Consider the following 144,179-nt stretch of genomic DNA (forward strand, 5'->3'; position numbering starts at 1 on the left):
TAAGGTATCGGTTTTGTGAATGTTTGTTCTGGTAATAAAAAAAACACAACAGTTTTAAAATAGAACCAGGGGATAAGATTAATAAAGTTCTAGGACAGTGAAAAATGATGGCTGGCTCTTACCAGCCCTATTTTTTAAGCTAAAAATGACTCACTTAATACTCTCTTTTTTTGTATAGCTTTTTCCAGATTGCTGTCTGAACCAAATCTGCATGATATATCAAGGGGGAAATGTTTTATTTTTAAAGCTGGAGAATAGTAGAAACTGATTTCTTCACTATATACAGACGAATTTGAAACCAGAGGCATAGGGAGGAGGGGAAGAGGGTTTTACTTAATGTGGCCAGAAGGCAAAGGTTTTCTCCCTCCGCATGGTGTCTGTCCTCAAAGATTGGGATGGTCACGGCTACTCTTCAAAACCCTTTACTTAAACGTCAGTAAAATAGCACCTGTGTTGGTATTTTGAGATCTCTTATGGGGCAGGAAAAGGTTGAGAGTTTTGTTTGTAAGCCAGACTCTTCTCTTAGTTGCTTCAACTGCAAATCACTGAAGGAGTGATTTTAGCTGGGGTCACTGTGTGGTTTATTTTTTTCCTTGGCGATGTTTCTCTTTTCCGACTTGGTGTATGGGTGGGGGCCGTGGGTTTTATGTCATCAGCCTATGTTAGGTCCACATCACCAGCACTTAGTGCCCCCACCCTCTTCTCCAGAACCCGCCTGTCAGAGGTTGAGCAGAGCCCAACTTGAAGTGAATAAATCCCCCTCTCCTCTCCAGGAAGGGCTTCTATAGAACTCAGATCCCAAGTCAGCGACCTTAAAAATCCCATTCTGTGCCCTTTTTTCTGAGTGCTCTTCTGAGAGTTAGAGAATCCCGTTTCATTGGCAGAGGCTTTAAAGAGCTGCATTCATACCTCCTTCCGTTCCTTCTCGCTGGCAGACTAGCCTTTTTCCGGCCAGGAGGCTAAGGCCTTCTGTAGAACTCTTTCAAAGGCATTCCCACGCAGGCCACTCACTGCGGTTCCAAAACACCAGCGCAGACATCTGGGAGTCTGCCACCCATCGTTGCCACCCGTCACTTCTCGGGCGTAGCTACCGCCTCATCTCCAGGGACTGGGTGCCAATCCTGGGGCAATGTCATACAAATACATGCTACCTTTGATGCTCAGACACCCAGAATGCACCAAATATCCCTTTATTTTCTGCCTGCAAACCTCATCCCCACCTCCGAGCGGCCCTCTGGATTGGCTGAAGGAGCCTCTGTGCACAGACAGCGCCTCAGTGTGGGGGCCCTCTGCTCGTTGGTCGAGGGTCTGCCCAGGGAGGTGTCCGTACCCCTGTCCGCCTGCCCTCTGGAGCCCACACCCCAACACACGGTTCCCCCCGGAGGGCTTCTGCCTTCCTGGTCGCTGTCCACAGGGGTGCCCACCCGGAAGCTCCAGGGCCACAGACCTTCATCGATGTTGCCGGGAGATCGGGAAGCACGCCCGAGTGTACTGTACTGGAGGCAGGGATTTCTTTTTTCTGTTTTGCTCACTGTCACAGTCCCACTTCCTAGAATAGAAGCTGACATGCAGGAGGCTCTCAGTGAATGTTGGCTGAGTGAATGGAGAGGTGAATGGTGATGGGGTCATCGAGAAAGGTGAGGGTCTGTGAGAGATGTGGGAAAATAGTAATAGATTTAGGAATATATATGCATTTTGGGAAAGATTAATATATTTTTCTGGAATATGTGGTGTTGTCATACTGGGCAATGGGAGGGATGTTTAAGGGTGGTTATTTACAAAGGCTAGTAGTGATGCTAAGTGTGACTACCCCCCAGCCAAAAAGGCAAGGGAGAGAACAGGTCTGGGACATAGGAAGGAGGGTGATTATCTGGAAAGGGCCACTTTAAAAGGAGCTGTGACCTTCAGCGACGCCCAAGGTGACGGAAGGGAGGGGGCCAAGACACTAGACAATCCAACCTCACCCTCTTGCCTTCCTTCAGGCTCCCATGGGGGCTCCTGGCTGGCGAACCCCACTGGGAGCTGGAGAGCAAGAGACTGCAGATCTCTATGGGTCATGGAAGTCAATGAAACACAGTTCCTTGAAGGGCTGAACATTCTTGTTTTGCCAAATTCTTGTTTTGCTCATCTTCCACTGAGGAGAGCTCATCTTTCTTCATTGCACTTAGGCAAATAATCTTCCAAAAGCCATTGCCGCCGCTCACACCTTTCTACTGAAGCATCCAGATGACGAAATGATGAAGAGAAACATGGCATACTACAAGAGCCTGCCTGACGCCGAGGACTACATTAAGGACTTGGAAACCAAGTCCTATGAGGTAGTTTTGGGTTCTTAACACAGCCTATAGGACAGTGTGAGTGGCTGAAGAGGCCGGTCTTCATGAACAGCTATCGACGTCTAAGGGCCTCTAATAATTTTTGATGACACTGATGAATATTATGGCAACAAAAATGATGGGCATTTGAGCACAAAGGTGACCCATTTAAGAATGAGATTTTACATTCTATGATGTACCTAAAGCCACCTTTCCTTGAAATGCTGTATTTTAGAAATAAGGTCATTTGATCATTTGGGTTTTTTTTTTTAATGTTTTATTTATTTCTGAGAGAGAGAGACAGTGTGAGCAGGGGAGGGTCAGAGAGAGAGGGAGACACAGAATACGAAGCAGGCTCTAGGGTTTGAGCTGGCAGTCAGCACAGAGCTCAACGCGGGGCTCAAACCCATGAACCGTGAGATCATGACCTGAGCCGAAGTCGGCCACTTAACCGACTGAGCCACCCAGGCGCCCCTGATCATTTGGTTTTTAAGATAGAGGAATAAACACACAGTTTCTGATGAAACTAGAAGACATAACTTTTCTCACAGACACACACACACTGTATGTATTGAGGTGGAGAAGGAATCGAGGAGCTTGGAGGACTGACTTCATAGGTTAGAGACCACTGATCATCTGCAAAGGGGAGTCTCATGAGAGGGAATGCAGAAGAACCTAACCCCTTTGAGCACTTAATGTTGCGTGCAACTGTCAAGCATGGGTGCTGAGGGCATGGGTAACAAACAAGGGTAGGGAAGGGTTGAAAACAGAGGAGTGTGGGAGAGCCTTGGGTGGCTGAGTCAATTAAGCGTCCGACTTCGGCCCAGGTCACGATCTCGCAGTTCGAGACTTCGAGCCCCGCGTCAGGCTCTCTGCTGACAGCGCGGAGCCTGGAGTCTGTTTCACATTCTGTGTCTCTCCCTCTCTCCGCCCTACTTGCCCCCACCTCTCAGGCTCCGTCTCTCTCTGTCTCTGAAAAAAATGAATAAATCTTCAAAGAAACAAACGAACGAACAAAAAACCCAGAGGGATGTGTTCAAAGTATCCACAGGGAGCTGGTAGACCCCAACCACGGTCCAGGGTTTCCTGTGGTGTGACCAGACTGCAGGCTCACTTTTCGACTGGTGGGGACCCTCAGAATCTCTGTTCTGGGGGCCCTTCAGTTTTCCAGGGAAGAATTCTCCAGCCTTTTGCAGGACTGGTGGAGGGCCAGGCTTGTCTGCTGGTATCTGAGAGCCAGTCTGGGGAGAGGGATGGGGGCGCCACAGCCGAGCCAGAGACCTTACCTGCTTCCTGCCTCTCAGCCCCACGCCTCAACCCCCGCCCTCCCATGCCTGGTCCCCGACCCTCCAGCCCTCACGGATCACTGGTCTCCCGTGAGGAGCAGCTTTGGGAGGTGGGATCCCTTGGGTGGGTAGGTGGGTGCGAGAGGAAACCTAGGGCTCCCCGAGCCCCGTTCAGACTTTCAGCGCTGCCTTCCGCTGTGTGCCAGGCACCAGTCTCTGCTCGCCAGTGCCTGCACATGCCAACAGGCGTGCAGTGTAGTACGGTGTGTGGTGTGGGGGGGTCACTCCCCCCAGACCCTCCTCTGTGATCGTTTGACTTTCTGTCCTTCCAAGTGGTGGGTGACTGTGCTTAACTGCGGGTCGGCTGGACCCTTCCTTCCCTCTTCGGAGCCCTGGTGGCCGCGGTGGGGCGGCCCTCGTGTGCGGGCCGGGCCCCTGTCCACGGGCGGCTTTCCTCCTGCTGCCCTGCCCTGCTGCTCCTGCGGGCCCGCCGCCTGGGGTTGCTGCTCGGTGCCCGGTCAGCGCCCTGCCTGCCTCATCTCCAGGGGATGCCGCCTGCTCGGGAGGTTTGGGGAGGTCACCCTCGCAAGCTGACACCTTAAGCTTGGTGAAAAGTCCAGGTCGGAGGGGTGGCCCCTACATAACGCCGTTCTGGAGCAGCTGGAAAAGGACTCTGGGGGGCGGGAGGGCAGACCCTGCTCATCTCCAGGCTCACCTGACCCCCCACACTAGCAGGGTGGTGTATGTACCCAAGGTCTCTGCTTTTATCTTCGGAGACCAAGCGGCTTCCTCAGCCCCAGTTAGTCCTGTCTGTCTGGTCCAGTCAACAATTGGCAGGAAGTCCTTGCCGTCTCCACTGCCCGGCACAGTGCGTGGCTTTCCTCTTTTACACATAGCTGTTGGGGGAAGGGTCCCTGCTGTCACATTTCTATCTTTTCTTTGATTCCATTTTAAAAATCGGCTTTATTGAGATGTAACTTACTTAAAACGTATTCACCAATTTTAAAAGTGTTTAATTCGACGAGTTTTGGTGAAACTGTGCAATTGTGTCACTACCACCATAGTCACAGTATAGAATAGTTTCATGTCCCAGGGGGCGCCTGGGGGGCTCAGTCGGTTCAGCATCCGACTCGGGCTCAGGTCATGATCTTGCAGTTCCTGGGTTGGAGCCCTGCGTCAGGCTCTGTGCTGACAGCTCAGAGCCCGCTTCAGAGTCTATGTGTGTGTCTCCCTCTGCCCCTCCCGTCTCTCTCCCTCTCAGAAGTAAAAAAAAAAAAAAAAAAAAAAAAAAAAAAAAGGAATAGTTTCATCTCCTCTAAAATGTTCCCTCAATGGGGCGCCTGGGTGGCTCAGTCGGTTAAGCGTCCGACTTCCGCTCAGGTCAGATCTCACAGATCGTGGGTTCGAGCCCCGCATCAGGCTCTGTGCTGCCAGCTCAGAGCCTGGAGCTGCTTCAGATTCTGTGTCTCCCTCCCTCTGCCCCTCCCCCACTCACGCTCTGTCTCTCTCTGTCTCAAAATAAATAAACTATAAAAAATTAAAAAATAAAATAAAATAAAATGTTCCCTCAAGCCCCTTTCCAGTCAAGCCTTTTTCCCAACCCCCGGCCGTGGGAGGCCACTGTTCTGATCTTACCGTCGAGCCCCTCCTGCTTTTTGAATTAAATGAGGAGGTACCGTTCGTTGTACACAGGACAGAAACAGCTAGAAAGAAGTCAGTTCCGGGTCGGCTCCTAGTTCGGTCAGGTGGGCGGGGCTTGCTGGGCACTGAGGGGGCGGGGCTCCACGCTGCCCCGCCTCCTTCGCGGCTGCAGCGCCCCCCCCCCCCCCGCCCCCCCTGCCTTCCAGAGCCTGTTCATCCGAGCCGTGCGAGCCTACAACGGCGAGAACTGGAGGACCTCGGTCACGGACATGGAGCTGGCGCTTCCCGACTTCTTCAAGGCGTTTTACGAGTGTCTGGCGGCCTGCGAGGGCTCCAGGGAGATCACGGACTTCAAGGACTTCTACCTTTCCGTTGCAGGTCGGTGGGCGCCCGGTGGCGTCTGCGCGCCTCCCTGGGGGCTTGGCTGACCTCGGCGGAGCCTTGGCGCTTCCCTCTGGCGGGTGGGTAGCTGGGCAGGCACTGTGTAATTGACCTAGCAGGGGCTTCTGGGGAGATAAGTGAGTCCAGTGTCCGGGCCCGGGCCTGGAAAGCGGGCCCGCCGGATCAGCCCTGCAGGCCCACGGATGCCGCACGGGCGTTTGGAAGAAAGAAGAAGGGGCCCAAGAGCGACTCATGACCCTCGTTATACAAAGCGTTACCACGTTAGGCATCTGCGAGCGTGTGGTCCATTGTCGTACCGCCACCGCCACCATCCACCTCCCCAAGGGGAAAGTCTGCGCCCAGTGACCACCAGCTCCCACCCTCCTTCCCCCAGCCCCTGACCGCCACCGTTCTACTTCCCGTCTCTAGGAATTTGGCTGCTCTAGGTACCTCGGATAAGCGGAATTATATAGTGTTTGTCCTTTTGTGACTGGCTTATTTTACTTAGCGTAACATCCTCAAGTTTCAAAAATATTGTCACAAATTGGTCGCCTTTTATGTTTATTTATTTAACGTTTATTTATTTTTTAAAATTATTATTTTTTTAAAAATGTCTTGTTGATTATTTTTGAGAGACAGAGAGACACAATGCGAATGGGAGAGGAGTAGAGAGAGAGGGAGACACGGAATCCGAAGCAGGCTCCAGGCTCTGAGCTGTCAGCACAGAGCCCCGTGCACGGCTGGAACCCACCCATCACCCACCCACCGTGGGATCATGACCTGAGTCAAAGTCAGATGCTTAACCGACTGAGCCCCCCAGGCACCCCTATGCTATTGATTTTCTTTATGCCATTGATATTTTTTAAGAATATAAGCCACTCACTTTATAGACTGTCCCTTGGTATGACTTTCTACTCTGTGTCCTCACAATTATATTCAGGTTGTGCACTTTGGGCTGGAACATTACGGAAGTATGCTTCTCAGGGTATCGCATCCAGATGTACATGGTGTCTGTTTGCTCCGTACTGTGATGTTCGTTTTTGAGCACTGGTTAAGATACTTCCAGTTCCCAGTTTCTCTACAGTACTGTTTTTCCTTTTGATATTCATACATAATTTGTGAAGAGATACTTCAAGACTCGGACAATTTGTTGTCCGAACTAAATCTACACCCCCTCCCCCACTACCACACACATACCGATTTAGCATGTTCGGAAGGTTCTTGCCTGATTCTTTTTTCTCTATAAAGTTTGTGTATATACATATATGTTTTTCTGTATTTTTATGTTTGCTTCTTTCATACCAAATAGGTACCATACTTTATACGCTGTTCTGTTCTTTGTTTTTTTCCACTTAGCAGTATATCTACGTAGCACCTAGAGATAGTCTTTCTTTTTTATTGTTGCTGAGTACTCCATTGAGGGGTGGGGGAAATAATACTCCACAGTTTATTGGGGCGCCCGGGTGGCTCAGTGGGTTAAGTGTCCGACTTCAGCTCAGGTCATGATCTTATAGTCAGTGAGTTCGAGCCCCACATCAGGCTCTGTGCTGACAGCTCAGAGCCTGGAGCCTGCTTCGGATTCTGTGTCTCCCTCTTTCTCAGTTCCTTCGCCACTCAGGCTCTGTCTCTCGCTGTCTCTCAAAAAGGAATACATGTTAAAAAAATTTTTTAAAAATACTCCACAGTTATTCAGTTATCTGATGGACGTTTGGTTTGTGCCAATCTTTTGCTATTACATGTAATATTGCAAAGGGGAATTTAAAGTTTTTTTTGTTTTTGCAAAATGTGGAGGTATGTTTTCAAAGTCAACATAAGTGGGATTGATAGTTCAAAGAGTAGATGCCTCTGTAAATTATTTAGTATTTTATGGTACCATTTTGTATTCCTACCAAAAGTGTAGGAGAGTCCCTGTCCTCCACAGTCTTGTCAACAAAATATGCACCATCATCCTGGCCTCTTCTGCTTCTGACTGCGTCGGGGGAGAAAAGGAAAAGGGCCAAGGATCATGTGGGGGACTTTGGAGACCAGTCCCAGAAGTGGTGGAAGTAGCATTCATTAGTTGTTGCTGTCCACATTTCAGTGGCACAATTACTCATATGGCCCCAACCAAACTGCAAAGGAGGCTGGGAAATGTAGTCTTTGACATCTTTCTGTTATATGTAGGTCTATCTATTCTCTTTGAAAGGGTGTATAGATTCTGTGGTTTGTCTGCACCATAGCTGAGTAATACTAGCCTGTTGATTGGCATTTAGGTTACTTCCAAGTCTGTTTGCTGTTACAAACGTTGCCTGTGTGTGCCTATGTCTGAAGAAAGTTTCCTAGACGGAGACTGCTGGGTCTGAGAACTTGTGTATTTTAACTTTGATACATTTTGCCAAGTTCGTCTCTAAAACCTGTGTTCCTGTTTTGCTTCTATCAGCAGAATATGAGACTGTGAGTTTCACCATTTTCTTTCTAAGCCTGAGTGTTACCAAATTTTAAAAATTTTGCCTATTTATTTATTTGTTTGTTTTTAATGTTTTATTTATTTCTGAGAGAGAGAGACAGCGTGAACAGGGGAGGCTCAGAGAGAGAGAGGGAGACACAGAATCTGAAACAGGCTCCAGGCTCTGAGCTGTCAGCACAGAGCCTGATGTGGGGCTTGAACTCACAAACCATGAGATCATGACCTGAGCCGAAGTTGGATGCTTAACCGACTGAGCCACCCAGGGACCCTGGACTGTGTTTCTTCATTACAAATGAAGTGTAACATCTTTTCCCAATGTTTATCAATCATGTTTTCCATGTCTTTTCTGTGAACATCCTGTGGTCATTTTTAAATTGGGTGTTTGTCTTCTTCTCACTGATTTTAAGGAACTTTGTATATTAAGGATTTTAGCCCATTTATCCTAAGTGTTGCAACTATTTTACCTTTATTATCTTTACCTTTTGCCGGGATCATGAGGGAGAGGGGGCAGAAGTAGTTTCAAGGAACTAATGAACGCAGGGCTGCCTGGTTGGCTCAGTTGGTGGAGCCTGTGACTCTTGATCTCGGGGTGGTGAGTTCAGGTTCCACGTTGGGTACAGAAGTGACTTAAAAACTAGAAAACAAAAACAAAACAACAAAAAAGAAACCAATGAATGTACTGCTCTGAAAACCCGTGTGTATTCTTTCAGATCATTATGTAGAAGTCCTGGAATGCAAAATACAGTGCGAAAAGAACCTGACCCCCGTTGTAGGAGGCTACCCAGTGGAGAAGTTTGTGGCCACCATGTATCATTATTTGCAGTTTGCTTATTATAAATGTGAGTAATGCTCTTCCACAGGATGTTGGGCAAAGTTCTCAATCCTCCTGTGACTCGACCTCCCCGTCTGTACAAATAGGGCTGAGAACGCTTAACCTCTGGTCAAGGTCACGTTCACAGCCCCATTGCCGGGCCTCGCACAGAAAGGTAGCAAGGCCTGGTGATTCAGGGCTCAGACCCTCGGTTTAAATCTCGGCTTCATCACTTACTAACTTCTCTGTGTCTCGGGTCCTCATGTGTAAATTAGAGGTCACTGTACAACCTCCTGAGGCTGTCACGAGGGCTACATGAGTTGACAGGTGTGGAATGCTTAGGGTATTCGTACACTGGTCCATGGCAAACCTCTATAAAGTATTTGTCCTTTTTATTATTATTTCCTCCCTCTCATCAGCCTTACTTTGCAGACTGACCGTTACTCCATTTGGTCCTCCGCTGGCCTGAAATTGGAGTTAATCGATCAGAGCATTCCAAGGAGTTACAGGGAAACAAATGTGAGAGAAGGGGGTTCAGAGTTGAGACTTGAGTGTCTTTTCACCCTCCCCTTCTCTCCCTGTAACTGACGTTGTCGAGCGCCCCTTGTTTGAGCCTTGTGTACCTTCCGGTGCCGTGACGAGCGCTGGAAGGTCCTTCCGTCCAGGGAGGGGCTGGTCGCGGGGACTCAGAGTGCCAGGTGGCCTGGGCTCCCGCAGCCCTGTCTCCCTACTGTGGCTGTTGTGTTCTTCGTCCAGATCCCTCTTCCCGCCAAGGCCACCTGCCTTTTTGTCCCACCTCCTGTCACTCTTCAGCGTGCTCTGGAAGATTTGCCTGCTGAAGGTTAAAAAAGGGCCCCCCCAAAAAGATTTCTACTGTATGTATATATGTATATGTACATGTATATGTGATATAATATATTGATACATATATACATATGAATGCTTTACATTTTTAATTTCCATCATCAGAATTGTTCCTGAGAAGGCTGGGTAGGCCGTCCTTTATACCAGAGCTTTGGGAGTAAGGGAAATGGGCTCTTCGAGCCGTGAACCTGCTATTACGACAGCCTGGCCCTCCCCTAAGGATGCAACGAAATGTCCTTGCTTGGGACATCTCAGGTCAACAGGAGGGGAGGTGTGTCTTCCGCAGGTGTCCTTCGCCTTGCGCAGAGGGTAGGGATGAAGTTTTATTCACCCCCGTAATCCTAGCACCAGCTGTTTGGTGAAAGACAATTTACACGGAGGACAACAGTCTTATTCTGTATAATCTCTGGACGTGCTTTCACGTGAGACGGTGTGAAGCTCACAGCAGGTCCCCAGCAAAAATATATTTGGGTGCATTTCAGTGTTGAGGGGACGATTTTTTCCTATGCAGTATTTTTGCTTATGAAGAGGCCTCTTTTTTAGTGTAAGTGATTGATTAGTGCTTTCTTTCAAAAAGGCTTATAGTTACAGGCAACGAAACATCTCGGAGATGCACAGAGAACCATCCAAAGCAAGCCACGTGTTCCTCTCTCCCTATACTCCTCTCCCCAGTCCCAGTGTTAGCTTGTATTTCTCCATACTTGAAAGAGCCCTGTTTTGTTCTGTTTTAAGATTTTATTTTTAAGTACTCTCTACCCGCAGCATGCAGCTCACGAGTCCAATAGTCACATACTGCACTGACTGAGCCAGCCAGGTGCCCCGGGAAGAGCCTTGTTTTAATGAGTATCATGGACAGTCATGTACATTTTTTAAACTTATTCTGGAAACTTAAAATCATACGTTAGAGAGAGTGGTAGTATGCCCTTCACCCAGCTTCAACTTTTGCCAACACTTTGCCAATCTTGGATTTGCAGTTTGAAAGTTTTCTGTTGGATGAAAACACAAGCTTGTGTTTTAGTTGTTGTTGTTAATAAGCTAGTGGTTTTATTTCATTTTCACAAAAAATCTGTGTTGGCACCACCCCGAGCTAGGCCCCGGGTTGGACTTTGAAACCCAGGGAAGAATCCATCAGGTGTTCTAGCCCTCTGAGCCCGGCTGGGTGCCGTGTGCACAAAGCCAGAACAGGAACAGTTTAAGAATGTTCCAGATAATCCAGGCTCTGGCAGCAACCGGGTCCTCGAAATTCTCACAGGCTCAGAAAATCGCCCTGCGTCTAGGAAACTGTGGCAATAACTTATAAACACTGGTAGAGCAAAACCTCTAGATCTGTTTGCTGCTTCAAAAGAAAATCTTTGCTTTCTGGGTTTATAGGTAAACAGTATGAGTTAACATTTACTTCCTGAAGTTGGCTTCTTGGAAGTCGGTCCTGTTGTGAACTATTATCTACATGATCTGCCACTCTAAATTTTTTGAGGGCAGGTGTTGTTAATTTACACTTGAACCCCGGCCCTGCAATGCCTTGACATAGTGCCTGTCTCAGCCTTGTAGACCTTGTGAATAGCACGAGCCCTTACGTGCTGCTTTAAGGTTGTTGTTACAGAAAACAGCCACTAGGCGGCACAATTTATTCATACCCAAGTTTTGGTTACTCCTGGCCAAGCTGAGCTTTAGCAAAGGCGGTGTTCTGGGTTGTAAATTGGAGTGTAATGTGTCAGGATAAATGACCAGGGGCTTATGGCTTATCACCCCTTTCTCCTCAGCCACGCAAAACAAATCCCAGCCCCTGCAGATCCCCTGTGCTGAAGGTGCTATTGTAGGTGCGGCAACTCTAAGGCGGGGCGCTAGAGGTGGGAACCCCAGGACATGTCAGTACCAGGTGGCTTCAGATCTCTTCCAGCCCAGAGGGCCCACCACCCTTTGGGTTTCCCAGCTTTGGGAGCTATGGGAGGGCCGCCTGGAGCTGGGGTGGGGGGGGTGCTATTCACATGGGACCCAGGCACATCCTCCCTTCCTCCCTCAGCCCGGGAGGACAGTCCAGGCCTTGCGACCCAGCCTTCCCGGCCCAGGCCAGTGGATCCTCAAGTGCAGTATAATAGACATTTCTGCAAAGGCGTCTGCCTAACGAGGAACTTCCATGTTTGAAACCACTCGCCAGGCTGCTTTGGGGACCCGGTCTGTGGCCTGCGCAGCCAGGGATGGTCCCTCACAGGTTTCCCGAGGAGGGGAGGTGCCGAAGGGGCTGGAGCAGGGGCGTTGTCTTCAGGCAGCTGTGCTGATGGGGGGGATTTCAGGGCAGGGGGTGCTGATTTCCTGTTCCTCTTCTCTCCCCGGCCTCAGTGAACGACCTGAAGAACGCGGCCCCCTGTGCGGTCAGCTACCTGCTCTTTGACCACAGCGACAAGGTCATGCAGCAGAACCTGGTGTATTACCAGTACCACAGGGACAAGTGGGGCCTCTCAGACGAGCACTTCCAGCCCAGACCTGTAGGTGGCGTTTCTTCTCACGTTCAGGATGCTGACGCAGCCTTAGTGCCGCAACGGAGGGGGACTCCTCTCCTTCTGTCGTTTTGTTTTGTTTTGTTTTGTTTTGTTTTTGTCCTTTAACATTTTACTGCTCTATTCTGATTCCTAAAGCAGTAGAAATTACCCATGTCCAACATGACAAAAATGTTTTACTTAGAAAGTGAAATTCTTTCCAAGTCCCGTACCTTTTCTCTACCCCCTGCTTTACAGCTTATATATATAGCACATCAGTTTTTTGTTTTTACGGAAACAGGGTCTTGTGCACGTTGCTTTGTCTTTCTGACGATTCCTTGTGCATGTTTTCCGCATTACCTTCATACCCTGACTTGTGTTTTCGCACGTCCAAGGCAGGTTTGTTTATGGCTGGACCATCATCTAATTCACTTGATGGTCAGGCCCAGCTTGGCGTGTGTTGCCAGGGAGCTCCAGGGATTATATATTGCTTTTTAAAAAATTTTTAAAATTTTTGAGAGCAAGGCAGAGAGAGTGCGCGAGTGGGGGAGGGGCAGAGAGAGGACAGAGGATCCAAGGTGGGCTCTGCCCTGACTGTGGGGGTCGAACTAAAGAACCGTGAGATCATGACCTGAACTGAAGTCGGATACCTAACCGACTGAGCCACCCAGACACCCCCTATATTACTTTTATTTTTATTTATTTATTTATTGATTTATTTATTTTAAATATTTTTATTTATTTCTAGGAGAGAGAGAGAGACAGCGTGAGCAGGGGAGGGTCAGAGAGAGAGGGAGTCACAGACTGAAACAGGCTCCAGGCTCTGAGCTGGCAGTCAGCACAGAGCCCGACGCGGGGCTCGAACCCACAAACTGCGAGATCATGACCTAAGCGAAAGTCGGACGCTTAACCGACTAAGCCACCCAGGTGCCCCTATTTATTTATTTTTAAAATTTTTTAAAATTTATTTCTAGGAGAGAGAGAGAGAGAGACAGCGTGAGCAGGGGAGGGTCAGAGAGAGAGGGAGACACAGACTCTGAAATAGGCTCCAGGCTCTGAGCTGGCAGTCAGCACAGAACCGCGAGATCATGACCTAAGCGAAAGTCGGACGCTCAACCGACTAAGCCACTCACGCGCCCCATCCCCCTATATTACTTTTAAAAGAGCCTTTGAAATTGGCCTTTGCTCCTAACTTGTTTTTCCATTGGGATTTTTATGTGCTCTCCTGGTTTGTTGTCCATACTTTTCCTTCATACCTCACTCCCGTGCTAACACGCATACACACTTGCTCTCTCGCTCTCCCCCACTCTCTTACTCAGGGCTGGCTGCTCTTTTTAAATTGAGATATAATTCATATATAGTAAAACTCATGCTTTTAACATGTACAGTTGAGTGGCTTCTAGCATGTTCACGGAGCTGTACAGCCATGACTCCACTCTCCAGTCGGAAACACTTGCATCACCCCCAAAGGAAATCCACACCCTTTCCCCCTCCTCCCCGTTCTGACACTGGAAGGCCGGCCATGGAAACTGTTCTCTGTCTGTGTCTCAACAGGAAGCAGTTCAGTTCTTTAACGTGACTACGCTCCAGAAAGAGCTGTATGACTTCGCTAAGGAGAACATAATGGATGATGATGAAGTAAGTTTGCGCGGGTAGCACACGTCTGGCTCAGAGAAAATATTACTCACATCTTTGCTCAAGTCACTGGAAGCACCACAGCCCTGCAGCAGAAGGGGACCTGGAGAAATTCGGTCTCTGTGGGCGTTGTAAAGGAAGTTAGGGCACCGGGGAGCGGAAAGCCGGCTTTCTAGGAGACACAGGCCGCAGCCCCGCTTTCCCCACAGTGAGTGTGGAGGAGCCTGTCAGGGAGGTCACCAACATATCCGTTTCTAACTTTATAAAAACACAGTGGATTTTCAATTGCTCAGTGCCCTGAACACCTTGGAAACCCTCACCCCAATTCTTCTGCGCTATGATTACCTCTTTTTGTGGATTAGGTCCTTGCTGTGCGGTATTTTATCGTTCTCTGAGATTGCTTGACCTTCCCGATTTCAGCTGACTCCTTTTTTGAGGAAGACTCTGCCGCTGGGAGCATTTGGAACGGGGCAGCCTCGTCACAGAAGAGTCCTCGTTGGGGGCAGTATTCAGGGAGATGTATTTGAAACAACCTAGGTCCCTAGCACCCTCTAGGTGTGCTAGACTCTCCGGCTGTTGGTGTGTGTTCTGACCTGACCCCTCACCTCTGAGCAGCTAGGCGAGACCCACAGGCTCAGGGCCTTGGGTCTTCTCTTTCCACTGCCTTGGGTTGCGGTGGAGCGCTTCTAACTAAGATATTGTGGGATTTGTTTTGGGTGCACAAATTTGCAGGGGGTGCAATGTCACTGGTATTCATTGGATTTCCCAGAGCTTCTTTTCTTCATTTATAAAACGAGATTAATAACGCTGACTGCATGGGGTTGGGAAAATGCAATTCTGTGCTGCATGTGGAAGAGATTTATAGGCTGGGAGATGACCGTTGTGGCATGTGTCTGAGAAGCAGAGCGGGAGATAAGGTCACAAGGATGCTGTAAAGGAAGGAGAGCCGGCGTGATACAAACAGAGTTGACCATTGTTGTTTGGAATGTGGAGAAAACTCTATTTAGAAACAGGGAGAGCTGAGTTCCTAATTATCTAGAGGAAGCCCCTACTGACATTTTGATATGTATACCTCCATTTTTTCTATACATTTTCCAATATATATTCATTACAAACCCAACTGTAATATATATCATGGCATTTCCATTTAATACTGTAATATGAGGCGCTTCCTTGTTATGTTTTTCTAGAACTTTATTGAAATATTATTCACACATCATAAATTCTCCTTTTTAAAGTACAAATATAGTGGTGTTTAGTGTACTCCCAAAGTCGGGCATCCACCATGACAATCTAACTTTAGAGCATTTCCAACCCCCCCAAAAGAAATCCCAAACCTGTTAGTAGTCTTGTTCCCCATTCCTTCTCCTCTGCCCACCACTCCCCTACCACTGCCCCCAACCCTTGGCAACACAAATCTACTCTCTGTGACTCTGGATTTGCCAGATCTGGACGTGTGTATAAATGGAATCATGTGGCATGTGGTCTTTTGTGACCAGCTTCTCTCACTGAGCCTAATGTTTTTAAGGTTCAACCATGTTGTAATATGTATTCTGTTACATGTAAATTTCCATTTTATTGCTGAATAGTATTCCACTGGATGGACATACCACCTTTTTGTTTACCTGTTCCTCTGTTGATGGACATTTGTACTGGGTTCTTTCCACTTCTGAGCCATTTTGAATAAGGACACTATGAACATTTGTGTCCATATTTTTGTTTGGACAAAAGTTTTTAATTCTCTTACAGACCAAGGAGTATATACGTGGAAGGGGAATTGCTGGGTAATACGGTAACTATACGGTTACCTTGTGGAGAAACTCCCAGACTGTTTTCCAAAGTGGCTGCACCATATTACATTCCCATAAAATTTCTTAAAAAAATTTTTTTAATGTTTTATTTATTTCTGAGAGAGAGAGAAATAGCGTGATCTGGGGAGGGTCAGAGAGAGAGGGAGGCACAGAATCTGAAACAGGCTCCAGGCTCTCAGCTAGCTGTCAGCACAGAGCCCGACATGGGGCTCAAACCCACGAACCGCGAGATCATGACCTGAGCCGAAGTCAGATGCTTAACTGACTGAGCCACCCAGGCGCCCCTCCATAAAATTTCTAACTTGCTACATCTTTGTCAGCATTTCTTGGTGTTTGTCTTTTCTCTTACAGCCTAGCAGGTAAGAAATAGTATCTCATTGAGGTTTGAGGTTTGAATGTTCATTTCCCTAATGACTAATCACATTGAGCATTCTTTCATATGCTTACTAGCCATTTGTGTATCTTCTTTGGAGAGATGTGTAGCCTGTTCAGACTCTGCCCATTTTTTATTTGGATTCCTTTTCTTTTTACTGTTGCATTATAAGAGTTCTTTATATATTCTGGTTATAAGTCCACTTGTCAGATAAATGAATTGCAAATATTATCCTGCAATTCGTGGGTTTCCTTTTCGTTTTCCTAGTAGTATCCGAAGGCATAAAAGTTTTAAATTCTGATGAGATTCCATGTATCTGTTTCTTCCTTTTTGCTTGTGTTTTGGTGTTAATCTCTAAGAAACTATCACTTAATTCAAGATCATGAAATTTTACTCCTTTTTTTTAAGATTTCTATAATTTTAAGACTTTAGATCTACAGTCTACTTTGAGTTGATTTTGCATATGATGTGAGGTAAGGGTCCAGTTTCATTCTTTTACATACGGGTAACCAGTTGCCCCAGGAGCATTTGTTGAAAAGACTTTCTTTCCCATTAATTTGTCTTGGTGCCCTTGTTGCAACTGACCATAAATGTGAGGGTTTATATCTGGGCTCTCAGTTCGAATCCATTGATCCGGATTTACCGCGCTGTCTTGAATACTGTAGCTTTGTACTACATCTTGAAACTGAAAATGTGAGTCTTCCGATTTCATTCTTCTTCTAGATGGCTTTGACTCTTCTTGGGTCCCTTGCATTTCCATATGATTTATAGGATCAGCTTGCCAATTTCTGTAAAAGTCAGCTGGGATTTTTGATAGGAATTGGGCTAAATCTGAAGATCCTTTGGATAGCATTGACATCTTTTTAAAAAAATTATTATTATTTTTTTAAAATTTACGTCCAAGTTAGTTAACAGATTGTGTAATAATAACTTCAGGACTAGAATTTAGTAATTCATCCTCTACATATAACACCCGGTACTCATCCCAATAAGTGTCCTCCATAATGCCCCTTGCCCATTTAGCCCATCCCCTACCCACAACCTCTCCAGCAACCCTCAGTTTGTTCTCTGTATTTAAGAATCTTTTACGGTTTGTCTCTCTCCCTGTTTTTATATTGTTTTTGCTTCCCTTATGTTCATCTGTTTTGTATCTTACTTTCCACATATGAGTGAAGTCATATATTTGTCTTTCTCTGACTTCTTTCACTTAGCCTAATACACTCTAGTTCCATCCATGTTGTTGCAAATGGCAAGATTTCATTCTTTTTGATCGCTGCGTAATATTCCGTTGTATATATATACCACATATTCTTTATCCATTTGTCAATCAATAACATTTGGGCTTTTTCCATACTTTGACTATTGTCAGTAGCGTTGCTGTAAACATTGGGGTGCATGTGTCCCTTTGAAACAGCACACCTGTATCCCTTGGATAAATACCTATTACTGCAATTGCTGGCTTGCAGGGTAGTTCTATTTTTAATTTTTTTGAAGAACTTCCATACTGTTTTCCAGAGTGGCTGCACCAATTTGCATTCCCACCAGCAGTGCCAAAGGGTTCCTCTTTCTCTGCATCCTTGTCAACATCTGTTGTTGCCTGCGTTGTTAATGTTAGTCATTCTGACAGGTGTGAGGTGGTATGATTGTGGTTTTGATTTGTATTTCCCTGATGATGAGTGATGTTGAGCATGTTTTAATGTGTCTGTTAAACATCTGGATGTCTTCTTTGGAGAAGTGTCTATTCATGTCTTTTGCCCATTTCTTTTTTTAAACTTTTTAAAAAATGTTTTACTTATTTCTAAGAGAGAGAAACAGTGTGAACAGGGGAGAGTCAGAGAGAGAGGGAGACACTGAGCCAGCCGTCAGCACAGAGCCCGATGCGGGGCTTGATCCCACAAACCATGAGATCATGACTTGAGCCAAAGTCAGACGCTTAACTGACTGAGCCACCCAGGCGCCCCCTTTTGCCCATTTCTTCACTGGATTATCTGTTTTTGGGGTGTCGAGTTTGAAACGTTTTTTATAGATTTTGGATACTAGCCCTTTATTTGATACATTATTTGGAAATATTTTCTCCCATTCCATTGGTTGCCTTTTAGTTTTGCTAACTGTTTCCTTTGCTGTGCAAAAGCTTTTTATCTTGATGAGGTCCCAGTTCATTTTTGCTTCTGTTTCCTTTGCCTCCAGAGATATGTCAAGTAAGAAGTTGCTGCAGCTGAGGTCAAAGAGTTTGTTGCCTGTTTTCTCCTCTAGGATTTTGATGACTTTCTGTCTTACATTTAGGTCTTTCAACCATTTTGAGTTTATTTTTGTGTATGGTATAAGAAAGTGGTCTGGGTCCATTCTTCTGCATGTCGCTGTCCGGTTTTCCTAACACCATTTGCTAAAGAGACTGTCTTTTTTTCCATTGGATATTCTTTCCTGCTTTGTCAAAGATGAGTTGGCCATACATTTGTGGGTTCAATTCTGGGTTCTCTATTCTGTTTCATTGATCTGTGTGTCTGTTTTTGTGCCAATACCATACTGTCTTGATGGTTACAGCCTGAAGTCCAGAATTGTGATGCCTCCAATTTAGTTTTCTTTTTAAGGTTTGCGTTGGCTATTCATGGTCTTTTCTAGTGCCATACAAATTTTAGGTTTGTTTGTTAGCTCCATGAAGAATGCTAGTGTTGTTTTGATAGGGATTGCAGATAGGATTGACATCTTAACAGTATTAAGTCTTCTGATCCATTAACATGGGATGTCTTTCCACTTCTGTAGGTCTCCTTTAATTTCCTTCAATAATGCTTTGTTACATTTCATTAAGAAATGAAATTTTGCAAATGGAATGTTTTCTTATTTTTATTTTCAATTGTTCACTGCTAGTAGATAGAAATACAGTTGATTTTCGTATATTGATATTATAATTCTGCAAGTTTGTGGAACTTGTTTATTCTAATTTTTCGTATATTGATATTATAATTCTGCAAGTTTGTGGAACTTGTTTATTCTAATAGTTGTGTGTATGTGTGGAGTTGCCTAGGAATTTCTATATACAAGATGATGTTATCTATGAATAGAGGTGGTTTTACTTCTTCTCTTTCAGTCTGGATGACTTTTATTTATTTCTCTTTGCTAATGGCCCTGACTAAAACCTCCAGTAAAATGTCGAATAGAAGTAGAGAGATTGGAAATCCCTGTTTTGTTCCCAATTTTAGAAGTAAAACATTTGCTGTTAGCATTAAGAATCTGTTAACTCCAGGTTTTTTGGTAGGTGCCCTCTGTCAGGTTGAGAAAGTTCCCCTTCTACTCCTAGTTTGTCAAATGTTTTTATCATGAAATGGTGTTGAATTTTGTCAGTTGCTTTCTTCTACATCTATTGAGACAATCGTGTGGCTTTTGTTAACCTTGTTAGTTAATGTTTATTATAAACATGACTTTTCAGTGACTAATAGTCCGTGGTATGGATTTTTAAGCTTTTTGTTTTTATAAGCATTTTAGGTTGCTTCCGTCTTTTTGCTTTCACAAATAACACAGCTGTGACTAAATTGGTTACATTTTTTCTGGTCATTTCCTTAGGATAAATTCCTATGGGTAGAATTCCTGGGTCTAAGGCTATGAACATTTTGAAGGTTTTTGATGTACACAAACAATATATTCAGAAAAATCATAGGTGTTAGAACAACAGGAAAACTTTATGATATTCAGCAAAGCTCTCTCTCACATCACAGATGAGGAAATAAATTCAGAAAGGTAAATGACTTACTCAAAGTAACACAGTTAGTTAGTAACCATCCATTGAACACCAGGATTATTCTAGGCTTTAAAATTCCTAGGATTTTTGCACTTGACACTGTCAAGATAAAGGAGTCTGTTGAAGGGCCTTAAAGTATTTAGCTTATTAATCAAAGCTTTAGAATTGTGTACAGCTACTTTCTTTTCCATGTATCAAATTATGGCAAGTAATTATTTGAAATAAATATAATCAATACAATAAAATTCTTAGCTTAATCTTTAAAATTCCAAAGGCAAAACACTACACTGAAACAAAACATCACTATGATTCAGCTACTGATGTTAGTGGCTTTTCCCTTTATTATCTTTGTGGGGTTGAAATGTGTTGTAAAAGCTCCTAAAAGTTTGCACACTAGCTAAAAAATTTGCAGATGCTTATTAGAGTCTCAGAAACTTTATAAAGCAGGTTGAAATAGATGCTTCAAGTTTCAGGTTCTGATGCTTGTTTGTTTCGGGGGATCTAAAATAGATGATCATTTGCAGGCCTGATTGACTGGGGGTGTACTCTCAGGGAGGAAAGGAGTGAGGGGCAGGGGAAAGAGCCATGAAAATACAAGACCTTGGCTGGAGTCGGGCTCAGTCTGATTCCATGGGCGCCCTGGGGCATGAACTGTACCATAGAGCTCATCTTGCATTCTGTAGGCACCGTATCATTCTCTCCGTGGTTGTTGGCAGCCTGGAGGGGTTGCGGTGTAAACTCCCTGGTAGGGCTGCTCCTTCTGGCCAAGATCAGTTGTCCAGAGAAGGGGCAGCTATAAGCCATCAGCAGCCATCCATCACCCCCAGCAGCGGGGAGGGGGGGGGCGGCGGGTGCACCCGAAAGTAGATCTGAGCTGGGCACGGACAGTCTCCACTCTAACGGGCCGCAGAGGGGGCTGTTTCTTTCATCTGTGTCACCTCGGGTACTTATTAGTGAGCTAAGAGCAAATGAAACCGTCACCCCAATGTCACAGCAGCCACATGGCAGGGAACAGTAACTCTGGGAGCAGCTGTCATGGCCATACATAAAATCCCTCTACTGTGTTTCCCTTTTGGGACCCAGAAAGCAACGGAAGCAGACATCGTTTTTGCAGTCAGTCGTCTTCCACTTCTGTAGCTTTAGCTTCTAATCTCAGGCATCGTATGGTGGAAATATTTGGTGAAAATAATAAGACCCCCTTTTGTGTCTCATGTACTTGGTAGATTTCCCATCTATTCTCTGATGCTGAGAGGTCATCCCAGGAAGTGTGTTAAAATATCAAAAGGAGCAGAGAGGATCTGGGCCTGTGATGGTGACTGGTGACCTCTTTGAGGGAGGCCAAGCATTAGCAGGGGTGCTTGGCACTGGGGGCGGGGGGGGGGGCGGCCCTCGTGGGAGTCAGACTCGGCCTCCTTGGCAGTAAAGAAAATGAGTGTCATCAGCTGCTGGCCCAGGTGTGTCCATGCAGAGCAGGAAACTGGAAAGTGTGCTGGGCTATGAGGTTGAGGATTAAGGCTGATTGCTGGGGGTGGTGGTGGGGGTGGTGGTGGGGGTGGTTCTGGAACTGACTGTGGGCAGGTGAGTCCTGCTGCACCCAAGAGACTGTCTTGGGAACGGGGTGGCTGCTTCAGCCACACACACACCCCCTTCCTTTAGCAGGTTTCCAACCGTCTCCATTCCGGGCTCGAGGAAGAAAAGTAACCCAGGTCCCGGTCCTCGAAAAGCTCATGACCTGCTGGCCAGCATAGAAAGGGGACAGATAGAGAGTGCTCCTGTGGAGTGACTACTAAGAAGGGGGGTGTCCAGGAAAGGGGGCTCTAAACAGGTCTCTCAGGGTGTGGCTGGGCTGCCCCTGCCCTCCTCTCCAGGGCATCTGGGGGGCTTGCTGAGCGCTTGATTCCAAGTTCACGTGGAGTGGAAGCCAGGTCCCCTCCCAGGCAGAGGCACCGTTAAGGGCAGGCAGCCCACTTGACGGAAGTGTCCTGTTGTCTCTCAGGGCGAGGTTCTGGAGTACGTCGATGACCTCCTGGGGCTGGAGGAGACCGGCTAGTCTGCAGCGAAGAGGTGGCCCAGATGTCCCGGAGACGGACTCTTCCCGCTTGCCCCGGGGGCCCGCGTTGTTGATACCTCAACGCCTTCTCTTGACTCTGGGAAGTGAAAGGGGAGCCCCAGCTCTCACCACATAAATACGGGGTGAGCCCGCCTTCCCCGGGACCACACCTGCCTCCTCACCTTCTTCCCATGTTCACGCCCGTGCCCCTCCCCGTCTTCACACCTGTCTTCTCCGTGCTCACACCTGCCTCTCTCACTGTTTTGGTTGAAAGCGCAGTCTTCCATTCCCTGCCCCATCCAGAAAAATCACCATTATTTTTTTTTTAATAAGAAAAATACTCCTAAAATTAGATTATGGTGAAAACCTATTTTGGGCCTTGTGCCCTTCCGGGTTTTAGGCTCCATTATCCCCGTGCCCTGACCCAGGAGAGGCAGTGGAAGCACAGGCCAGGCTTCCCCGCCCCCCGTGACAGCGCTCAAGTGGTCTGACCCGCCTCATTCTGGCGCCCACCGAGAGAGGCCGGGCAGATAGTACAGACGCCAGAAACATGGCTTTGGCCCAACGCGTCTGCGTGTCCAAAGTCTTACAATGGTTGGCCAGTCCCTCTCGGGGACCATAGTCGGTTACAAGTCTCAGAGTTGGAACTGGAAGGAAGCAGAGGGAGTCTGGCTTCATTCCTTTTTCTCAATAAATACTTATTGAGCACCTACTACATGCTAGACGTTGACCTGGGCACTGGAAACACTGTGCAGAGTGACAGGAAAAAACTCCCTGCCCTCTGGAGCCTATGTCTTCTAAGGGAGACAGGCAAATAAATAAAAACAAATGTATATAAATTATCAAGCGTGGTCATTGCTGTGGGAGAAAAAATGAAGCAGGGAAGTGGGTAAGGAGGCCCGGACATGAGGCTACAGTTTTAAATAGGATGGGCAGGGAAGACGTCACTGAGAAGGTGGCATCACGGCAGGGACTTCAGGGAAAAGTGTTCCAGGCAGAGGGAACAGCATGTACAAAGCTTTCCATTGAGAACGTGTTTGCTGTGGTCAAGGAGGCCACGGAGAGGAGGGGGGCCGGAGAGAGAACGGAAGGCGATAAGGCTGAGAGGCATAAGTGACGAGGCAGGACAGAGCCCCGATGGCTTAGGCCAGTGTAAGGCTTCTACCCTGGGGGAGATGGGAGCCACTGGGAGAGTGCCCCGACCGCCTGGGTCCCTCCAGCTGCCCTGAGAGTGAGCCAGGGCGGACGCAGGATTACCTGGGCGGTTGTGATGGAGACGTGAGAAGTGGTCGGATGCCGGCTTATTCTGAAAGCAGGGCTCTTTTGCTGACACATTGGATGTGGAGCATAAGAGAACGGGGCTAACGGTGGCCTCCAGGGTTTTGGCCAGAGCAACGGGAAGGATGGAGTTGCCACCCACTGAACATTGGGCTGAGTAAGGAGCGTGGTGCAGAGCAGCTGTCTGAGGCTGGGCTGCACGGCTCAGGCTGCAAATAAAATTCGAGCAGCTTCTTAGATCAGGTCTTCAACAGAGCCTGAACCAGGATCCAAACGCCTGTGGTTTATCATGGGGGCACATTCGGCAGACACATATAAGGTCTCCATCACTGAGTCATTGGCTGTCCCTGAGTGGGTCGGGGTGGACCTTTGCCAGCAAGAAGCTTGGTCAGCCGATGGCAGTTCTCTGGAAAGGGGACTGTGGAGCACTGGCAGTGGAGAGGCCCAGCAAGGGGCTGGGCGCAGGGGTGTGGCCCTGGGAGGGGGTCTGGGAGGAGCCCCAAGCCCCCCGCTGAATCCTAAGCCAGTACGTGGTGTGTAAAGCCACCAGGCTGGATGGGGTCACCTAAGTCGTACGTACGTATTGAGGAGCGAGAGGAAAGGGCGAAAGGAGGAGCCCTGGGCTCTCTGGGAAATGAGAAAGCCGCCAAAGGGACAGAGAAGCCAACCTTTGAGGTTGGGAGAAAACCAGATTCTAGAATCTGAGCTTTCTTTATTCAACCTCATTCCCTCTTTTAATAAGCCGCTGAGTCTAGCTGGGACCCTCTGGGGACGGAGGCTGGGGGAGACTGGGAGGCTGGGGGAGACTGGTCACAGTGGTCTGGGAAGGAAAGAAGGGGGTCTTTAGCGTAATGGTGAATAACTGGAAAAATAATATCTTTTTGGTTTTCCAGTCTTACCCCTCCACCCCCCCCACCCCCCCTTCTCACTATTCCAAGCTCCGGAACGCACATGAGCCCTTCTGTTCCTCCCCCTGAGCTCTCCTGCTTCCTTCCCGGGGAGCACGACATTGACGGAAGTAATGTTTTCAGTGTGAGCTGTAAACCTAAGCTACTTCAGTTGTTTTTGTTCTTTTTTAAATTCAATACTGAAACTTGGGGGGAAGGAGGAAGGTGGGTTGGTGCCCTTTGGAGCACTTCCGGCGCCCGTTGGAGCACTTCCTGCGTCAGGTTCCCCTTCCGGGGCAACTCAACTCAAGCGGGTAAGCGGCTGCTCTCCTTGGCTGGACCTGCCCCGCCGACAGAGCCCACACTCCCGGGGACCGCGTGGCCAAGGAGTCGGTGTGACCGGCCACGCTCACGTCCCCGCAGCCCCCGGCCGGGGCACCCAGCAAAGGGTCCCATCCTACGTGGGCCCTCCTCCTCCCCGCGCCCTGCCCTCCACCCACGGGAGAGACTTCCTTATGAAGGCGGTGGAGACGAGGGTCCTAGAGCCGGACTCTAAGGTAGAGAGGGACCCAGCGAGGGGACGCCCTGCCCCGGGACGCCTGAGTCGCCGAGGGGGCGCACCTGGCGGCCGGTGAGCTCCCCGGCGAGCCCCTGGCTGCAGCTGCCCTTGCCAAGAACAGCCAAGGACGCGGGCGCAGGCCGGGCCGGGCCGGGTGGTCTGGCCGCCCCACCTCTGTGTGCCCTGCGCCCCTCACACTTGGTGCTCTTCCTCGGAGCCCGGGCTGAGCTCTTGGAGGAGGACAGCTTTGCTGGTGGCGGTGGCGGTGGGAGGGGTCTGCACTCTCTGAACTTGGCCCCTCTTTCCGGGAGATTGAAAAGCACTCCCGCTCTCCCCCCATCCTCACACCGCCCCTGAGGAAGAAGCCCTGGGAGCCGTTCGGTCAACACCTGTCAGCACTTTCCTTTCATCGAAGTCTGTGGAACTGAATTAACTCATCTTTTCATTTCAAAGGAAACCAAGCCAATCTTAAAAAAAAAAAAAAAAAAAGAAAAGAAAAAAGAGGAGGTGGGCCGATTCCTCCACATGTACCATGAAACCCAGGACGCAGGCTGTGCTCGGCGACCTCAACCCGGCTCCTCCCTGAGAGTGTTTCTTGGAAGAGCCCGGAAGGTTCCTGGACTCAGACTCGATGGGTTCAGCATGAGCTGGGCCTGTCTTCTGAAAAAACAAACACACTTGTAAGCTTTGTGGGAGTTTCCAGGCCCAGCCTCTGACCCTGCCTGGAGCCCAGCCGTTGCTCCCTGGCGTCTCTGGCCCCCCCAGGGAGGCCGCCCACTACAGGGACGGGGCCATCTGTCCAGCCACGTTGCCACTCGGGCAGCCCAGGGAGAGGCCCCCACTGAGGCCCCCACTAACGTTCAGACTCTACACCCGCAATGGAGGGCTGTGGCATCGCTTGTGTAGACCCAGGTTTCAAAGTGACTAATTGATCCGCTTCACATACCAGTGTGCCCACATGCTGGTGCCTCCGAGTTTGGGCCTTGCTAACGGCTGCCGCTGCTCTCGGTGCTCACCTCTGGGACCCACAAAGGCCCCCTTAGGAAACGTTGCTTGGGGGGCGGGCTCTTACCAAGGGAATGTTAAGAGCACAAACATTTTATTGAACCCAGCTCGGCGGCAAACAGAAAATGATCTGTTAGGTTGTCAGTGGGAAAGGGTTTATTATGACTGGTGGAATCCACGGTGGCCGGCCTCCGCCAACATTTATGGAAATAACTGTTTTTAAGTTTTAAATGTGAGCTGTAAGCCTCAGCTACTTCAATGTTGTTTTCTTTCTTTTTTTTTTTTTTAATTCAATACTGAAACTGTGGGGGAAGGTGGGCTGGTGCCAGAGAAAACATTCTCATTTAATAGTGTTTGCACATGGAGCTGCGACCCATTTAGTGGCGAGGCCCCGAGAAAAACCCACAACTAACCCTTCATCACAGCTGTCTGCAGCCTTGATCATCTGCCATCCCCCCGAACAGCGACTTCTTTTTTCTGGGGACTCCAGGCTTGAATGACCTAGTGTGGAGAGTTTAAACTATATACAAGGGCGGGGGGAGAATGGGAAAGGAGCCTCCAATAAGCCTCAGCCAAAGGTTTTGTGCCCACGACTTCCTGTGCCCCCAGCCAGGGGCAAGGCTGTTCCCCGCACACTGTCCCTGTCCCCCTGTCCCCGGAGTGGCTCCCCGAGAGGGAAGACTGACATCGTGACAGTCCAGCTTCGCCTCGACTGACCTGCTCCTGTCCCCGAAAGGAGCCAGGAGTGGCTGCGGTTTGTGCCACAGTGGGGCCCCCTCCCCCCCTCCGGGGAGCAGCCAGACCCCAAGCACTTCCTCCTGCCCCCAGGTGTGCCCCCCGCCCCAAATCTGGCTTTTGTGGTTTGTGGAATGGGTGAGTTGGCTCACGATTCTCTTTGGAGCCGACAGGGTTAAGATACTGGCGCCCCGATTGATAAGAAAAGGATAAGAAGGAAGTAAGCAATTTGGGCAACACACATAAATCCGATCCCTCAATTTTAACCTTTCTTTAAGGTGGCATCAGTAGGCCAAACTAGAAATACTGTTGCCAGTGTCTTTCTTCCTCCCCTCTCTCGGCCAGAGGAGTACGGACAATGTCACTCGCAATTACAGGACATTAGCACTTGGAAAGTCATTGACACAGAGATTTTTTTCTTTTTAATTTTTTTTTTTTTGAGAGTGAGAGAGAGACCGAGTGCAGGGGAGGGGTGGAGAGAAAGAGACAGTGGATTAATCGGAAGTAATGCGCTATTAGATTGATGCGGGGCTCGAACTTACCGCGAGAGCACCGCCTGAGCAGAAATCAGGAGCCAGACTCTTTTTTTTTTTTAATTTTTTTAAGTTTTTTTTTAATTTATTTCTAGAGAGAGAGAGAGCATGAGCAGGGGAGGGTCAGAGAGAGAGGGAGACACAGACTCTGAAACAGGCTCCAGGCTCTGAGCTGGCAGTCAGCACAGAGCCCGACGTGGGGCTCGAACCCACGAACCGCGAGATCATGACCTAAGCGAAAGTCGGACGCTCAACCGACTAAGCCACCCAGGAGCCCCAGGAGCCAGACTCTTAACAGACTGAGCCATCCAGGCGCTGCCCCCCGCCAATTTTTTTTTAATGAAAATCACATTAAATGGGTTTTTGTTGTTGTTGTTGTTTTGCTTCTTCTGTACTGTTTTCTTTGTCTATGTACTGGGGGGGATGGTTTGAACCACACCCATTCATTCTGGGATGCACGTTGTGATGAGCTGTTTTCTCGGGTCCCTGAGATTTCTGACAGTTGTCTAGCAAAGCAGAACCCATACCCTGAGGACTCTCAGATCGTCTGCAGCAGAGGGGGGAGGGGTCCCTGCTAGCCTTGCAGGCTGAGGGTCTTTTCAGGAGACAGGGGCCCATTCCTCTTCCCAGGGAGATTCTCTTGTAGAGGAGAGCTGGGACCTTGTTTGGAAAACCACTCGGGATCCAGGGCCTGTTTCTGATCTAAAGAGCTGGTTCCTTGGTGCCAATGTCTGAGGACGTGATAAAATATTGACCAAAAACACCTTCGGGTAGATTGTTAACAGCCGCCATGCCCCGTGCATGTCACCAAAGGGCAAGGAAGGAGACAAAGAGCAGAGGAAGCAGGTGCAGAGAGCGAGGGCCCGGCAGCGGCGTGAAGAGACGTGGAAGTCACAGGCATTTTGTGCTGTCCGCCCAAGAGCCCACAGAATATGGTGGAGAAGTTTGGACTGAGGAGCAGTGGGGATGCAGGGATCAGAGCTTGTGAAGCCTGGTAAGGGGGTGGGAGGCTCTGAAGTGCGGTGTGAGGGATGCTAGCGGGGCGGCTTCCTCGGAGAGCGGCTCTAGCCTGGTCCCACAGGAGCGCAGGGGCACCGCGAGGTGTCCCGCGTGGAGGCAGGTCTCCTGCGTGCCCGTGACCGTCGCGGCTGCAGGCTGCCCTGGGGGGCACAGGATGGGTCCGATTCCTGGGGGAGGAGCTCCCATCAGGCCAAAGGCAATCCTCTGGATGAGAAGGCGTTTTTGAGCATTGTAGCAGCCGACATTCAGGGCAGCTGGAGGAGGGGTTCGCCCGCAGAGGGAAGGGGATCTGGGTGGAGGACAATAGTGTCCTTGACATTGGGTAATATGGGAGGCGGGGATGGCCTCCTGGTGGTCACTGAAGGATAAGGAGACATAGGCAGATGGGGTTATATTGACCCAAGACTGGATCTCTCCATTTGTCTCTTCAGATCTCTTGTTCAGCCTCCCATGTGCCCCAGGGACCTGACCCTGATGGTCAACATTACCTGGGCTCCCTCACCCTCTCACTTCCGGTTGCCACTGGGATGTGCTGGCATGAGATTGCGGGGTGAAAGAAGAGGTCAAGGTCTGTAAAATCCCTGCTTCCCTCAGGCCATAGTTGGATGGTGGCTGCGTTCTCCCCGAGGCCTGAGGTTTTGTCTCAAAGGGCCGTTCCTGTCACTGAGCTTTCCTCTGGTCCCCTAATAACCCTCCCCAACCCCTTGGTGTTTCTGTTAACCCTGCCCTCACTTTCACCACTGGCCTCTACGTCTCTGAGAATCATCCCCGAGTGTCCAGTCAGGAGCACGAGGGTCATCAGCCTTGGTCTCTGAGGCCAGTGCTTCTGCACTGCACCTGTGCACTCGTCACCTGCGCACCCGTCACCTGCGCACTTGTCACCTGTGCACCCTGTTAAATGCAGAGTCCGAGTCAGCAGGTCTGGGGTGGGGCCTGGGATTCTGCATTTCTAGCAAGCTACAAGTGGTGCCTGTGCTGCTGGCCTGGGAACCACACTGAGTATTGATCCTGGGCCTTTTGTCATAGTGAAGGGCATGGTGCCTCGCTGAGGTGAGCAAGGGACACAGGAGGCCATCACTGAAATCCTGCTGAGAGAGTTAACATGGCCAAGATCCTCAGGGCGGTCTTAGAGCAAATACAATGACATGCTTTTGAGTTTCCTAGAGAATCTTCTTTAAAAAAATTTTTTAAATGCCTATTTATTTTGAGAGAGAGATAGAGAGGAGTGGGGAAGGGGCAGAGAGAGAGGGAGACAGAGTCCCAAGTAGGGAATTGATAGTGCAGAGCCCGATGTGGGATCATGACTTGAGCCAAAATCGAGAGTCAGATGTTTAACTGACTGAGCCACCAAGCGCTCGCAATTTTTAGCACTGCTAGGAATTTACCCAAGGGATACAGAAATGCTGAGGCATAGGAGCACATGTACCCCAATGTTCATAGCAGCACTCTCCACAGTAGCTAAAACATGGAAAGAGCCTAAGTGTCCATCAACAGATGAATGGATCAAGAAGATGTGGTTTATCTATACCATGGAATACTACAAGGCAATGAGAAACAATGAAATCTGGCCATGTGTAGCAACATGGATGGACCTTGAGGGTGTTATGCTGAGCGAAATAAGTCAGGCAGAGAAGGACAAATATCATATGTTTGCACGTATAGGAGGATTAGGAGGAACTTGACGGAGGAACAAGGGGGAGAAGAAGGGGGGAAATGGTGGGGGAAAGGGAGAGAGGCAAACCATGAGAGACTCTTGAATGCTGACAAAAACTGAGGACTGATGGATGTGGGGGGGAGGGGGGATGGGCATGGGGGAGGACACTTGTGGGGATGAGCACTGGGTGTTATGTGGAAACTAATTTGACAATAAACTATTTGTAAAAAAAAAAATTAAAAAAAATTTTTTTTCTTTAAAAAAGTTTATTTATTTTGAGAGAGAGAGAGAGAATTCTAGGATTCCTCTAGAATCCCAAGCAGGTTCCACACTGTCTGCACAGAGCCTGACATGGGGCTCAATCTCACCAACCGTGAGATCATTTCCTGAGCTGAAATCAAGATCCTTATCCCAGGATCCACTAGAGGATCTTTTTTTTTTAAACCATCATGATGCAACCCAGACATAAAATACATTTAGCAACTGTTTGGGGGAAATAATTATTTATTTTAGAGGTCTCAGAAGCTTTTGTGTTAATAAACCACCCAAACCTCAGTTTTCGTGAACATTAAATGTTTACCAGTTTCAAAACATGAATCATGACATAAAATTTAGGTGTAGAATGTTTTAATCATTCCCTTCCTATATGCATTTTTAGACCTATAACAATTTAGATGCCAGCAAGTCACTAAAAACTTAAAAACTCATGTGTTGGCTTTGTTTCCATGTAGTTCTTGTCTACAGAATAATAGATTTACACGTATTAATGTATCTGTAATAAATTTATGAATACACTTGTATTAACATTCCCTATTTCTGGACTGGTATTAAGTCAGTGTTCTCGGGTTATTACATAATAAGGGTTGAATAACATGATCCCAATGTTGACATGGAGGTTATTTTATATAGTTAAAAAGAGAAAAGTGATCTTATAATAGATTAGAAAAGAATCTAATTTATAAATACACACAGTCTCTGGCTTGTGTGCTGTGGTGTTTTGCTTTGGCTATATGCAGAAGGTATTTCAGTCCTGTTCTAGATTTCATTTGACGCATAGGTATTCCACTTGGTGCCTTCAGGCCTTCATCTTACCCAGTAACGGTGACCAAGTTCTTCGATTTTGCCGCACTGCCTCTAGAGCGACTTACTTTTCCAAAGCATGCACCGGAAACAGGGCGCAGGGTGGAAAACGTGTTGTACGAATTTTATACACGTGAATGTGTGTAAACCACCACCACCCATTTTCCAATGGTAAAGGAGATCAGGATTTCATTGCACAAAACACCACTCAATTAGTGTCTCAAAATCTCAAAATCAATCTAAGGCCATCGTCACTTTTTTACCACTGAAAACTCTTCCGAAAAAGGGGACTCATATTATAAAAACGTAGTGTGTTTCATTTCTGTGCCAACACGTAGGAGACTGTCGGAGGGAGCACAGCAGATTCAAATGCTGCCCGGGGGGTGCATGGCGATGCCGGACTTCAGCACAAGGCCAGCCACGGGTGTCACCCGTCCTCTGTGTCTCCAGAGCTTCAGCTGGCTCGCAGCTCATGGTTTAGAGTCTAAATCAATGGTTCTCAAACTTGAGTGGGCTTTAGAGCCACCTGGACGGCTCCCTAACCCGCAGCTAGCTGAGCCCGCCCCCAGGGTTCCCAAGGGCCACACTCTGAGAGGCTCTGTTGGAAACGGTCCATGCTGAGCCATCAGAAGACGATCTAGAGACCCCGAGATGGTTTGCTCCATTCCAGGAGGAGTCCATCCTGGGCTCATGCTGCGTCCCTGGAGCTCCCGATGGCGACAACACAGGACAGAAGAGGTCCTCACAGAGAATTTCATATTCCTTTTGAATTCCTCTGCATTCCTCGACTTTGATGGCCTCGTCCTCGGGCCTCTGGAAAGATTACTTTCCTCCCATGTCATTCCCTCCTGCAGGAGTTCAGAAAAATGGCTAATCCTAAGAGAGGAAACCACGAACTGAGTTTCGTTCGTTCAACAAAAAACTCGATGGTACTCTCAGACACAGATGGTCAAGGACAACGAGGCCACTGCTTCGGAGAGGAAATCGTGCTTACGGGTACAAAGATCGCCTTGTTGTTGTTTTTTTTCTTAAAGAAAAAAACAACGGTCTGTTCTACAGAGTGAAGGGGACTGAGGTGGATGTGTGTCTTCTACTCTTCAACTCTCCCCTACCCCCGGCAAAGCATCAGTCCTAAATTCTCTCCAAATTCAACAAACAGTTAAAAAGAAACCTCAAAGCTTCTAGACTACGGGCTGGTTCCTGGCTCATTTGCCCTCATGATGTCACAACATTATAAGGAAGTAAACTATTGTTTTTCTATATCCCACCCCCAGCAATTAAATATCTAGATCCTAAATAACGCTGTTCTCAAACGCCTAGGTATTCACACTTTCTCTAAAAATTTCAAGGCATGGAGTCATTTTTTTTTTCTCTTAAAGAAGGGAAAGAAGACAATAGCATGAAGTGGGAAGTGAGTCTTGACCTCACACGGGAATCAGGGCCTGAGCACGGGTCTGGGATTAGTGCAATACGTCCCAGTGGGGTTGGCTGGGGAGGCGTTGACACGTGTGATGATGCCACCAAGGCCTTCCTGTCCCACCAGGTGCCTCCAGAGACACCTCTTGGCCTGTAGAACGAAGACCTGAGGAAAAGAAGGATGAGACTGATCTACCTGTTTCATGGTCTAGTGAATTATCAGCATGTAGCAGCGAGACGTGGCACAGTGTAACTTCCTCCCAAGTGGCTTCGGGAGGGCCTGCCCTGAAGGTGGCTAGACCTTCTCCATCTCAATCTGCTGGTGGTAGTGCCGAGCCTGCCGCTGGCCCACGTTCAGCTTGTACACGGAGCTCTTGTGCTGGCATTTGCGATGGCCCCACACTGCCCCTACGCCTGCCAGGAGCAGCAGCAGACACAGGACGGTGACGATGGTGGCAATGACAGGGCCTCTGCTGAGGCTGGGACACCCGTCCCCTACACACGGTTCCAAAGTGGGCAGGAGCTCCTCACTTGCATGTGGGCCAGGGCTTTCCTGTCCCAAGAAGTCCTCAGACAGCAGGTAGGGGAAACTATCCTGGACCTCAGGAGCAAGGGTTTCCACTGGAGTCTGGGTAGCCACCATGACAGTTGAGGGGCTGTGATTCGGGATTTGCTGGATGGAAGTTGTTACTGGCTCCAGTGTGGGGCTGGTGAGTTCATAGGATAAGGTGGCCATGGGAGGCTTCTCGGTGGCCAGCTTCCAAGGAACCGTTGACTGGTACCTGGTCAAATCACCATCTCCCTTGCTGGGACTCTCCGTTTCCGACACATTTATTGGTCTGAGAGCCAAAGCTTCCACATCTAGTGTTTGAGATAGAAGCACTGAACTACGGGTCATGTTCTCACTTGGTGTGAGCGTGGTATTCCCGGGCTTCTTAACTTCTCTAGGAGTGGGCTGATTAGGAGTAACTGGAACCCTTTCTTCCAGCCCTACTGACCCATCTTCCTTGTCCCCATCTTCCTCTTCTTCTGACTCTTCTGCCTCAATCTTCTTCCAAGCCCCGTCTGTCACGGGGTAGCCATCTAACCAGGACTCATCGCTGCTGCTCACCACAGGGTCCCCTGTCTTGCTGTTAGTTTTGTCCACAAATGTCCCTGAGTGCCCATCCGTGCTGCTATAGGTCACCTTGGTGTCAGGGTCACCTGGAGCCCGTGTTATGCTCCTCTGGTTGTCTCTAGTCAGGAACTGCTTTTTGGTCTCATCCTCCATCTCCTTTCCCAGCTCAAGCTTGTGGAAGGTCCCTACAGGAAACCAGATCGAGGACTTCCGGTTTGGTTGGGATCCTGGCAGGTCAGTGGGGACACTGCTCCCAGCGACGGATAAGCCCGCAGTTGGCACAAAGGCCGTACCTCGGGCTATGTTGCCTTTCCCCAAAGAAATGGAGACCAGACGGTCCTGCCGTGGAGCCTCCTCAGAGGACTTTCTTGGACCTCTGTCCTCCTCTGCCTCCATCCGGGAGTCTTCCATGAGCTCTCTGAATGACACAGATCTGTCATCAGGGAAATTGTCTTCATAGTCAATGTGTGCCTCAGCATCATCTGGAAGGGGAGAAGGAGAAACTCCATCAGGGCCTGGAGTCAGTCGTGGAGAACACAAGAAATAGAGAGCATAAGGACTGGGACAGATCAACTAAGACTGTCCTTCACAGGTCCTATGACTGTGTATCCAGGCAACCCTGAAGAATCTGCACGTAAACTGTTCCGATTAATATACGGGTTATCAAGGACACTGGGTCTAGAGTCAATATAAAATATCAACTGTATTTCTATATACCTGCAATGTATAGAAACAAGACACCATTTGTCAGAGCAATAAAAAAATCCAACACCTAGGAATAAAGCTAACAGAAGATGTGCAAGGTCTGTATAGGAATGGTACAAAATACGGTTAAGCAACATTAAAGAAGGACTGAATAAATGAGGGGCTATGCCATGATCATGTAATGGAAGGTTCAAAATTGATAAGCCATCAACTCTGACCCAGGTGAGCTACATAGATTTGACACTACCCTAATAAAAATCGCAGACTTTGACAAGCTGATGCTAAAATTTATGGAAATGCAGAGAACCACAATTTCGTGAAATCTGCAAATTTACTATTAAACTGGAGTCCTTTTTAAGACTATGGTACTGGCATAAGAATAGATAACTGGATCATATTAACTTTAGGAACTTCTGTTCATCAAAAGCCACCATGAAGAGAGTTAGAATGCAAGCCACAGACTTGAAGATATTTGCAACACATATCATCTCCAAAGGATTCACATCCAGAATTGATAAAGAACGCCTATAAATCAGTACTAAATACTAAATCAACACTTCTCTGTCTTGCTATAGATAAGTTGGCAAGAGGGGCACCTGGGTGGCTCAGTCGGTTAAGCATCCGACTTCGGCTCAGGTCATGATCTCACGGTTCGTGGGTTTGAGCCTTGCATCGGGCTCTATGCTGAATGCTTGCTCAGAGCCTGGAGCCTGCTTCAGATTCTGTGTCTCCCCCTCTCTCTGACTCTCCCCTGCTCGTGCTGTCTCTCTCTCTCTCTCTCTCAGAAATAAACAAAACATTAAAAAAAAAAGAGAGAAGTTAGCAAGATACTTGAATTGGCACATCACAGAAAAGACATCTAAGTAGTCGTTAAACATGTGTAAAGACGGTCAACCTCATGAGTAACAGAGAAATGCTAATTTCAGCCATAAAAAAGTACCATCACATCGCACCAGAATGGCTAATACTAAGCAGACTGACAGTATTACTGACATCATCAACTGTTAGCTGATGATACCTAGTGTTTGGGCACCAACAGATATGCACATGAATGCACATAATAACCCAAACCTGGAAATAATCCAAATGGCCATTCACTGCAGAACTGATACAAATGACTTCATATTTGTATGAGGAAAACCTGTACCTCAAGGAAATGAGGTACATTAGGTACAGAAGGTACCATTACTTCTGACAAGGACATAGATGGATCCCAGAGCCGTCATGGTGAGCAAAAGAAGCCAGACACAAAAGAATACACTTTGTCTGATTCTGTTTACATAAAGTTCAAAAATAAGCACAGCTAACCTATGGTGTTAAAAGGCTGGTGGCCAGGAGAGAAGCAGTAATTACTGGATCTGGGGACAAGCAGGGCTTTGAGGATACGGGCAACATTCTACTTCCTGACCTGTGTGGTGGCTCATTTCGTTATTTTCTCATCATTAATTGATCTGTTCCCTTGGGATTTGTATGTATGTTATGTTTACATAAAAATGGATCTTTTAAAATGCTGATTTACTCTTTGTAAGACTTCTTGAGATTATGCTGTGAAATATTCTAAATTGAATACATTGAGCTGAGTAAGAATGAACAAAAGGCCCCACAGTTAGGAGACCAGAACCTAAGGACAGCAGGTCAAGAAGGCTCAAGCAGCTCTGTCCTCGGAAGAGAGCAGCCCACAGGGCTTTCCCCCTGTACAATGGGCTTTGAAAGTCAAGTCCTACTAGAAGTCATACTTAATTATTAAAACAGAAAGGCTCCCCATGATGTTGCGATCTAATATGAAATATATGTTCAGTCTTTGCACCTGGTTCCTAGCAGGAGCTCCTAAAAGCCTTGGAATTTCCAAGCAATAGGAATGATAAGAATATTTTTTGTTATTCGTAACAAACTCCTTTGGGTCAGACCTGAATTTATGCTAATGAGGTGACCCCTAGATGGCTTCCAGATAGGGCTGGTTGCCTGAGGAACCAACCAAGTGGTTACAGGGTTGAAACTTTCAGCCCCAACTACTGACTTTTGAGGAGGGGGAAGGGGACTAAGGTGGAGTGAATCACCCATGGCCACGATTGAATCAATCGTGCCTAAGTAATGAAACCTCCATAAAACCCCTAAACTACAGGGTTCAAAGAGCTTCTAGATTGGTGAACGCATCCATGGGCTGGAGGTAGCTCAGGCACCCAACTTCACAGGGACTTCCTGAGTGCTTTCCTGAGTTCTGTGAGCCTTTCTAGCAAATTACTGAGCCTGAGGAGATCGTCATGAGAATCCCCAATTTATAGCCAGTTGGCCGGAAGTATAAGAGGCCCAGGACTTAGGACTGGCGTCTAAAGTGAGGGCAGTCTTGTGGGACTCAGCCCTTAACTACTCCAAGGAGCTAATGTTAGCACTGAATTAGATTGTAGGACATCCGGCTGTTGTTCAGAGACTCAGAGAGTCGGTTGTTGGTGCGAAGAGTGTTCTGTGGGAAGAAATAGATCTTAGTCTTTCCCTCTTCACTTGGCCACTTGGAAAGCACAGATGGAAAATGCTCTAGAACGAAGGTCTCGATGGGACACTGAGGTGTCATGTGGTGCATCCCTGGGCTCTGAAGCTGGTGGGCATTTGGCTTATTTCTAACAAGACTCCATATTTTGCTTCCTTAATGACTTGAGACTTAAAAATAAATGTACAAGTCCTTTCTGATTTGCTCTTAAACTTTAAGCCCATTCACTTTACTTGTGTCTTCAGTCAAAAATGGAAAGCAGTGGCACCTGGGTGGCTCAGTCGGTTAAGTGTCCAACTTTGACTCAGGCCATGATCCCACAGCTCATGGGTTCGAGCCCTGCTTTGGGCTCTGTGCTGACAACTCAGAGCCTGGAGCCTGTTTCAGATTCTGTAACTCCCTCTCTCTCTGACCCTCCCCTGCTTGCACTGTCTCTCTCTCTCTCTCTCAGAAACAAATAAAAACATTAAAAAGAATGGAAAACAGTGGATAAAGAACAAATATCTATGATAAATGTAAAATGCACCTTATATTTTACGCTTAGAAAAAGATCGCCGAGGGGCACCTGGCTGGCTCAGTCGGTAGAGCATGTGACTCTTGATCTCAGGGTTGTGAGTTTGAGCCCCCCCGTTGGGTGTAGGGATTACTTAAAAATAAAGTCTTTAAAAGAAAAAAGAAAAGAAAAAATTATTTCAGGAGACCCTTTCACCCAATGACGTGCTGTTCACAATGCCCAGACGAAACCAAAATAATGGCTGAACCATTCTTAAAAGCATCACAGAATTCCAATAAAGGCTCTCAGGGTTTGGCCAGGCTGCCACCTGGCACGCTTACTGTGGAAGAGAAAGAATGCCAAGTAGGATCTGCACTGTCAGGGCAGAGTCCAACGCGGGGCTCAATCACATGAACAGTGAGGTCATGACTTGAGCCGAAATCAAAAGTTGGACTCTTAACCAACTGAGCCCCGCAGGCGTCGCACCCCCCCACAACTGTTATGTCATAATGCCTCATTCTCTGTTCCACCACCATTTTTTTAATATTTATTCATTTTTGAGAGAGACAGAGTGTGAGTCGGGGAGGGGGAGAGAGACACACACAGAATCCAAAGCAGGCTCCAGTCTCTGAGCTGTCAGCAGAGAGCCCAACACGGGGCTTAAACCCACAGACCATCAGATCATTCATTACCTGAGCGGAAGTTGGACAGGAGCCACCCAGGCGCCCCTCTTCCACCCCCATTCTAAGCGTGGTCACCTATGCCTTGATTGAACAAACTTCACTGAGTGCTAGCTACTTGTCTGACATTGCTAGGGCTCTGGGTCACTGGTGACCAGGACACAGTCTCTGCCCTCCCGGAGCACAGGGGACAGAATTCCATGGTGTCGCGACCTGCCAGGTGGAGCTGCAAAACTTCTGCATGCACGAATTCCCATCCATCCTGCCAGATAAACATGAGGCTTCATATTTAAGTGCCATTGTTTCTTTAAAAAAACAGAACAAAACAAAAGCTACTATGACAAAACCACTTTCTAAAATTTACCTGAACCAGCTGGACATTTAAGAAGCCCATGACTTAAATCTTTGACCTTAAGATAATGCGGTTGCATCGTTTGAACACGTGCATACTGACTGGACGAGGTAGGGTGATCCCCAACATGGCCACACCACTCTTTCCTGCACTGAGTACTTTTGCAATGTGGGTGTGGAGCTCCTCCTTCAGGAAGTGGTGACTCTTTCCAGCTCTCGAATTGGGGCTGACCTGTCACTTGCTTTGACCCACAGAATACAGTGAAAGCCTTGCATGCTTGCTCTCTGTCTCTGTCTCTCTCTCTTTCTCCGAAGCCTGCCAGCCGCCATGTGAACAAGCCCAGGGAGCCTACGGAGGGATGAGAGGCATGTGGAGGAGAGGCAAGCGGCACCAGCTGAGGCCATCCTAAACCAGCCAGCTCTGTCAGCCCAGGAGCTGGCCCCATTCACCCGAGGGAGCCCGGCCAAGACCAGAAGAATGAGCCAGCTGAGCCCAGCCCAAACGGTTCACACAGGAAATCGCCACCAAGTAAATGAGTGTTGACTAAGCCATTACGTTTTTTTTTTGGGGGGGCGGCGGCGGTTATTATGCAGAAAAAACTGATACATTGGCCATGAGCTGCTGGAGGGCAGGATCCCAGTCACTGTACCCGCAGAACAGAACAGCACCCCACCTTTCTAGGTATTCCTGAATGAGTGGACGATCACATGGCACTGGGAGAAACAGGAAGGAAAATCTAATCAGATCCCAAGATTCTCCTGATCTTTGCCTCATAATGGCTCGGAAGAGCGGAGATCACGTTCCAAGAACACAGTGGCCGAAACACGAGAAGGACTGTAGGCTCATTTCCAACTTATGAGGAATGAATTACATATGACCGTGGTTTCTTCTTACACCTCTGAAGGGGGCCATCGCTGGAGCACTACTTGAATATACTGACACACACACAGGAGTGCAACACCCACACCCACATACACACACACCTTTCACATGCAGGTGAGCAAATCAGTCCACGGCCAGGCCCATGAGAACATCTCTTCCCTTCCCAGCCTTTCCTTGGTGCTCCCGCCCCGTCGATGTGAAAGGGGAGAACTCCCTCCCCACTGCTAGGAGGCTCGTGTTAATGAAGCAGGGAAGTTATCCCTCTCCACCAAAGTTTAGTCCTCACACAAAGAAAGTTGGCATTTCACACATCTGAAGGGTTATTTATGCCTCAAATCTGCTGCATCCAACTTGTTTTCTATGAAAAAAAAAAAGTATAACGTATTTTATGGCATTGCTGGAAAAGTTAGTATGTTGGCAAAACAATACGCATGTGCGGGTTGTCTCCCAGAGGTCCTGCTGTTGAGGATAAACACTCCCGTGTTCTCAGTGAGAATACAGCCCCTTTCACGATGGGGAAAGGCAGGAAGCAGGCCTCTCCAAGACCATTTTTCCTCAAGAAACTTTGCCCCACTTGAAATTGCGGGCCATTAGCTGATGCACGATCTGCAATGGAATGGAAGGCCTCTTACCCCACGTTACTTTACCAATGAATATTTCTTCGCTGCCTCATTGCAGCCCCGGATGCCAAGCCGTCAAGTGCCCACATGTGGCCCTGTTTCATTCCAAGCAACTCCTGTCATTTCTGGTGAAATTTGGACACTATTCATTTTCTTTCAGGCTGTCGACTGGAGCTCACTAACCGTTGGGTGCAAGTCAGTGAACGGAACCAACGTACGCAGAGTGTCACCACAGTGGCCATGGCATGGGCCCGGCGTGGGGGCGGGCAGAGGCCTGGGAGTGCTCCCTCGTGAGTCTCATGGCCACCTCCCTACCACCTAGCGGATGCCAAGACTTACGTTGCCATGGGCAAACCGAACTTGGCCCAAATAGGCAACAGCTAAAAAGAAATGTGAGTGAGAGACACTCAGAACCTTCCAGTGCTTCAGAGTGTTTGTGGCCTTCACAAGTCCCTGTAACCTCTGCTCCGGCTTCTCCCCTTCTCTCCCCCGCAAACCCCGATTCCGTGTCCCTCAACTGCAGTTTGAGTGCTTCTTTGTGCTCACTCCTTCTGACAGCTCTCCCTCCATTCAGTTTTCTTTCTCTTCTACCTCTTCCCTCACACTCCAGGCAGCAAGGTATATCATCGGGGCATAAGCAAACATTACCTTATCGTTAGGGTGGATTATATACCACGCTTGACAACATCCAAGTGGTCGAGCTGAACCCATATCACATACTTTCTCTACCCTATACCTTCAAAATGAGGACACCCCACAGTACACTTTTTTAATGCACGCGTGCATGCGCACACACACACACACACACACACACACACAAATGAATTTTTTTAAATGAGGAAACTACACTAAACATCAGGGAAAAGTTTTTATAACAACCACCATGCACAGAAAGGGGCATAATATTTTGCAGCAAACTTCAAACACTAGTTATCCAAGGAGAAACAGAAGATTCTGGAGAGGAGTCAAGGAGGGCAGCATGGTTCCACTTCTAACCCACCCGCACCCTGTAAAACTGTACCGAGGAGTCAACAAATCCCAGACAGAAGCAAAGTGGGTGGCAACAGCCCCGTGCCCAGCAGGGTGAGTTGTTCTTGGTGGGGCCCAAAATGCCAGTGCCCACCTTTGGCACGTGAAGTACAGCTTCACACACACTCGTAGCCTTTCTGAAGAGAAAGCAGAGCCTAGGTACCTTAAAGCCAAAAGCTGAACAAAGTAAAATTGCATCCCCTTCTAGCTACCGTTCCCTCTTCAGGATAAGATGAAGACGCATGTGTAAGAAAAATAACCTAACTTAGAATAAGAAAGAACTTACAGAACACAATGAATTCCTCACAACGGCCTCACAACTACAGAACTTAAGAAGAGAGTGGGTGTGAGGGTGCCTGGGTGGCTCTGACGGTTAAGCGTCTGACTCTTGGTTTTGGCTCAGGTCATGATCTCATGGTTTTGTGAGTTTGAGTCCCGCATGGGGCTCTGGGCTGACAGTGCGGAGCCTGCTTGGGATTCTTTCTCTCTCCCTGTCTCTCTGCCCTTCCCCTGCTCACGCTGTCTCTATCTCTCTCAAAAATAAATAAACTTAAAAAAAATAAGAAGAAAGTGGGTGCAATAAAACAAAAGCTCCAAGGGAAGGTGATAACAAGATGCTATGTGAAAGAGTGATTTTAAACTTCAGGAATCAAATTGAGGACCAATATAATACTATGACAGAAGGAAAAAACAGAAACTTCAAGGAACAGAATATACTGAGAATTTTACGAACCTGAGAAAAATACAGGAAGACACATTCAGGGGTCGATGCAAACCACAGAGGCAGAATAAATGCACAGACAATTACGTGCAAGCACACCAAATTAAAACTGCCAAAAACCAAAGAGAAAATAATTTAAAAGCAACAAGTTAAAGGAGACACATAACCTTCAAAAAATCAACAATATGACTGGGAGCGACTTTTCAAAAAAGAAAAGAAAGCAAGCCAGAAGACATTTTGATACCTTAAAAAATTTTTTTTCAAGTTTATTTATTTTGAGAGAAATAATGTGCAGGGAAGGAGCAAAGAGAGAGGGGGAGGGAGGGAGGGAGGGAGAGAGAGAGAGAGAGAGAGAGGAGAGAGAATCCCAAACAGGCTTCTTGGTGCCAGTGCAGAGTCCAACGTGGGGCTCGAACTCACAAACCATGAGATCATGACCTGAGCCGAAACCAAGAGTCGGACGCTCAAACGACTGAGCCACCCAGGCCCCCCGACACCGTGATTCCTTTAAAGTGTTGGAAACAAGTTAGACCTGCCAACCTGGAAGTCTTACTTTGTGAAAAGACCCTCGCTGAGAGCCTCTGTGCCCAATGCCTGGGATGTAGGAAGGAAGGAACAATGAAGCATGTGAGTATGAGGTGGGGGACAGATCTAAGTGAATACTGACTGCACACACACACACACACACACACACACAGTTGTTATTTGAAACACGCGACAGCAGCATAGGAATTGGGAGGAGGTAATTGGAGTCAAAATATTTGCAGGCATTTAAATTGTCCAGGACATGGTATCATCATTTGGTAAGTCACGGATGGCTGAGTAGCCAGCCCAGAGTACCCATGAAAGGAAGAGTGAATGTGTTAGACGGGCGCCTGGCTGGCTCACTCTATACAGCACGGGACTCTGATCTCAGGGTTGTTAGTTCAAGCCCCACGCTGGGAATAGAGATTACTTAAAAAAATAAAATTAAAAAAAAAAAAGAGAATGTGTTAGAATGTAATAGATGGAGTAAATATAATAATTTTTAAAATGCTTAAACACTCCAAAAGAACACAGGAAAGCAGAGAATAAAGAACAAAAAAACACAGTTAGGACACAGAGAAAATAAATAAAAAGACAGTGATTTTAAAACCAAGTCTATTGGTGATTAAATGTAAAACAGATTAATGCTCCAATTGGTTGTTTGATGCTTATTACTGATATACTTTAAATGTAACAGTATAGGCAAAAAATTAAAAAATAGAAATAACTGTACAGGAAAGTTGAAGGTAAAAGAATGAAAAAAAAAAAACACTTGGAAAGACTAACCAGCAAAGAAGACCTTAAGCCAAAAAACAACACTAGGGATAAGAAGGGTCATTTCATAAAGATAAATGTTTCGATTTTTCAGGACGATATTAACTTTTAAATCTGTGTGTACCTAATAGAAGCTCAAACTATCTGAATCTAAAATAAGTGAACCAGGGATACCTGGGTGGCACAGTCGGTTAAGCATTCAACTCTTGATTTTGGCTCCGGGCATGATCTCACGTTCTTGAGTTCAAGCCCTGTGTCAGGCTCCATACTGACAGTGCAGAGCCCACTTGGGATATTCTCTCTCTCTCTCTCTGCTCCTCCCCTGCTTGAGTACCCTCCCTCCCTCCCTCTCTCTCTCTCAAAATAAATAAATAAGCTTACAAATATATGAACTAAAAAGAGAAATACATAGTCCATGATCACAGAGGAGGTTTTAAATATCTCTATCAGTAACAATTGGAGCAAGCAGACAAAAAGCTAAGAATATATAGCTGAAAAACTTGCTTATGTAATAAATTTGGCCTATTTGACATATACAGATCATATCTAAAAACTGTAGAATAAGCGTTCTTTTCAAATACACATAGAACACTTTTACAAAATTGACCATAAATGAAATGCCAACGAACTTTAAAGGATTAAGTCATATCTATGTTCTCTAGCCAGAGTGTAACTAGACAAAGGATTCCCAGGAAATTCCCATAGGTATGGAAACTAAGCAAAATCTTTCCAAATAAATCGTGGGTCAAAGGAGAAATTGCAGTAGGTATTGGAAAATATTCTAACTGAATGATAATGCAAAATGACAGGTCAAACCTTGCTGGAAGCAGCAAACACTGTGCTGATTGGGGAAGTGAGAGCTTTAAATACCTCGTTTAGAAAAGAAGAAAGGCTGTGTACCCCAATGTTCATAGCAGCACTCTCAACAATAGCCAAACCATGGAAAGAGCCTAAGTGTCCATCAACGGATGAATGGATCAAGAAGATGTGGTTTATCTATACCATGGAATACTACATGGCAATGGAAAGAATGAAATCTGGCCATGTGTAGCAACGTGGATGGCACTTGAGGGTGTTATGCTGAGTGAAATAAGTCAGGCAGAGAAGGACAGATACCATATGCTTGCACGTATAGGTGGATTAGGAGGAACTTAACAGAGGACCATGGGGGAGAAGAAGGGGAAAAATAGTTGGGGAGAGGGAGGGAGGCAAACCATGAGAGACTCTTGGATGCTGAGAACAAACTGAGGGCTGATGGGGGTTGGGGAGAGGGGAAGGGGGGTGATGGGTATGGAGGAGGGCACTTGTGGGGATGAGCACTGGGTGTTACATGGAAACCAACTTGACAATAAACTTTTAAAAATTAAATTTATATCATAATAAAAAAAGAAAAGAAGAAAGGCTAAAAATCACATGGATCTCAGGAGCTAGGAAAGGAAGAATAAGTTTAACACAAAGAAAATAAAGGAAGGAGATTTTAAAAAAAGAGCAGAAATTAATAAAATAAAACACAAACATACAGTAAGGGATCACTGTAGCCAAAAGTTAGTTCTTTGAAGAAAACTACTGATTGATAGCTCAAAACATTGAAGTCCTTAGCACGAGTACTTAAGAAACACTTAGACAGAACCCAAATTAAAACATCAGGAATAGGGCCCAGGGCCCTGAGTGGCTCAGTTGGTTGAGCGTCTGATTCTGGCTCAGATCATGATCTCATGGTTCATGGGTTCGAGCCCCGTGTCGGGCTCATGGCTGTGAGCTTTGTACTGACAGCTCAGAGCCTGGAGCCTGCTTTGGATTCTGTGTCTCCCTCTCCCACTCCCAATCTATCTCTTTCTCTCTCAAAAATAAACAGACAATAGGGGTGCCTGGGTGGCTCAGTCAGTTAAGCATCTGACTTCGGCTCAGATCATGATCTCATGGTTCGTGGGTTCAAGCCCCGCGTTGGGCTCTGTGTTGACAGCTAGCTCAGTGCCTGGAGACTGTTTCAGATTCTGTATCTCCCTCTCTCTCTGACCCTCCCCTGCTCACTCTGTCTCTCTCTCTCTGTCTCTCAGCAATTAAAAAAAAAAACAGACAATAAAAACATTTTTAAAATATCAAGAATAAAAAAAAGGCATCACCATAGCTCTTTCAGATATTAAAAAAGACAATAATAACAAGATTATGATAAGTTTATGCCCCCCAAAATAAAAAAATTTAACTTTCTTAAAAGCTTTTCTTTTCTTTGCTTTTTTAAAGTAATCTCTACACCCAACATGGGGCTTGAACTCACGACCCCAAGATCAAGAGTTGCATGTTCCTCCACTGAGCCAGCCAGGCGATCCCAAAATAAAAAATTCAGATGAAATAGACAAAATCCTAGAAGAAGCTCACCAAAAGTGACACAAGAGAGAGAAACATTTTATATGCCATTAACTATTAATGAAATTAAATCTCACCACACACAGAAAATGTGGCACAGCTGGCTTTATCAATGAATTCTATCAAATATTTATAAAGGAGGATAATTCCAATCTTATACAAACTCTTCCAGGGAACAGAAAAAAGAGGAAATACTCCCCAACTTATTTTATACATCTGCTGTAACCCTGGAGCCAAACCCTGGCAAGGACATGACGAGAAAGTAGTATTGCAGACCATCCTCACTAAACATAGGTGCAAAAATCATAAATAAAATGTTGACAAACAGCAACCTCTAATATATTAGTATTGACAGGCTGAATAATTAAGCATTATATTAGAAGGAGAGTACATCACCCCAGGTTAGGTTTATCCCAGAAAGTCATTGGTTTATTTGGAAAAAGGAGTTTCAGAAAAGCATCTGGCAGAAGTCAACAGGATAAAAACCCCTAGGAATTAGGAATGTAAGGAAACTTCCTTAACTTGATTTTAAAAATACATAAAAACTGAGGATAAAAGGAAAAGATTACCGTCACACGCTAAAACGGAGATGAACTTTGAGGACATTGTGCTAAGGGAAATAAGCCTGTCACAGAAAGACAAATACTATCTGATTCCATTTATATGAGGTACCTAGTGTAGTCAAGTTCACAGAAACAGAAAGTAGAATGGTGACTGCCAGGGGCTGGGGGGAGGTGGGAAAAGATAGTTGTTATTTAATGGGTACAGGATTTCAGTTTTGCAAGAGGAAAATATTCTGGAGATCTGTTTTACAATAATGTGAATATATTTAACACTGTTGAACTGTACACTTAAAAATGGTGAAGACAGTGTTTTGTGTTATGTGTTTCTCACCATAATTTTTCTATTTTTTATTATGTTAAAAATGTTCATTTGTTTATTTTTGAGAGAGAGAAAGAGAGAGAGAGAGAGAGGGAACAAGTGGGGGAGGGGCAGAGAGAGAGAGGGAGACACAAAATCCAAAGCAGGCTCCAGGCTCTGAGCTGTCAGCACAGAGCCTAACACGGGGCTTTAATTCATGAACTGTGAGATCATGACCTGAGCCAAAGTCAGACACTTAACCGGCTGAGCCACCCAGGTGCCCCTCCACCACAGCTTTTTTTTAAAGGGAAGGATTAATAATATACCCTACATTAAAATTCTATTCATCAAAGATACTATGAAAAAAGTGAAAAGGCAACTTACCTAGCAGGAGATATTTGCAACATATATAATATACCTCAAAAGTTCGGGTATCCAGAATCCTATAGAGAACTCCTACACATCAATATGAAATAAATGGACAACCCAGTAGAAAAATAAGTGAGACAAATGAATACACACTTCAGAAATGAGATGTTCAAATAGTAGTAAATATATGATAAGGCTCTCAACATCATTAATCACAGGGGGAATTAAAATTAAGTGACATTACGACCTATTCATTGGAATGCTAAAAACGAAGAAGACTGACAATACCAACTATTGGTGAAGATGTGGGGCTCCCGGAGCTCCCTCACACTGCTGGTGGGAGTGTTGCTCGGTGCACCCAGTATGAGAACCGGTTAGCCATTATCTACTACAGCTGAAAATATACATACCCTAAGACCCAGCAATTTAGCTCCTGTATGCTCGAGGGGAGCATATGCAACATGGACACTGCACAAGAATGTCCTTATAATAGCCCCAAACCTGAAACAACAAAAACGTTTGTCAATAGTAGACTGGAATATTCCATGGGAAAGAAAAAGAATGAACTACGGCATTGTCGAACAACATAGATGTTTCTCCCAGACATAATGTCAGACAAAGGAAGCCATACACAAGACGACATCCTTTATGCTTCCACAGAAATAAAGTTTCAACAGGGAAAATGTAGTTCATGGTCATGGACGTCTGGGTGTTCTTAGGAAGGCAATGACTGGAAGGAGACACTAGGATTAACTCAACAGTGTTATACGTCGTTCATGTATACAGTAGGCCTTCGTTCTTCTTAGGATGCTTGTGCTTTGAAATATTTCAAGAAACTGTTGCTTGATCTTATGCATGTGTCACTCACATTAAGCTGTAAACCAGCTGCTGCTGACATTCCAGTGAAGAATTCACAGTCCAAGGGCAGACAGCCAGCATTCTCATTGGGACACTCACCTTCTAGGTGTGCCCACTGCAAGTACTTCTATCATTTGTACCTTGCCCAAAGCTGTTGCTACGCTAATTAGTGTCCTGAACATCTGAAATGGCTATTGGTAAAATTAGTGCCCTAATAATGACCATGATACGTATTAGAAATGGGCTCTTGTTGGCCAAAGGAAAGGTATTTATGAATGGGGGTTGGCTAAGGGTATTTTGGAGATACTTCTTGCCCTTATATGGACTGGGTAGCTACAATGTAGACCTTGATGGTGCATGGGACTTGAACCCTAAATGGTCTCATCTGGGAACCCCGTGTTGTGCACAGAAACCATGGGAGCAGGACACATCCGTGCCCTGGGCACGCCACCCTGACCTCACTGCACAGCGTGGCCAGCCCCTCCCAGCCTGGGACCTCTGAGAACAAGGCGCTTTGCCTCTGCATACCCTGCACACAGCATGGTGCTCAAGAGGTGAAATAGTGAGTGGAAGAAGCCCTTTTGATCAAGCTTGATTCAGCCTGGAAGTCCATCGAGCAGCATTATTTGATTTGTGATGGTAGCAAAGAATAGTCCCAGTACTGGGCATAACCACCGTCTGCTGAATCCCCTCTTCCATATAACCCACTCCATGAGCGTAAATATGTCACGAAGTCAAAAGGCACCCGGAATGTGGTGAGTCATGTTTTCTTGACTTGAGTCATGTTTTCTTCCCTCACCGCTTGTCTTGCCGGAAACACTGGCCTCACATGTAATGTTAGAGCCGAGGGTTTGGGAAAGGCCAGTCCACTGTGGCTGTGAGCGGGTCTCCCTTGACCTGGACCCTATGGTCAGTGTGAGCCGTGTGTGTGTGGAAATCGTCCACTTCCAGAGCCCCCTGAGCCGAGCGCATCCCTGGACAGCAGCCTGGGGCCTTGAACCAAGCACTTCCTGTCTCCCCGGGTTCTCAGGTCAAGGTCCTGGCTCAGAAACACGTTTTCACCACGACACAGTTTTTCCAAACCTCAAGTGAAGACAGGGACACCGACTGTTGACCAACAGCCTCCCCCTGGGAAAGTGTCCCAAACCTGCTCTTCTCCTCCTAAGAGTGAAGTTTGTTAGTCGTTGAATTTCAACCCAAAATTAAATCCCGCCTTGAAGCTGGGAAAGTCCAGCGCCATGCCTGTTGAGTGGCTAGCTCACTCCTGTCCCCTCTGCTTTCCCGTGTCTACACACTCAATCATCCAGCCACACTCTTGCCTTCCCCGTTCTCCCACGCTCTCCCTGAAACCTGTGCGAACACAACCTGGCGCCTCCTGATGGGACCAATGAGTCCAGAAAATGTAAACTTCATGGGGAAAAATCAGATCATTCCCTGGCTGCTTATATTTCACTGCTGCTCTAGAAAAACAGGAGATGCAGAGGACCCAGGAGGAGAAGGCGAAAGCTTGCTTGGGTGCTGCCTGCGTCTACCCTGAAGTCACAAGGTCACAGCCCGGAAGCCGGAGGCTCCCCCCCCCCCCACCTGCTGCTTTCCATCTCTTTTCGGGTGGTTGTATTTCCAGGAGCCCACACATTTCTCGTCTTGGCCACACGGTCGTTAAAAATAGCAATTCCGAAAAAGACAACCAGACAAGCCAGAAATAACCACCGGTTCAATGAACCTCTGAACAAATATGGCAATATTGACAAGGAGATTCTAAATTCAGTCGCAGGCTGACGCTTCATTCTATGAAGGAAGTGAAATCCCAAACATGGAGACAAGCCAAAATTGGAGTCCATTTAAGAAAACAAAAGGAAGGCTTTAGAAATGCGATAAGAGAGCCAACGAACATAGTGGGGGACGAGCTGGGGTGCGGGGCCAGCACCGCCCTGGGCTCTCTCTCCCTGAGATTCAGAGCCCCATGGAGGAAACGCAAGACCAGACAGATGATGGAAGGAGACCTGCCTGCTCTGCACACCCTGGCTCTGCTGTTTTCAGGCCGTGTGACACAGCTAGGGCACTGACCTTCTGCATACCTCAGTTTTCCCATCTGTAAATTGGAGCTAACCACATCTACCCTCGGATTTATGCAGGTCAAATGAGATAACACGTGTATAACTCCTCTCCCAGAAACGTTTTGTATTGTGGGTGGTGGTGGTGGTGTCACGGGTGCGAAAACGTGTGACACGTCAGAGGCTCTTGTAGCTGCGATGGGCACAGTTTATTGGATGCAAGTTACTCCTCAATCGAGTTGCTGGGAAAAAGGGAACAAAAGCAAAAACGACAGAAATGACAGAGATGGCACAGAGCAAGTGTTGGGTTTTATGACGGCCCTCTCTCGGTGCCTCCGTGGGGGGGGGCGTGTCTTGTTACCACAGCTGTGGCAGGCCAGCGCAGGGAAGGTCGGAGGCTGTCTGTTTGTTGTCATTCTCAGAGGAGGTGGGGCGGGCAGGGTGAGGTCAAACTGGGTGTCACCCACTGTCCTGATATTCCGGACCAGAAAATATAAACACACCCCTTGGAGCTTGGGGTGGAAAGTCTTAAAGGCTTTTTGAGCCTGTCTTGACACTTGGCGACGCCTTTAGTCAGGGCAAGTTTGAAAGAACAAACAAGGGGCAGCTCGCAGACGGAGGGTCTCAGAGTCTTTCCCTTCCTGGGTCGTCTGCCCTTCGCTACTTTGAAGCAGCTGTCCTTTCCAGCCCCGCCCCTGACCGCAAAGGCGGGATAAACGGTCTGGCCTGCAACCCGGGGGCGGAGGCCACAGGACCCCTGAGTGCTAAAGTCAGGAGAGAACAGAGGTGTTGCAGGCAACGTGGGGCCAGCACAGTGAGCAGCGGGAGAGGCAGCATGCCAAGGGAAAGATACAAGTGAGACTGTGTGGGTACCATCACTGGGGTCATGTCGCCAGAGGTGGCCTCTTGGGGGGCTGGGAGGTCCAGACGGTCTTCGGGGTACAAATGACCAGAGACAGAACACAGTCTTGAAGGTGGACACGGACTTGGCATCAGAAGATGCCCAAAGAGAGGCAACCCTAGCGTGGAAGCCTGCTGCATACACAGGGAGTGCAGCCTCAGGATTTTTCTGTGATTAGGGCAACGACCAGTTATAGTTAGATACTGAGGACACTGGAGAGGTATGACAGATATTTCCTGCTGCCCAGCTGGGAACAGAAACCAAGAAGACGTGTGGGTTTGGACAGGAGAATGGGAAGCTCAACGGTCAGACCAGACCTGGTTTCTTGGAACCGAAGCTCGAGAGGTACCAACTCACCGAGGGGAAAATAGCAGGTAAGGAAGTCCTCATCCGTTTAAGTTAATGATCAAGGACAAAGTCACGGTGCTTAAGCGAGAGACCTCGCTACCACCACTTGAGGCTCGACCTTTAACTGCAGTGAACGCACCGCACCACCCACCCGCCCAGCCCCGCCGGCCCAGGTATGCACACCCCTGCAGCTTCATCCTTGCTCACCACCACAAATGTTACGTTTCAGCGAGCTCATTCAGCCAGTCCCCACCTTATTGATGAATTTACATTGCTGCTCTCCCAAACTGACGGTTTAATCCACAATTACGTTCTCGGCCATAGTCGTAGGTGCTGTAGATGTGCCCTTCCTGGTCCCCTTTCTCAGGCTGCGGCACTCATCCCCCAGCCACTGTGAGTGCTGGCAGCTGATGGTTCACAAAGAACAGAGAGGCCCTTCTCTGGAGAACTGCCTTTGGCGGAACGAGAGCCCTGCCTGGGTGCTCACACGCGCACCACGCCACCCAGCCCAGCAGCCAATGACAGATGGACATGGAGGAACTCAGAGCTGGTCTCCTTGTTCCCGGGGGAGTGACCCTGTGGCACAGCTCGTGAGAGCAGGCAACGGGAGAGGGCTGCTGGGGTCACATCCTATCTTCCCCTCCCTCTCCTACTTCCCTGCCCCTCGATCCTTCCTACTTTCCTCCCTTGATCAATCCCACGCATCTCATCAGGCTCTACTTGTAGAGAATCTGGCCCAAGGCGTCCAGCCAACCTTCAACTGTCTATACGATGCCAACTTTGAACGGAATAGTCTTCCTCATAGCCTTGACCTCCTAGGCCTCCAGAATCTGAGATCCCAAACTCATCAGAGCCCCAGGTTGTTCTAAATCCGACCTCTCCTCTCCAGAACCCAAGACACTTGCTGGCGAAGACTAACATCTCACTCAAGGACAGACAGTCTAAGTCCGAGAATGCCCTTGGTTACTTGTTGTAACAGGGGCTAAGGTCAATAATGCAAGGAAGCGAGCAGGGAGCCAGAGTCATGCACAAAGCCCCTCCGGTCCTATGAGTGAGGCGGCCTAAGTGCTCTCTGGGATCAGCATGAAGTTGAAAGGGAAAGAACATTCTGTGAGTCCATTCATGTCGCGGGTCCTGTTCTAAGTGATGCAGCCGCAAGGGGGTGTCCATGTTTCTACATTAGCAAATGCAGGCTCAGGGAAGTCAAGTTCAGTGTCCTCTTCTCGTCCTAGCTTCTCTGGCATCATTTACATAAACTGAAGCTTCTCCCACCTTAAAATGATAAGGCGAGCACGTGAACTAAATAGACCCTCACCGTCTCTCTGGCCCCGACCGTCTTCCACCTCTGCCCTGAGCCTCTGCCCAGTCCTCCTCTGGGGCAGCAGAGATCGGAGACTGAATTGTCTGCACCCCCCACCATCTTCCTTAGCCCGCCTCACCCCTGTACTTGCTGTGGCATGGCCCAGGGGCTTCCCGCTCCCTACATTCACACTGAGAATGCAAGGGCACCAGAACCTTCTTGTGCTGGGAAGCCGAGGCACACATCGTAGCTTTCATCTGCTTCTCTTTGCAGCCTTTCACATCACTGCAAACATACACGTCCCTTAAAATTTCACCTGGTTTCTCCGTTTCCCCTTCTACTGCTTCGCACTCCCTTGAGGCACCTGCTTTGTAGTTCCCTTTAGTGCTGGGACAGTTTTGCCCGAGTCTGCACACACAGCACCTGGGCCCTGCCAAACAAAGGGGTGTGGAGTGGCCAATGGGCCCACACCAGGCAGAGCTGCGATCCAGACCCGCCAGGGGCCAACCCCAAACCCCTGTGCGGCCCCCTGTCCCAGGATGATGTTTCTCTGATTTGAAGCACTTCTCTCGCCAAAAAATGGATGTTCACTATAAAAATAAATGTGCAAAAGGGAGGGAGATCTCGGGTGAGGATATTCTCGTAATACCCATGCTCTTGCGCGCGCGCGTGCACACACACACACACACACACACCCCTTATAAACGACACGGCTAGTTTAAATGTCTACAGGCCAGTGAAAACTGTAAGAGTCTGTACACTCAGCCAAGTACAAAAACCAGAATTCCTGGCCCCCAGCTGAAGCTCTAACAAGTCGGCCTTGCTGTGAGAACATAAACACCACTGCAGACGCACAAAACCTGCATTTAGTTCTTGTGTCCCGGGAGCCCCGGGACACAGCCCGGCCCCGGGGGGAGGGGGGGTGCTGGTGGGCGCGGCCCCTGAGCCGGTCGGGCTCGAGTGCCTCACCAGAAATGAGGCGGGCTCTGCTCTCAGGAACAGTCTCGGGTGGGGGTGGGTCTGCTTTGAGGTTGCCACACGCACACACCAGAAGTGAGGGCCTTATGCCTCATTTTGTCCAGCAGGTGAATGATCCGAATTGGCCAGGGGCTCCTGCCTGCCAGGAAACAACGGCGAAGTTACGACGGTGAGGAAAGTGCTAGAACATGGCTCAAACTGTGCTTCTAGTGCTCGTCCAGGTCTGTACCTTTTTGTTACTAGTCTGCAACGAGGCATGTAGATAGATCAAGAATACGTTTTTCAAAGCTTTCATAACAACAGAGGAATTTTATGTCTGTTTATCAAAAAAAAAAAAAACCCCAGCGTATTTGGAATACCTTTAGTTTAGCCTTATATTAATTGGCTTTCACTATACTTTGTGCTAAAGCATCAGTCTGCCAGCCCTAGAGCACAATTTTTAATGGTCCACAGAGAGTCTGAGAAGTAGTGAAATAAGTAATTTTAAACAACCTCATTCATTAAAAGATACTCCAAGAGAAAAAAGATAAGCCACAGAATGAGAGAAAATGTTTGCGACACACTTTAAGTTTCATGTGGGGCGCCTGGGTGGCTCCCTCAGTTGAGCTTCTGACTTCAGCTCAGGTCATGATCTCGCGGTTTGTGGGTTCGAGCCCCGCGACTGGCTCTGTGCTGACAGCTGAGCCTGGAGCCTGATTCGGATTCTGTGTCTCCCTCTCTCTCTGACCCTCCCACACTCACACACTCTCTAAGAATAAATAAACATAAAAAAAAAAAACTTACAAGAAAGTTTTATGTAAGAAAGACATCCTACGTTATGTAAATAATTTGAATCAATTAGAAAAACGGACAAGAAGACTTGGACAGGCATTTTACAGAGGAAATGCTAATGCCTGTTTAACACATGGTAATTCTCAACCAGAGGCATGAACGTTACAAGTATGTCACCAACAAAGCTGGCGCTAGATGGCAAACGTTAAAATGTCACAGTCCTGAAGGTCGGTGAGGCTGCTGGACAATGGGGACCCTTAGACAAGGCTAGGCCAGAGAGTAAGCTGGTCAGAACGTTCTAGAATGGGGCGCCTGGGTGGCTCAGTCGGTTGAGCATCCGACTTCGGCTCAGGTCATGATCTCACGGTTCGTGGGTTCGAGCCCCGCGTCGGGCTCTGTGCTGCCAGCTCAGAGCCTGGAGCCTGTTTCGGATTCTGTGTTTTCCTCTCTCTCTGACCCTCCCCTGCTCACGCTGTCTCTCTCTCTCTCAGAAATACATAAAAAACATTTTTAAATAAAGAATGTTCTAGAAAACTCTGTGGCAGCATCCACTGACACCGAGCGCACACCGACCCCCACGGACAGCAACTCCACGCTGTGGGGCAGCCTGCAAACAGCCAGCAAAGGGAAACGAGCCCAAAGCCCCCAGCACACCGGACCGACGGCGCGGCGGCGTCCACCCGTCGCTAATGGCGGCGGAGGCGACAAACCACAGCTCAGGCCACGACGCGGATGGCTCCCGCGGACGACACAGCACCCTAGTCTCCTCGAGGTGCCCCCGTGGGATCTGCAGGACGTTCTGGGGACACGCTGTCCCCTAAGCTCATTAACACTGTGGTTCTGGAGTCCTTCCCCTCCGTGGAGCCAGCCTCCGCTTGGCACCCATCCGGGTACCCATCACGGGTTGGGGGAGGGGCTGGTGGTCAGGAAGCGGCCCCTGGAGGAGCCTTGGGGTGAGAGGAGCCTTGTGAGGTCAGGGAACAACTCGGAGTCTGGCAAGAAGCCGGAAGCCCAGGTCAGGCGGAGGCAGGCCAGGCCAGCCTGTGGGTGGGGACAGCGATTTCTGCCGCAGGGAGAACCCCCAGGGGCTGGGCAGGCGGTGGGGGCAGATGCAGAAGTGTGCGACCCCCCCCCCCCAGGACGGGGATGATGGAGTGGGGACCCCTGGGGAGTCAGATCAGGCTTCTGGTGTTTGACGCCCCCCAGGAGTCTTTAGTCTCCACGAAATACGCAGGCTCCGGGCCGGCCGTGGGCGGGGCCAGGCCACAGGCCGTCTGGGGATATTCTCCCTGCGTCACCCCCACCACCCCGACGGCCCGGGACGGCTCCGCGCCGAAGGAGGAGGCCTTGCCTGCGACGCTGTGGGCCCACCCCGCTTATAAGCCCCGTGCCCCCCAAAGTCAAAAGCTCCTGTCACAACCCTTAGCAAAGCCCTCAAGGTCCCCTCAAGGGTTAGGCCCAGTCCCGCGGTCCCTCACACGTCCCACCTTCCCGACAGCCCTTCCGGCCGCGGTTACCCATCAGGCGGCGCTTTTACCACAAGCCGCGCGTCTCGGTCCGATCTCCAGGGGGGTAAGTCAGAGTTGCCCAAGGTCAGGGGAGGTGCTGGCTGGTCCAGAAGTCGGACGCCTCTTTCAAAGGAACCGTGTGGGGAAGAGCAGAGACGGGGGGCCCGGAGGCTTACCTCTCCCGCACGCCTGCACCAGGCCGTACCACTCCCCGCAGCTGTTGCACAGCAGGGTGAAGGCCGTCTCGCGGTGGCCCGTGACGTGGCCCGGGGCGCACACGTACAGCAGCTCGTCCCCCATCTCCAGGCCCGTGCGGCCCTGCAGGACGGTGTGTGGGAACGAAGGCGGGTCTCCGCACGGCTTCTCTGAGGAAAAGGAGTCAACAGTGAGCCTTCCCAAGCCCTGCGGGACTTCCGCAGCGGGGCGGGGGGGGGGGGGGGGGGGGGGAGCGCAGTGAAAACCCCCAGCCCCCCAGCAACGCTCCCCTCCCCGGGGGCTGCCTACACCCTCAACTGGGATCATGGGGCTATTCTCCCCTTCACCCCGGCACCCCCTAGGGCCTGGCCAAAATGAGGCACTGAAAACAAAACACTTGTTGGAGGCGCCTGAGTGGCTCCGTGGGTTAAGCGTCTGACTCTTGGCTTCAGCTCAGGTCATGATCTCACAGTTCACCGGGTCGAGCCCCACGGTGGGGTCTGTGTCTACAGTGTGGAGACTGCTTGGGATCCTGTCTCCCTCCCCAGTGCCCCCACTCACGTGTTCACACGTGCATTCACTCTCTCTCTCACATGCGCGTGAGACACAGAATCCGGAGCAGGCTCCAGGCTCCGAGCTGTCAGCACAGAGCCCGATGTGGGGCTCGAACTCACAGACTGCGAGACAATGACCTGAGCGGAAGTCTGACGTTTAACCGACCGAGCCACCCAGGCGCCCCAGACACCTGCTTTTAGGCTTTTAGAGAAGTTTTGGGTTTACAGCAAAATGGCGTGGAAAGTACAGAGGGTTCCTGTGTGTCCCCCGGGCCCGTACAGGCAGTCTCCCCTTTTATCCACATCCCACACCACAGGGGCACATTTGTTACCAACCCTGAACCTACCCTGACTCCTCATCTTCACCAGAAGTCCATGGTTTGCATTTGGGTTCCCTCTGTGGGGGTCCAAGCGTGGCCCTCAGGCTGGGCCCCAGAGTCACTTTTGGGGAGGGAGCACCCGGGTGTCCTTTTAAACCCCTGTTGTGAGTGTCCTGTGAGAATGTTTTTACTGGTACATACTTTTTACTGGAAATGAGCCTTTTAGCAACAAGTGTAGACTGGTTTGTATTAAAACCTGCAAATTGCCTGTGAAAAACCCGACTTCGACCACCGAGGGAGCCCTGAAGGTGAGTGGAGGAGGATCCACGCTTTCCTGCTTCTACATCAGTGGGAGCCCTGGGGTCCAGCTCACGTGAGACCCTGGGATTCAGAGGTCTGTGGGGCCAGTCCCAACACGGAGTCCGGTAGTGAGGAGCGACACTGTTAGCCGAGGGAAGAGGTTAATGGTTACAGAGCTGGGGCCTGGGCCACGGGTCAGACCCCACCCTCGAGGCGGCCTGGGCCACACCTGCTGTGGTCTGAAGCCCCTCCCTACCGGGTCCTCTCACGTAGTGACTGACACAATAAATTCCCTGCGAAGTGTAAAAAATATCTTAGTCTTCTCACTAAGCTTTCCAGCTTCAAATTTCCCACCATTAAGTGTGGTGTTATCTGTAGGTTTTTCGTAGATGCTCTTTATACAGTTGAAGTTCTCCTCTGTTCCCAGCTTACTAAATTTTATCTCGAATGGGTGTTGGTTTTGTCCCATGTTTTTCAGTATCTGTCAATATGATCATGTGCATTTTCCATTGTAGGCCGTCGATGTCGCAGGTTATAGTCATTGAGTTGCATGTTGTACCAGCCTTGCACACCTGAGATAAATCTTGCTTGGTTCTGGCATATGATTCTTTTTTATGTATTGTTAGATTCATATTGCCTATGTTTTGCTGAGGAGTTCTGCACTATGTTCATTAGCTGTTGGTCTGTGGTTTTACCTTTCTGTAATGACCTTGTCTCATGTTGGTATTAGGGTAATGCTGGTCTCATAGAATGTGTTAGGAAGCATTCGCTCTGCTCCTAACTTCTGGAAGAGGTTGTCTTAGTGATTGGTATAGTTTCTTCCTTAAATGTTTGGTAGAATCTTTGGTGAACTCGTCTGGGTCTGGTGCTCTCTGTTTGGCGAGGTTATTAATTATTGGTTCAATTTTTTAAAAATTTTATTTCTGAGAGAGAGAGACACACACAGAATGAGCAGGGGAGGGTCAGACAACAAGGGAGACACAGAATCCAAAGCAGGCTCCAGGCTCTGAGCTGTCAGCACAGAGCCCGATGCGGGGCTTGAACCCACAAACCGTGAGATCATGACCTGGGCCGAAGTCAGACGCTCAACCGACTGAGCCACCCAGGTACCCCTAATTGTCAGTTCATTTCTTTCCTTACATGCAGAGCTGGAAACTAGAAGCCTATTTTTATCCCTAATGTTTTAGAGCTACTGCCACATTAGCACTATACATTACCTCAATCTTTTGAAAAGCCACCACCATAGCACATTCTTTAATCATTATAGACATTTGATTGATTCCAACTTTCCATTGTTTTTAATTTTTTTTTCAAGTTTATTTATTTATTTTGAGAGAGAGCACAAGCAGGTGAGGGGCAGAGAGAGAGAATCCCAAGCAGGCTCCACACTGTCAGCACAGAGCCCAACATGGGACTCAAACCCATGAACCCTGAGATCATGATCTGTGCGGAAACCAAGAGTTGGGCGCTTAACCTACTGAGCCACCCAGGCGTCCCTCAGGTGTTCACTGTTAAAACAATGCTACAAAATGAACAGCTCATCTGTACATTTCGGCACATATTTTATGAGGAAAAACTTCTAGAAGTGAAGTTGCCGTGTCAAAGTGATGCGATGCTTATTTTTCTTTTTCAAAGAAAGGAAATAATTTTTAATTTGAATTTCCTCTTCTAGTTTTATGTTGGAAAGGAAAGCCTTTCAGTTGAATTACCTAAGAAGCATATTGCTCAGAAGATGAAAACAGAAAATAGAACGTGTGCTTTAAGCCACCCTGATTAGCCTGTCAGCTTGTAATTTTGGTAGCACTTTCTCCAAGAGAGTCATTGCCATGCATGCCCTTTACCACAGGAGACTGAATAGAAAAATGGTGCCGTTGTACTTCAGGATGCTGGCACAGAATACTGCATTTTAACCCAAATTGCCTTGACTGTGAAGCCCAGGAGATCAAGTGTTTGCTTCGTCGATGAGGCAGGTAGGAACCGGCAGCCATCTGAAAATTACCACCAATCCAGGGGTCCCCCTAATGGAGCAGAGAGGCATCATCCTTGGGGTCACTCAGTCTGAGCAGGGCATCCTGGGAAGAATGGACCACACCTCAGTCAAGCAAGGCTGGCCCGAATTCCAGCTAACCCCTCCGGGGCTACAGCCTCCCTCGCTCTCTCCCCCATCCTCGGCTGGCTAGGACTCGTGCTGGACACCCCAATTTTCTCTCCTCTTACTGGGATCTGGTTCTGGAAACCAGAGGCTCTAGGTCAAGCACTGTCAAAGGCTGGTAAGTACCCTCAGTGTCACATTGTTCTGTGGGACACAACACCAACTCCTTGGAAGGAAAGTCCAGGAGCAGGAAAATCCAACTGCTCCGAGAGCCGATGAAGGGGCACTTCGGGCCACATTCCCACCCCACAGGGTTCATGGGATCTTCTCCCTCAGAGTTAATGTGCAGAATGGCACAGGCTAGAGCGTGGCTCAGGAAAACCACAAACGCTCCTGAGAGTCTGTGTCCGCCCGCCGTAGATTTCATGATTGCCCACAAACGCTCGAGGCAGGAAACTCACGGCCCCTTAGGTGCTGGGATTTCAAAAGCTCAAGGACAATAGTCCCACGTGTTGACACAGCCAGGTCCACGCCAAAAACATTGCCCACACCCAGGCGCAACTTGAATTAGTTCTTTTCATTAGCCTTCCCATCTTGAACCTCACAAGGAAGCTCTGGAAAACAGCTGGCTGTATACCTGCATCCTACTCTTGTTAGGGAAGCTTACATTTGGGCAGCCGTCGCTGCTGCTTCTCAGTTATTCCGCAGGTAGGGACGGTGGTGTGTGGGTTTCTCAAACCCTAAAGATGGATTTCAGCAATTTCAGCATAAAGAACAATTTCTATTATTTTCTCTTCCAAGCAGAGTTTCATAGAAAGATCTTGTCTATAAAATAGTATCAATAAACAACTCATTTGCCAATCACAGCTTGTGAAAACCAGTTGCCACAAGGTTTAGAACTAATATAAAACTTGATGCTTTCCTTTTGAGAAACTGTAAGTTTACAGATCCTCATTATTACTTTGCAAAATTAAAACGTAGGAATTCTGACACATGTGCTTGGCCTTTCCCCTTCCTTCTGGTGTTTCTAAGCTACGTGAAGAAGGTGTTTTCTGTGCCCACCTATCCAGTTCCCCCCCACCCTACTCACCCCACCCACCACCAGCGCTGCCCTCCCCATTCTGTCCAATTTTGTCCTTAGTCCCCAGGCTCTCCACATCAGCGCTCTTCAAACTTGAACATGATCAGAATCACCTGAAGGCTTGTAGTGCACACGTGTGCACAAACTCTCTCTCTCTCTCTCACATACACACACTGTTGTGTTTTTGAGTTTCTAACTCAGTAGTAGGTCATGGTTAGGACCCAAAAATTTGCATTTATATCAGGTCCCCAAGTAATGTTAATACTATTTGGTCCAGGGACCATTCTTGGAGAACTATTGTTCTAGATAAAAACCTACCCCCCAAAACAGACTAAACTCATATGTGGTGATGGGAATCAGAACAGAGATGGCATTGGCTCTGCTGGAATGATGGGCAGAGGATTTTTGGAAAGGGTCCAGGGAACTTTCTGGGGTCAAGCAAGTATTCTGTATGTCACCTGGGTGTTGATTACACAGGTGTATATATTTGTCAAAACTCATCAAGCTTAAGATATGTGCATTTTGCTGATATAAATTACACTCCCATGAAGTAAGTTAATTTAAAAAATACCTCCCCTCCAGAAAGGCTGTAATTTATTCAGCATGAAGTATAAATGGGTGAAAATTACTCACAACGCCTCCCAAGGGAAACTGCATTTGACAAGGATCCGTGCCTTTTAAGGGATTGGTTTCCAACTTGCAGATTTTCTACCCTGGAAGTATTTCAGTATTTGCAAGGCGTGGGCACGCCCATACGTGGTTAAATTCTGCGTCAGTCAATAAATTTAAATCAATCACTGTTGCAGGAATCTCTACAATACCAGTTCCTGAGATTCCCCTCCTAAAAATAATTTTCAAAAGTTCTAGAATGAAATGATATAATGTCTGGCATTTATTTTAAAATATCTCAATGGGAGAAAAAAATACCTTAATGGGAGAAAAACACTGGAGAAAACAGATGAAATCAAGTTGGCCAAATATCGCCTACTGAAGCCGGGTGATGTGTGTTTGAGTTTCCATGATAAAAAATTTAAAATTTATCCATTTGGGTATTTCTTATACAAGCCAGACAACTTGGAAAACTCACAGGGAAAAAATACCACAGGAAAAATAAGAATTCTCCTTGAATTTCACCAGTGGTAACCACCATTAACAAGGATTTATTTTCAGTTTTGCACACACACGCGCACACACACCGTATCTTACCATACTGTGATAGAACTGTTTTGTAGCTTATTAATTTAACAGTATATTGCAATATTTTCTCTATCAACAATACTTGTATTATTGGAATTTACTTGTAAAAGACTATATATCAATCCATTTGTATGGATTTACCACAGAGGACTCCCCTATTGTTAGGCATTAACTTTGTTTCCAATTTTCCCTACTAAGTAACGAATATCTTTGCAACATACTTTTGTACTTATCCAAGCTCATTTCCTGAGAATAAAATGCTCAAAGTAAAATTGACAAATGAAAGGGTATATGAAGTTTTTGAAAGGGCATACATATTTGTTTAATGTTTTATTTATTTCTGAGAGAGAGAGAGAGAGAGAGAGAGGGAGGGAGAGAAAGAGAGAGAGAGAAAGGAACAGCATGAGCAGGGGAGGGTCAGAGAGAGAGGGAGACACAGAATCTGAAACAGGCTCCAGGCTCTGGGCTGGCTGTTAAACAGGTTTCAGGCTCTGGGCTGGCTGTCAGCACACAGCCCGACGTGGGGCTTGAACCCACGAACCGTGAGATCATGACCTGAGCCAAAGTTGAATGTTCAACCGACTGAGCCCCCCAGACGCCCCTGAATATGAATGTTTTAAACATCCACACCCCTTAGTGGTGTATAATCTTGCCTGTCTGTCCTCAGCACACTGGGGACAACCTTTTCATAAACTTTGACAATTTCATGAACCAAAAAAGTGATTTCTTATACAAACATGCACATGTTTAAATTGGTAAAAAGAGTTGACTATTTATTGACCAACTGTATTTATTAAAAGTATTTCTCTATTGCGGTCTTTACCTTCCCTATCTATAAGATATCTCTTTATATCAGAATGGCAATGCATGGTCTTACCTTCCCAGATTCCTAACCAATCACTCAGTACTAACTATCAAATACTCCACCCATCCTTCTCCGGCTGATCTGAAGTCTCACCATCCACTATGTACTAATATACTCCCACTATCTACTAACAAGTACTTATGCACATTGGGTTGTTTGGGTACTTCCGGCCTTTTGCGTTGCAGGATTTACCTACTGTGTCTCTCTACGGTGCCGGATGATTTTGTTTACTATTGCTTTAAAATGTATTTTGATATCGGAGCCTTTCTCATGATTTGAGGAATTAAGTTACTAAGAATGAAGCATAAAATACGGGGAGGTAGGCAGGCCTGAATTTATAGCAGGCCTTTGTAAGCTAGGTAGGAAGTCTGGAATTTGTCTGTGGGAGAAGGGGGGGGGGGAGCAGTGAAAGAGTTGAAGGCAGGGAAGAACATGATCCCTGTGGCACTTTGGAAGGAGCACTGTTGCCGTGTAGAGCACAGACTAGGAAAAGATCTGAAAACTGAGGGAGCAGTTAGGAGGCCACTCGAGATGTCCAAGGAAGCGGGACAGGAGCTGATGTGAGGTGCAGAGGGCAAGAGCCAGATGAATGTGGGAGAATCTGAGAAGGGAGGTTTTTGTAGAACTTAGAAAAGTTTTGTGGGAGTAAAGGAGAGGGTGGGCAAGTGAGAGGTAAGGAGGTTAAAGGACACAAGCACAGTGCAGGATTGGTGGAGTCTGAGGTTCTAAAGGAAGCATCTAGAAGTACCTGCGTGTATGGAATCTGAGGCTTGGCGGAGAGATCTAGGCTTGAGAAAATGACTTGGGATGAATGAGCACTTAGATGAAAATTGAAGCCGTTGCAGTGCTGCACTGGGGCAGATGAGGGCCCAGGTGAGAGCCCCAGCGGGTGAGCAGAGAATGAAGAGTTCATAACGGTCACCACTGCAGCCAGACAGATACAAAGGAAACCAAAAGGAAGTCAAAGGAAAACGTGTTTCAAAGACGAAGGCGTGACCAAGTACTTAAGCCTGCAGAAACAGCGAGCAAAATGCACTACCGTCATCCACAGGGAAGCCACCAGTAACCCTGGTGAGAGCACTTCCACTCACGTTACCGGACAGAAGCCAGGAAGCAGTGGACAAGGGAGTGAAGGAACGATCGGAGGCGAGATCATGGAGACCATGAATGTAGAGGAGTTTAGGGCCATGAAGGGGAGGAGGGAGAAGGATGGCAGCGAAAGGTGTGGTTCAATGAGCATATGAATTATTTTCTAAGCAGTTTCATTTGCTCTGACTCCTTACAGTAATTCCCTCTCTTTTGAAATGTTGACAATTTTCCCTTGTCTTATAATTCTTCTCTGCTTGCTTGCTGATTCCAACTGATCAGTGGCGTGCTGGTAAATACTAACCGTAGGCTCTTGGTTGGGGGTGGGGGTGGGGATGGAGGGGCGGGGATCTTTGTGTAGATGGTAGACTCTGTCTAATGCAGTACAGACAAGGTCTTAATGCAATTTCCGACACAGTTCCCAATAAACTGTGGCTATAAAAGGAGCCTGAAGTACTTAAAGATGGGCAGGGAGATATATGTATGAGGATGTTCAATCATGGTATTATTTATAATGAAAACCATACAACTACCAAAATGAGAACAGGAGACTATCTAATTTATGGCACATTCATAATAGCCGATTGTAATAGCCGTTAAAAAACCATCTTTGGAGCATATTCAGTGGCATGGGAAGATGTACCTTATGGAGTGAAAAAGACAGAATGCAAAAGTATATCTTGTCTATAGAATCCCAATTTGGTGAAGTAAATACAAATGCAGGTAAAAAGGTCTGTCTGATGCTGAAGTAATTCTCTCAGGGCAGACTGGTCATGAATGATTTTCACTTTCTTTAGACTTTCTATTGCAGTGACCACCTATTTGTGTTTATAATTAGAAAACAGATTAAAAATGTGGAGCTAGGGGAGCATGGGTGGCTCAGTTGGTTGAGCGTCCGACTTCGGCTCAGGTCATGATCTTGCGGTTCTTGGGTTCGAGCCCCATGTCGGGCTCTGTGCTGACAGCTAGCTAGGAGCCTGGAGCCTGTTTCAGATTCTGTGTCTCCCTCACTCTCTGACCTTCCCCTGCTCATGAAGTCTCTCTCTCTCTCTCTCTCAGAAATAAATAAAAGATTAAAAAATTTTTTTAAATGTGGAGCTAATGATACCTATGTCATATAGTTTTTACCAGAATCAAATGACCTGATGCCTTGCCCAGTGCCCACTACGTGCCTGCAACTTAACAGAGACATAAATAAAAACAAGTTCCATTTCCTAGGCAAACAGAGACTCATGGTCTTTGGAATCATTCTTCAAGTAATGATGGTGATTGAATGCCCAATGCCCTCAAAGACAGCCAAGCACACAATGGCTGAATGGGAATTGAGGGCCATCTGCGGCCATGAAGAAGAACAAAACAAAATGGTCCATAAGGAGATCAGATCAGACATGGCCCCACGTTTCCCACTGCTGATATGGCAACAATGGTCAGTGACAGAGGCTTCGTTCAAAGTGAGACAAAGCCAGCCGAGTTGAGAACACAGAGGGCCTGCTGATGGATGCAATTTTGTGGGGTCAAGGCTTTGGCAGGTGAGAGCAGCCGATACCCGGTTTAAGTTCCAGTGGTGACACGAGAGGATCTGTTGGAACTGTCCCCTGACCCAAGGGCACGGGCTGACTTTCTGGGTCTGTCAGGGTATCTGGGCTCCAGCAACAATGAGCCTCTGTGATGAGCAGGGTAAAGCCCAGATCTGCGCAGAGCTATTCTGCCATCCACACACGCTCCCCTTTTGGTAAAGAGAGTTCTCGGGGTGGCGGGGGCGGGGGGGAGGTTCTTCTAATTCAAGCCTGTACTGATAACAGTTACGGTGACCATATCATTTCTCACCCATATTGGGACTCTTTGAAAAATGGGAGGGAGCCATTTTTAATAATAATTATGGTGAAACAGTGAGCATACACATGAACTTGCAGGCAAACTGCAAGGCCGGGCTTCTGTGAGCACCACCCCTATCAGCTGGAACAGCAAGAACAGAGTACCCAGGAAGGTGAGCGGTTCGGTTCAAGGGGAAAGAGAAGAATGCCTCAGAACAAAATCCTTTAGTGTCTGGCTTTGACTCCTCGCTCCACTGCCTATGAGCTGTTTGACTTTGGGCAAGTTACTTAACCTTGCTGTGCTTCAGTTTCCTCATCTGTGAGATAAGAATAAAAACGGGAACTTTCTGTGGGGTTGTTGTGAGGGTTAAATAAGTGAACACAGGTAACCCAGTGGGTGCTGCAGCAGGTGTCAGCTCTTCATTATTTATCTATTTATTCTGAGAGAGAGAGACAGAGACAGAGACAGAGAGATAGAGAGACACTATGCACATGTGCAAGCATCAGTTGGGGAGGAGCTGAGAGGGAGAGGGAGAGAATCCCAAGCAGGCTCTGCACTATCAGACACAGGTCTCGAACTCCCGAATCACAAGATCATGACCGGAGCCGAAATCAAGAGTCGGATGCTTCACGGACTGAGCCACCCAGGCGCCCCTGTGTTAGCTCTTAACATTCTCTTCCTGAAGACAACACTTTGAAAGCCATGCCAAGTGCACATGAGAGCGGCAGACTCAGGGGCAGCAGAAGCACCGGAGACGAGTGCGTCAGGCTGGCCTGCCCTTGGGACCCACCCCACAGAGCTTGGATGAGCAGGGACAGGAACGGGCTTGGGTGACAGCTCCCATCTGCATCTTCCAGGAGCTGTGTGACCAAAGGCAATGCCCCAAACGTCTCTGTTCTTCAGTTTCATCGTCTGAACTAAAACGAATGACAATACTCTCCCCATGGTATTGCTTTGAGAATTAAATGAGATAGTACATGTGAGAGAGCTCTGGAAATAAAGAACTTTGGAATTTGTAAAGGTGAGCAGTGTTTATTATTTCTGGTCCTCCTTTTTCTTTTATTATTGTTTATATGAATAAAATGAATGAAATTCACCGATTTTAAGTGTACAGCTAAATAAATTTTTTTAAATGCATACAATTGTGTAACCACCACCAAAATTGAGTACAGAACAGCTATCCTAAACTATTTCCTCCTTGCTCTTGGCCTCGGATGCCCTCCCAAACCCCAGCCCAAGCAACCACTGGTCTACTTTCTGTCACTGGTAGTTTCGCCTTTTTTGGAATTTCATTCAAATGGAATAATATGTATAATATAGGATGTAACCTTTACGTTTGGCTTTTTTTTTTAGCATCATGTTATTTAACCATGTTTTACATGTACTAATATTTCATTCTCTTTAGTGCCCAATAATCACCCATGATATGGGTTTACCATAAATGTTTGGTCTATTCACCGGTTGATGGATATGTGGGTGGCTTCCAGGTTTTGGCTTTCATGATAAAATTGCTATGAACATTTTACATACCCTTTTTTGGTGTGGTCATACGTTTCTCTTGGGTCAATATCTAGGCATGGAATTGCTTGGTTGCATGGTATATGCATATTAAATTTTGCCCAGTGATTTTGAAAGAAATTATGGGTTCCCTTATTGGAAACAGTGTGACATCAAAGCGAAGATGCCATGCCACATCATCCTGTATTGCTAGTTTGTGTGCAGCTAGGCACTCATCAGTCGCTGCTTGTATCTGTGGCACTGGGCTAAGTGATTGGCATGCATTGTCCTATTCTGTCCCTTTGACAGCTCTATGTCATGGATTCTAATATTATTATTCCCAATATATTCTTTCCAAGGCAGGTAAGTGATAGGGGCAAATGTGAGCCCAGGGATTCTGGGTACAGAGCCCATGCATCTAATCACTGTGTACTACTGTGTTTGAGGGCTTTTTTCCCTCTAAACACAATGTGGTTTAGCTCCAATTAACTTTCTTGTCATAAACAGAGGGCTCAGGTACTTTGTATGGTTCCTGATCGCTTCAGGGACTGAACATTAGCAGTCAAAATGATCAGAAAAGTTTTCAAAAATCAGTTTCCAGCTGAAAGCTTGGCAACAATTTTCTATTTCCCTTTAAATGCAGTCCAATGCTCTCACCCCTGCACAGCTAGCTCTTTTCCCCACCTCTCCAACCCTACCTTGGGCCACTCTCCCTGTCACTTGAACAATGTAGGCACACTGGTCCTCAAACACACTAAGCTGTACAGAGTATAGTTATTTAAGACATAAATCAGGTCATGCTATATGTATTCTTAAACCTGCATAATATGTCTTGGAAGATTTTCTATGTCCTAGCTCTCCATTCTATTTGCTCTTTCTTCCTTCCTCTCTTCTCCCTCATCTACTTTTTGCCTTCCTTTTTCCTCTCTCTTGTGATCATGGTAAAAAATTTACTCAGTACAGTAGTATTAAAAGTAGAAGGTGAGTGGTGGCTGGGTGGCTCAGTCGGTCAAACATGACTCATCTGATCTCGGCTCAGGTCATGATCTTACAGTTCGTGAGATCGAGCCCCATGTGCGGGCTCTGCATTGACAGCACAGAGCCTGCTTGGGTCTCTCTCCCTCTCTCTCTGCCTCTCCCCTGCTCATGTGCAGGCCCTCTTCCTCTCTCAAATACATAAGCTTTAAAAAAAAAAAAGTAGAAAGTGAAAACACCCCTTCCCCTAGGTCAGCGCTTTCCGCTGCCCAGAGGTGACCCATAGTTTGGGTATAGAAGGCGGCCACAGCCTGCACGGCCTCCAGCCACCCACCTCGTCCTTGTCACAGCTGCACCAAACCAGTCCCTCCTGGGTCTAAAGTCCTGGATGAGGGTTGCTTCTTCCATTAAACTGTTATCTGGCGGGGGGCGCCTGGCTGGCTCTGTCTTGGTGAAGCGTGCGACTCTTGGTCTTGGGATTGTAAGTTCGAGCCCCACCGTGGGTATAGAGATTACTTTAAAAAATCTTAAAAAAATTTTTTTTTTACCTGGAAGTCTTGGCCTCCATGTACAGAGAGGAACGCTCACATGTGCTTTACTGAAGGGAAGTGTTAAGAGGAAGAGTCTGAACATCTGTGGTAAATTGGTGAGTTGCCCACGAGTCATGCTAGGGAAGTGAGCTGTGTGGATCTGAGTCCCGCCCCCCCCACCCCCCCACCCCCCCGTCTGGGAGGACAGGCCTTCAAGTGAGCTTACTATTGAGTAAACTGAGCCAGAGCAGGCCTTGATGGATACAGGGAGGTGCCCAGGAAGGAGGAAGAAGGAAGTAGCTCTGCAGCTGAACTGCATTGCGTCAGAAACCCTGATGGCTTTGATCACGGGCTCCCAAGGAGGGAACGTGCTGGAGCGAGAACTCTCTATCGCAGCACTGAGGGGAGGCCCAGGCCCACCTCCCCTGACCCCCTCACGGAGCCTTCTGCACTCCCTCTCTGGCACACAGGATCCTCCCCACACCCCAAAGTTTCTGTCAGCCCCTCTGCACCAACAAAAGATGAGACATAAAGGGCAGGAAATCCACGATATTGGTCCTTGTCGAGCATAAACAGAAGAACAGCAGGAAATTGCAGGCCTCAAGCAAGCACTGGTCAGGGCCCCCGTTCTGGAAGGAAGGGCTCCCACACTGCTCTGCAATGCCATGCTGGCTGCCCCGGGCAGCAGCTGCCCCCTTGGGGGTCAAGGAAGCCCCCATGCGCTGTGTCACAGAACAGAAAACCTGGCCTCAGAGTAAGAGAGACCCCCATTCCCATCCCTGAAGGACCTGTAACCCTCTGAGCCGCTCGTACAGGCTCAGAGCATTTGGAGATGCATTGTAAACTCTCGAGATGATATCCTGAAAATGTCTGTGTGGCCTTTGCCGTAACTGGAGTGTGTCTCGCTCCAGGGTCTCTTTCTCCAGAACCCTGAGCCCCATGGAGACACTTTCTAGGAAAGCTACCGACAGACAGGCACTGAGTGACTCTTACTGGCCCAGAGACTGCTGTGGAACAGGACGGAATGAAGTACTTCCAAGTCTCGGGAAGCCAGGTGCCCCAGGAGCTCAGCTCTGGGAGCTCCTGCATGTGTCTGCGAGGCCAGACTCTGGGCTCCTCCTCACAGTTACCGCATACCAGAAAGCCAAGCACAGGCTCCCTAAATGCGCCAACGGGTGCAGAGTGGAGCCCCTGGCTCTCGTGAGTAGCAGAGAGGTGGAGAAGTCTGTCCAGATTGCTGGTCCCTAGAGCCCAGGTCACAGTTATCTGCCCCAGGGGCTAAGGACACACTGGCACCACGTCTCCGGCTGCCCAGACATCCCAGCATTCCTGGGAACTGGCTGTTTGTGCGTCAGGACTGATCTGGCCCAAGGTTTTGGAATGGAGACCTCAGTCCTGGGAAAGCAAGACCTGATGCTGGCTAGGCCTGAGGACAGGAGTAGCAGAAGAGGGGGCATCACTGCCTCCTGCCGTGGGGATAATTTGGGCTGCCTTCCGCAGCCACCTCACATTGCCCAGCAGCTACTCGGGCCCCCAGGGATGTTCTGAACCCAGTTCACTCCTTGAAGCATTAGTACTATGGCTCTCCCAGAGCTGCTCGCCCTGAACCACTGGGAACTATGTTTGAAGCCCCTGCTCCCCTGTTCTGTCTTCAACGTCTCTCTTTCTTCCCTAACCATTATCCCCAGGCAAACAAGCCCCTTACAATTCCACCTCAGACACCTCCAATTACCCTCCTCCATTGTGTCATGGAAACAACATTCACTTCTTATCTTCATGCACTGTCAATTCCCTGAGGGTGGGGATGAGTTCTCTCTCTCTCTCTCTCTCTCTCTCTCTTCCTCAATCTATCTGAAGCACCCACAAGTCAGGCCCTGGACTTGGTATTACCGGACAAATAAATAAACGAATGGCCAATACCAGGTCAATGGTAATAAGCTCAGAGTTTTCCCCACTTCTTCGGGAGAACCTGAACTAAACCAGTTCTATCAGCTGTTCAAAAACAATTCAATTAATTGACTCCAGTGTCCTCAAAGCCAGGGGAGGATCTCCCCAGAGCCAATCCTGAGGCCCAGGGCCTCCTCCAGGCAGACTGGAGAACCGGCTACTCTCAAAAATTCCTCATTGCTCTTAGAGGTGAGCATCTAGCTCCCTGCTTGATGAGATAAAGGAAAGGAAGAATTCCTTCTCTGTTTTTAGGGGAAATACAGGCAACAGCCCAGGATGCAGGGGAAGAGGTGCGCAGTGCTGAGCAGGTAAGGCGGCTGGTAGGGAAGACAGCCAGGCCAGGGGGCAAACAGAGCACAGCCTACGTGGAGCTCTGGGGGTGCAACAGGGAGGAGGCGGGAGGAGACGTGAAGCCTCCACACCTCGGGCCCCCCGCCCCACAGACGGGCCGCCAAGAGAAGCAGAGCCAGAGAACCCATGTTGAGGCCGCTTATTTCATTGGCATCCAGCTGGTTAAAAATAACTTCACTTATTAGTTTAAGTGAGATCACCAGAGGGCTGGAAATTCACTGTCAGTGAGACAAAATTACTGGAAGGGAAATAAGAAAAGTCTACATTCGTGATGAGCTTTATTTCAAAGAAGAAACCCAGGAAGGAGGCTGCCTGGATATTCCACAGGCTCTGTTTTCCCCCCGCGTGCCTCATGAGGCCCACGTCGGCCATTTTTGGAGCGAACACGCTTCATTCTTCCTGTCTTGCCAAAGAGAAGCGGCAGCACAGAGTTAAGTGCCAGGAAGCATCAGCAGGAAAAAGGCAACCATAGGGGATGGCACTGCCCTGGTGCGTGTGCTGGACCACACTCACCGACACAGCCACGTCTGCCTCACGGAACCTCGGCTCCCCTCGGCTTCTCTGAGGCGTTACACCTTCAGCACCCAGATTCCGCCTGTTCACAGCACTGTCAACAGAGGCTCCACTGAGGAAAAGTCACGGCTCCACTGAGTAGGGCAGGACTGTGTGGAAGTGGTTTAAAGGCTCTTTCTTTCTTAAAAAAATTTTTTTACATTTATTTATATTTGAGAGACAGAATAAGACAGAGTGTGAGCCAGGGAGGGGCAGAGGGAGAGAGAGAGACACAGAGTCTGAAGCAGGCTCCAGGCTCTGAGCTGTCAGCACAGAGCCCGACGCGGGGCTGGGACCCATGAACTGCCAAGATCATGACCTGAGCCGAAGTCGGACATTCAACCGACTGAGCCCCCCAGGCGCCCCTCAAGCTATGCATTTCTGGCAGGAATGGCACTGAATTGAAGTTGGGTTCCTCTGAGCACAGTATATCAGAAAGCATGTCACATTGGTCTGGCCAACACTCAGTAACCCGGGAGTGGCTAGCACGGCTTTGAGCTTGCTGCCCTACAGGATATGAATGGATGTTTCCAGCCTCTGGCTTCCTGTACCACAACTGTGGGCAAAGGGGTACACACTTGTGTCTGAAGGTCTGTGAGGCAGGAGCCCAGGTTGTCCTGTTGGATGATGATGAACACAGGGCTCAGTGGCCCCCCAGAGCCCTAGCCGACAGCCACCGCCTCCCAGAAGCAAGGCCACCTAACTAGCAGCCGACTGCAGACTCATGAATGAGCCCAGCCAAACAGCTGGTCCAAAACAATGGTGAACTCAATACATAGTTGTTTGGAACCACTACTTTGGGGGGTGTTACCTTACGAAGCGAAAACTAACTGATACCCTCTGTTCATCCAGGAATGAAAAGACTCAGAAGCCCCACATATTCACTGAGGTCACTGAAGGAAGAAAGCCACGCTTTTTCTTCTGGCTCTGTGCTTCCTGACCCTCTCAGGGATCTGAGCTTTTGCCTATGTTTGGGATTCAAAGGATCATTTTAATTTACTTAGTGGTTTTGCAAAACAAACCATGAGTATTGTTCTCCCCAAGCCCTGAAGAGCAAGACCACATGATTCAGTAGCTCGAAGGGGCAGTTATCAGAAGATTCCTCCCCACACTTTCCAGAGCAATGAGCAACTGAAGAAACCCTTCTGGAGGAAGAGCCCATAGGAGCCGAGAAACCAGTCGCTGATAAGCATCTAATGGGCACCTGCCAGGGCCTTGGGGGTTCACCTGGTTCTATGGCTTCCCAGCTCCTCTGACCCCTTCCTCGGAGATTAGGATTTGGTGCCTTTAGGATGCAGCCTGAGGGGCTGTATTTCTAACAGGTTCCTTTGTTATCTCCCACCATCAGAGAGGTTTGGGACACTCTGCATTAGGAAACTAGCTCTCAAGCTGGACTATGTGTTAAAATTGCTGAAGAGCTTAAAAAAAAACCCTAATCCCTAGAACATTTATATCTGAATGTCTAGGTCGGGCACCCAGGAATCAGTATTTCTCAAAACTTCCCACATGGGACCGATGTGCAGCCAAGCAGCTGAGGGTAAGCGGCTGCCTTTTTTGCCATTTGCGTGTACTTCCCCTATCGGCGTGGGTTTCTGATAATGAAGGTATACTGATTTCAGGTATACCTGAATGCTGCCCTCAAGACCCCTCTGTGGTTTTCTCCTCTCCCTTCAGCTGATTTACCAGAGGGAAGCAGACTTTTCCGTCCTAGGAGCAGTTTCCTAAATCCCGTAGATTTCCTTTTGGGGGGAAAATGACTCCCCCCTCCTTTTTAGTGTGCTGGGCACCACGAAGAGAGACTGAAAGGTAAACTGTATCAGCAACCATAGCAGATGCTGCCAGGGGTCTGCCCCATATCACCTAGATACCTGCACCACTTCCATGCACGCAGTCCCGGTGGGCGCCTCTGCATCGTTGCTGGAGGGTGACACTCGAGCTATGGAGTCCTTTGCCAGCACACGCCATACACCAGAAGAGCCTGGGGATTTGCATCTCCCTGAAGCAGCCCTGAACCGCTGACGGGTGTGGTGGTATAAATACCCCTGCCTTCTCACCCCTGGTCGAAGAAACTGGTGATCTACACTGGCTCCCGAGATCCTCTGTAGGACTGAGCCGAGGTTACGCCACTGTGGACTTGGCTGAGTGTTGCATGCACCCTGCTTGGTCCACTTCCTTTCTCTGCCCACTGCCCCACTGTCCCACTGGCTTTCCTTTGGAGAACTTTCTCATCCCAAGGTCTGCTTCTGGAGAACGTGACCTCAGACGGCAACCACCACGCACACCCTCCAGAGCCCTTTATAAGGGCTCTGCCACTGACCTTCATTCTTAATACAAAGGGCATTGTACGTGCCGCTGGGAACCGGGTTGCTTTCAATTCTCACACCAACGGCTCTCATGATTTGCTGCTCTCCACTCCCTTTGCTGCACACGGTGGTCCTGAAACAGACAAAGAAGACCCTGGGTTAGGAGGTCTAAGAATGGGAAAGAACACTTCTTCTCTGCTGTCAGTTCTGAATCAGCAGAGATTTTTCTGATTGAGGATCTTTGCTTGAAAGCATCAATAGGGAAATACTCTCCACAGACAAAGGTCTACAATCAGGAATACACAGGGGATACTTCAGTTGAGGCCTTAGGTATCAATTTGAGTTCAGAGGCAGGACCTCATTAATCTCTTCTAGTGTATGTTTGTTTTTATTTTAATTTCACAAAATGCTGCTTTTCTTATTAGTTCCTTTCTTTGTGAGGGGGTTTGTTTTTTCTGTTCTTTAGATGGATCATTACTTAGTTTATAAACCTTTAGCCTTTCCTCTTTATTTTTTTAAATGTTTTCATTTATTTCTGAGAGAGAGAGAAAGAGACAGACAGACAGACAGCGTGAGCAGGGGAGGGTCAGAGAGAGAGGGAGACACAGAATCCAAAGCAGGCTCCAGGCTCTGAGCTGTCAGCACAGAGCCTGACGCTGGGTTTGAACCCACGAACCGCAAGATCATGACCTGAGCCGAAGTCAGACACTCAACTGACTGAGCCACCCAGGCGTCCCACCTTTCCTCTTTTCTAACACAAGCATTTAAATGCTTTAGATTTCCATCTAGCTACAGCTTTAGTAGCATCTTACAAGTTTGAGTATGTTATGGTTTTAATATCATTCAGTTCTACATACATTCCACTTAACAAACCATAATTTATCTTCGCCCCCGATATATGTAAGGGTATCTTTGGTAAACAGCAAGTAATAGAATTAAAAAAAAAAAAATCTTTGTTTTCTAAATGAAGCATCCCATCCATTTTAATCTAATTAAATCACAGATGTCTGTGAATTGAAATCTCCCATCTTTCTATGAGTTCTGTGCATTCTTTCTTCCTCTCTTTTCTTTTCCCTATTTTGATTGTTTGAATTCTTTTTGTCTCATTCTCTTTTTCTGTATAGGTCTGGAAGTTATATATCTGTTTACTATCATTTTAGTGGTTACCCAGGAGATATGCATTCTTCCTTGACCTATTGACATTTAATACTACTTTCACGCTCTACTCCAACAATACAACTTAAAAATACTTAAAATACTATGTATTGCGGTGCCTGGGTGGCTCCGTTAGTTAAGCGTCTGACCTCAGCTCAGGTCATGATTCACAGTTCATGAATTCAAGCCCCACACTGGGCTCTGTGCTGACAGGTTGGAGCCTGGAGCCTGTTTCAGATTCTGTGTCTCCCTGTCTCTCTGTCCCTCCCCTGCTCACACTCTCTCTCTGTCTAAAAAATAAAAATTTAAAAAATGTTAATACTATATATTAACATACTTAAAACACTTCCTGACTTATGTGCCATTTAGTGTTTAGTACTATTATTATTGCTTTATATAATTACACAATTTCAATTTACCTGTATATGGACTCTTTTCCTTCATGTCTTTTTTAGCATCTTCAGTCTTTCACCTGTAATTACTTTCCTTTTGCCTGAAGATTAGCCTTTAGTGTTTCTTTTAGTGCAGTTCTGATATGATGAATTTTCTCACTTTTTGTCTGTCTGAAAATATCTTTATTTTACTTCCATTCCTGGAAGATATGTTCACTGGGTATAAAATTCTAGGTTGGCAACGATTTTTTTTTCAGCACTTTGAAAGTATCATTCAATTGTTTCGGGGCTTTCATTGTCCATCTACTGTTGCTCCTTGTAAGGTACCCTCTCTTATTATTACTTTCAATATTTTTCCTTCATATTAGGTCCTTATCAGTTTCACCATGATGTGTCAAGTTGGGAATTTATTTGTCCGACTCATGTTTTATAGGGATTCTTGAATCTGTGCCTGGACGTTTTTCTTCAGTTGTAGGCAAGTCTCATACCATTTTTGTTCTTTCTTTCAAAATCCCAATTACATATATCTTTGCCTCCTATCCTTTCTTCTGTATTTTTCACCTTTTTTTTCTTCTGTTTTTCTTTTTTAATTCTGGTTACTTCCTAAAATATCTTCTAGTTCACTAATTTTCTTTTCTTTTCTTTTTTTTTTTTTTAAATACCAGCTATTAGATTCATCCATTTTGCTTATAATTTTAGTTACTGTCTGTTTCACTTCTGGATTTTCCCCTCGGTTATTTTCACAGTTTCAGTCTTTTGCCAAAATTCTCCTTCTTGTCTTCTGTTATCTTTGAACATTTGAAAAAGTAATTTTAAAGTCTGCATGTACCAGTGCTAATATCTAGAGTTTCTATTCGCTCTCTTTTTCCTGGTTGCCTTGTCTCCTTATGTAACTGGTTATGTTATATTGCATGGTAAATCCTCGATTTTTTAAAACTGGGGAAATAAATTGCCTAGAATAATGTTATCCTTCTAGAGAGGATTTTAAAATCAGTTCCACGAGGTATGTGGACACTGGAGCTCCAGGGTCATTCTGAGCCACATCTGTGACTCCAGATTTTAAGCTATGCTGCAGCTCCCATGAGGGCCTGTATACTTCCAGTTTACTCTTACTCCAGGGGTGCAGCACCGGAATGTCCTGGCCCAAAGCAGAGGGCTCCACAAAATCTGAATTCCAATCTATGTCCTAGTCCTATGAGGCTATCGAAATGGCTGCTCAGGGTTTTTTTTTTTTTTCAATCATCGTTTATGGAAGGTGCAAAAGCCTCCAGGAGGCAAGCGGCCCTCAATTTTGGATTCGCTGCCTCTGGATTTATGCGGACTGCCACCTTAAATTCATGGAGCTACAGGTCGCATAGACTGTACATTTACTACACCATCGATTGTAAATGCACCGTGCATTTAATACTTGGCCTTCAGTGTGGAGGGGGGACGGCTGACATGTATATACTGGTGATCAGGTGCTTCTTGGTTCCAGAAACATTAAAATAGTTTTATTTTTAGTATTTTGTGTAATAAGTCCATCAAGGAAGTACGTTTGCGGGAAGAAATATCATGTAAGCAGTGTAGAGATCTACTGATATGCCCTACTGCCTTACTGCAGATCCGGAGAGTACAGACCTTCCCAAAGCCCCACTTCTGATCTGTAAGGCCTGGGAGACCTGAGCCCGGCTCCCAGCTGGCTCCTCAGAATTCCTAAACACCCTGGCTATCCGACACAGTGACAGTACCGACGTTATGAAAAAACCCACACCTGACTATGTTGTGGGGAGATGCCGCACATAGGACCTACTTTGTTCAGAACCCAGATGCGAAACGTAAGGCAGAGAGCCTCCTCGGTTCCCGGTTCACTGACAAGCTTTGGAGGTGGCCTTACTTGTCCTCTTTTTTTTTTTTTTAATTTTAATGTTTATTCATTTTAGAGAGACAGCAAGAGACAGAGCATGGGCAGGGGAGGGTCAGAGAGAGAGGTAGACACAGAATCTGAAACAGGCTCCAGGCTCTGAGCTGTCAGCACAGAGCCTGACGCAGGGCTCGAACCCACAGACCGTGAGATCATGACCTGAACTGAAGTCAGATGCTTAACCGACTGAGCCACCCAGGAGCCCCCTTACTTGTCCTCTTTGTTTGACTGCTGCTTCACGTGTGGCCCAGTTGGAAATGCAAGTCAGGCCGGCTGGGTGTGTTGTCTATGGCCACCTGCCAGCCCATCCTCGAGGTTATTATCGACCAAAGCAGCTGTTGGAGCCCGCTCTGCCCTTTCACATTCCTGCGGCACCAAGGAGACGGGGGAATGGCTCCTGCCTTTTCCGAGTATGACTAAAGAAGCAGTAGGCAGAACTAATGGGAAGCCTCCTAGCTGGCCGCAAGAATTATTTCTCCACAAAGATTCCTTCGGTCAGGAACTCGGGGCACAAGGGGGGATGGCTTGTCCTGGATCCGTAATGTCTAGGGCCTGACTAGGGAGGATTCCTGGTCTGGGGAGAACCCAACAGCTGGGGGCAAGGATCACGTAGAGGCCCCTTCGCTCGCATCTCTGGCACTTGATGCTGGCCATGGACTGGGACACCAGGTGTGGCTATCGGTGAGGGCGCCTCGGTGGGGCATCTCCCTGTGGCCTGGACTTCTTTACTGCAGGGCCCTCTCAGGACAGGCAGACACCCTACACGATATCACAAAAGTGGGTGTCCCAGAAATCTGGGCCTGGATGTTTCCAGCCCGACCTCAGAAGTCACATGCATTCTACTGGTCAAGGCAATTCTGTGCTGTCCCTGATTCAAAGGGAGAGGACCCAGACCCCCGCTCTTCAATGCAAGTAATGCGAAAGAATTTGTAGCCACACTGCCCTCCTCTTCATAGGCATGTAGACGAATCCGGGCAGAGAAAAAAGAGGCCAAGAATATATACCAAACGCTTAACAGTCATTATGTCTGAGGTGGGGAAGAAGAGAGAATCTCACTTTGTACTGCATATGTGTCTGCATTATTTGAAATTTTCAGAAGTGTGTATTCGTTTTGTCACTCCAAAAGGAAATCCAAACCACCAAAGGTGGGGGGGAAATGGGCAGAACTCCATAAAAATGTTTTTAGTGGAGAACTCATGACAAGAAGGTGCCGGAAGCCACTGCTCACTGCCCTTTGCCAGCCCCAGCACGCCTCGAGCACCCCCAGACACCGGGTGGGGCCGCAGGGCCAGTCAGAAGGAGGGCTGTGCCCCCAGCAAGCCGGACTTACCCCAGGGTGCCGTCGGCCAGCCAGCCCGTGGTGCACACTACCACGGCACAGTCCTGTACCACCCTCCGCAGCTCGTCCGCAGAGGCCAGCTGAGCACCCCTGCGCTGGCAGGAAAGCCGGGCCGCCTCCAGTGCCAGGCCCTGCGAGCCATTCTGAGCCTCCAGCACGAAAAGCTGCCCTGTGGGGAACGAGCAGAAACATGGGCTTAGTCCAGGAGCCACAGGAGCCCGACCTCAGCGAGCGCACCTAACAGCAGACGCCTGTCACACCCGTCGTCTCTGGCTTGTAGTCTCCCCCAGAGTCATATTAATATTAATAGTCTGTAGTCTCCCCTGGAGCAGCGACTACCCCACCGCACCCATCCCTGGGACTGGGGGATGACAGTTACTCCAGTCTTTTAATCTGTTCTATGCTCCTGTCATCTTTAATGACTTTTTTGTTTGTTTGTTTATTTACTTATTCAGAGAGAGAAGAGACAGCACATGGAGGGGAAGCGTGGGGGCAGGGGGAGGGAAGAATCCCAAGCAGGCTCTGCACTGTGGGGTCTGAACTCACAAAACGGTAAGATCATGACCTGGGCCGAAACCAAGAGTTGGATGCTTAACTGAGTGAGCCCCCCAGGTGCCCTGCTCCTGTCTTCTTTAAAAAAAAAAAAAAAAAAAAAAAATAAGGGCGCCTGGGTGGCTCAGTCAGTTAAGTGTCCAACTTCAGCTTGGTCATGATTTCACAGTTCATGGGTTCGAGCCCCATGTCGGGCTCTGTGTTGACAGCTCAGAGCCTGGAGCCTGTTTTGGATTCTGTGTCTCCCTCTCTCTCTGACCCTCTCCTGCTCACGCTGTCTCTCTCTCAGAAATAAATAAAACATTTTTAAAAAGCATTAAAAAAATTAGCTATCTGCGTTGGCATGTTTATCTGGATAGACCTTTCAAAACTTCCTTTTTGAAAAGCTATTTTACAAACACTGCATGGTAAGGCTCCGTGTCCCTACTGTCCTGAGCTGGGTCAGCTGGTGTTCAGGGCACTGATGTAGGACTCACGTCTGCCCCCTTCAGCCTGCCCGCGCCCTAGGCGACCACATACAGGGCAGGCTGCTTCCCTTCTCTCTGTCCTGCTGTCTCAGAACATTATCAGGCCCGGCCCACCACGAGTTCACTTTGCTTGCGGCCACTTCTCCTGGACTGGACGAGGAGGCGGAGGCCACGTCTGGTCACCGTGGCATCCCGTGGCACATCAGTAAAACGCGGTGGGCCTCAAAAACCTGGGAGTGATGAGTGGAATGGGAACAGGAATTCAGGCAAGGGGGAGGCTGAAAGCCCAAGAGAGCTTTTGGCAAGAAAATTAGGTTTCCCTTGGAAACCCCTATCAAGTTATGGTAGAGGGGAGGAAAGAACCTAGTTAGAATGAGACACTTCACTTCCATCTGTGAGCAAAATTGTCATAATACATTGATTTTATTAGAATGAGACACTAACTGTTATCAACTCTGAAATAATTATAATAACCATGATCATCCCTCAGCCTTGGAATCAAAGTTCTGAGAAAAATACAAAAATGTTTCACAATAAACACATCTGTAGGTGACTGGTCCTCCCTTAGACTTGGTGCAGTACACAGTCCGAACAACTGTACTTGACGGCGCTGCCTGGAGAAGCGTGTGCCCCAAGACACTTTTGTATTCATGGCACTTACGTATCTGGAAAAAAAATACTACAAAATTTAACTGATGTGTTGATAGCCAATAGCCAAGCCCTTGAACAAGGGGGATGAAAGTGAAAACCCAGGGCTCACATGGGGTAGAGAATGTGATAGACCTCTCTTCTCTCTACCACCATCACGCATGCACGTAAATACACAAAGTTTGGGCCCTGAGGGGTCAAGCTCCCAGGATAAGAGTGAACGAGGATAAACCATATTCCCTTCCCCGCGTGCCCAAGGGACTGTTGGAAGTTGTCTGAGTGCTAGATACCCAAGCGCTAATACTCATTGGGAAACGTCGTCCTAACAAAAACTGACATCTAAGATACTTTAAGCCATGAATTTCACTTAAAGTGGCTTGAGACTGACATTTATCGACACCTGGTAGGAACAAATGTAAATCTTGTCTGGAGGGGAAAAAATATCTTTATCTTTGCTTCAGGAAATCTCATGCAAATATTCTTTCAAAGGCAATGACCACAACACTAAAATACAGCTAAGTGTACAGGGAACAAACAAGGCAAAACAAGTGCGAAGCAACACATAGAACGCTCAGCAGAAACTGACCTGAAGGTAGATCTGACAGTGCTATGATTAGGCACAGATTATAGAACAATGATACTTACTATATTTAGAGGAATAAAAGACAAGCCTGGAAATATCTGCAAAGAATAGAAAACTACAAAAAGTGGCTTCACTGATTTGAAAAAGAACCAGATAGGACTTCTAGAAATTAAAAAAAAAATTTAAATGTTTGTTTATTTTTGAGAGACAGAGCATGAGCAGGGGAAGGGCAGAGAGAGAAGGAGACACAGAATCCGAAGCAGGATCCAGGCTCTGAGCTGTCAGCACAGAGCCCGATGAGGGGCTTGAATTCATAAACCGCAAGATCATGACCTGAGCTAAGTCGGCCGCTTAATTGACTGAGCCACCCAGGTGCCCCAAGACTTCTAGAAATTAGATACAATGATAAATTAACAATGCAATGGATGCTTTTGGCTGCATGTGATACAACTGAACAAAGAACTTCCCCTTGGGGTGCCTGGGTGGCTCAGTCAGTGAAGTGTCAGACTTCAGCTCAGGTCATGATCTCACAGCTCGTGAGTTTGAGCCCCGAGTCAGGCTCTGTGCTGACAGCTGAGAGCCTGGATCCTGCTTCGGATTCTGTGTCTCCCTCTCTCTCTGCCCCTCCCCTGCTCACATTCTGTCTGTCTGTCTCTCTCTCAAAAAAAAAAAACCATAAAAATTTTTTAAAAAAGAACTTATCCTTGAAACAGAAACCAGAAGAAATCATTCAAAGTGTAGTAAAGAGGCAAAAAAGATGGGAAATAATAAGTTAATAAAAAGACATGAAGGAAAGAATGAGATATCAGAAATAAGTCTTTACATTTACAGTCCATTGGTTTTCCACAAGGGCGATCGACACCATCCGATGGGAAAAGAAGAATCTTTTCAGGCAGTGGTGCTGGGACAACTGCACAGGCGCGTGCAAAGGGTTCGTGAAGCGGGGCTCCTGCCTCACCCTTTACACTGTAATTCACTCAGAGCGAATCACTGGAAGAGCTAACACCATAACACTGAGCAGGAAACGTAGGAAATCTTTGTAATCTTGGGTTATACCATGGTTTCTTAGATATAACACCAAGAGTACAAACAACCAAGGAGAAAATACACACACTGAACACCAAAATTCAAAACCTTTTGCTTCAGAGGACAAAATTGGTAAAGTGAAAAGATGACCCACAGAATGAAAGAACGTTTCTGCAAATACACATCTAATAAGAAACTTGTATGGAGAGTTGGGTAAAGAACTCCAACAGCTCAATGGGAAAAGATAGCTGCAAACGACATATCAGATAAAGGGCTAGTATCCAAAATCTATAAGGAACTCACCAAACTCCACACCCAAAAACAAACAATCCAGTGAAGAAATGGGCAGAAGATATGAACAGACACTTCTCCAAAGAGGACATCCAGATGGCCAACAGACGCATGAACCGATGCTCAGCATCCCTCCTCATCAGGGAAATACAAATCAAAACCACACTGAGATACCACCTCACACCAGTCAGAGTGGCTAAAATGAGCAGATCAGAGGACTCTACATGCTGGCGAGGATGTGGAGAAACGGGCACCCTCCTACACTGGTGGTGGGAATGTAAACTGGTGCAGCCCCTCTGGAAAACAGTGTGGAGGTTCCTAAGGAAACTAACAATAGAACTCCCTTATGACCCAGCACTAGCACTGCTAGGAATTTACCCAAGGGATCCAGGAGTGCTAATGCACAGGGGCACATGTACCCCAATGTTCATAGCAGCACTCTCAACAATAGCTAAAACATGGAAAGAGCCTAAGTGTCCATCAACGGACGAATGGATCAAGAAGATGTGGTTTATCTATACCATGGAATACTACATGGCAATGAGAAAAAATGAAATCTGGCCATGTGTAGCAACATGGATGGACCTTGAGGGTGTTATGCTGAGCAAAATAAGTCAGGCAGAGAAGGACAGATACCGTATGTTTTCAAGTATAGGAGGATTAGGAGGAACTTAATGAAGGACCGTGGGGGAGGAGAAGGGGAAAAAATAGTGGGGGAGAGGGACGGAGGCAAACCATGAGAGACTCTTGAATGCTGAGAACAAACTGAGGACTGATGGGAGTGGGGGGAGGGAAAGGGGGTGATGGGCATGGAGGAGGGCACTTGTGGGGATGAGCACTGGGTGTTATATGGAAACCAACTTGACAATAAACCATTAAAAAAAAAAAGAACTCCAAGAGCTCAACAATAATTAAAGAGACTGAACAGCCTGACTAAAAATGGGCCAAGGACTTGAAAAGATGTCTCTCCCAAGAAGACATACAAATGGCCAATAGAACATGAAAAAATGCTCAACATCACTAACTGCATCAGGGAAACGCAAATTAAAACTACAATTAAATACCACTTCATACCCATTAGGATGGCTACTAATAAAAAGAAACAACAGAAAATAGCAGGGTGGGCAGATATGTAGAGAAAAAAATGGAACCCGTATGCATTGCTGGTGGGATTGTAAAATGGTGCGGTGGCTGTGGGAAGCAGGACGGTGATTCCATTAAAAATTAAACATGGAATTACCACATGATCCAGCAATTCTACTTCTGGTTATTCACTTAAAGAAGTAAAAGCAGGGACTTGAATGATATTTGTACATGTTCATAGCAGTATTATTCACAACAACCATTTGTGGAAGCAACCAAAGTATCCATCAACAGATGAACAGAAAAACAAAATGTCGTATATACATACAATGGAATATTAATTACCCTTAAAAAGAAGAAAAATTTGACAGATGCTACAACATGGATAAATCTTGAAGACATTATATTAAGTGAAGTAAGTTAGTCAAATTCATAGAGACAAAAAATAGAATGGGGGTGACCAGGGGCTGGGGTGGGGAGGTAGAGAATTAACACTTAATGGGTATGAAGTTTCAGTTGGGAAAGATGAAAAAGTCCTGGAGACGGGTGGTGGTGGGCTGCACAACAATGTGAATGTACTTAAGTGCCACAGAACTGTATAGATAAAAGTGGCTAGAATGGTATTTTAAAAACGGGCAAAAGATCGGCATAGACCTCTTTAAAGAAATGGCCAAGAAGCATACGAAAAGATGCTCAACATTATTAGCCAACAGCAAACCGCAATGAAGACCACAAGAGATAATACTTCATATTCACTAGGATGGCTATCATCAAAAAGACATTTTTTGACAGAAGTGATGGTGAGGCAGTGGATAAAGTGGAACCCTCAGACAGTGCTGGTGGGAACGTAAAAAGATGCAGGTGCTTTGGAAAACCATCTAGCAGCATCTCAAAAGTTGATAGCAGTTTTTCATAGACGTATCATGTGACCCAGCAGTGATGCTCTCAGGTGAATACCCAAGAGAACTGAATACACATGTTTATATAAAAGCTTCTGGGGGCACCTGGGTGGCTCAGTCAGTTAAGCGTCCAGCTTCAGCTCAGGTCATGATCTTGCGGTTTTTGAGTTCAAGCCCCGCATCAGGCTCTGAGCTGTCAGTACAGAGCCTGCTTCAGATTCTGTGTCTCCCTCTCTCTTTCCTCCTCCCCTGTTCATGCTCTGTGTCTCTCTCAAAATAAGTAAACATTTAAAAAAATTTTTTAAAAAGCTTCTGTATATGCACTGGGTGTTATCAGTAAGTGATGAATCACTGGGTTCTACTCCAGAAACCAACTCCACACTGTACGTTGACTAACTTGAATTTAAGTAAGTAAATTAAGAAAAAACCCACTTGTGTATGAATGTTCACAGCAGCATTATTTATAATAAATAATAAATTAAGTTCACAATTATAAAACAGTGTTCATAAGAGCCAGAAAGTAGAATACACCCAACGACCATCAACTGATAATTGGATCAACAAAGTATGGTATGAATATCCACACAAAAGAGTAGTATTTGGCAGTGAAATGAAATGAAGTACTAACACATGCTACAAACGGATAACAACGTTGTGCTAAGTGAAAGCAGCCGGTCACAGAAGCTCACACACCGTATGAGTCCATTTACATGAAACGCAGAAACAGGCAAATTCACAGAGACAGGAAGTAGTTGCCTAGGGGTGGAGGGGTTGAGAAGCAAGTAAATAAATGCTAATGGGGACAGAGTTTATTTGGGGGCAAAGAAAATGTTCTAAAATGGTGGGTAGTGATTCATAACTCTATGAGTATACCAAAGGCCAGTGAATCACACACTTTAAAAGGGCGAATTGTACAGTATATGAATCATATTTCAATAAAGCTGTTATTAAAAAAGGCATCACCAGAGATAGTTGTTTCATGAGTAATATAAAATAATTTTAAACAAATAAATAACTCTAGACTGTAAAAAGGCAGTATTAATAAAATCACAGGGAGAATGGAAAAAATGCACTGTGCTTATGAAAATTTCAACCACTCTCCTCAGTAATTGACAAAACAGGAAAAAACTGGAAGAAACGTAGAAGATTTCAGCGACAAAATGAACACACTTGACGTAAGGGCCAATGCACAAGATGGCAAACTATAGAATGCACGTTTATTTTAGACACACAAAGGGCATTTGTAAAACTGATCAAATACTGAGCTACAAGACAAATCAAAAAACATTTCATGACTCAAATCATACAAAGCCTATTTGTAAATGACAATACAAACAATCTAAAATCACTTGTTTTATTTATCAAACACTTACACACTGTTTATTATGGGCCAGGTGTTTTTCAAATTGCTTTACAAATATTCACTAAATTAATCCTTATCACAACTCTACGATGCAGGTGTTAATATTATCCTTATTTATAGTTAAGATTTGGTATTAATTATTTGTCCAAGATCACACATTTGGGATACAAAACCAGGCATTTGGGCTCTATTTCAGAGATCCTAACCACTGTATTATAATGCCTCTCGATAGCAAAGTAATAACTAGGAAAATCTCCTTGTGGATGGAAATTACAAAATATTCTTCTAAATGAATGATGGGTTCAATGAAAACTACAATTCAAATAAAACATTTTTATGTAAGTGACAAAAAATTGTGGAGAAACTAAAGTAGTATTTAAGGGACATTTATAGCCTCAAATTCTCATATTAGAAAAGAAGAATGGTTGATAACCAATGATGTAATTTCCTATCTTAAAAACATAGAAAGAAGAACATAAAATTAAAGCTTCTAAAGAAGTAGAAGCAGGGCAATAACAAAGATAGAAGAGAAATCAATGAAATGGAAAGCAGGTGTACAATAGAGGAACAAAGATAAAAACTGCTGCTTTCTGAAGAATAAGACTGATAAATCCTTAGCAAAATTGATCAAGACAAAAAGAGAGAAAATACAAATTACCAATATCAAGAACGAAAGGGGACATTACTACAGATCCCATGGACACTGAAAAGATAGTAAGAGAGTATCATGTTATATACACTAGTACATTTGGCAATTTAGACAAAATGGACAAATTTCAGAAAACAAACTTAGCAAAAGTGACCTAAAATGAATAAGAAAATCTGAATATGTCTTTACCTACTGAAGAAATTAAGGGGTACGCCTGGCATGTGACCGATCTCAGGGTCTTGAGTTTGAGCCCCATACTGGGTGTAAAGATTATAAATAAATAAACTTAAGAAAAAGAAATTAAAATCATCATTTAAAATCTTCCCATGAGAAAAACCTCAAACACATATGACCTCACTACAAAACACTTAAACAAGACAAAGCAACAGCTCACCTCGTAGCAACCTTTTCAGGCAACAGAAGAGAAACAACTTCCCACCTTATTCTAGAAATCATAATACTGATGTCAACACCTGACAACAATATTACAAGAAATGAAAGTTATAGGCCAATGTAGCTCATGAATGTAGAGTCAATGACCCTAAGTCTGTTTCCCTCACTCCAGGCTCAGTTCTAGGTCATCTCTTTTCACCGGGAAACCTTTCTCTAGGATTCTATCCACACATGTGGTTTCAAAGACTATCCTTACACAGATGACTTACATTCCCCCTTTAGTCCAGATCCTTCCCACTGACCCCATCCGCCTCTGTGTACCTCCACCCCCGCTCGCCTGCACAGCTAAAATGGCATCCTATATCGTCTCTCTATATCCAGTCTTGCCCTGGCCCCATCCATTCTCCCTATATCGTAATCAGGGCGATCTTTTCAAAATGCAAATCTTATTAGTCATTCTACCCCTGGAAATCATCCAATGACTTCCTTCCCTTTTTTGGATTAAAACAAACCTTGTCTATGCGGTCGCACCTCATTACACCCACTGCAATTTCCCTGCGTCATTTCAAACCACTTCCACCTTGGCCTCTTGATGGCAGCCACTCTGTCTCTTATCACCTGGCCCATGTTCCCTGCTCACAGTTTTTGTTTTGTTTTGTTTTTGTATATGCTATTCTCTACCCAGACACTGTCCTTCCTCCTCTTTGCCTTATTCCTCTTTCAGATCCTGCTACACCAAACCGGAATTTCCTAGTACATGCTCTCATCATACCTCCGATTTCATCACCTATCAAAACTGCAAGTTCGGGGCGCCTGGGTGGCTCAGTCAGCTAAGCGTCCGACTTCGACTCAGGTCATAATCACACGGTTTGTGGGTTCGAGCCCCGCATCAGGCTCTGTGTTGACAACTAGCTCAGAGCCTGGAGCCTGTTTCTGATTCTGTGTCTCCCTCTCTCTCTACCCTCCCCTGCTCATGCTGTCTCTCTCTCTCTCTCAGAAATAAATAAAACATTAAAAAAAAACCCCGCAAGTTCACATTTCATTCACGTAATGATTTGCTTACTGACTACCCCACTGGATATTAAACTCCCTGATAGCAAGGACCTATTTCTTCTCACCATTCTATCCCCAACAGCAAGGACTGCACCTAGCCTATAATAGATGCTCAATCAATCATCGGTTGCATTAATCAATCTTTTCCTGTAATCGTTACCCAAACCCAATTAATCTGTATTCAGTTAATGTGAAAATTTTTCAGTTTCAAAATCACAGTAGAAAAAAAGGAAAAATACAGATCTCTTTTATATAGGAGATTCATATCTCATTAAGTCAAGTATAGACGAAATGTTTTTCATTTGATTTTATCTCATTGACTTATTTTTCAATGAGTTCATAGGGTTTTTAATAACACCAAGTCTCTCTCCAGATTTCTGATACATCGAGTCTAGCCAAACATTTCTTCTTCTTCCTTCCATCACTATAGAACACAAAAAACTAAATGTGGAAAGCGGTGGTAGTTAAACATAGATTTAGTAAAGAAAGGAATCCTTCCATAATATAGATTATAATTTTTCAGTGGCTCTGTTATAAAAGTTGGAACTCAGTAAATGGAGTTTCTTGGAAGTAAGTATAACTGGGGAAGCAGAGAAAAGGAAAAGAGAAGGAAGGGGGCGCCTGGGTGGCTCAGTCGGTTAAGCGACCGACTTCAGCTCAGGTCATGATCTTGCGGTTTGTGGGTTCCAGCTCCGCATCAGTTCTGTGCTGACAGCTGAGAGCCTGGAGCCTGTTTCAGATTCTGTGTCTCCCTCTCTCTGCCCCTCTCCCAACTCATGCTCTGTCTTTGTCTCAAAAATAAATAAACTAGAAAAACAATTTTAAAAAAAGAAAGAAGGGAGAAACAGAGGCGCTTCTGGCAAGGGACAAGAAACGCTGCCGTGTGGCTGTTACACTCTCCTTGTGCAATGATATTTCTGCCTTCTAGTGCTAGGACCCACATCAAGCCAGATAGGCACAAAAAATGGATCACTATCCATTCAGCATTCCACTTAAGCAGTTACAGTATGGTGAAATGCTAAAGCCTCATGGACTGCAGAAACATTTCTTTACAACGAATTAAAGTTGGTACAATAGTATACATTGTTCAAAAGTTAATACTAACCCAATTTATTCTACTTGCATTCAGCTTCATGTTCATGACTCAACGTCAGGCAAAAAGAAAAAATACTATAGCAAAAAATTAACAATGGATTGACTGCTAAGAGGTATGGGGATTTGTTTCAGGGATAGAAATGTTCAGGAGTTAGTAGTGATGGTGGGCAACATAATTAATATACTAAAACCGCTGATGATAAATTTTTAAATGATAAATTTTACACGGACTGCATATCAATGAAAAAAAAACCCCAGCAGTTTTCAGGAGGAGCCTTCAATGTTAAAAGTGTTTTCTTTCCTAACACTCTGAGGATATGGAGACATAAGACATCCATCCTTAATTAGGAGCAAAGAGTTCTCCCAGCTGGCACTTAGGACAAAAGCACCAAAAATTCTAAGATAGTATCTGGAGGCTTTTTTCTTACTTTCCCCCTTTCCCTGACCACCATGCCTCTTTTCATCAAGTCCTCTCCTTTCACCGGAATATTGTTTACTAAAAAAGCAATGACGTAAAAAAAAAAAAATACACAAAGCATCCCAAATCAGCCAAAGGTTTTTCTTCTTCATCAATCCAATTTGTCCCAAGCTTGGATTTTCTAGAAACCGCTCATGGATGTGAGAACTGACTTCTTTCTTTTCAGATCCTCCTGCAGCAAGTCAACGGGGTTTTGTTCCAAAATGAAAACACAGCGGAATTTGCTTTTCGAAATTTAGCCCATGTAAGGCTCTGATCCTGCCAATTTAAGGGAAGCCCTCAAAGCTGAATTCAGGTTTAAAAAACAAACAAACAAACAAACAAACAAAGCGGGCCAATTCTCATAACCTGCAAGAATCTGTTCTCACCGATTTCACCAGCCTCGGGTCAAACGGCACCCTCACCTTGCACGCTCGGCTCCAGCCACTCTACCATTTATCCATCTCCCCTGCCACTCACAGGGCCTTTGCACATGCCACTTCCTCCCGGCAAGAAGACACTCTCCTCTCCCCCGCGCCTAGCTGATTCCTACTCCTCTTTCGGATCTTGGACCGAGCCATCCTAGATGGTAGTCTTCGCGGCCTTGCCGCCAGGAGCACACTTGACAGATGTCCGCAGAGGCGGGCACCCTAGACGTGACTTCGTGGAGACCTTCGGAAAGCTAGCGGCGGGCGTTCCCCGGTGCTCCGGGAGGGCTCGGGAGCCAGGGTGCAGGGGTGGGGGGCTGGGGCCAGGGGAGACGCGGCGAGTCCGGGCGGGGCGCAGGCTGGCCGGAGGGAGCACCCGGCGGGCGCCGCCTTGCCCTCCCGGAGCCGGCGCACACTCACCGTCCGCCCGCACGCAGAGGCGCCGCAGCCCCGGCGGCGGCAGCAGCAGCAGCAGCAGCGGCGCCGCCCAGAGCGGGGCGCGGGGGCCGCGTCCCTCGGCGGCCATGGTCGCGGGGGCTCCGGCGGCGGAGGCGGCTGCGCGGCCGCTGCCCCGCGTGTGCGCCGCTCGGCTGTGCGCGCTGCGCACTGCGCTCCGCTCGGCGGGCTGCGCGCCCCGCGCGCGGGAGGGAGGAGCGCGCGGAGCCAGGCGCGCGGGGGGCGCGTCCGAGGCGCCGGGAGACGGGGGGCGGCTGGACCTGGCGGCAGCCTCGGAACCCGGGCGCCGCCGGGGCGGAGGGCGAGGGCGCGGGGAGGCGGGGAGGGTGGAGAGCCGGCGGCCGGGAGCCCCCGCCTGCCCGGGGCGCCCTGGGCGCAGGGGTGGCGCGGTGAGAGGCCGGACCCCGCGGCACGACCGCTCGCGGCCGAATGCCTGCGTGTGTCCTGTGCCTGCGGACTGTGCCGCTGGCCGCCGCCCACAGAGGAGGACCCTGCGGGGGAAGGAGGGGGTAACGTGCCAGCCTCGCTCTCTGCCGGGACGCGCACGCGGCGGCGAGACTCCTCCTAAGAGCGGAGCTTGCAAGTCCCTCTGAAAGGGCATCCCCGGGACGCCTCCTCCGCGACGGCTCCAGGCGCGTCCTCGCCGCCCGCGCTGCTGTGCTCGTCGCCGTTTTCTCGCCTCCCCAAGTCGGGGCCTGAACTCGGATTCTGTTAGGGGAGGGGAATCCACACGCTGACGGGTCCTGCTGAGTTCCGCGGCAGGAGTCCGTGTCCGGGGCCCCCAGCGCACCCCCAGCCCAGCCTCCTGCACGAGCTCCACTCGGCGAGCGAGGGCGACCCCCGCGGCACCGGGCGCGTTACGGTCCCTTGGGCCCCCGCGTCCAGGCCGCAATGCGCGGTGCGCGCCCGCGGCGGGCCTGCCCCTGGGCTCGACCCTGTGGGAGGCTACAGTCCGTGCTAAAACCGCGCAGACTTCAGTGAGACACAGTCTTAAGGAGGATGGACAAGTGATTGGTGCTAAAAGAACACATGCTTGGCGCCACGACAATGCACCAGGGCGCAGATGCTGCAAGACTACCTGCTTTTTAAGGTGAAAAGGGGGCTTGGGGGCCCCGCGTGCTCAGCTGGTTAAGGGCTGACCCTTGACTTCAGCCGGTCATGGTCTCCTCGGTGGTGAGATCAAGCCTGGCGCTTGGCCCTGCACCGACCATGAGGAGCCTGCTTGGGGTTCTCTTTCCCTCTTTCTGGCCCTTCCTGGGTCATGTGGTCTCTCTCAAAATAAATCAACACTAAAAACACAGCAAAACCCACTGGGATTTGACCCCACATCTGACTTACTACAGGTTTCCAGCCCATGTAATTTTTGAAGTGTGCGGAAAAGATGTCTCCTCTCCTTGCTCTTCCCGGCATGTCAACTACAAGGCCATCATTAGCGATGAATTCCTTTCTGGAATTAAACTCTGCTTTTAAAATACGAACACTCTAGGGTGTTAAATGCACTCAGGCCTGACAATCATTCACAGGTAAGTGTAAATTAATTTACTTAGCCACTTCTCTTCTAACAGCTAGCTGGTAGCCGGAGGAGTGAAACTTCACATGTCTGGGTCGGAGACGACCTTTTAAAGCCTGATTATTGCGGAGAATGGAGGGGAGGGGCCAGGCGGTCCCTGCAGCCGCTAGTGGCTCACTTTCTCAGGAGCCTTGCCACCAATGTGTAGAATAGTCAATTGACCATTACTATCTAAACCTAATGACATTTTAAAGTTTGTCTTTTTTTCGGATCTGTCTTGGCTGGTCCTAATTTGGGGAGACGGCATGCTCTAAACATTAGAAAACCATTTGGCACTTTCATATAAAGTTAAATATACATCCCCCCTATAGCAAAGAATTCTGCTTCTAGATGCGTATCCAAAAGAAATAAAACTTATGTTCACACAAAAATTTGTGCACAAATTTCATAGCAGCTTTCTCCACAGTCATTACAGTTGGAAACAACCCAAACGTCATCAACAGATGAATAGAAACACAAGTTGTATCATCTTCACACCATAGAATACTATTTAGCAATCAAAGGAATCAAATACTGTCACATTCGAATATGTGGTTGCTGAGTGAAGGAAGCCTTACCCAGAGGAGTTTGTACTTTATGATTCCATTCATATGAAGCTCGAGAGGGGCAAAAGTAATCCGTGGTGACAATAAACACTGTGATTGCCTTTGTCAAGGTAGGAACGCAGAGAAACTTCTGACGAGGGGGAATGTTCTGTATCTTGATGACAGTAGTCGCATGAGTATATGCATTCATTTAAACTCACTAAACTCTACCCTTAAAATCTGTGCATTCTGTTGAATGTTTATACCTTCATAGCAAATACTTCAGTGGGGTGCCTGGGTGGCTCGGTCGCTTCAGTGCCCAACTTCGGCTCAGGTCATGATCTCACGGTTTGTGGGTTTGAGCCCTGCATCGGGCTCTGTGCTGAACGCTTGCTCGGAGCCTGGAGCCTGCTTCAAGTTCTTTGTCTCCCTCTCTCTCTCTGCCCCTTCCCTGCTCATGTGCTCTCTCTCTTTCTGTCTCTCTCTAAATAAACAAGTAAAAAATACTTCAAAATTTGTCCTAAAGAATAAGTAGTTTTCATAGAAGACAGTTTAATAAAAACAATCACATATAGAGATGTGGGCACAGTTGGGAGAATCAATAAGAGATGTCAAAAGTAGGAAGCCATCACAGCTTTGAGGCCGGAAGGTAGGAGGGGAGGTTGAGGGGTTACCAAAACCCAGCAAGGGCCGTTGCCATGAGAGGGGGAGGTTAGCCGTAGGTAGAGAGACAAAATCCCTGCCACTTGTCTGGTAGGAAGCGAGTGGGGAAGAAAATACCCCAACGTCTCCCTCCTTCTACCCTTCGGATTCCTCCTGATGCCTCCTATTGGCTGAGCCATTTGGCAGGTGGAGGACAAAGGAGCCCAGGTGCCAGGTCCTTAGAGGTCATCCCCTCAGGGCGCACACTTGGCCAGAGAAGGGTGGAAAACAGAGCTGGAGAGACAGTGAGAAAACAACTGGCAGATCCGTCTCTTCATTCATCTGGATGAAGAAAATTCAAGATAAGGGGCGCCTGGGGGCTCAGTCGGTGGAGCATCTGACTTCAGCTCAGGTCGTGATCTCATGGTTCATGGGTTCGAGCCCCAAGTCGGGCTCTGTGCTGACAGCTAGCTCAGAGCCTGGAGCCTGCTTCTGATTCTGTGTCTCCCTCTCTCTCTGACCCTCGCCTGCTCATGCTGTCTCTCTCTCTCTCTCCGAAATAAACAAAAAATTAAAGAAAAGAAAATTCAAGATAAAACAGGAGAAACAAAGTGCTATCAATTTCCATATGTCAGTTCAATCATAGTCTCACTTGGAGCTAAACTGTAATATTAACCACCATCGGTGGTTATTTTCACGTAAGTGCTGTTTTACACAAAAGGAAAGTGGGAGAAGTCCCCACCTCCATAACTGGTCATGGTGCCTTCTCAGAAAATCACTGCAATGTTTCCCCGTTCCATTCTATGAGCCTCTCGGCCTGCATGACTTTTTTCTTTGAACTGGTGAGAGGGACCCAAACTTTCATTCATACTAAGGATCTGCGTTCATTTACTCGTTATTTTATTTGCTCATTCATTTGCCATGGCTTCTCACTGACTGACTATTGTCATAGTGACTATTGTCACTGGGAGCTCTCTGGGATCTGGACATAGCCATCCATGCCTTATTACGTACCGGCAACACAGTTTCCCCTTGGTAATCAGAGCCAACCACCTGCCAGTAGAGTGACCTTCTTCTCTGCTTGTTGGAGAGCAATCTCTGCTTCCAAGTTACTGGCACAGGCCTGTGTGTTTACTGGTGAAAGTATTTCTCCCTTGCCTACCCGGACCTCCCAATTCACTAATCTAAATGTCGTGGGGACGGTATACAAAACTTTGGCAGGTGGATTATTGTACGTAATGGATGGGAGGTCATTCCCACTTCCACTTCTTGGTTTTTAGAAGTGTATTCTGTCTATAAAAGAAATGACCCCAAGTGTTGGCTGGTGATTTAAGACATAGACTGTATCTGGATGAGGCATTTTATGAGTCCGTGGTAGGTCTGCTAGAAGAAGCAAAGCAAGCAAGGAAGGCAGTGTCGTAGCTAGAATAAGGATCTACTCCAGTGAGAGCAAGTAACTGTGACTGTGTGAAAAAAAAGGATCCCATACAATATAACAACATAGCCAATAGGAAGGGCCGGCTAGGGAGTCATGCCATGTGGGGACTCACGGTGGCCTCTGCTGTTGGCACGTTGGACACTCAGCCGTGGTGGTAATCAGATCAAATCTAAGAGATGTAAGAGATGTTTATATTGTTCCAGCCCTGCATGGCCCTCATCTCTGCTACCATCGCCCCTCCATATCTGGTTTCATTATCCAAGTACAGCTGTGACTGGAGAAAGAAGCACCTGACAGTTACACAATGGGTCCAATTCTCCTAGGTGTCTGCCTGATTATTAAGGAAATCCTCTCCACTGAACGCCCCTGGGGTAGGTGGTGGGGAGGGGGGTAGGTGGTGGGGAGGGTTGGCTGCATATATATTCCCAGGCTGCCCATTCCAATAGGTCCATACTGCTATCCTTGTTATTGGTCTTTCGGTCTTGAACTTTTCAGGTCTTTGCCCAACTCTTTTAGGGATTATCCAAAAATCAGTGTGGATTCATGAGTAAGACCATTGGTCATGTAAACCAAAGTTCCACCCATTGGGAGGATCTTTTGGGGGGGGTGGTAAAAAATACTTAACACAAAATGTAGCACTTTAATCATTTTTGTCAGCATGTACTCTGTGATATTAAGTACATTCATGTTGTACAGCCCTCACCACCATCCATCTCCGGAACACCTTCAGCATCCCTAACTGAAACTTTGTACCCAGGAGCAACAAACCCCATTTCCTCAGCGCCCCTGGCCCGGGCAACCACTGTTCTACTTTGGGTCTCTCTGACTGTGGCTGTTCCAGGTACCTCATGTAAATGGTCTCGTACAATGTTTGTCCTTCTGTGTCACTGCTGCTTTTTTAGTGCTGGACCAGAGTGGGGATGGCTAGTGCCATGTTGTGAACACTCAGATGTAAAGCAGACCCAAGGATTTTCCTCCTCTGTTGAGTGAAACTCCACACGAGTCCACAGGTGTAGGTTGAGATAGAGGCAGCAAAGCAGTACAACCAAGTGCCGCGGGAATCTGAGCCACCGGCTCATCTATTTACTTGTTCCTTCCAGGCCCACTGATGTAGATCCCATTTCCATTTGAGAGTGGAATTCTGCTGTACAATTCAAAATAGCTCATTCATAAGACGAGCTAAGGTCTCATACTCGTATGGTATCTGTGGTCAAGGAGCCCGATAGCAGGATACAAACTGCTTATCAAACGAGTCGTTGATTTGGCTCTAACGCTCTAGGGGTCTCCATTGCCCTTCTGCTGTCTGGTTGGCCCAAGCTTCATAAGGCATCCCTGTCTTGAAGTATTGTGCCTTTTGTGACATGAGGCCAAAGTGGGAAGACGGCTTGTACTGAAAGGTTGTTAATGACTTCCCTATTGCTAAGAACTGCTTTCAAAACTGTAAGCCTTGTGGGATTACACGTAGTAAATGGTCCCAAAACCTTTGTATCTTTTTATTCATGGTGGTAATACGCAGGTCTCAGTTTATCTCCAAATACAGCTCTGAGATAACACAATGAAAATCTGCTACTATCCTTGTTAGGCGAAAGCAAATGGCTTCTGGTTATATTTGCTGATGGAATTAAAAATAAACCATTTTCTCGGTTAATAACTACCTAGCAGGTGCCAAAGCCTGTATTGATTTATTCTAGTAAGGACAGTATTCCTGGAAGAGCATGAATCAACATCTAATTACTCTGAAGATAAGCCACTGATATTTTCCAAAGTGTCTTTGCTCTGGCAAACAGGAAAGAAGCATCGAATGACCAAACATCTTGGGTCATACCTCCTGCTTATTATACCTGTTGTCCCAGGATCCCATCCACCTTCATATTTGACCCAGGTTTTTCATTTTCTGAAGAAATACTGTCAATAGTAGACTTCACATAAGCCAGAATCATAGTCCTCCATCTTGCACTTCCAGTTTGTGAATGTTCTCATCCAATAGCATGTAAGATGCAGATGCAGTTCTCGATTGGAAAAATGATGAGACATGAAAGTGAGCCAGTGACCCACCTCACTTTCCCTGACCTTTTTCTGATGTCATGTAACCAACTTTCAAGAACAGTATGCATCAATTATACACTCAAGTGCGCTCAGACACTGGTATCTAGGGACAGTTTACTCTGTATGGTCTGTGATCATGGTGAAAAAAGTATTCAAAGCTCCTGCCAGCCACTGAGTTTAAGATGCATGAGGCCACCAGTCAGAAGGTCAGTAGGAAACATGGGACATTATAGATTAGGTTTCTGTGTAATATGTGCAGAAGATGGAGACTGGGGAATTCAGGGCTAGAACACTCAGTGTGTAGTTTAGTCTTGATCATTTATTGTATGGTGCAAATCTACAACTATTCAGTCATTTATTTTAGTGTTTGGTAGCTATTTTGCAATAAATACTTTTGGTAGCAGTGAATTTTAAAAAGGAAATGCATATATATTGAAAAGTACTGCATTTCCCTTTCTCGAGATAATTAACAATGAACACGTAGGTTACCCAAGATATTTGTCAATATTTACCACCCATCATGGCCCTGAGAAATATCACAGACAACATGAAAATCAGAACACATGAATCCGCTAAAGAAGCATCAGCAATCATTTCAAAAGTTTGAAGACAACATTTTAACAGGTACAATATCCATTGACATATCATTCCATGAAAGATGACATTTCAAGTCAAATGACTTGTCTTTTAAGTTAATTTCTTTCATTTTATTTCAAGTTTTCTTGTGCACATACATTGATCCCATCAATGGCTAAACGGTGTCAGTTTCCCACAGAGTTATCAGATACTTTATTTTTTTATTTTTTTAAATGTTTATTTATATTTGGTAGACCGAGAAAACACAAGCAGGAGAGAAGAGAGAGAGAGGGAGACACAGAATCTGAAGCAGGCTCCAGGCTCTGAGCTGTCAGCACAGAGCCTGATATGGGGCTCCAACCCACAGACCATGAGATTAAGACCTGAGCTGAAGTCGGATGTTTAACCAACTGAGCCACCCAGGCGCCCCTCTTCTTTTGGATTTCCTATTTTTAATACGTTGGGTTTCTGGTATCATTCTTTTATTTTATTATTTTTTTCCCTAAAGTTATGAGGATGGCCAAACCCATGATCCCCAACGCTAGACAGGGGAGATTGACAGCAGGTTTTTAAAAAACTTTTGTTTCTGAGAGAGAGCGAGAGAGCAAGAGAGAGGGAGAGAGAGCACATGAGCGAGTGGGAGAGGGAGAGAGAGAGAAGGGACAGAGGGTCTGAAGGGGACTCCGAGCTAACAGCAGAGAGCAGAACACAGGCCTCAAACTTAAGAACCGTGAGATCATGACCTGAGGCAATGTCCGACAAGTCCTAAGCTTAACTGACTGAGCCACCCAGGTGTCCCTGTAGCGATTTCATAGTCACTTACACTCGCAGCAAAGGGAGGAGGGCACCACATGCCATCCAGGGCCACGTGGGGGTTGCGCCTGGGAAGAGAGGGAAAGCAGGGCCTAAGGGACATAGGCTTTGGAGTAACAGAGGTCAGGTGTTCTCTGGTCCCCTGAGAGGATGTGATTGTCCTGTTGGAATAATTTCCTCAGGCTGGTGGGGAACTGGAGCCTGCTACTCCGAGAAGAGCAGAAACTGCCTGGTCCCCATGGTAAGGAGGGTTGTTGGCTGGGGGATTCTATCCTTGGGATCGCAATGGGGAGGAGAACTTGAGGCTAGCGTGTGAGAGCCTCCTGCTTTTACCAGATGTCATGACCATGGGGAATGGTCTAAGGCCTGAGTTTCACATCCTTGTCTGCTAAATGGGGATAATAACATCAATGCCCTTTGGTCCTCACTATGATAAAATAAGAGGTCCAGCCACTGTAAGTGCAGTGAAGCGATTGGCTAAGCAACAGGTCTGTACTTCATTGTCTTCATTACTTGGGAGATGCACCAGGAAGGGAAGAAGGTGATCCAAATGCCTTTATAAAAATGTAATGACAGACCTCCTAGCAAACCAGTGAATGATATTGCTGGCAGGAGAGCCTTCTCCTTGGAATGTACCTGGTATCTAAGATGGCTGATGGTAAATAAACCTTTAATCTACAGATTCACGGGGCATGGGTGCCTGGAAATATCATGTAAGTTACGTACCCATCTACATAGAAAATGGAGATGTGACATGACTTAGATGGCTCCTTCTGTGTCAGTGTTGTCACAGCACACATCCCTTGATGGCCTCATACGTTGGAAGGTAGACAATGCTGGATTACCAGATATCTTCCTTGGATATCTAGGTTTTCCTCAAAACTGCAATGTGATAGAGACCTAACTAACGAAATGAGAAATAACAACAATAACAACAACAAGAAAAACCCAGAAAGACAGAGACAATGCAGGGAAAAGAAAACTTCAAACAATAACCTTACTCCCCTCATGGAGATAAGACACTCTCCATGAGGATAAGATAAGATAAGAGCCAGGAGCCTGCTTCAGATTCTGCATCTCCCTCTCTCTCTGCCCCTTCCTCACTCGCTCTGTCTCTATCTCAAAAATAAACATTAAAAAAAAATCAATGTACAATAGGGTGTTATACCCTGTTGAAAAGAAAACCATAGGCCCAAAATGGCATCGCTTAAGTCAAGTCACCAAATCTGAACTTAATACCTAATTGCAGTTTTAACCTCCTGCAAGATGTAGCTTTCATTGGTCAATGAGGAATTTTCTGATCAGCATCTATGAGGAATCTATCAAAGGTGCCTTCTCCATCCAATCAAAAGAAGACGAGGTAATCCACCTAATAAGACCATTGTCCTTTCCCCTAAAGAAAGGTGACCTTGCCTCAAACAATCCTTTCTTTTTTTTGCTAATAACTTTGTGCCCCATCCTCCTTCCTATAAAAACCTAGGTGGGATGCTGCCGGTCTAGTTCATGAACATTCATGAATCATTTTATAAAGCCAATTAGATCTTCATATATTAACTGGGCTAGATTTTTTTAAACCCCCCCCCCCCCTCCAAAAGGAATATTTAGAGACCAGCACAACAAAAAAGATTTCTTAGGAATTAGAGCATAAGATCAGAAATGGAAAACTCAATAGATGGGCTTGAAGATAAAGCTGAGAAATCTCCCAGTAAGTATAGTGAAAAGACAGAGATAGTGAACAGGGGAGAAAAAACAACATCCAGAATGCTCTTTGCATGCTCCCAGCCTTGACCTTTCCACATGACCCCCTGAGGCACAGCCAAGTACCTTTCTCAGGACCTGCAAGTAATAAACTTCTCTCAGGCTTTACTTAACACATGTTAATTTAACAAAGTCACAAGTTTCTGTGAAAAGTCCAGAGTCCACCCAAACGTTTCTGGACTTTTCTGAGACACCTAGGGTTTGAATTCCTGCCCCTATTGCTGGTTCTACAGAAAGTGGAGATCCCTTTATTTCCACCCTTGTGTCCATTCAAATGTGGAATGCATGTCAGAGTACCTTTTTCTTTATTTTTACTCAAACTATTCACTTAAGGCTTTACCTACGAAATAGTCTTTTTTTATCAAAGGATTTAGAAAAGAGAGGGGATATTTTTGCATAAACGCAAACCCCTTAAAACGGACTATTAGGCTTCCCTACTGGACACTCTGCCACATTCTGTGGCCACCTTCTGCTCTCCCCTCCCCCCCCGCTCTTCTCAACTCTCTCCCACCCCCAAGTCCATCCCCTTCTCAGGTCCCCTTCTCCCCTAGTTTCCCATAATCACATATAAACACAGCACTTGTAAACATTCCATGATGCTTAAATTTGTATATGAGCAGTGGAATGAGCTTAGTCCCTCCCTGAGAGTCCCGTTGTTTATATACAAAATCTTTTGCCTTGGTTAGGATTTTTCAGAGTTCATGCATTCAAAAAGATGTCTGGCTATGCTCAGATCCCCAGGTATTTCATAGACTAGTCTATACTGTCCAACTTGTTTTCTCAGTTGTAGAGAAAGTTGGTTTTCTGTCTACAGTTTGACCAACGACTCTAATTAATGGCCTGGATCATGAAGTAGGATCTCTTGGAATAACCACTGAAGATTTTAAAATCGAATTAGCCTACCTGGCCTCATCTATATCTTGCTATGTCCAGATTTCTCCTGGTCACATAGAGTCAGAAGGACAATTCCTATCATAGTTTTAACATGTGAAGTAATGAATAATGATCATTCTAAAAAGACTTAACGTGTCACTTCGGTACTAGAAATTTGCTTTTCAATGTATTTGTGCACTAAGAAGTAATTGCCTTTTACTGACCACCTATGATAATCGGGCACTTTAATATCTATATCTATATCTATATGTCTATCTATCTATCTATCTATCTATCTATCTATTTATCTATTGACAGGTTGCAGATGAGAAAATGGAGCAAGTTGCCCAAGGTCACACAGTTAGCTTGGCAAAGTGGGATTTGAACATAACTATGTATGATTCCAAAATCCCCACTCTTACCTTTATACCATGTTGCCTCTTGTATACCCTGTAAACATTTCTTCCTAATAAATTAGGGTTAAATTCTAGAAAGGCAGACTCTAATGTTGGCACTCTTTGTCCAGGTATGAGAAAGAAACATTAATTAACCTCTTGAACACTTTGTGACTGTGCAGCCTGGGTCACTGTATTGCGATTCTTTTTTTTTTTTTTTTAATGTTTTATTTATATCTAGGAGAGAGAGAGACAGCATGAGCAGGGGAGGGTCAGAGAGAGAGGGAGTCACAGACTCTGAAACAGGCTCCAGGCTCTGGCTGGCAGTCAGCACAGAGCCCGACGCGGGGCTCTAACCCACGAACCGCGAGATCATGACCTAAGCGAAAGTCGGACGCTTAACTGACTAAGTCACCCAGGTGCCCCACTGTATTGCGATTCTATGTTTACAGCGTTATCCCTTCCTCTGGAGAATAAGTTTCCAGGGCTCTTGCCATCCTGTGTGTCACTAGTGTCTACTACAGTGTCTATTCCGGTGCCTGGCACATAATAGGCACCCAATAAATGTCTGATGAGAGAATGAATGAGACACTGCATTTCCCACAGTCCTCCTGGATGAACACCTGCTCATCTTTCTTGAGTCAATACCAGCACCATCTCATTTGTAAAGTCCTCTTTGTAACTTACGTCATCCACTGAGGACTCTCTCCCTTGCGCCTCCACCATAGCCTGAACATTGTCTCCTACTAATAATGGGTCGTTAATGCAACTATTGTTCGCAGATCTGTCTCTCCCACTAGTCAAATATCCTCGAGGACAGAGACCTGTTTTTCTGCGTTGTTATCTCTGCTGCCTTGAGGAGTGCCTGGTTCTATGAAGCACCTGTGTTTGGTGAATTAATCGTATACCCCAATCTGTTGAGTTTAACTCATCAAAGGACCCCAAGAAGAGAGCATGTCAAGGGTCACGTTAATGCTCTAAGTCTAACAGGGAACTTGTCAAGGGATTGCCTAGGTCTCTCCTTATCATCTTCTTTTAGGGCAATAACCTTTAATGTTTTCCTACCTCTGGTAGCTAATAGTAGGCATACTAGCACATAGTAGGCATTTACTTAAGCTTTGATGAAGGGAAGGATGAATGAATGAGCCTCAAAAGCAAAATGTACCAGCCGATGTAGAATTTCAAACCTGATGGACCTGAAGCAGCCTCACAAATCATCTGCCACCCGCCTGAAGCCACATAACCCCCAAATCACTGCACAATGTAGCATTTACATGCAGCCGCCTGTGGGGCTACGGAGGTTGTGGGCTGGTCTTGAGTAAACACAGGCTGCACTGAAGAGCCATTGTGGGCACTGGTAGCTCTTTCAAGTTCCTCTGGGGTCTGAAGTTGATTTGTAGCTGGTCCCTGCCAAGCTCCCCTCCACCCTCACCCCCTTTTTTTTTTTGGCAATTGAATTATTAACTAAAAGAAAACCATACAGGGTGTAGCTGCTAGCAGCGGGCTGCCAATGCTAGGGAATTTTTATTTTGTTTACTCAGGGTGTTTGCACCTAATCTAATGAAAAGTAGGAATGAGCCCGCAGAAAGCAATTCAGAAGCCCTGGCCCTGGAGGAAGACAGGCTTTGGACTTGGCAGGAAGGCCATTCTGGGCAGCCAAGGAGGCGGCTGCGGTGCTGCCCCTTAGGGTAAGACTCGTTTCCGGGGGCGTGTTGCCCACAGGCTCCTGAGGTGCTGGATTTCCAGGGACCCTGGGAGGGCTCCCACACTCTGATCTCCAAAATATCTCTGGGAGGCCCTAGATAAACCCTGCAGCTTCCATGGAAGGCTTGGATCCTCATCAAGATGCGCTGAGAGGGACGGTTCTGGAAAGAGTCAGCGGAACTGAGTTTAAGTTTGACTTCTGCAACTTTTTATCCATGCGGGAGACATCACTGCATCTCCAGGCTTGGTTTCTTTTTACCTATAAAATAGAGATGATGAGCCTACGTAAGGCACGGGGTTTTTAGATTGGAATACTTGGTGAATCGAAAAACTTTCTACAGACAAAATGATTATCCGTAAAAATTTCTACCCACGTGGTACTTGAGCACTTTGTCTTGCTCTGTAAACCACTTGAGGGTGAAGGCTGTGTCTTCCTTTACATCTGCAGCTTCTGGCTCAGTACATAGCACAGAGTAGGTGCCTGACAAAGGGTAGGACAATTTGTGGCAGCAGGAAGGCTAAATATACTCCAATCTCCTATCATGTCTGACATCAAGAGCCTCACTTCCTTAAAGACCACAGAGGACCTGCGGAACTTTACCCTTTGCTCTGAGAAATCAGGGCACCTCCTGCGCAAATTTCCAGTGGAAATCTCGCCCATTAAACAGCTTCTATCCTGGGGGCCGTTCAGCCTACATCTCCTCCAGATAGTCCACATATTATTAATAGAGTCCTACTGTAACCACTGGTATACATGTACTTGTCGAGCTATGCACCAAAATCTTTGTTTCCAGAAGGATGGTCACCAAGTACATGGAACATGGTGATAAGACAGGAAGACCTCGGCCTAATGACATAACATGTTAAATCTCTCTCATCTGAGAGAGATTCTGCCCATATGTTGATTCTGCTTTTTACTGAAGTGTAGCAAAGGCATAGATATTTTAATTTTTTTAAATGTTTACTTATCTTTGAAGGAGAGAGAGAGATAGAGCATGAACAGGGGAGGGACAGAGAGAGGGAGACACAGAATCCGAAGCAGGCTCCAGGCTCTGAGCTGTCAGCTCAGGGCCCAATGTGGGGCTCAAACTCACGAACCGTGAGATCATAACCTGAGCCAAAGTCGGATGCTTAACCAACTGAGCCACCCAGGTGCTCCAAGGCATAGATATTTTAACATTTCCTTCAAAAAAATAGTGTGGTAGAAGGGCCCAAGATACCTAGCCATCAGAAGGCTGGATTCCCCCAGCCCCCCTTAGTCTGCCATCAACTTGCTGGGTTAATTATTCTGTGGTCCTCCATTCATTATTCTGCGAAGCCCCGCAATGGAGAGATGACTGCTAAGCAGACTTCCATTATTCTGTTTGGGTCCAATGGCCTCTTTCCTCACGCATCGTTGTTCTTTGTGTTTAGCTTGCCTCCTGTTGGCCAGGCTGGAGCCTCTAGCCCACACTCCCAAAGCTGTCACATTGTGGGACCACAGGTTGGCCCTTCTGGGAAGAGCTGGCAAGGAGTTGTCCCAGTCCTGTCACACAAGGCAATCTGGAAGGCAAAAAAACTTCAACAGGATGACAGAGGTTTATGTAAGCTGTCCAAGAGCTGAGAGGAGAGCTCGAACAGACTCCCAAACAGAGAGGCATCCACAGGGACACGGGAGCCCCAACAGGTGGAGAGAAGACATAATGCCCAGCAAAGCCATGTATTTGATTAAGTGTCTAGTGCCAATTTCTAAAACAAAGCTATTTGTAAATTTAAGTGGTGGTGGGATCTTTACCTTAAAGTGGAAAATAAATCATGGACCCACAGGGAGTTGAGGGAGAGGGATAATGATCTCCATTAAATAGTGTTCAAAGGAACAGTGGGGGGTAAAAATAAACATGTGCTCTGCTCACAATCCGTATGTTACTTTTGTTCAACATACCAGCTTATATTCTTTAAATATTTGTTATTCATCTGGAGCCTGAGTCTGAAGATACGTGTCAAGCTATGTGCAAATACTTTCTCATATTAATATTATGTAATAGAAGCTAAAAGCACTGAGTTAGCAAATCAACAATAATTAAGTCATCCATAAACAACAGTATAGACACATATATAGGAAAATGCACAAGACAGTTTTCCAGGCACGTAACTAGAATTGACATGGACCCACATAGGGAGTCGGCAAAAGGAGAAGAATTAGTTTTGTGTCTCTCTTACTTTCTACAGTGGGTAGCAGAGTGCTGAACAGAGAAACAAAAGTGTTCTGCCTCTCAGTAGTACTGTGACCACAAGCCAATTAATGAGCTTCTATTTATTCATTCATTCATTCATTCATTCACTCATTAAATAAATAAGCAATGGGGGAACAAGAAGTCAAGAAGCTGTATCAAGGAACATTTCAATTGGAGGAGGTCGACAGCTAAAGTCTAGGGATAAAGCTGGATTGGGATTAAGAGAAGGCAGCCAGAGCCCATGGGAGATGCTGTGTAGGCAGATCGCCCCACCAGACATTGAATTAATACCTGATTAATCCCTGCTCTGAGAAGATTTGCATTATCTACGTCTTAGATTGCTAGTCACACCCTGTTTACTATGCCATCCATCCAAAGGTGGCCAAGCTTGCTTTAATTTATTAAAAAGGGTAGGAATACCTTTGGGAGGATAATTAGAAGCCTACTGTTTTCATTATATTATATTTTAAGACAGCATATTTTCTTGTCTAGCGACTTTTAAGAGGGCTCTGCCAAATAGTCTGTGTATGAATAAATGAGCAAATAAAAGAATTGCTCTGTAGCTATTTGGATTTGGTTTTTAAGGAACTTCATCTTCATGCATATGAAGAAATAAAACAATTCTTAACTTCAGCTTCCAAGTCCCACAAAAATGCACAATGTTTGCTTACAGAAGCACAAGAGAAAAACAGATGGAAAGAATGACTCAGTACTCAGAGGAAAAGATTCTGTTATCAGCGAACAGATTATAGGGATTGATTAGCTAGTGATATTGACCAAATTCCTGAGGAAAAAAATGGAGGAGGAAGAGGATGTTTTGAAATGCTACAGAGAAAATGTTACTATAAACACAACACGTTAGGGGTGCCTGGCTGTTGCAGTTGGTGGAGCGTGTGACTTGCGGTCTCAGGGTTGTAAGTTCGAGTCCCACATTGGGCATAAACATTACTTAAAAAGTAAAATCTTTAAAAAACTAAACACAGTGTGTTAAAAAAATAGTCCCCAGATGCCAAAGAAGTTGTCTGGCAAAGCAATGCTCCCTTACCCAAATGTCTCCTGTTCTTAACTCCACAGTGCCCTTTCTACCAGTGTAACTACTCATTTTTCAAATGTTTGATTACACAACTCAAAACAAATTCATTCACCTTATAAAATAATGAAAATGTTATATAAAATCCGAAGTACCTTTTGACTACGAATCATGTAAAAAAGCAAGCCCTTACTAACCTTCCTTATCCATCATTCTCAGTGTGGTGGACATTATTCAAAAAAGAATGAGGAAGAGCTGTATCTTTTAATATAGAAGTCTGTGCCCTAATTGATGAGAAAACAAAGACATTTGCTGAGTACACATTAGAATATAATTCATCTAGTAAATTAAAGTACACTCAATACTAATAATAGCTATGGCTATTTATCTATAGCATATCCATCTATATTTATACCTGTGATATCTACCTCTGTTTCTATCTCTGGGACATAAACAGGAAATGTTTCAGGGAATATTTATTTCTGGTAATGGTGAAATAAGTTAGATAAGTCTCTTTCTGAAGATAAGGACAATTTAAAAACTTGCATAAAATTTGGTAATGTCTACTTAAAGGCATCACACAGCTAATAACATAGCAAATAATTGAATTGAATAGATAAATTATCTGGGGAGAAGGAACAACTCTTTCTTTTCTTTTTTATTGTTTATTTGAGAGAGAGAGAGAAAGAGAGAGAGAGAGAGGGAGAGAGAAAATGAGTGGGGGTGGGATAGAGAGAGAGGGAGACACAGAATCTGAAACAGGCTCCAGGCTCCGAGCTGTCAGCACAGAGCCTGACACGGGGCTCGAACTCACAAACTGTGAGATCATGACTCGAGCTGAAGTTGGATGCTTAACCAACTAAGCTACCCAGGCACCCCAAGGAACAACTCTTTCTTGCAGAAGAATGTCACTAAAAAATGTAGAAGGAGTGAGGGAGTAGAAGAACCATCATCACAATTAGAACACCACAGTCAGACTAGCTGCAAGAGTATCTGCCCATAAATACTATAATTAGTTGGCAAAAGCCTCAGAAGAAAAACAGTGTATCTTCACAGTATCTCTCCATAAGAAACACATTAACTACAAAGGGAAATGTCACTATGGAGTGGAGAAATCTGGCCAACACCATCGGAACCAAACGATCAGCTTTACCGTCACCCCAATAAGACTTACTTAAAAAAAATTTTTTTATGTTTATTTATTTTTGAGAGAGACAGAGAAAGAGACAGAGCATGAGCAGGTGAGGGGCAGAGAGAGGGAGACACAGAATCCAAAGCAGGCTCCTGGCTCTGAGTTGTCAGCACACAGCCCGATGCAGGGCTCGAACCCATGAACTGCGAGATCATGACTTTAGCCAAAGAGCCACCCAGGTGCCCCTAACGTCACCCCAGGAAGACTTATTGACATGAACTCTCTTCCTACCATGCACTGAAGAGAAACCACAGGCTTTGTTGCGTTCTTGTCCCAAATCTATGGCCTCAATCTAATCATGAGAAAGTGTCAGACCAACACAAATCGAGGAATGTTCTCAAAAATACCTGCTCAGTACTCTTCAAAAAGTATGAAGGTCATGAAAGATTGGAGAGGACTGAGGAAGGGTTACAGTTTGGAGGACACTGACAAGGATGCCAACTAACAGCAAAGTGAGATCCTGGATTTGATGCTGGAACAGAAAAAGGACATTGGTGGAAAACTGGTAAAATCTGAATAAAGTTGCAGTTCAGTTGATACTATGGTAGCAGCAGTAATTTCTTGGGTTTGATAATTGCACCACAGTTAGGTAAGATGTCAGCATTAAAGGGAAAGATGTAACAACTCTGTCCTATCTTTGCAACCCTTTAATAAGTCTAAAAATCATTTTAAAAATGTAAAATCATTATGAAATGTGAATAGTCAGCTGTGAGAGAAAAAAACTAAAAAGGATCTTGAAAACACAACACATAGTTGTTGGAATTGGTAAAAAACCCAAATAGATGGATTGAATAACAGATTGGACATGGCTGAAGAGTAATTAGAGAACCAAATGTCAAGCTGAGAATATCTCCTGGGACACAGCAAAATGAGATAAAAGATGGAAAATATAGCGGGGGTGGGGGGGTGGGGAGGGAATCAGTGTTGTATTGCCTCATATGGTCTATTGTCTCATAGACCCAGAAGGCCCACGATGTGTCTAATAGGAATCCCCAAAGGAGTCTACAGCCATACCACCCTGAACGCGCCCGATCTCGTCTGGAAGCTAAGCAAGGTCAGGCATGGTTAGTACTTTTATGGGAGGAATCCCCTAAAGAGACAATGGAGAGTGATGTCAACATGTGGTGGAATGGGAGTGTCAACCACCTTCTCCCAAAGAACTGATTGGCAATCAGCCATGGATGAGAGCGCCTTTGTGAACGTCCAGAAGCCCAGCATTGTTGGAGAAAAAAATGTATACTCGGGATTAGATGCACTGGTGAGGGTAAGAGGGACAGCTTTGCTTTACCTGTGTCCGCCACACCTCCCCTAGGAGGGCAGCTCAGTGCCACGAGAAGACTTCCCAGACGGTGGTTTCTGCATGGGTGAGACGGAGCGTGTGTGCGTGAGCCGCTGGCTTTCCCAGCGGTGTGAGAGGCTGCCTTCTAGCACTCCTTTCCCGCTTCTTCCAGAATTTGGAGGCACACTCCACAGCTTGGGTCGGTGGGGGACAAAGAGGCTGGCAGAACGGGACAGCAGAGAGGGCACAGAGCCTACTGGGTGCTTTGTGGACTCCACCGGGGAGCCTGTCCACAAGTCGCTTGGAATGACTCACTTGTGGGTCCCCCCCGCCCCAACTGGCCTATGGGTATGCTCCCTACCCTACCCCTGACTCCACATACCTCCCTCCGCTCCAGACCAGCACCTCATGGCTTCCTCCCTGTGTGCACCCCAAGACAGCGTGTGTGAGCCTTTGCGAATGGCTAGGGGGCTCATGCAGAAAGCCAGCCAAGTCCCTCTTTCGTTCTGTGATGAAAGCTAGACTAACATTCGTGCTTTAGCACTTCGCTCAAAGTGATGTGCTAACGCTAATATTGAGGACTTTTGCACCTGTGTTTATGAGCGAGCCTGTCTTCTGCTTAGAATTGTCTTGCTCTATACATAGGTCTAATTTTTGTGGCAAGATTATTCCAAACTCACAACATAAGTTAGTTTTCCATGGTTTCTGTACTTTGAAATATTTTATATAAGACAGCAGTTTTCTCTTCCCTAAAGTTTTTTTTTCTTTTTTTGCAAAACTTGTCTGTAACATCATGTGATACATTTGGGATCTTTCCATTTCTCACGTAATTAGTTGTCTTTTTATGTTTTCTACGCTTCCTTTACTTGTTTTTTGAGATTTACAATTTATTTTTGAAATTGACAACTTTAAAGAAAAATGACTATTTTCATCTGAGGTTTCAAATTTATTAGTGCAAAATTCTTCCTGGTGTTATGGATTGTTTTTCCCATACAATGTCTTTGATGTTTTTACATGCACCTTCTCCCTTGTAAGAATAAATTTTAATGTTTATTTATTTTTGAGAGAGAAAGAGAGAGAGACAGAGTGCAAGTGGGTGAGAGGCAGAGAGAGAGGGAGACACAGAATCTGAAGCAGGCTCCAGGCTCTGAGCTGTCAGCACAGAGCCTGACATAGGTTCAAACCCACAAACCTCGAGATCGTGACCCAAGCCGAAGTTGGATGCCCAACCAACTGAGCCACCCAGGGACCCCCACCTTATCCCTTTTGACTTGGTCAATATTATCAGGAGTTAACTATTTTACTAATTTTCTCAAAAACCCACATTCTGGTTCTCTCAACTGTATTTTTCTCCCTGCGATGAATTTCTGACTTTCTGAGTTTTTTTTTTAATTAAAAGACTTTAATTTTTTAGAGCTGTTTTAAGAAAAATTGAGCAGACAGTACAGAGTTCACATATACTTTCTATCTCCTGCCCACTCTCACACCACCCCAGGCCATTCCCTCACAATTTTCCCTGTTATTAACATCTTGCATTACTATAGTACATTTGTTACAATGTACTACACTGTACTGATGAACCAATACATTATTATTAACTAAAGTCTATAGTTTACATTAGGGTTTAGTCTTTTTTTTTTTTTTCAATCGAAGTATAGTTGACACACAGTGTTATATTAGTTTCAAGTGTGCAACATAGTGATTGGACAGGACTATATGCTATTTGCACCACAAGTGTGGCTACCCTCTGTCACCATACAACGCTATAGTCTCTATGCTGTACCTTTCATGGCCATGACTTACCCGTTCTATAATTGGAAGCCTGTACCTCCCATTCCCTTTCAGTTATTTTGCCCATCCCCCCATCCTCCCCTCTGGCAACCACCTATTTGTTCTCTTATGTGTCTGTTTCTGCTCTTTTGCTTGTTTATTTTGTTTGTTTAGATTCCACATGTAAGTGAGATCATATGGTATCTGTCTTTGTCTTATTTCACTTAGCATAATAAAGATGTCTCTCTTCGTATTGTATAATTCTAAGGGTTTGACAAATATATGTCATGTGTCCACCATGACAGTACCATACAGAATAGTTGCACTGCAGTAAAAATCCCCTGTGCTCCCCCAAACTCCCACCAACCATTGATCTTTTAACTGTCTTTATACTTTTGTGTTTCCCAGAATGTCATATACTCGGAGTCCTGCAGTACATAAGCTGTCAGATTTGTTTTTTGCACTTACCAATATACATTAAAGATTCTTCCATGTCTCTTCATCATTTGATAGTTCATTTATTTTTATGCTAATAATATTCTACTGAATAGATGTAGCACAGCTTATCCATTCATTCATCTACTGAAGTAGATCTTTGTTGCTTCCAAGTTTGGGCAATTATAAATAGATATGCAGGTTTCTGTGTGGACATATGTTTTTGACTCATTTTAGTAAATACCAAAGAGTAGAATTGCTGGGTCGTATGGTAAGAGTATGTTTAGTTTTATAAGAAGCTGCTAACCTGGGGGGCGCCTGGGGGGCTCAGTCAGTTAAACGTCAGACTTTGGCTCAGGTCATGATTCACGGATCATGAGTTCAGGCCCCACATTGGATTCTGTGCTGACAGCTTTGGATTCTGTCTGGAGTCTGCTTTGGATTCTGTGTCTCCCTCTCTGCTCCTCCTCTGCTCATGCCCTGTCTCTCAAAAAAAAAAAAAACACACACACACACACACAAAAAACTGCTAACCTGTCTTCAAAGTGGCTTTACCATTTTACATTCCCAACAGTTCCTATTGCTCTACGTCTTCATTAGCATTTAACCTTTCTACTAGGTATACAGTGGTATTTCATTGTTGTTTTAATTTGCAATTCCTGTATGGCATGTGATACTGAGCGTATTTTCCTATGCTTATTTGCCATCTGTACATCTTCTCTGGTGAAGTGTCTGTTCAGATCTTTTGCACATTTTTAAGTTGGATTATTTTCTTATTGTTGAATTTTAAAAATTCTTTGTATATTTTGGTCACAAGTTCTTCACCAGATTTGGGCTTTGCAAATATATTCTCCTAATCTGTGATTTATCTTTATCTTTTCATTGTCTTAAACTGCCTTCAATTTTACCAGTTTTTTCTTCAACAGTTTTAAAAAGTTTTATTTAAATAATCTCTACACCCAACACGGGGCTCAAACTCATGACCCCAAGAGTCACATGCTCTTCTGACTGAGCCAACCAGGCACTCCTCTTCAACGTACTCTAGGTTTGTGTACTTTTTCTAGTTTCTTCTGCTTTGTTACAGTTGCTTTGTTTTTTATTTAATGGTTTAATGATAATAAAATGTCCTCTATCTACTGCATCAGCTGATAGCTACAAGTGTGCATAGGTATTACTTCATTTTGTTTAGTTTTAAATATTTTTATTTCATCCCTCAACCATGATTGATTCAAATCTGCCTTTTAGGTCTTAGATTTATGGTTATGTTTTATCATTTGTCTAATTATATTGTACCATGGTCAGTGAATATAGTCAGTAGGGTTTGTCAAAGAATTTCAGACAATATCCTTAATATCTCACTGTGATTAATTTTGGGCAGGGATTTTAGGTTACACAACTCTAGGGCTGCCAATTATATCCTAATTTATGTGACTAATGCCCTTGATGGTTCTATAGTATGTAGGCTTTGTAGCACTCCATGGTGGCCCTTCCTGATTAAGAGAGCATTCTGTATATTTGCAAAAATGTGCATCTCAGTCACATTTGTCAATTTTTGTAATTTAAAGCTGTGTTCTTAATAGAATAAAATTGAGAGTCCAGAAATAAACCTATACATCTGTGGTCTGCTGATTTTAAAAAGGGTGCCAAGGCCATTCAATGGGGAAAAGAACAGCCTTTTCAAGAAATGATGTTGAGGTAACTGGATGTCAGCACACAGAAGGATGGAGTTGGACCCTTACCTCACATCCTGTGCAAAAATTAACTCAAAATAGATCAAAGATCCAAATGTAAGAACTAAAAACTCCTAGAAGAAAACATAGGGATTAATCTTCATGACCTTGGATTTGACAAAACATTCCTAAAATATGACACCAAAAGAAAAAAAATAGGACAGCTAACTTGATTAGAATTGAGACAAGGCTATAAATAGACATTTCTCCAAGTAAGATAATAGAAAACCAGCAAGTGCCAGTAAACACTTGAAAAGATACTCGGACATCATTAGTCATCAGCAAAATATAAATTAAAACCATAGTTTAGGGTGCCTGGCTGGCTCCGTTGATAAAAGTATGCAACTCTTGAACTTGGGGTTGTGAGTTCAAGACCCATCTTGGGCAGTAGATTGTACTTAAAATAATTTTTAAAAATCTTTAAAAAAAAAAACTCCACAGTGAAATACCACTTCACACTCACTAGGATGGTTGGAATCAAAAGTCAGATATTAACCTGATGCAGAAAAACAAATACTGTATGATCTCACTTATATGTGACATCTACCAGCTGTCAAATACATAGAGGCAGAGAACAGAATGGTGGCTTCTAGGGGTTGGGGGTAGAGGGAAATGGTCAAGGGGTACAAAGTTTCAGTTATGCAAAATGAGTAATTTCTGGAGAGCTAATGTACAACAATGTGATTGTAGTTAACAGTAATGTATTGTATACTTAAAGTTTGCTAAGAGGGAAGATCTTAAGTGATCTTACCACGCACACACACACACACACACACACACACACACACAGAAAAGGCAATGGTAATTGTGAGGCAATGATTGTGTTAATTTATTTGATTGTTGTGATTACTTCACAGTGTATACATATATCAAATCATAAAGTCGTATATCTTAAATATATTATGTTTAATTGTCAATTATACATCAACAAAGCAGGGGAAAAAAGTAAAGGGGATTCAAAGAGAAAAGTGAGGTTTAGTTCATATTGATACAAAGGTAAACGACCAAGAATATGTTACAGTAAGAACGTCTATGAGCTGGGACAGCTGGGTGGCTTAGTCAGGTAAGTGCCTGACTCTTGATTTCAGCTCAGGTTATGATCTCATGGTGAGTTCAAGCCCCATGTCAGGCTCTGTGCTGACAGTGTGGAGCCTGCTTGGGATTCTCTCCCTCTCTCTCTGCCCCTCCCCCACTCAGGCACACGCATGAAATATACATAAACATAAAATAAACATAAAAATAGAATGTGTATGAGCCAACAACACAGGTTTTAAAAAAACAGCTTTATTGAGATATAATTTACATATCATGCCTTTCACTAATATAAACTGTACAAGCCAATGGCTTTTAATATGTTCACAGTTATGTGCACCTCTCACCACAGTTTTGGAATATTTTCATCACCTCACAAAGAAACCTCATACCCTTTAGAAATCACCTCTGTACCCCGTCCATTCCTCCCCAAGCCCTAAATGACAAATATACTTGCCATCTCTAAGATTCTCTCCCTTTCCACGGGGCTTTCTGGCGTGAATTGTCAAAGGTCATCTTTATCCATTTCCAAACTGCTTTTGCAAAGACTGTAGTACTTGTCACATATGCTCACCAAAGTCTCTTTTCTGTTATCCCAGCAGTCAGCCAGGGAATGGAATATATTTCCTTAAATGCCTGAAGAGAAAAAGAAAAAAAAAAAACCTTCCTTGGTCATTGTATATTGGCTCTGAGCTAGGATGCTCCTTCAATGCTAAGCCAACTCTGCCTTAGCCTTCACCTCCTACTTGAATGTAGTCCAAAGATCAGCCGGAGCTAGAGGTCTAGAGTCCCCTCAGGTCTTTTTGGAGTACGTGTCTGCCCCTGGGCATGCACACTGCACTCCAGGTGCCCTAGTGCACACGGTAGTCCTTTACTGCTCGTGTCTCCCAAGAATCCTCCTCCTCAGACTTCTCATACCCAGGTCTTTGGGCCTGTCATGCTATGTGCCTCTTCTTTCATTGCTTACCCCCGTCACCAATAAGTAGCATATATCTTTAAATACTTCTATCAGATGCCACACAGAAAGCCACTCCAACCTGAGGCAAAATAAAGACCGGTTTCTGCACTGTCCCTTAAGGAAGCACCAGGAATTCATGACCGCCATTTTTTTTTTTTTTTTATGTTTTATTTATTTCTAGGAGAGAGAGAGAGAGACAGCATGAGCAGGGGAGGGTCAGAGAGAGAGGGAGTCACAGACTGAAACAGGCTCCAGGCTCTGAGCTGGCAGTCAGCACAGACCCCGACGCGGGGCTCGAACCCACGAACCGTGAGATCATGACCTAAGCGAAAGTCGGACGCTCAACTGACTAAGCCACCCAGGCGCCCCAGATGACCACCATTTTTGAGAATGATGTCCATGTTATGGGGCGCCTGGGTGGCTCAGTTGGTTGAGAATGATGTCCATGTTGCTTTCCCGGGCACCAGTACATTATACCAGGAACATGGGCCACTGTCCACAGGCTGCTGCTGAGCTGAGGAATAAAGGATGCCAGGCAGGTAAGCGAAAATGACACAATGTCTCCTACCAAAATTCAGCTGCTTCTTTCCTCATTAGGCACTCCCTGCTTGACACAGGCATTTGACTAGATTCCAGTGTTCCAAAAATGTTGCCAAATGGTTTTGGCTAGCTGAATTCTTTCTGAGAAGACCAGGTCTTGCAAGGGACCCATCCTTGGAGCTCCCTATCTGCTAATTCTAAGTCATTGCTCTTGCAAGTAGTTTGGAAGACAGTTTGGCACTATGTGGTTAATCTAAAGATCGACAAACCAGGAATTCTATGGCTTGTTATTTACCCTAGATCAGTGATTCTCAACTGGGGCAATTTTGCTTCTCCAGTAACATATGGAAATATCTGGAAACATTTTTGGTTTATACAACTGGGGCCATGCCACTGGCATCTAATGGGTAAAAGCTATGCCGCTAAACATCCTACAATGTTCCCTCTTGCCCTGTGCCCCCACTGCCTACAACAAAAAATTATCTGTTGTTAAATATCAAAATTGCCAAGGTTAAGAAACCCTCATCCAGAGAAATGAGTACTCCTGTGTACAAGGAGAAATGCTCATAACTGCATTGTCTTAAAATAATCCTGAGGTGGGGCATCTGGGTGACTTAGTCCGTTGGGCGTCCGACTTCGGCTCAGGTCACGATCTCCCAGTTGAGCCCTGCCTTGGGCTCTGTGCTGACAGATCAGAGCCTGGAGCCTGCTTCAGATTCTGTGTCTCCCTCTCTCTCTGCTCCTCCCCCACTTGTGCTCTGTCTCTCTGTCTCTCTCTCAACAATAAATATTTTAAAAATAAAATAAAATAGTCCTAAACAGTAAATAACCCAAACAACCTAAAAGCTCATCAACAGTAGAATGGATATATTCTTGCATATGCATTTAATGGACTACATTATAGAAATGAGAATTAATGAATTACAAAATTATATAAAAATAGCAAGAAAGTGTTTTCTTTTTTTTAAATGTTTTATTTATTTCTAGAAGAGAGAGAGAGACAGCATGAGCAGGGGAGGGTCAGAGAGAGAGGGAGTGATAGACTCTGAAACAGGCTCCAGGCTCTGAGCTGGCAGTCAGCACAGAGCCCGACACGGGGCTCGAACCCACGAACCATGAGATCATGACCTAAGTAAAAGCTGGACGCTTAACCAACTAAGCCACCCAGGCGCCCCAAGAAAGTGTTTTCTATAAATATTAAGATAATGGTCACTTGGAAAAGGGTGGCTAATATTGGGAAAGGACACATGAGCTCTTCAGGGTTTTTGGCAATGTTCTATCTCTTGAACTAGGCAGTGTTTACATAAGCATTCACTTTTTAAAAACTGTACATTTATATTTTACCACTTATATGTATATTTCATATTAAAAGTGATAAAACTTACAAGTAATTAGTTTTTCTTCTTCTATCACACTCCCCATTTTGACAGGTCATGTTCTTTTTTTTTTTTTTTTTGACAGGTCATGTTCTTATTTGTATCTTCAAACCCACCATCCAGTCTGAGAACAGATGTTCACTCATTCAATCAATTAATCATCAGTATTTATTGAACATCCACTATGAACCAGGAACTGTTTGAAACAGTAGGAACATAGGGAAGGAATGAGACAGACATCTTGCATTCCAGGGTGAAGAGACAGGCAGTAATGAATATTCCAAAAATTATGAAAGATCATTTCAAAGGGTACTAGGTATAGGAGAGGTTGACTGTGGTGAGAAAGAGTAACTGGGGTGAGATATTTCAGATGGAATAATCAGTGAAGACTTCGGTGAAGATGACATTTGAGGAGGTAACCAACCTGTTTCAGGTAAAGGCATAGGCAGTGTGGTGTTCTGGAAGAAAAATATTCCAAATACAGGAAGCAGTTGTTGCTTGAGGCTCTTAAATAGGAAAGGGTTGGACATGATGGAGGAACCCCAGGAAATAAAGCATGGCGAGTGTAGACTGAAAGACAGAAGAGCGGTGGGAGATGAAGTCAGTGCGGGAGATAAGACCCCCATCAGGAAGAGTTGGGGTCTTTTTCCTACGTGCCAGGAGAGGCGACCACACCGTTGCTGTTGTGTCGGCTGTAGGAGAGAAGACAGGTGGCATGAAGACTAACAGGCAAGAAGTGGCGGTGACTGTGAGGTGGAGATGGTGACAAATAGGCAGATTCAGGATTTACATACAGATAGAGTCCAGAACGTGAGGTGTGAGGGAAGGAGAGACTCAAGAATGATTCCTAGGTTTTTGTCCTGAACAACCGAGGAGGAAGTGGAAACTTTTGCAGGGATGAGGAGAATTGGAGAGTGAGTATGACATTTGGATCAGAGGTCCTCTGTGGGCTATATTAAGTTTGAGATACCTGTTAGCCATTCAGAGGAGATGTCAGATTGGCCGTTGAACACACTTCCATAGATTTAATGGGCTGGATTTGAGGATAGCTAAAGTTCCCTTCAATCATATTAAACACATCCAACAAACTGCCAATTGATTTAATAAACTGGAGTATGCACACACAATGTTATTCCATGAATGGCATGCAAAGATGATTTTTAATTGAAAAAAGTAGGTTATAAAGGTGCGTATGGTTTGCCTCTATTTTTTTTAAGTTTATCTGAGAGCATGAGAAGGGGAAGGGCAGAGAGAGAGAGAGAGAGAGAGAGAGAGAGAGAGAGAGAGAGAGAGAGAGGAGAGAATCTCAGGTAGGTTCTTTGCTGCCAGCACAGAGCCCAACGCGGGGCTGGAACCCACAAACCATGAGGTCATTGACCTGAGCCGAAGCCAAGAGTCAGAGGCACAACGGACCGGGCCCCTCGGGCGCCCCTGGTTTGCTTCCATTTTTAAGAATAGAGTATATTATCACGCATATTTCATCGGAAGCAGATAAATGAGAATAGAAGCAGGGGTTACCTGTGCTGGGAATCTGTGCGGTCTCATTCTTTATTCATTCTTGCTCTCGTTAGTTAAGTGTCTTTAATAATCACGCATCACCTGCGTAATCTGTTTCCTAAATAAAGCACATCCACAAGTGTCTCTTCAGCCGCGCAGCCTGTCAGGTGAGGGACGTCCAGGTGTGACGCGGCCTGGCCCGAAGCGTGGAAGGCGAGGAGGCCTCGCCCCGGGCGCCCAGCACGCGCGGGGCGGGGGCGCAGGGGGCGGTCCGAGCGGCCCCGCCCTGCGCGTCACGTGCTCGCCGGCCGCCAATGGCCGCGTCGGAGCCCACCTTGGGAACGGGGCGGGACGCCAGCTGGCGTCACCAGGACAACGGGCGTTGCCGGCGCCGTGTGACTCCGGGCTGCCCGCGCGCTCGCGGCTCTTCGGCCATGGTGAGTCTGGGGCCCGCACGGGCCGGGCCGCCACGCCCGCCCCGCCCGGGCCGAGTCCCCGCGCGGCCGCTGCCGGGGTCTGGCGGGCGGCGCCCGGGTCGCGGAGAGGCCGGGCCGCGGCCTGCGGGGCTAGCCGGGCGGGGCAGGACTGGGCGGGCCCCGGGGAGGGGGCGCCCGGGGGTGGGGGTGGGGGACCCGGAGCACCCGCCTGGCGGGGGGCGCCCGCGGAGCGGCGTTCTCCGCCCGGGGAGGGCTGGGCCTCCGCTGGGACCCCCACCCGGTGGGCCGCCGGACAACGTGACGCCTTTGGCCCCGGCGAGCCTGGGAGGCCACCCGGGGAGGGTGTGGCTTTTTTTTTTTTTTTTTTAAAGAAAGGGACATGTGTGTCACATCTATTCGTATTAACCGTGTATTGTAGCCTCTGTGCTACCTGTCTCGTTCCTACGCAATTACATGTAAATAATATAACACACAATATGCATTTCTTTCAAAGTCATCATTCTTACAGGTCTCTTAGCATGTGGGGACGTGTAAATTTGTCATTTTGGATTTTTCCCTCCTCCTTTTCAAAAAATGGGGGCATGCAGCTGGAGGTCTTTTTCTGGGAGCAGCCCCCCTCCGAGATTTGATTTGTAATCAGGATGCGAACGTCTTAAATCATGACTTTTATGCCGTAAACTTGTGAGTGGGCGTACCACCTGGCCCCCATCAACTCGTTTTGAAAACCCGACCTGAAGACCTAGATGAGGTGTTGGCTTGGCTAGACAGGATTCAAGGAATTGCTCATCGGAGGTGTGATTTTCCCCGAGGCCTCCAAAGGGTGTAAAAAAGGAGGAGCTGGGCTCTGCTGGGGACACACCTTTGGGGTAGCACCTGTGAGACGGGGTTTAGGTGGAGAATAAGGAAATGCCGTAGGAAACAGGTTTTATAACCATCAGTAATTCCGTGTGGATTTGCTCTTTCTCTACAAGGTGAGTGGAAGTGCCGATAAGCTGAGATGGCAGGGGTCTCCACAAGTGCCAGTCAGCCTGGAGAGAAAGCCTACCATCTGGAATCCCGCAGGCTTTGTCTTTATAATAACTAGGGAGGGGCATTTTTGGAGAAGAAGGCGGCTGGTCTCTATCTGTCATTGACTGAAAAAACAATGCCAGACGGGTGGCCTTTTGATAGGAGGGGGAAAAAAAGCCATTACCCACAAGTAACAGAAATGTGGTCTTTGTGTATGTTTCTTTTTAATTCTGAATTGCTTGGAAGTGACAAATTAATGGAGCCAGCAAGAGCTTCAGAAAATGAATTGTCCAAGAATTGGAATGTCTTCAGTATTGCAGTGACTTTAATATGTTATATGAGAGAAAAGCTCTTACAACGATAGCAAGGAGAAAGTAAGAGCGTTCAGGGATTAAATGTTCACAGCTCTGTGAAGTCTCCTGTTCCTCCTGTTGCCCATTTTCCTTTACTGCTCCTTTGTCTACCCCCTTGCATCCGGACCCACCTTGATTCACTATTTTGCATTTTAGAGTTTTATTGACTTTAAAAGCATTCTGCTATACTTGTGTACTAGTTGTTGCTTTGCTACACTTAGAGATGTTTTGCTTTTTGTCTGTTTTTAAGCATTAAGAGTTTCAGTCGTGGAAAGGATTTAAGTGGCTGATGAGTTGATGCCTGGGCTCCAAGGGGCGTGGGGAATGGTTGGGTAGGAGGGGGAAGGAGGAGGCTGCCTGTGTAATCCCCAAAATTGGATTGGAGATCATAACATTACCCTTCATTAAATGCTTGAAACTAAAGATACAGCTTTAGCTTTGATATGAATGACTTTGCATATGAGTTTGGGACTCTGTTTAACTCCTCAACAAAAATTTCTTCAGTTAAACAACTCGCCTCTATTGCTTCTGTAATGACATCCGGCATTTATTGTGTACATTCTATGTGATATTTTATCAAGCACCTCACGTGTCTTATTTAACCATCACAATAACCCTATGAGAAAGATACCATTTTCCCATTTTAGAGACGAGGAAATTGAGGCACAGAGAGGTACAGGAACTTGTGCAGGTCAACCAGCTGCTAAATTAAGGGAGATTACAAACCAGGCAGATGGTCTCAGAACTTATGTAAACACTGGATTACCCGTAACGTTTAGAGTATCAGTATATGTTCCCGAATTTATATGCCAGTTATAGGTTACAAAATTTGCTTTCTTATTTGGATTTTAATATTTTTGAGTACTTATGAATACTTGCATTTTATTGTTCCTGGCCCTGAGCTAGATGCTACAGAACAGAGTAGGCCTTCTCTTTTCTTACTTTTCCCTCCCCATGTTCATACTCATGACTGTAGTAGCTCTGACAGCTTCTCCTGTCATTTCGGTTTGCATTCAGGAATTGGCACATCCTATTCATGAATCACAGAGATCAGTGTTTTACATAAAGCCATTGAGACTTAGAGGATGAATCTGTTTTTATTTTTATTTTTTTAATTTTTTTTTTAATTTTTTAATGTTTTATTTATTTCTAGGAGAGAGAGAGACAGCGTGAGCAGGGGAGGGTCAGAGAGAGAGGGAGTCACAGACTGAAACAGGCTCCAGGCTCTGAGCTGGCAGTCAGCACAGACCCCAACGCGGGGCTCGAACCCACGAACCGTGAGATCATGACCCAAGCGAAAGTCGGACGCTTAACCGACTAAGCCACCCAGGCGCCCCTGTTTTTATTTTTTATTAAAAAAATTTTTTTTAATGTTTTTATTTATTTCTGAGAGAGAGAGAGAGCATGAGGGGTGGGGGGAGGAGGTCAGAGAGAGAGGGAGACACAGAATCCAAAGCAGGCTCCAGGCTCTGAGCTGTCAGCACAGAGCCCAGCGCGGGGCTTGAACCCACGAACTGTGAGATCATGACCTGAGCCAAAGTTGGACACTTAACCGACTGAGCTACCCAGGCACCCCTGTTTTTAAAAATATAGTTTCTCCATATATTGGTAACTTTCTCCATATATTTTAGTTGTATATTCTAAAATGGTTACAAAAAGGGGCGCCCGGGTGGCGTAGTTGGTTAAGCGTCCGACTTTCGCTCGGGTCATGATCTTGCGGTTCGTGGGTTCGAGCCCCGCGTCGGGGTCTGTGCTGACTGCCAGCTCAGAGCCTGGAGCCTGTTTCAGTCTGTGACTCCCTCTCTCTCTGACCCTCCCCTGCTCACGCTGTCTCTCTCTCTCCTAGAAATAAATAAAAAACATTAAAAAAAATAAATAAATAAATAAAATGGTTACAAAAAGACAGCAATTTGATTCGTATGGATCCAAATCTACGTTCGGATAGCCTATTGTCATCACGTCTTTGCTATTGCCTAATACTTTAGTGTGTAAGGCAGATTTATTTTTAGGGGGAAATATAAAATAACATTGTATCCTACTGTTTTCCCATTTTAATTCATTCACTTGGGCTTTCCCCCTATTTTGGCACTCCTCTTCTGTATTTGCCTGTAGTCAGGACTTCTCAGAGTTCTTGGGAAGCACAAGGTGGTGGTGGTGGGGGGGGGGGACTTTACAAGAAAATCAACCCAAGTTTACAGTTTTAGTTTCTTTGCCAATCAAATGCTACAGTTAAGAGAGCTTCTATGCTTGTATAGTGAGATCTATGATACTAGATCATGAAAAGAAAAGGTTTATATATTTTCCTTCTGTTGACAATATTGGTCTCCCTTTGGTCTGCACTGAGGGGGGGAGGGGCATAAGTTTCAGTATCTGTAACAGTAACTTTTTTCATAGAGCCCTTCCAGTTTTAAGTTGATCACTTCATATTTATCTCATTTAATCCATCCACATCCCTATAAGATTGACATCATCATACCTGTTTAGCAGGCCAGATTAATGAGGATAATTTGCCCAACGTTACATAGTGAGGGCAGAGTCTGGATTTGAACTTAACCAGTCTGTCTCTAGTTTCAACCATCACACCATGGCTTCTTTCCAAACTAAAGATTGTTCCCAGAGCCTGGCATGAATGTACTTTGCCAAGATTAAGAGTCTCAGTGTTTTATCAGCTGAGCCAGCAAGCTCCTTTTCATTTTGTGACATACTCTCTATTAGAGTGGTGTTTAATGACCTCTTGCAGGATTTACTGGGCTTCCTTTCTCCCCCACTGAACAGTGCAGACAGCCAGGGTGCTCGTGGGTTCAGATGGTTAAGCGTCCCGACTTCAGGTCAGGTGGTGGTCTCACCGTTTGTGAGTTCAAGTCCTGCGTTAGGCTCTCCGCTGTCAGTGTGGAGCCCACTTGGGATCCTCTGTTTCCCTCGTTCTCTGCCCCTCCCCTACCCGCTCTCAAAAGTAAATAAAAGCATTTAAAAAAAAAAACCCAACCCCAAACTGTGCAGACAGCCAGAGCTCGGATACAGTCAGCCATGAATTGGGCCACACTTCTGCCCCTGCCTCCTGGCCTCATTTTGTGTCTGAGATCTACCCCGTGTAGGGTCTGCTACCACCACCTCGGGCACTGGGGGTGGGGGAGGGGCTGTGAGAAAGGTGAGGTGGGAGCAGAGGGACCTAAGGAAGCAAGGTTCAAGCCCAGCTTTTCAAGTTTTCCATGTTGCCCCTATAAATTCTGTCCATTGGATTTTCTGTCCCGTGGTTTTCTCTGCAGCGGATATTTAGCGTGTGCTACTGTGTTCCAGTCACTCTTCCAGGCAGGGGGCGTCTGAACGAGGACACAGTAAACATACACATAAGGTGGCGAGAGCGCTTTGGAGGAAAATAAAGCTGGGAGAGAGAGGAAGGATGTCTCAGGGCAGGGTGGGAGAGTGGATGGAGGAGGAAGGAGTCGCTTTTTGTATGGGGTGGAAGGAGGGCGTCTCTGAGAAGGTGACATTTGAGCAAGGGTTATGTCACAGGAATGCCTGGAGAAAGGCCATTTCAGGAGAGGACACAAATGCAAAGGCCCTGAGGCAGGGTCATGCCCGGTGTGCCGGGGGAGCAGCGAGTTAGTCAGTGTGGCCAAACTGTAGTGAGACAGGGGTGCAGAGTGGGCAGCAAGATCAAAGTCATTAGGCTGAATCACACAGGATTTATAAGCCATCGGAAGGCCTTTGTTTTTCCCTTTGAGGGAAGGGGAAGCAATTGGCAGAGTTTACGAAGAATGACTTGACCTGTATTCCATAAAAGGACCATTCTGTCTGCGCTGTGGAAAATCTGTTTGGGGTTTGAGCGAGGGGAGAAAGGACAAAACAGAGAACACCGGATGGGACATTATTGCTGCAGTAATCCATGGGGTCCATTGACAAATTCACTGTGGACTAGAGAAGAAAAGAAAGTCCGGGTGGTTTCCGTGGTTTGAGCCTGGGTGATGGAAGGAGCCTCATGTACTGAGACCAAGGGAGGAGCAAGTTTAGGGAACAGATAAGGAAAGCAGGAGTTGGTTTTGGACTTGATAAATTTGTGATCCTCATTAGACATGTAAAATCTAAGGACACAATTAGGCTTTTCAGAAGCCGTGTATTGCTGTATATTTTAAAAACACAAATTTCGTTGAATCTTGAAGTATTAGTTTCGAAGGAGACTTTGAGTTTCTCTGGCACAGTCCCTTCGGTTTACAAATGAGAAGTACTAAGAGCTTAAATGGCTGGTACAAATAGCCTTTTACTACTCGTAGCGCAGTACTTGGAGCCAGGAACTATGTTTAAATTACAGTGTTTCTGCTTGTTTGTTTTTTTAAGTTCTAAATCTTGTGCAAGTCATTTATCTGCTCTGTCTTCCATCAAAAAGGATAAGAAAGACTTCCACTTTCTATGAGGATGTTGAAAATTGCAAAAGTTAGACGTGTTTCCACCCTACCAATGAGAAAAGGTGGAAACGCTGAGAAAATTGGCAGTTCTCTAAAAACCCACCAGAGAGCTGAGGACACAACGAAATGTAAGTGACTTAAAATCCAGAACATAATGAGCCTTCCCAGAAAAAAGAGACATGTAGATACTTCCGTCCATGGTTGGACCGTGGGAGGAAGAAGAGTATGCTATGGATCAGTAAAGAGAAGCCAGCCAAACTTTTAATGACTGCCTGTGGGCTAAAGTGACAATGTGGAATTTTTGAAGAGCCCGAGCCACAGAGGAAGGCTGTGCCTCCCTGCCACCTCTTTCCGATGGGCCTTCACCAAGTTAAAGGACATAGCGTGCTTGAGGCTGGGGTCAGGGAAAGAGAGCTAAGGATGATCTGGAGGTGGATGAAGCCTTCCAAAGGCTAGAGGCAGGGCAAGACTGGGTAGAAAGCTCTCTGAGGCACTGGGGGCTTTTACCAAGTGTAAAGTGGGGCTGTCACAGGCTGGAGGGCAAGGCAGGGGGGCCCACCCACATCTGAAAGATCACAGACTTCAGAAAGCAACCAGCTAAGGGATTCAGCTCAGGGCTCTGTGAAGATTGACCTGTGCTCAGATCCCAACTTCTCCCTAAGGTTAGGCTCGGAACTCACCCTAAAATGATTTTAAGCCAATCTTGAACCGACTCTAATAAATACTAAAACAAATCTCAGACCCAGCTCAACCGATTAAAAGGATTCAGTTCCGCTTACCTCCCCACCCCCACCTAAGCAACCTAATTAAGAAAGGAACTGCCCTTTATGAAGGTAAATTAGTCTGTTTTTTGTTTAATTCAAGTATTATTGACATATAACATTGTTTCAGAGGTACAACATAGTGATTCAGTATTTGTATATGTTGAGAAACAGCTACCACAATTGGAATAGTTAATGTCTATCGCCATACAGATTACCAAAAAGTTTTTTTTCTTGTGATGAGAACTTTTAAGATCTACTCTCTTAGCTTTCAAATATATGCAGTACAGTATTACTACAGTCGCCACGCTGTATGTTACATCCCCGTGACTTGTTTATTAAATTTTACAACTAGAAGTTTTTACCTTTTGACCCCTTTCACCCATTTTGCACACTCAACCACCCCTGGCCTCTGGCAACCACAAATCTGTTCTCTGTATCTATGAGCTTGGATTTGTTTGTTTGTTTTTTTAATTCCACATAAACATGAGATGATAGGATCCTTTTCTCTGTGTGACTTATTTCATCTAGCATAATGCTGTCTAGATCCATGTTGTTGCAAATGGCAAGATTTCCTTCTTTTTGTGGCTGAATCCTGTTCCACTGGATATACACCACATTTTCTTTATCAATTCATCCATCAATGGTCACTTAGGTTTTTTCCCATATCTTGGCTATTGTAAATAATGCTGCAGTGAACATGGGGGTACAAATACCTTTTCAAGCTGTTTTCGTTTTCTTCAGATAAGTACCCAGAAGTAGAATCTGTATCGTAGGGCAGTTCTATTTTGAGCTTTTTTAAAAAATGTTTTATTTTTGAGGGAGAGAATACAAGTAGGGGAGAGGCAGAGAGAGAGAGGAGGGGACAGAGGATTTGAAGCAGGCTCCACTGACAGCAGAGAGTCTGATATTAAGACTCAAACCCATGAAGCGTGAGATCATGACCTGAGCTGAAGTGAAAAGCTCAACCTACTGAGCCCCCAAGGACACCCTAGTTTGAGCTCTTTAAGGATCCTCCATACTGTTTCCTATAGCAGCTGCACCAATTTACATTTCCACTAACAGTGTACAAGGTTCCCTTTTCTGCACATCCTTGCCAACACTAGTAATTTCTTGTCTTTTTGAAACTCACCATTCTGGCAGGTGTGAGGTGATATCTCATTGTGGTTTTAATTTGCATTTCTCTGGTGAATAATGATGTTGATGACCTTTTCGTGTGTGTGTGTTGGCCATCTGTGTGTCTTTGGAAAAAGATTTAGATCTTCTGCCCATGTTTTTAACTGGATTGTTTGGGTTTTTTTTGCCATTGAGTTGTATGAGTTCTTTGTATATTTTAGACATTAACCACTTATCAGATAGATGATTTGCAAGTATTTTCTCCTATCCAGTAGGTTCATTTGTTGGTGGTTTCCTTTGCCGTGCAACAGCATTTTTTTTTTTTTTTTGTAGTTTGAAAAAGTCCCACTTGTTTATTTTTGTTTTGTTGCCTTTGTTTTTGGTGTCAAACCCCAAAAATTGTCACCAAGCCATCATCAAGGAGCTTCCTTGTAGTGTTGTGGTTTCAGGTCTTACATTCTTTAATCCATTTTCAGTTAGTTTTTGTGAAAGGTGTAAGATAGTTGTTCAATTTCATTCTTCCGCACACGGCTGTCCAGTGTTACCAACACCACTCACTGAAGAGACTGTCCTATTCCCATTGTCTATTTTTTCCTTTCTTATAAATTAATTGATTGTATATGAATGGGTTTATTTCTAGGCTTTCTAGTCTGTTCTGTTCAACTGTGTGTTTGGTTTTATGCCAGTACCAGACTATTTTGATTATCTTTATAGTATAGTTTGAATTATACAATATGATTGTATATATACAATCTGGGATTGTAATACCTCCAGCTTTGTTGTTCTTTCTCAAGATTACTTTGGCTCTTCTGTGGCTTTTGTGGTTCCACACAAATTTTAGGATTCTTTGTTTTAGTTTTATGAAAAGTACTACTGGTATTTTGATAGGGATTGCACTGAATCTGTAGATTGCTTTGGGTGGTATGGGTATTTCTATGAATAGTAATTCTTCCAGTCCATGAAGCATGGTATATCTTTCCATTTATTTTTGTCATCTTCAATGTCTTTCATTACTGCCTTACAGTTTTCAGAATACATGTCTTTAATGTCCTTGGTAAATTTATTCCTAGATAATTTATTATTTTTGATGGAGTTGTAAATGGGATTGTTGTCTTCACTTCTCTTTCTGCTAGTTTGTTATTAGTGTGTAGAAAAACAACTGATTTCTTTATTGATTTTTGTATCCTTTTTTGAATTGAAACTTTGTCAAATTCATTTATCCTGACTGTTTTGGTGGAGTCTTTACGGTTTTCTATATATAGTATAATGTCATCTGCAAACAGTGACAGTTTTACTTCTTCCTTTCCAATTTGGATACCTTTTATTTCTTTTTCTTATCTGCTTCCTGTGGCTAGGATTTCCAGTACTATTTTGAATAAAAGTGGTGAGAGTTGACCTTGGCTTATTTCTGATCTTAGAGGAAAAGCTTTCAGCTTTCACTATTGAGTATAGTGATGTTAGCTTTGGGCGTGTCATATATGATCTTGTTTATGTTCCCTCTAAACATAAGAGAGTTTTTATCATAAATAGGCGTTGAATTTTGTCACATGCTTTTTCTGCATCTATTGAGATGCTCTTATGATTTTTATGCTTTGTTAATGGGGTGTATAACATTAATTGATTTGCAGATATTGAACTGTCCTTGCCTCTGGGAGTAAATCCCACTTCATCATGGTGTATGATACTTATAATGTATTTTTTTAATTCAGTTTGCAAATATTTGAGGATTATTGCATCTGTGTTTATCAGAGATAGTGGTCTGTAATTTTCTTTTTATAGTGGTTCAGTATCCGTGTAATGCTGACCTTGTAGAATGAATTTGGAAGCATTCCTTCTCTGTTTTTTGAAATAGTTTGAGAAAGATAGGTATTCACTCTTATTTAAGTGTTTGGTAGCATTCACCTGGGAAGCCATCTGGTCCTGGACTTCTATTCATTGGGAGTATGATTATTATTATTATATATATTTTTAATTTTAGAGTGCATGCGAGTTGGGGAGAGGGGCGGAGGTAGAAAGAGATCAAGGAATCTTTTTTTTTTAAAGTTTATTTTAAGAGAGAGAGAGCAAGCAGGGGAGGAGAAGAAAGACAGAGGGAGAGAACCTCAAGCAAGCGCCATGCTGTCAGCACAGGGCCCGATGTGGGGCTCAGACTCACAAACCATGAGATTATGACCTGAGCCAAAGTCGGATGCTCAACCGACTCAGACACCCAACTGCCTCTGTTCTCTGTATTTAAGAATCTGTTATGGTTTGCCTCCATCTCTGTTTTTATCTTTTCTTTCCTTCCCTTCCTCTATGTTCATCTGTTTACTTTCTCAAGTTCCACATATGAGTAAAGTCATATGATATCTGTCTTTCTCTGACTGACTTATTTTGCTTAGCCTAATATCCTCCAGTTCCATCCACATTGTTGCAAATGGCAAGATTTCATTCTTTTTCACTGCCGAGTAGTATTCCCCCGTGTGTGTGTGTGTGTGTGTGTGTGTGTGTGTACATATATACCACATTTTCTTAATCCATTAATCAGTTGGGCTGTTTCTATACTTTGTTGTCAGTAGCACTGCTATAAACATTGGGGTACATGTGCCCTATTAATCAGCACTCCTATATCCATCCTTTGGAGAAATTATTTTTAATGTTTTTCTTGAGAGAGAGAGAGAGCTACAAAGCATGAGCATGGGGAGGGGCAGAGAGAGAGAGAGAGAGAGAGAGAGAGAGAGAGAGAGAGAGAATCTGAAGCAGGTTCCAGGCTCTGAGCTGTCAGCCCAGAGCCGCATGTGGGGCTCAGACTCATGGACTATGAGATCATGACCTGAGCTAAAGTTGGATGCTTAATTGACTGAGCCACCCAGATGCCCCAAATAGTTTTATTTTCCATTAAAAAAATTTTTTGGGGGGCGCCTGGGTAGCTTAGTCGGTTAAGCATCCGACTTTTGCTTAGGTCATGATCTCGCGGTTTGTGGTTCGAGCCCCGCGTCAGGCTCTGTGCTGACTGCCAGCTCAGAGCCTGGAGTCTATTTCAGAGTCTGTGTCTCCCTCTCTCTCTGACCCTCCCTTGCTCACGCTGTCTCTCTCTCCTAGAAATAAATAAAAAATATTAAAAAAAAATTTTTTTTAATGTTTATTTTTGAGAGAGAATGAGAGAGTACAAGCAGGGGAAGGCAGAGAGAGAGGGAGACACAATCTGAAGCTGGCTCCAGTCTCTGAGCTGTCAGCACAGAGCCTGATGCGGGGCTCAAGCAGATCAACTGTGAGATCATGACCTGACCGAAGTTGAACGTTTAACTCACTGAGCCACCCAGACGCCCCTATTTTTAGCTTGTTGAGGAACCTCCACAACTTTATCAGATACGTCATTTGGCAAGTCTCTTCTCCCATTCCATCAGTTAGTCTTTGATTCTTTCCTTTGCTATGCAGAAGCTTTTTGGAAGGTCCTAATACAATAGTTCATTTTTGCTTTTGTTTCCCTTGCCTCTGAAGACATGTCAAGTAAGAAGTTGCTGCAGCCAAGGTCAAGAGTTTGCTGCCCATTTTGGGGCGCCTGGGTGGCTTAGTCGGTTAAGCATCCGACTTTCACTTAGGTCATGATCTAGCAGTTCGTGGGTTAGAGCCCCGCGTCAGGCTCTGTGCTGACTGCCAGCTCAGAGCCTGGAGCCTGTTTCAGTCTGTGACTCCCTCTCTCTCTGACCCTCCCCTGCTCACGCTGTCTCTCTCCCTCTCTCCTAGAAATAAATAAAAATTAAAAAAAAAAATTAAAAAAAAGAGTTTGCTGCCCATTTTATCCTGTAGGATTTTGATGGTTTCCTGTCTCGCATTTAGGTCTTTCATCCATTTTGAATTTATTTTTATGTACGGTGAGAAAGTGGTCCAGGTTCATTCTTCTACATGTGGCTGTCCAGTTCTCCCAGCACCATTTGCTAAAGAGACTTCTTTTTTTTTCCATTGGAAAAATTTTTCCTGCTTTGTCGAAGATTAGTTGGGCATATATTTATGGGTCCATTTCTGGGTTCTCTATTCCATTCTACTGGTCTGTGTGTCTGTTTTTGTGCCAATACCGTACTGTATTCATGATTACAGCTTTGTAACAGGTTAAAGTCTGGGATTGTGATGCCTCCAGCTTTGGTTTTCTTTTTCAACATTGCTTTGGCTGTTTGGGGTCTTTTGTGGTTCCATACAAGTTTTAGGATTGCTTGTTCTAGCTCTGTGAAGAATGCTCGTGCTATTTTGATAGATAGCATTACATTGAATGTGTAGATTGCTTTGGGTAGTATCGACATTTTCATAATATTTGTTCTCCCAATCCATGAGCATGTAATGTTTTTCCATTTCTATGTGTCGTCTTCAATTGTTTTCATGAGCTTTCTATACTTTTCAGTGTACAGATCTTTTACCTCATTGGTTAGGTTTATTTGTAGTAAATGAATAGTATAAACTATTTTATAGTTTTTGGTGCACTTGTAAATGGGATCAATCTCCTAACATCTCTTTCTGTTGCTTCATTATTGGTGTATAGAAATGCAACTGATTTCTGTACATTGGTTTTATATCCTGTGACTTTGCTGAATTCCTATATCAGCTCTAGCAGTTTTTTTGTGGAGTCTGTCAGGTTTTCCACATAGAGTATCATGTCATCTAAGAAGAATGAAAGTTTAACTTCTTCTTTGCCAGTTTGGATGCCATTTATTTCGTTTTGTTGTCTGATTGCTGAGGCTACGACTTATAACACTAAGTTAAACAACAGTGGTGAGAGTGCACATCCCTGTCATGTTTCTGATCTCAGGGGGAAAGCTCTAAGTTTTTCTCCTTTGAGGATAATGTTAGCTGTGGACCTTTCTTATATGACTTTTATGATGCTAAAGTAGCCTAACTTTCTTGAGGGTCAGTATTAAAGGATGCTATACTTTGTCAAATGTTTTTTCTTCATCTACTGATACGATCATATGGTTCTTATCCTTTTTTCTATTAATGTGATGTATCACATTGTTTGATTTATGGATATTGAATGAGCCCTGCAGCCCAGGAATGAATCCCACTTGATTATGATGAATAATTCTTTTAATGTACTGTTGAATTTGATATGCTAGTATCTTATTGAGAATTTTTGCATCCATGTTTATCTGGGAATTTGGCCTGTAATTCACCTTTTTTAGTGGAGTCTTTGTCTGGTTTTGGAATCAAGGTAATGCTGTCTTCAAAGAATGAGTCTGGAAGCCTTCCTTCTGTCTCTAATTTTTGGAACAGTTTGAAAAGAATAGGTATTAACTCTGCCTTAAATGTTTTGTAGAGAAACCAACTTGACAATAAACTATGAAAGAAAAAAATTTTAAAAATAAAACTTAGATAACTAAAAAAACAAGTAAATAAAATAAAATAAATGTCTTGTAGAATTCCCCTAGGAAGCCATCTGGCCCAGGACTCTTATCTGTTGGGAGATTTTTGATAACCAGTTCAGTTTCTGTGCAAGTTCTGGATCTATTCAAGTTTTCAGTTTATTCCCATTTGAGTTTAGGTAGTGTGTGGGTGTCTAGGAATGTGTCCAGTTCTTCCAGATTGTCCAGTTTGTTAACATATAATTTTTCATAGTATTCTCTGATAATTCTCTGTTTGTATTTCTGTGATGTTGGTTGTGATCTCTCCTCTTTCATTCATGATTTTCTTTTTGAGAAGTTTGGCCAGGGGGTTATCAATTTTGTTTATTCTTTTAAAAAACCAGTTCCTAAATTCATTGATCTGTTCTACTTTTTTTTATTCTATATCATTTCTTTCTTTCCGTCCGCTCTCTTTCTCTCTCTCTTTTCTTTCATTAAAAAAAAATTTTTTTTTTAATGTTTTATTTATTTCTGAGAGAAAGCGACAACGTGAGCAGGGGAGGGTCAGAGAGAGAGGGAGATACAGAATCTGAAACAGGCTCCAGGCTCTGAGTTAGCTGTCAGCACAGAGCCCAATGCGGGGCTTGAACCCATGAACCGTGAGATCATGACGTGAGCCAAAGTCAGACACTGAACTGACTGAGCCACCCGGGCGCCCCTATGTCATTTATTTCTGCTCTACTTTTTATTATTTCTCTTCTGCTGCTGCTTTGGGCTTTCTTTGCTCCTGCTTTCCTAGCTCCTTTAGGTATAAGGTTAGGTTGTGTATTTTGGGACCTTTCTTGCTTCTTGAGATGGGCCTGGATTGTAATGTATTTTCCTCTTAGGGCTGCCTTTGCTGCATCCCAAAGGGCTTGGACTGTTGTGTTTTCATTTTCATTTGCTTCCATGTATTTTTAAATTTCTTCTTTAATTTCTTGGTTGACCCATTCATTCTTTAGTAGGATGTTCTTTACCCTCCATGTATTTGGGGGCTTTCCAGTTTTATCTTCTGGTTGATTTCAGATTTCACAGAGCCGTGATCTGAAAATATGCATGGTATGATGTCAGTCTTTTTGTACCTGTTGAGGGCTGTTTTGTGACTCAGTATCCAGTATGTGATCTGTTTTGGAGAGTGTTCCATGTGCACTCAAGAAGAATGTGTATTCTGCTGCTTTATGATGAAAAGTTGTGAGTATATCTGTTAAGTCCATCTGGTCCAGTGTGTCATTCAGAGCCATTGTTCCCTTACTGATTTTCTGCCTAGATTATCTGTCTATTGCTGTAAGCAGAGTATTAAAGTCCCCTACAATTATGGTATTATTGTCAATAAGTTTATGTTTGTGACTAATTATATATTATGTATTTGGGTGCTTTCATATTGGGGGCAATATAAATTTACACTTGTTAGCTCTTCTTAATGGATAGACCCCTTAATTATGATATAGTGCTCTTTTTCATCTCTTGTTACAGTCTTTGTTTTAAAATCTGGTTTATCTGATATAAATATGACTACTCTGGCCTTCTTTTGAAATCCATTAGCATGAAGGGTTCTCCATCCCTTTACTTTCAATCTGCAGGTGACCTCAGGTCTAAAATGTGTCTCTCCTGGGGCATGTGGGTGGCTCAGTCAGTTAAGCGTCCAACTTTGGCTTACGTCATGATCTCACGGCTCATGGGTCCAAGTTCCGCATTGGACTCTGTGCTGACAGCTCGGAACCTGGATCCCACTTCAGATTCTGTGTCTCCTTCTCTTTCTCTGCCCCTCCCCCAATCATGCTCTGTCTCTATCTCTCAAAAATGAATAAACGTTAAAAGCAATTTTAAATGAGTCTCTTATAGTCAACATAGACATAGATCTTGTTTTTGTATCCATTCTGATACCCTATGTCTTTTGACTGGGGCATTTAGTCCATTTACATTCAGAGTGATTATTGAAAGATATGGATTTAGTACCATTATGTGATCTATAGATTTTGTGTTTGTGGTGATGTCTCTGGTCCTTTGTAGTCTTTGCTGCTTTCCACTCACAGAGGCCCCATTAGGATCTCCTTCAGGACTGCTTTAGTGATCATAAACTCCTTTAGTTTTTGTCTTGGAAAGCCACTGTCTCTCCTTCCATTCTCAGTGACAGCCTTGCTGGATAAAGGATTCTTGGCTGCATATTTTTCCTATGTAGCACATTGAATATTTCCTGCCACTCCCTTCTGGTCTGCCAAGTTTTAGTGGACAGGTCTGCTACCACTACTAAAGTTATGTGTCTACCCTTGTAGGTTAAGGCCCGTTTGTCTCTAGCTGCTTTCAGAATTCTCCTTTTATCTTTGTATTTTGCCAGTTTCACTATGATATGTTGTGGTGTTGACCTGTTTTTCTTGGTTTTGTTTCATTTCTTGGAATCACTTAGTTCTCCAATTCTCCCCTTACGATCTAGTAATTTCCTTTCCCTCTTTTTTTCAACTTCATTGTTTTCCATAATATTATCTTGTATTTCATCTCTTCTTTCCTTTGCTTCTTCCGTCCTTGCTGTCACTGTATCTAGTTGATGTTGCATCTCATTTATAGCACTTCTTTTTTTTAATGTTTATTTTTGTTGGCGGGGAGGGGCAGAGAGGGAGGGAGAGAGAGAGAATCCCAAGCAGGCTCTGCACTGTTAGCACAGAGCTGGGTGTGGGGCTCAAACTCACGTACTGTGAGATCATGACCTAAGCTGAAGTCGGACACTTAACTGATTTAGCCATCAAGCTGCCCGCATTTAGAGCATTTCTTAATTTATTATGACTAGTTCTTAGATCTTTGATCTCTGCAGCAAGAAATTCTCTGCTGTCTTCTATGCTTTTTTCAAGCCCAGCTAGTAGTCTTATGACTGTTACTCTAAATTCTTGTTAAGAGATGTTGTTTTTATGTTTTGAGCAATTCTCTGGCTGTGATTTCTTCCTGAATTTTTGGGGGAGAATTCTTCTGTTTTGTCATTTTGGCTAAGTTTCTGTCTTTTGTATGTTTTAATAGCTTGTTATGTGTCCTGCACGAGTACTACCAAACTAAGAGGTACAGTCCAGGGCCTGGCTCTTCAGGAAGTGGTTCTGGTATATGTTGTGTGCTCTCTGCTGTGGCGTTTTGGCTGCTCTGTCTCACTGGCCGGTGCTCTGCAGAGCTTCTCCCTGCTGATAGTGCTGGAGTGGTGGCCCTTCGACCAGGTGTGCTTTGTTTTGCTTGTTGAAGTAATCCTGGAAAAAAGGAAAATGGGGAGAGGGGGAGCCTGATCCCATAAAAAGAGAAGAACGAAAGGGGAGAAAAGACCAAACAGATTAAAAGAAAATCTTTTAGGGCTTAAATCCAGAGACAGAGGAAAAACAGATAGAAAAGGTGTAAAAAGATTAGAATAAAAATGCCTGATCAAACAAACGTATATATACACCGATCTACATGCACTCACATATATACTGACCAAAAACAAATGAGAAACTGAGACTGATTCCAAAAGAAAAAAAGAAGAGGGTAGAAGAAAAAGAAAAGAAAAGACAGACAGATAAAATGAAAAACAGAACAACAGCTGTCTTTCGGTGCTGGGGCCGCGGCCGTGCTGGTCTGGCGGCGAGGCCGTCTTGGTCCGGGGTCAGCCCCGCTCGGGTGGGTCCGCAGTTACCTGGCGCAGGTACCGGACACGGAGGGGCGGGGCTTGGTGCAGGCGGTCCCGCCTCCACCCAGGGCCGCTGTGTGGCTCTCTGGTGATGGGGAGAAAGATGGTGGCCCCGCAATCTCTCCGCCCCGGTGCTGGGGCAGCGCTCGCAGAGCGGTGCAAGGGGAGGGGGGGAAGGGGAGGTGGAGGGAAGGCCTGTCCCTCTGCAAGGTCTTCCCTGCCTAGCACTCGGCTGGGATCCAAAACCCAAAGTCTTAAAAGGACCCTGCACTGCAGAGACCCTGTTCTGGTGGAATGAATGCCACTCAGCCTTGCTGATAAAGGGCCTTCCGCTGGCGCCTGCAGGGTCTGTCGTCCTTGGGGAGCCTGTAAACCCTCTTCCCAGGGTGCTTGCGGAAGGGGACTGTTCCCTCCCAGGGTGCCCCTGAGATCCTTGGCGCACCCACGGCGGGCTCCCTCCTCCCCAGGAGTGCACAGGGTCTGGAGAAAGCTGCGCGCTTCTGACACCTCTGAGTTTCAGCACTTAACTAAGGCTGTTTGCAAAATAGAGACTGGCACCCTCCGTATTTCTTGTCCCCCAGTCCATGCTCGGGAGCGGTGTCCTCTTGTGCTGACTCAATACCGCGCTTTGACAGCCCCCCTCCCTCTTCCCTTCCTTCTGTGTGTCCACAGCACGGTCCCCTCCCCACGCCGGTGCTGCTGTATCTCCACAGTGCCACGGACCCACACCTGGGCCCTGCCGAGCCGTCTGCCCCCAGCTCTGGAGATGCGCCTGCACTCCAAGTGATGTGCCCTCAGTACAGCTGTGTTTGGGGGACAAGGGAAATCCGGGGTCCCCTCCTTCTCCACCGTCGTGACTCCCCGTATGCCTGGATTCCTTTCTTTTATTTTTTGTGTAGTAGAGGTTTTGGTTTGCATTTACCACCAGGTTCATATATGGCATCCCGTATATATCAGCAGGCTTTATTTAGTTAAGTTTGAACACATTCTAAAAGCACTGCAGTACTGACCCTCCCTCCGCATGAAAACATAATGTACTTTATATGATGTCATATTTTACACCTGTTTATTTTGTAGATCTCTTAAATATAATTTTTTTGCTACTTCTGTCATTTAATCTTCATATTAGCTTTATACCTGATTGATCTACTACCTTTACTGTAAGTTTGCTTTTACCAGAAGTTTTTCCTTTCATAATTGTCTTCCTCTGGTTATGGCTTTTTCTTTCCCACTTAAAGAAGCCCCTTGTAAATGGGGCTTTTCCATTTCTTGTAAGGTCGGATCGGTGGTGATAACTTACTTTAGCTTTTTGTGTTTCTGGAAAAATTTTTCTCTCTCCTCAGTTCTGAATGATAACCTTTCAGCACGTCGACTCCATCCTGGCCAGCAGTTTCTGCTGACACATCAGCTGACAGCTTTATGGGCTTTCCCTTGACCTTAACTGTTTACTTTTCTTTTGCTGCTGTGACAATTAACTTTAGTTTTTGCCATTTTAATTATTATGCGTCTTATTGTGGCTGTCAGGTCAGTCTTTTTGGTGCTCTGTGGTTCCTCAGCCGGGGTAGTGTTTTCCTTCCACAGGTTAGGGAAGTTTTAAGCTCTTGTTTCTTCAAATAAATTTTCTGTTCTTATTTCTGTCTCTTCCCAGAGGTCCCTTAAACCATCCTCATTTTTGAAACTTCTTTTTTCTTTTTACTGTTCAGCTTGGTTACTTCCCATCACCCTGTGTTTTAGATTGCTGATCATGTCTGTATCCTCTAATCTGCTTGTATTTTTCATTTCAGTTATTGTATATTTCAGTTCTGACTGGTTCTTTTTATGTTTTCTGTTTCTTTGTTGAAATCCTCACTGAGTTTGTCTCCTCTCTAATCCAGTGAGTATCTTTATGAGCATTACTTTGAACTCTTTATCAGGTAGATTGCTCATCTCCATTCATTTGGCAATTCTTCTGGCATTTTATCTTGTTCTTTTGTTTGGTCCATATTCCTCTGTCTCCTCACTCTGCCCGACTCGGTGTTTCTATGTGTTGGGTAGGTCAGCTAGGTCTCCTGGTGTTGAAAGTGGCGACCTCACGTAGAAGGCGTTCTGTGGCACCCAGTGGCACAGTCTCTCCAGGTCACCAGACCCAGGCACTCCAGGGGTGTCTCCTGTGTGGACTGCATGTGCCCCCCAGCTGTGGCCGAGCGCCCACTGCTGCGGGCATGCTGGTGGACAGGGCTGGCCCCAGAGGGGCTGGTCGGTCGGCCGGCTGTAGCTGCTCTGGTTGTGCTGGTGAGTAAGGCGAGCTCCCCCTTCTCCCCAAGGTGGGAGTCACTCTGGAGGAGTGCGGATCCTGGCCCGGCTCGCCTTCTGTGTGTAGTAGGGTGGGGGCTGCTTCGGAGGGACATCTGTTAGGGCAGGTCCACAGGGGAAGTGCAGGGCCGGGCAGATGGCACTCGGAAGGTAGATGGAGGGTGTAAGAACTGGCTCCCACAGCATGAGGCCGGTTAGACGAAAGAGGGCAAGAGAAATGACAGCACTAGCACTTCTGTTCCCCTAGAAAGCGCTTACAGGTCCCTGCTCCTTCACTTCCAAAGATCAGTGTGAGTCTCCTCCACGTGTAACCCAGGCACCTTTCAAACTGCTGCTTCCTGGTTTCTGATAACCTCTGGCTCCCCCAGAGGTAAGCCCTGCTGATCCTCAAAGCCGGACCGGACCGTGGGGGGCTTATCTTCCTGGTGTAGACCCACAGGGTAGGGAGGCCCAGTGTGGTGCTTGATCCCCTCACTCCTCCATGCCTGTGCTAGCCCTGCGTGCGTGGGTCACCATTCCCGGGTTTTGATTCTTGCCCGTGCCTTTGCCCCGCCCACACTGCTCTGTGTGGCCTTCTCCTGATGTCCTTAGCGGTGCAAGATCTGTTCTGCCAGCATCACTTCCAGAGTGAGTTCAGTTCCATGCGGCTGTTGCCATCGTGTGCAGCCGGAGGACGAAGCTCAGCTTCCCCCATTGTGCCGTCTTCTCAAGCATTTGGAATTGCAAATGGGGTTGTTTTCTTAATTTCTCCTCATAGTTTATTATTAGTACATAGAAACACAGCAGCTTTCCATATATTTTATATCCTGAAACTTTACTGAGTTTATTAGTTCTAACAGGCTTTTGGTCAAGTCTTTAGGGTTTTCTGTATATAATATCATGTCATCTGCAAATAGTGAGTTTTACTTCTTCCTTGCCAATTTGGATTCTTTTTCTTTTTCATGCTTAATCACTCTGGCTAGGATGTCCAGTACTGTGTTGAATAAAAGTGGTGAGAGTGGGCGTCTTTGTCTTGTTTCTCATCTTTGAGGAAAAGCTTTCAGTTTTTCACTGTTGAGACTGATGCTGGCTGTGGGCTGGTCATAGACGGCCTTCATTAGCTTGAGGTACATTTCTTCTACACCCGCTCTTTTGAGAGCTTTTATCATAAATGGATGTTAGATTTTTCCAAGTATCTTTTCTGCACCTTTTTAGATGATCATAGGATAATTATCCTTCATTTTTGTAATGTGGTTTATCATATTGATTGATTTGTGGATGTTGCATCCCTGAAATCCCACTTGATCGTGGTCTGTGATCATTTAAACTGTGATTCAGTTTGTTGGGGATTTTTGCATCAGTATTCTGGTGGCATCTTTGTCTGGTTTTTGTATCAGGGTAATACTGATTTTGTAGAATGAGCTTGGAATTGTTTTCTCTTTTGTTTTTTGGCAGAACTTGAGAAGGATTGATATTATTAAAATTTTTGATAGAATTCACCAATGAAGTCATCTGATCTGGGATTTTTGTTTGTTGGGAATTATTTGACTACTGATTTAATCTCCTTACTAGTAAGGAGTTGGTTCAGATTTTCTGTCTCTTCATGATTCAGTCTTGGTAGGTTGTATATTTCTAGGAATTTATCATTTCTTTTAGGATGTCCAATTTGTTGACATATAGCTTTTTATAGTGTCATATTTCTTGGTATTTCTGTGGTAATCATTGTAATACCTCTTTCATTTCTGTTTTTATTTGCATCTCTTTTTCTCCTGATGATGAGCTTGGTTGGAGGTTAATTTATCTTTTTGAGGAAACAGCCCTTGGGCACCTGGGTGGCTCAGTCGGTGAAGCATCCAGCTTCAGGTCATGATCTCATGGTTCATGGGTTGAGCCCTGCATCAGGCTCCATGCTGACAGCTCAGAGCCTGGAGCCTCCTTGGGATTCTGTGTCTTCCTGTCTCTGCCCCTCCCTTGCTCACGTTCTATCTTTCTCAAAAATTAATAAACATTAAAAATAATTTTTAAAATCAAAGAAAGCGCTCTTAGTTTCATTGAACTTTGTAAATTACTGTTTTCTACATACCATATATGACATGAAATAACATAAGACAGGCAAAGAAATAAAATATCAGAAGAGATAAGAGAAACAAAGTCAGTGATGGTCCAGATGTTAAACATGAATGAACAGAAGATATTAGCAGGAAAATGGAAAACTATAAAAAGAACCAAAATGAAAAATATATCAGAAGTTAAGTATTCATTTGATAGTCATAATAGTAAATGGGACATAGTTGGCAAACCCCAAGCAAGACAATACACAGAGAAGTCTAAACTTAGGCAAGTCATAGTCAAATTGCTAAAAATCAGAGATTTTTATAAAGGAGGTAGAAAAAAATAATACATAAATGGAAGCAATAATATGAATTGATAGCTGACATCTTTTCAGAAACAATGCAGACCAGGGGACAATGGTATAACTTTTTAAAGTGGTTTTTTTTTTTTTTTTTTTTTTTTTTTTTAAGGCAGACACGCTCACTTGGAATTCTCTATTCAGGAAAATGTCTTAAAAAATGCAATAAAAATAAAGATATTTTCTGGAAGACTAAAACAAAGACAATTTGTCTATAGCAGACTTATAAAATAAAACACATTAAGAAAAGTATTTCAGTGCTGAAGGGAAGTGATAGTAAAAGAAGCTTAGATCTGAAGGAAGGAGTGAATTCTACTAGGAAGGTAAATATGAGATTAAATTATTAAAACATAAGATCAAAAGATTATGGCTGCATGAAACAAAAATAATAACATTGTATTATTGGATACTTAATATAAAAAGTAATATATGTAACTATAAATGCAAAACAGATATGAGGAAATTAAGTTTGTGATAATCACTAGAGCAAACATTAAAGATAAAAACACATAGCTATTAGCCACAGCTAAAGCCACACACTAAGGAAATTGAACGATATTGCTTTTTCAAAAAGTAGGAAAGCAAGAACAAAGAACAAGACAAATGGAAGATAAATACCAAGATGGTAGACAAAATGAATCAAATCAAGAAGTACATTAAACATAAGTAGGCCATACACTCCATTAAAAGTTAGCAATTGTCAAACTGGATAAAATAGCATGGCTCAACTATGTGCTATCTATAAGAAGCACTTTATTTTTTTTGAGTTTATTTATTTTGAATGAGTGAGCATGAGCAGGGGAGGGGCAGAGAGGGGGACAGAGAAAATCCCAAGAAGGCTCCAGGCTGATGGTGAGGAGCCCAACATAGAGCTCAAGCTCATGACTGTGAGATCATGACCTGAGCCAAAATCAAGAGTTGGATGCTCAGCCAACTGAGCCACCCCTATAAGAAACACTTTAAATATAAAGGCACACCAAGTGTTCATCAATGGATTAAAGGATAAAAACGGTGTGAGATACAAATATAGATATATTGCATAATGGAATATCATTCAGCCATTAAAAAGAATGAAATCTTGCCATTTGCAACAACATGGATGGAGCTAGAGAGTATAATACTAAGGTAAATAAGTCAGAGAAAGACAAATACCATATGATTTCAGTCATATGTAGAATTTGAGAAACAAAACAAATGAACAAAGGAAAAAAGAAGGAGACAAACCAAGAAAAAGACTCTTAACTACAGAGAGCAAATTGATGGTTACCAGAGGAGACATAGGGGGAGGGGTGAAGTAGGTAATGGGGATTAAAGAATACACTTATGGTGAGCACTGAGTAATGTATACAATTATTGAATCACTAATTGTACACCTGAAACTAATATAATACAATAAACTATACTGGAATTAAAAAACAAAGTAAAACAAGGTGTGATATGTGTATGTGTGCAAAAATATATATGTGTGTACATATATATATGCATATATAATTAACCGTAAGTGATAACCACGCTTATTGAGGTGAGCTTTTGTAATACACGTAATTGTCAAATCACTGTTTTACACCTGAAACTAATATCTGTTTAAGAGTTTTTTTTTTTTAATGGAGTGCTGTGACTCTTAACAAAAATATTAGTGAGGAGGATCAAAGATGGTAGTGGAGTAGGAGGACCCTAGGCTTTTCTTGCCCCATGAACACAACTAGATAACTATAAAATCATTCTAAATACTGTCAGAAATTGGCCTGAAGACTGACAGAACAAACTCTACAACTAAAGGGAAAGAGGAGACCACTTTGAAGGAGGTAGGAGGTGCAGAGACATGGTTTAAGGGTGAAATGGATCACCAGTGCTGCAGAGGAGGGGGAGCAGTGGTCATGGAGAAGGACAGGAGAGAGAACACACACAGAGAACAGTTCCCCAAAGCCGTTGGTTTGGAAAATGAGAGGGGCTGAATTGAGTGAATTATTGCAAACAGCAGGGCCTAAAGCTTGGAGTTTGAAAGTTCAGTGGGCTTGGCTGGGATAGAGCTGGGGAGGGCACTGCCCAGCTCCTGGAGAGAAGGCAGCCAAACAACTGGGGACAGACAGTGTGGGAAGAGCAATCTGAAGAACACTTGGGTCACACAGTGGGGAGATTATTCACTTGTCTTGGAGAGTGTCTCTGGGAGACAGCATTCACAGAGATGCCTCTTCAGGAACAGGGGAGCTGGCTGGTGCCATTTCCCTCCCCCATCCCTCATAAACAGAGCATACACATAGAGCCACTGGTAGAAGGCAATGCCGTGCCAACACTGGCTGACTAACTTGCTTACCCCAAGCCCCAGCTCCTCCAGCACTGTGGCAGGACTGCCCTTCTTAGTCAAACTTTCCTCAGTCCCAGTGTGGCAGGATCCTCTCCCAGAAGACCAGAACAAACCACATCTCCCAACCAGAAGGTTCTTCAAGGCCTCAGTTCTAGTGGAAGTAGCATCAGGTCTCATTTAACAAGCAGACCAGAGCACATTTAGTTAAAACTTGCCACATTGAGGCCAGAGACCCAATACTGCCCACAGCAGGCAAGGAGAGCCTCTGCAGATGACTAGCCTGAAGGATCGAGCAGCCAAAACACAACAGCAGAATGCATGCAGCATATACCAGAAACACCTTCTGAAGCACCAGGCCCTGGCCACTATATGACCTCTTCTTCATAAGGCCATTACTTTCAGGAGCAGTGCTTTTCTAACAGAGAAGAAGGCAGAGACTTCTACAAAATACCAGGATGGAGGAATTTATCCCAAATGAAAGAACAAGATAAGGCCATGGCCAGAGATCTAAGTGAAACATATATAAATAACATGCCTGATGGAGAATTTAGTGCATCATTCATAAGGATACTCACTGGGCTTGAGAAAAGAATAGAAGATGTCAGTGAGACCAATCACTCAGAAGTAAAAGGGTTAAATAAGAAACAGAGATGAAGAATGCAATAAATGAGATTGGAAACAGGCTTGATGCAATGATTAGCAGAGAAACGAATTAGTGACCTAGAAGACAAAATAATGGAAAATAATTAAGCTGAGCAATAGAGAGAAAGAGGAACCATGCAGCATTAGAATAAACTTAGGGAGCTCAGTGACTCCATCAAAGGTAATAACATTCATATTATAAGAGTCCCTCCCAGAAGAAGAGAGAGAAAAGGGGGAAGATTATTTCAAGAAATAATAGCAGAGGGGCGCCTGGGTGGCTTAGTCGGTTAAGCGTCCGACTTTTGCTTAGGTCATGATCTCGCGGTTCATGGGTTCGAGCCCTGCGTTGGGCTCTGTGCTGGCTGCCAGCTCAGAGCCTGGAGGCTGTTTCAGAGTCTGTGACTCCCTCTCTCTCTGACCCTCCCCTGCTCACGCTCTCTCTCTCTCTCTCTCCTAGAAATAAAACATTTAAAAAAATTAAAAAGAAATAATAGCAGAAAACCTCTGTGATCTGGAAGAGGAAACAGCCAGCCAGATCCAGGCGGCTCTGAGGACTCCCAACAAAGTCAACAAAAGCAGGCCAACACCAGACTTACAGTAATTAAATTTGCAAATTTTAGTGATCAAGGAAAATCGTAAAGTCATCAAGGCAAAAGAAGTCCTTATAAGGGAAAACCCATAAGGCTAGGTAGAGATTTCTCAACAGAAACTTGGCAAGCCAGAAGGAAGTGGCATTTAGTACATTCAAAGTGCTGAATGGGAAAAATCTGCAGCCAATAATATCTAGCAAGTCTGTTTTTCAGAATAGAAGGAGATATAGAGTTTCTCAAACAGCAACTAGAGGAGTTCATGACCACAAACCAGCCCTGTAAGAAATATTAAAGGGTTCTCTCTGAGTGCAAAGGAGAGACCAAAAGTGACAAAGACAAGAAAAGATCAGAGAAAATCTCCAGAAACAGCAACAAGTAATAAAATGACAATAAATACATATCTGCCAGTAATTACTTTGAATATAAATGGACTAAATGCTCCAATAAAAAGACACAATGGATATTAAAAAAAAAAACAACAACCACAAGACCCATCTATATGATGCCTACAGGAGACTCATTTTAGGCCTAAAGACACTTGCAGATTGAAAATGAGGGGGTGGAAAACCATTTATCACACAAATGTCAAAAGAAAGTTGTAGTAGCAATACTTATATCAGACAAACTAGACTTTTTAATTCTTGTATTGTTTTAATCCTGCTTTGGTGTCAGGGAGGTACTGGCTGCATGGAATGATTTTGCATGTTTTCCTTCCATTCCATTATTTGTAAGGTTTTGATAAAGATTATCATTAATTATTTTTTTTAATGTTAGGTAGACTTCTCCAATGAAGCTGTGTGGTCTTGGCCTTTTCCGTGCTAGCAGATTTTTGTTTCCTAATTCAACTTTCATTCTTGTTATTGGTCTAACAAGATTTCCTATGTATTCAAGATCATGATGGAATCATGGTAGTTTGTGTGTTTTTGGGAATTATCTGTTTTTCCCCCTAAGTTATTTGTTAGTATATAATTTTTTATAGTAATCCATTTTCATAATTTGTATTTCTAAGGTTATCTGTTGTATTGTTTTTTCTTCCCCTTCTCATTTTGGTTCATGACTACTAAACTTTCCTCCCTTAGTTAATGTAGTTAAAGCAATGCCAATTATTATTTTTTTGGAAAAACTGATCATTACTTTTAATATTATGTTATTGTTTATTCTGGTCTCTATTTTATTCAGTTCTGATTTTTCATCCTCTACTAAATTTCAGCTAAGTTTCTTCTTTTTCTTTTGTTAAAAAAAATTTTTTTTAATGTTTTATTTATTTCTAGGAGAGAGAGAGACAGTGTGAGCAGGGGAGGGTCAGAGAGAGAGGGAGTCACAGACTGAAACAGGCTCCAGGCTCTGAGCTGGCAGTCAGCACAGAGCCCGACGCGAGGCCCGAACCCACGAACCGCGAGATCATGACCTAAGCGAAAGTCGGACGCTTAACCGGCTAAGCCACCCAGGCGCCCCAGTTTCTTCTTTTTCTATGTCCTTGTGGTGTACTGTTAAATTGTTTATTTGAACTTTTTTCTTTTTTAATATTTATTTTTGGGAGAGCACAATTAGGGGAGAGGCAGAGTGTGGGGGACAGGGGATATGAAGCGGGCTCTGTGCTGACAGGTTGAGAGCAGCGAGCTTGATGTGGGGCTTGAACTCATGAACCATGAGATCATGACCTGAGCTGAAGTCAGATGCTCAATTGACTGAGCCACCCAGATGCCCCTGAACTTTTTTCTTAATACAAGGATTTATGGCATAAGTTTTACTCTAACATCTGCTTTTGTTGCATCCCATGGGTTTTGGAATATTGTGTTTTGTATTGTTTTGAGACATACCATGATTTGCCATTTGATTTCCAGGTAAGCTCTATGCCCAATGTGGGACCTAAACTCAAGACCCTGAGATCAAGAGTCATGTGCTCTACTCACTGAACCAGCTTGGTGCCCCTTGCCATTTGATTTCTTCTTTGGCCCATTGCTTGTGCAGTAGTGTGTTGCTTGATATTTACATATTTAATATTTACACTGTAGATTTTCCAGCTTTGTTTTATTGTTGAACTATAGTACCGTTGTGGTAGGAGAATATACTTGGTATGATTTCAGTCATCTTGAATTTGTAATACTTGTTATGTCCCTTTTTATGTGATTTAACCAGGCGATTTTTTTGTGTGTATTTGAAAATGTGTTGTATTCTTTTATTTTTTTTTAGGATGGAATGCCATATATGTATGTATCAGTATATATAAAATATGTATGCATCAACTAAAAATTCATGTTGAAAAAAGTAATAACTTTAACTGGGGGTACTAATTGATTTTTTATTATTGTTATTTTTTTTACAAATAGTTTATTGTCAAGTTGGTTTCCATATAACACCCAGTGCTCATCCCCACAAGTCCCCTTTGAGGGTACTAATTTAAAACAAGACATATCAGAAGGAAAGCAAGTGGGGGGATGGGTGAAATGGGGGAAGGAGATTAAGAGTACACTTATGAGTAATGATATATAGAGTTGTTGAAGTGCTTTATTGTACACCTGAAACTAATACAACATCATGTGTTAACTATACTGGATTTAAATTTAAAAACTTAATTAAAAAATGAAAAAAGGAGCACCTGGCTGGCTCAGTTGGTAGAACATGTGGCTCATGATCCTGGGGTTGTGAGTTTGAGTCCCATGTTGAGTATTGAGTTTACTGAATCAAAAAAAATTTTTTAATAATAAAAACATGAAAAATACTAAAGACGTAGATAAATTACACACTAAGACATATTGTTTGGTTGCTTTAAAGAGCTATGTAACACATCTTTCACAACAAATATGAAATTTTAAATCTAAGTATAGCAATAATCTAGAAGGTTTTATTGTATATCCAGAAATGTTACATACTAAAATGGCCACAACAACACAGCATAGGGAATAGAGTCATATTGTTGTAATGTATGTCGT

General features: G+C 45.4%; 3 protein-coding genes across 4 annotated transcripts in view; 2 read left to right on the forward strand and 1 right to left on the reverse strand.

Annotated features, from left to right (window-relative positions):
• The window catches only part of LOC120246269 (cartilage associated protein), a 31,123-nt gene extending 8,464 nt beyond the window's left edge, over positions 1-22,659 (forward strand). Inside the window, exons 2-8 of the mRNA XM_039253738.1 lie at positions 1,415-1,493; positions 2,169-2,318; positions 5,449-5,620; positions 8,780-8,908; positions 12,082-12,227; positions 13,773-13,856; positions 21,767-22,659. Of these exons, the coding sequence (XP_039109669.1) occupies positions 1,415-1,493; positions 2,169-2,318; positions 5,449-5,620; positions 8,780-8,908; positions 12,082-12,227; positions 13,773-13,856; positions 21,767-21,820 (814 nt within the window). The 3' untranslated portion in view covers positions 21,821-22,659. The remainder of the gene's footprint in view (positions 1-1,414; positions 1,494-2,168; positions 2,319-5,448; positions 5,621-8,779; positions 8,909-12,081; positions 12,228-13,772; positions 13,857-21,766) is intronic.
• A 9,623-nt stretch (positions 22,660-32,282) lies between these two features.
• On the reverse strand, positions 32,283-88,644 carry SUSD5 (sushi domain containing 5). The gene is made up of 5 exons (XM_039253739.1): positions 88,539-88,644; positions 77,123-77,300; positions 72,357-72,475; positions 54,859-55,047; positions 32,283-33,586 (listed from the first exon to the last, which is right to left on the reverse strand). Exons 1-5 carry the CDS (start codon positions 88,642-88,644, stop codon positions 32,283-32,285), a joined length of 1,896 nt encoding a protein of 631 aa, XP_039109670.1.
• A 27,713-nt stretch (positions 88,645-116,357) lies between these two features.
• Positions 116,358-144,179, forward strand: part of FBXL2 (F-box and leucine rich repeat protein 2) — a 118,509-nt gene continuing 90,687 nt past the window's right edge. For both annotated transcript variants that reach the window (XM_039253744.1, XM_039253745.1), the window contains exon 1: positions 116,358-116,402. In XM_039253744.1, coding sequence (XP_039109675.1) covers positions 116,400-116,402 — 3 coding nt within the window. In that variant the 5' untranslated portion in view covers positions 116,358-116,399. The remainder of the gene's footprint in view (positions 116,403-144,179) is intronic.

The sequence above is a fragment of the Hyaena hyaena genome, unplaced genomic scaffold, assembly GCF_003009895.1.
Source record: "Hyaena hyaena isolate Hyena2069 unplaced genomic scaffold, ASM300989v1 scaffold_459, whole genome shotgun sequence".
NCBI classification, from domain to species: Eukaryota; Metazoa; Chordata; class Mammalia; order Carnivora; family Hyaenidae; genus Hyaena; species Hyaena hyaena.

Coding starts and splice junctions, on each gene's coding strand:
- SUSD5 (XM_039253739.1), bottom strand. CDS start 88,644: ATGGCCGCCGAGGGACGCGGCCCCCGCGCCCCGCTCTGGGCGGCGCCG. Junction 77,301..88,538: donor CCTCTGCGTGCGGGCGGACG/GTGAGTGTGCGC, acceptor CGTTCCCCACAG/GGCAGCTTTTCGTGCTGGAG. Junction 72,476..77,122: donor CTGGCCGACGGCACCCTGGG/GTAAGTCCGGCT, acceptor TGTCTGTTTCAG/GACCACCGTGTGCAGCAAAG.